A 144,179-nucleotide genomic window follows, 5' to 3' on the forward strand; every position below is an offset into this window, starting at 1 on the left:
ACTGTGTAGCTTTTGTTGACATGAAACTTTTCTGTTTTTAGCTTTGCCGTATTGAGATCTCTCTTTGTGAGAAGTGCATTGCTTCCTTCTAGTTTGTGTCTGCCTTTCAATAAAATATCCATATTGGTGCTGCCTTGACAATAAACAATGTTCATTTTAGAGTGCGTGACTGTGTTTTTCAGATTTATTTTTTCAGACATTTGTTATTTAAAGCATTTTGAAAGTATCTACATTCGAGTTGAAAGAAAGATTTGGAGTTAAAACGGTCTCACTGCAAATAGTCTCTAGAATAGAACTAATTCTGTAATCTGAATAGAGATATAACGAGATATATATATAAACTCAAGTCTGAATTTGTGTCATTAAAATTTGCTTAATATATTATTACATAAGGAAACAACCAGCTATCACACGGCACCACTTTAGTTTGCAGCTTAAAGTGCACCTCAGTTACTTTATTCTTTAACTTTTATATTATCTGTGACATAAATAACCTCTGAATTTGAGAACTCTGTTGCCATAGATTGTTATATATAAAATGTTTACATTACTAGGCGGGAGTACCAAGCAGGCAACTACCCAGAGCATCAATATAGCACAATTTCACTTCGACTGGCAGGAGCCTTACTTTTATTGAGTTAAATCGACATTCAACTAATCTTATTTTTTGCATAGAAGCCCCTCTAGGGCCCCTGAAGGGCCCCTGAAGGGCCCCAGACCTCATAGCAGGAACCAGTGCCCATGGTGCCTTCAGGATAAAGTAACCAGAAACACTTTTCAAGGGATGTGACGTCAGACAGCCGCGCCTCTCCCTAGCTTGCAAGCTGGTAAGTCTTAAATATTGCACGGGCGGAAGTTAGGTGAATTAAAAATAAAGGTAGGCTTTGGCACTCGCTGTGAAACTGTGGTGCCTCTATTGCTTAGACAAATGTAACCTAATTACGACGTTTAGAATTAATATGATGTTATATTTATGCTAAAAAAAGTACATTTGCTATTTTGTCTCGAAGTATAGAATATTCTCAGATAGGTGTTGATGCATAGAATATTAAATAATGTAGCCATTCAACAATGTGGACATTTTTTACAACACATAAAAGTCATGCAGACAGAACCATGTCGAAATGATTTCTTCATATATTATTTTGTTTGACCATTATTACTGATGCATTATTTTGTAAGTAGCATATTAACATTGCTGTAAATTTTCTACTTATACGCGTAGACAGTTTATTTGTACCAATGCATTAAGGAAGCATTTGTTTTATATGTGAAAAAAAAGAAAAGAAAAAACATTTCCCAATTAAATATAATAGAGTCGAGGTAAAACGTTTACTTGTTTACTTTTTCACCCTTTCACCTGCGTGTCTTATTTTGAAAATATTGACCGGATGCGGCGGGCCTTACCGCGGCCAACTGACGGTCGTGTCAATCAGTCAGTCGATGGTGCTGCTGCTGCTGAGCAGAAGAAAACGGACGAAAAGATTTGGAAACTGACGCCGCAAAGAGAATTAACTCTCCAATTAAACGAAACCAGGTAAGCTCGAACAAAAATGTTGAAGTTGTGACGGTTATTTTTTTTAAATAAAATGGCCGTTTTGTGACTTATTCGCCAACATTTGAGCTAACGTTAACTAACGTTAAAGTTAATACTTCCCGATGGGAGGAGGTCGGGTACTGTGGTTAAAGTTTATAATGATGTAATTTAATAAAATATGTAATAATAGGAGAACCATAGTGGCTTCATGTGTGTATTAATATACAAGATACAACTTAAACTAGCTCATACTTGACTATCTTTACCACGGTTGAAGTAAAGTAGTGCTCGTGTATTTCAGGCTATCGGAAGTCCAAAAGACTTCGCTGGTGAGTTAACCCAGCGCCGTCAGGTTGAAGTTAAACTTCACCAGCTGCCACTGAGGTGCATGTTGGGGTTAACTTGTGTGTGTTAAGTGTAACATATTGCTCGATGTGTCGTCCTGGCTGTCCACTTTGTCGCAGGGAGAGACTGGCGTTGCATTGCCCGGAGTGATAAAGGGCGGGGCGGGGTTTCGCAAGTAAAGATAACCGCTCGGTCGATGTCACATCGTCCTGCATGCTGTGCCTCCGACATTATATACATTATACATTATTGTATTATCTCCTATGGAGAGAGTGAGGCTGCTTCTTTGGCTGTGTTTTAAATTACGCAGTGCCCACTTGCTGCCAAGTTTAGTCCTGACTCCTGCACTTCAAGTTACATGTGTGTATATATACATGTACATACATATATACTACGTTTTGTCATTGGAGTCAGGGTGTCTCCAAGGTACATGTACATAAATATATATTAGGTTTTCTCATTTGGAGTTAGGGTGTCTCCAAGGTACATGTACATAAATATATATTAGGTTTTCTCATTGGAGTCAAGGTGCCTCAAAGCGACATGTACATAAATATATTGGAGTCAGGGTGTCTCCAAGGTACATGTACATATATATATATATTAGATTTTCTCATTTGGAGTCAGGGTGTCTCAAAGCTACATGTACATAAGTATATATGTCGGTGGCTGTATTGTTCTGATCATTTACAGTAAAAAAAACTTTGTCAACACGAGGTTATTAATCATTCGGAGCATGAAGCTCTCTTCCCAGCATGACAAACATCCAATGCTCATGACATTTTAATGAATCAGTGGAAGTTGTCTGTCGTTAGTCATGCAGCTGAGTGTTATATATACATGTGGTTTGTGCTTGTTGGGGCAGTAGTGTTGTCAGGGTAAAGCAGTAGTGAAAGCTTTGTGGTTCTCTTTTTGTTCTGCTCGGGGGGCATGTGAAAACTGATTGCTCTGTCACAGAACCGAGCTAAACTTAGAGCGGGTATCCCAATTTAGGCTGAAGGCTCTGTGCTCTATTTAGAGGGATCTTTATTGCCGTGTTCTACAAGAGCACATGCACACGCACAAGGCAGTAAAAAGGATATGAGCCAGTGTCTAGCGGAGTTGATTCATGTAATTAATATGAGTGAACATTAACTCCTATCAGCTAGAAACCAAGAAAGCAGAAACACAGTTGTTGTTGTTGTTTTTTACACTTAAGTTTAAATGACTGAATATGCTATCATAGCTAAAACATATTTGCAAATATTTTGATAATTTTTCAAGCAAAAATGGCAAACAATCACCGGTTCACACTCTTAAATGTGAATATTTGCTGTTTCTAAATGTGAGCCTAGTATACCAGTGTAAACTGATTATATTTTGGGAGTGGTTGTTGAACAAAACAAAATATTTGAAGACGTCACTTTGGGCTCTAGCAAATTAAACTGTGAAAATAACCACCAAGTGAATTGATAATGAAAAATAGCTGTTATTTGCAGCCCTTATTCACAAGTCTGGTCATTCTAAATACAGTAAAGCAGCTCCAGAACACTTAAAATGCAGTCAGACGTCTGGTACTTGTGATATCTGTCTATGGGAGAGATTTGCTAATGTGCACACACATACAGTATAGGAGAAAACACCATAACAGGTCACAGGGCGAGCAGATGACTTTTGTTCATGGCCCTTTCCTGAAAAGTCTGCAGCTTTAAATGCATCACATGAGACTTTGCGTGCAGGACGGGGGCTTCCACAGGAAAAAGTGCAGAATTCGGTGACGTCAGGATCTCCCCTTCCCTGTCATGTAATACTGAATTTCCCTCCATTATGTTCCTCTCTATGCTGCTGGCCTGTCCAGTGGAAAATGCTTGAAAGTGTGGAACAAACGCCATTGTTCTTCACTGACCATGGAGCAAGGTTTTGAGCAGTCGGACTGGTCGGTTATGATCGAGCTACAGCTGACCCGGTGTTGATGGACCAACGGTTTCATTGTCTGTCGGTGATCTCTGTAAAAGCTGGAGTGAGTTATCGAGAGGTTCCACATGGGAGAAGGCCGCACTCCTGTCAGATCAGCAGTGTTGTGCAGCTGTTGAGCTCACATGAAGAAGGAGGGCAGAGGTGAATGACTGACAGGGAAAGAAAATCAAGGCTGTGACCTACCATTGCCATGGAAACTTTTAACCGTCAAGCTTGTGTGTAAGTGTGCAACAAGAGGGAAAGAAGCAAAGGAATGATTGTATTTTCTTTTCTCTCGTAGCCCAGTCGGGATTTAGCAATGTCCCGCTGGGAAACTGCAATATTGAAGGGATAGAGCAGCTCAGCTGCACTCCCTGCTTGTGAGATATTGCAGTTGCTTTATGCAACAAAAGAAGGAAATGGAAACTAGCTAAAAAAAAATATCTCCCCTGCTTAGACAAGCAATTTTCATGTGATTAGGACATTGAGGCATTGGCAATGTCGAGCGCTGGAGTATGTGTTAAGCATGCTTGTTATGTAATCGCACAGTCTTCCTTCAGTCCAGGATTAGCTCTTTACTGGTGATTGTGAGTTGAGTGTTACTTCTTTCTTTCTTTTAATTTTAAGTAACGGTTGGTAAATCAGAGAACTTAAACGGGTAACATTGACTCAGCTCTGCTCAGTGAAAAAGAGTATTGGGGGATGTAAATGTGCTTCATGTGTTCAAATATAATCAAGTAAAGTATCGAGAAACTTGAATAAATAAAGTTGTTTAAAGGAGATGTTTTTACAGCAATATAAATAAATATTAGAGACGGAATTATGACGTGTTTAACTACAAATACAATAATTTATTTCTTAAATAACCACAATAGATAACAGAAACAAAGCAAACGCATAACATTAAGAATCTTTGACGGTTTACGTTGACATCCAGACGGTCCAAATTCTTTTTCGGGGGATGAAAGTATTTCAATTGACGTCATGCGTCCTCATTTAGACAACGTGGTTCTTGTTTACGTGAACGATCGTGGAGACGAGGCTGAACACGACACAGCGGCCCTCGGGATAACTCCACTCCCCGTGCACACGGTTCCCCTCTCCAGTCACTGATTAGGAGGCCGGCCAGACCGAGGCACAACCAAATGTTGAGATTGTGTGACATTATTCTGCCGATGTCCTTGCTCTATTCTGTTGATAAGAGTTTGTTCCGACGTGACGTGCCTCAATCACTGCAGTCTAAATAACACAACCTCCCACATCTTTAGGGCTAAATGTGCTAAAAAAACAAAACATAATTTGATATTAAATTTGTGTAACATGCCATTCAGGTCGGTGTCCTGGCCCTCTGATAATATCTTCCACTCAATAACCTAAACACGCACGTTTGAGCTCAGGTATATGTGTCAGTTGTGCACGCCCTCATCGCTGCTGTCTGTCGTTTCCTGCTCCTCAGCCACAGCCATGACACGGTTTCTGTGTGACATAAACACGGCGTGAATAGACGTAGTCTAGTGATAGTCTGCTGGTGGTTTGTGGGTCTATTACGCCCCACCATTTTGCATATTTGGTTGCGTCTTCTTCCTCTATCTCCAATGTTCCCTTCCTTATGGCGGTTGTGAAAGGTTGTTCGGCTTCTCATGTCAATTTCTGACAGCATAGTGCTTTTTATTATTATAAAACACACATGGTCATCTCTGGCGTTGGCCGGTCACATGCAGCTATTGCTCTTAATCGTCATTCGCAAACTAACAAACTACTGATATCATCCGTGCAAATTTGGATACACATTTGTAAAATTCATTGAATGAGTTGTGAGCCGGTTAAGGCATGGTATCTTTGAAGAATGCATTCGTTCACTTATATCTTAAGGCTATTGTTGACAACTACATTCCAGCATGCTCAGTACATTTACTTATCAGACTGTTTGATTATAAAATCACTAAACCCATAATCTAAGAACCCCTGTTCCGGCCGTGATGAAGTCATGCATTTGATAGCAAGACAGTTGTTTTATGTGCTTGTCACTTTCAATTTTAGATGACGAAAACCCAATATGTCCATCTTACAGTCTCTACAAAATGTCCTCACTCCCATGTGTTTTTTTTTTTGGGGTTGTGCATTGTAGCGCACATTGTTGGATTTTCAGTGTTCTCCTGCAGAGTGACAGATTAAGTGGACTTCAGACCTGGCCTTAGTCAACAGTACTGTTTACAGTTGTGGGTCAAGCAGCGTTCAATTGTTTAACACATTCCCCGTGCCCTACAGAGCCAAGGGCAGAGGTCTCAAACTCAATTTGGCTTGGGGCCACCACTGTTATTGTGATCTCATCAGAGGGCAATATTTCTGAAAGTTTACTTATTTATTTACTTTTACATTCATAACATATTTTCGTCATACTTAACAAAAAAAGGCAACCAACAGTTTCTATAGACTTTCGAACAAGGTCCATAACCCATCTTGGATCATCAAGTTCAGAAACATCCATTCTGCCATCTTCCATGAACTTCTGCTTTTAACTAAAAAAAGTCTCTTCAGGACATTTCCCCTGCTGAGCCAGTGCACCTCAGTGAAATAAAGTACATCAACATATGTCGACTCAACTTCTTCTAAAAAGGCCCTGAACTGGCTGTGCTGTAAACAACTGGACCTGATGTAGTTGATACGTTTCAGGACAACAGACATGACGTGTTCATATTTCAAGCATTTACTGCACAGTGCCTGTTGGTGTATAATGCAGTAATGGTGTATAATGCAGTGCAGAACAACGGCTGTCGTGAGTCCTTTCTGAAGCGGCGTGGCTCGTTTTTTTTCCTCTCGTCTCCCAGGTGCTTCTCATACGGTTCTCCGTGTTTAGTCGAGTAATGACGCTTGAGATTATATTCTTTTAAAGCGGATATTTTTTCTTTGCATATTAGGCATATTAGGTGCGTGTGAGAAAAACGCGCGGGCAGCACTAACACTAAACTTTGATGTTAAGTAGGTGGCCACAAAATATCGGCCCGCGAGTTTATGACCCATGGCCAAGGGTGTCCAGACGGTTGTTCCTGTTTGCTGTTGATTACATCAGAAATAGCTTCTGTGATGAAGGAATTCCAAGTGCGTTGTTGTCGTTTAAGATTATTTGCCTATGGAAAGTCATTTTCCTTATGTTTTAAATTGTACATTTTGCTAGTGGAGCCAGTGTATCTGTGGCTCTTTCTCAGGACAACGAAACATGGAGGTTTGTGCTCTGCGGCGTTTGACTTTATCAGACTTGTTGCCGTGTTTAGAGTAGATATTTATGGCTCGATCCAAGTGTCCCTCGTGTGTCCCTCTCTTGTGAAGAATGTGGACAGCTGGTGGGGAAATGCCAAAAGGGACAAGATGACAAGACTGGGCGGGATAGTGTGCGATTTTTCATGCTGCGTAACAGGCTCCCATGTTGTTTCATTCGTGCATTAATATTGTTATTAATGCATTGTTATTACGCTTTTGTTAGTTGAAAGAATTTAGTGAAATTGCTTAAATGTCAAGGATGTACAACAACAGTCAAGTGATGAAATGTCATGAAGTCATTAGACTACTTCGCTTTGTCAAGGCTCTCATTCATGAGGACATTTAGTCAAATTAAACTTGTGGTTTTCTCTTGAAAAAGTGACATCTCCGTGTGTGAGAGTGTGTGTGTCTGTGTGTGAGAGTGTGTGTGGCTGTTTGCCTGACCTGATTGCAAACTACAAACACAGTTAAAGGGTGGATTGTTCCCAAGCTAGCAATGACCACAATACTACCCTCTGTCCAAGTCCTGCCCTGGAGGGCACGGGCCACTGACCAATGGCCAGCGCACACACACACACACACACACACACACACACACACACACACACACACACACACACACTCTCTCTCTCTAAGCACCAGCCATCATCCTCTCGCTGTCTCGCTCAACTGAAGAAGGCCTTGTGTGTTCACACTCGGCACTAAAATGGGGGTCTGCTCCAGATTAGAAGATATGTATTGAGTAGATATTATTGATGATTGAATGGGTATCAGACCAGTCTAGAAAATAAGAAGTGATGAAGAAAGAGAGGCTTCTAAGATTGTACCACAATGATTGATTTAGTTATTTAATTCTAGATTTAAGTTTTATTATTTTGACCAAGACTTAAGCAATCGAATATTTTCATTATTGATTGCTTGTTTTTTTCTATAACAAATCAGAATATTATGAAAAATACTGACTAAGGGGACAGTCGAAAACCTTGTAACTGAGGAATATTTTGCCTTTTTTTTGTTGCAAAATGACTTCAACAAATCAGTTGATGATCAAAATAGTTTCTATTCTGAAACTATTATTTTTTGCAAAATGACGGAGCATTAGAGATGCAACCAGTGATTATTTTCATCATCAATTAATGCACTGAATCAATCATTTAGTCTGTTAATTGTGTAAAAAAATAACTGATGAGCATCACTATTGAATTCAAATGATTTTTCCCTCCTAGCAGTGGTTACGATTTTCTCAGAGGTGCAACGGAAAGCGAGCTGGAAAGTAAAATCCGATCTTGAGTGGTCACTTAAGAGGCATTATAGACGAGTTCTGATGCCGGGAATTACAATCTGAATATGGGGTCACGAGAGAGAGGAGAGGTAGAGGAGAGGAAAAAGCTCCGGGCTGATGGAGAAGGGAGGAGAGGAAGAGGACGAGAAGAGGAGATGCATAAAGAGAGCTTGTTGAGTTTGATGTGAGGAGCGACGAGGGGGAGAGGAGAGTAACAGAGGAGCGTCTGTGATGCCCTTCTGAAGGAAGCGGAAGCTCCCCACTGTGGGCTTCTTGACCGTCAGAATCACACACACACACACACACACACACACACACACACACACACACACACACACACACACACACACACACACAGTTTAGCTTAGACTCTGTGCTGCCAGCAACCACTGTGCTTCAGTTTGTCGCGTGTAGAAATGGATGAAAAACCCCACCTGCTGCTTAGATTATCAAACCAGATCACACACTTCAGTTCCCCTCCCCCGTCCATTTCCATCTGTATTCCTCCTCTTGAACTATTTCTTTTCTTGGGCACAGTATTATTCACCCTCTTATCAATGTCCGAGGAATGTTGCTGTGACTGAGCGATATCGGGTCGATGATGTCCTTCAGCCGTTTCGTAGAAGGAAGTGCATGACCGTGTTCAACAGAGTGATTAAACAAATATGTTTCCCTTTCTTCTTTGCTGTCTATATTTATTAACTCAACGGTCTCCAATATTGGCTCATTCCATGCTATATTTAACAATCTTACCAAACAATCAAATAGTACATGTTTGTATCTGATCAATTGTGTTCCCTTTAATTTACTCATGTTTGAATGGAACCAGCTAATAGTTAATATTTCTACTTGATAAATTACAAAAAAATTGAATTGTTTATCAATTATTTTCTTTTCTAGTCATGATTTGATATTAACTTTTGTATTGCTTGAATTATCTGATGTAGTATTAGGCATTTGTCACAATCTCAGAGGGTGTTTAAATCACATTAATTCCTTGACACCTTTTGTTTTTCTGTGTCTTTCCAGGCCCCATACACTGAGGGTTACTTAGGGCTGCAGTGATGTCAGGCTCCTATGACGAATCCATGATCGATGTCTCCAGTGATAGCTTCTGGGAGGTGAGACACATGGATTCCTTTCCACGACCTGCCCCTAAATCTGGGGTCAGGATTCTACCGTCGGGATTTCTTTTGATCAAAACTGCCGTGTTGAGATGACATTTATCTGATGAAACACCTTGATGATTAACTAAATTTAGGAAATGATGCCTTGAAGGAAATGTAGTGCAATCCATCGCCATAACCAACATGTTCTAGCTCTTTTTCAACCATCTTTCTGTTTTCTCTGTCTGTTGCTGGTTTTCAGGTTGGAAATTACAAACGATCGGTGAAACGGGTAGACGACGGTAATCGACTCTGTAATGATCTCATGACCTGTCTTCATGAACGTGCGCGTATTGAAAAGTCGTACGCGCAGCAGCTTAACGAATGGGGAAAGCGCTGGCGGCAACTCATAGACAAAGGTAGGAGTACAACAAACTCTTAACGTCACATTTGATCGTGTAATGCATTTTTTATTTCCAGAATCCAGTAGGAAACAATCCCAATAAGTGTGGTTTTTGCTCTCTGCGTTACAATGATATTAGGATATTAATGCATTGGGAAAACAGATGTATTTTCCCATAATTCCTGATAGCGTGACGGGTAAATATCCCTTCCCTCAGGCCCTCAGTATGGTACGTTGGAGCGGGCGTGGTCTGCTCTGTGCACGGAGGCGGAGAAGGTGAGCGAGCTCCACATGGAGGTGAAATCGGCGCTGATGGGAGAAGACTACGAGAAGCTGAAGAACTGGCAGAGAGACTCCTTCCACAAGCAGATGATCGGCGGCTACAAAGAGACCAAAGAGGCCGACGATGGCTTCCGCAAGGCTCAGAAACCCTGGGCAAAGAAACTCAAAGAGGTGTGGATCTCAAACTCAACAGGAGCTAAACTGATGATGTGTGTGTAGTATTATGGCCGCACAATTCCCATCAAATGTGTTTTAAACTATAAACAGCCAAGCAGTTACCACAAACAAGTCATTTTTCAAGTCCCTGATTACAGCCATGACTCAATTTTTCCCCTACAGTTCACATGATTACATGTTACTGACTCGCTAACTGTTGTTTCCCCTCCGTGACTACCTGCTTACTAAACCACAACAGAGCAGAAGCACAGTTGCAGCCTCTCGATATTGAACCAGAAGCTATTGGCAAACATTAGCCATTGTGTGCACACGGTGGCCGCCAGCAACTGTATCCTGTAGTTCTCTGACAGTCAGTAGAAGGGAAGGAAACACTGAAGGGACTACAGGGAGACCGTCACTGCTTGGTTCAAAATCAGGTCAATCTAAGCCTGTTTACTCGGCAGTACACGCATTCCTCTCTGTTTCTGTGCACGCGTATAAGAACGTGCACGTTCAAGTATTTGTCCGTACGAAGTTACGAAACGTTTCGTAACCTCCAGGCTCCTTGCCCCCATTTCCTGTGTGTGTGTGTGTGTGTGTGTGTGTGTGTGTGTGTGTGTGTGTGTGTGTGTGTGTGTGTGATGTCAGCAGAGGGCGGCGACATCCTGGCCTTGTCATTGAGCGGCGACAGAACAGTACAGTTTTGTAGCCCGAGTGCTTTATTGATTGACCAGGCAGACGGGGACAGAGAGCAGAGAGGAAATTGGGCTAATTAACTGAGTAGCTGACATGGGGGACCTGGTCAATAATAGACTCATGCATTCTGAACGGGACACAGTATTCGACTCATAGTCCTCGTGGGTTTTATTGGATTGACGCGCCTGCTATATCAAATTAGACCGGCTGCTCTCCTCTACTTATGACCTCATGGTTTGGTCACGTGACCGCTCTGGCCTCAGGGCACAGCCCGAGACACTCTTCAGATAAAGCCGCAATGGATGAGTTTGCGTCCATAATTCCTATCTGGTGGAGTTTAAATATAAACAAAGTGATAGATTAGATGAGTTGTTAAATGCAATACATATCAAACGTATCAGGCATCAGTGTTTCCATGTTGCCTCCCTCACATGAGTTGGCTTCTGTATATAAAATATATAAAATAAATGTGTCCTGAGCCTCAAATAACAAATACGTTTCTCTCAGTAGGATGTGAGTCGTAATGATTCCTAAAATGACGACATGACACACGTTTAGGTGTGTTCATCAACCTTATTAACAAAGAGAAAATCAAGTCTCATTTCCTGGAAGACTTCTTCAACAATGACCTTATTAAAATGTGTTATTTTTGTTGAAAATGTAATACTTTTTGACTTTTTCAACAACTTAATCCCAAAAAACAAAACAAAAATAGTTGTAACTTGTACTTAAATCCCTCATTCACACATCAAACTTCGACTTCTCTTGTCACACCTCACCGGTTAGTTTGCTCTGAGTTACCTTAAAGGGCCGGCGCTATTGCCTGTATTTTTATCTTGTCCGTTGAATCCACAGATGGAGACAATAAAGAAGTCTTACCACTCTGCCTGTAAAGAAGAGAAGCTGGCAGCCAGCAGGGAGAACAACAGCAAACTGGAGAGCAACAACAACCCTGAAGCCCAAAAGAAGCTCCAGGAAAAGGTGGAGAAGTGTCAGCAGGAGGTTCAGAAGGTAGGGCTACCTTTGGAAATAGACGAGGTTGAGTGTCAAGATTGTGTTTTTTTTGTTCTAGAACAGTTCCTAAAGGTATTGCTCAATATTCTTGCATCAAACTTTGTAGTTAGGTCTATGCTGGGCTGCTTGTAGTCGTCTGTTCAGACTGGCAGAGCTACACTCCCTTATTCCTTGTTAGCTGCAGGTTTTCTTTCCTTCAGCTGGTATTTTTCATGATGGGTCCTGTATGCTTTGGATGTTTATTTCGTAACTCGAGTAAAACCACAATCCGCTTAAAAAAAGTACAACAGCTCTGGTAGAGGTCATTTTGTATAATGTTCGAATTGCCCTCCTTCACCTCATCCCTCCCTTCCTCCCAGACTAAAGAACGCTATCAGAAATCCCTGGAAGAACTCGACAAGTTGACCCCTCAGTATATGGAGAACATGGAGCAGGTGTTTGAGCAGTGGCAGCAGTTTGAAGACAAGCGGATCTGCTTCTTCAGAGAGCTGCTGCTGGAGGTCAAACAGCACCTGGATCTCTCAACCAATCACAGGTCAGACACAGGACAGTCACACTGGTGGCTCTTCTCCAATCATTTAATGTCTGAAATGAACTCATGAACAAAGCCGTGAAAGATGCTTCTTACCTAGAAAAAAAAATCAAATATTGCCTCCATAGATTCCAGACAATCTACCAGACGCTGGAAGACACAATCTCTGCTACTGACGTAGAAGACGACTTGAAATGGTTCCGGTCCAATCAGGGCCCCGGCATGCCGATGAACTGGCCCCAGTTTGAGGTATTACAACCTTGATTTATACTAATAAAAGAGTAGAAGAAAAGAGAAGGGGCTCTCCCAGGTCCGATTATAGGACCAACCAGTACAGAGAGCAGTGGAAATTGACTAATACTGTGGTGACAATACGTCGAAGGCGGTATTGCAATAGCTTTTTACAATGTTACGCGTAGCTCGAGCCGAAGTTCATGCCCAGTGTCATTTTTGTCGTTGACGTATGCTGTTTGGCAGCAGGGGGGGGGAGTAAATCTTTTCCCAGCAGACAGAGTGGCATTGAGGAATTTGCTTTATGGCATCTTCCCAACAGGAGGGGAAATAAGAAAAAGAGGACGTGAAAGCAAAGAAAGCGCTCGCGATGCTACAATTTATAGTTCTTTTGAGAGCTATTGCAGACACGGCTGTTAACCCCACAATGCGGCGCCTTCTTTCACTTTCATCACTACCAGGCGGTTTTTCAAATCTGAGTAAAGCTTGGTTTCAGAAAGCTTTTTTGGAGAAAAGAATAAGTCTATGACATGAACACACACAACAAAAAAGGAGTGACACATAACCTGTTAGACGGCTCCAACTGGGTAGATATCCAAATATTCTGCAAGCCACTGGCTCTTTAGTTCATGTCGTTATTAAAGAAGTAATCCCTTGGGTAATTTGCGGTTGCAAGTAATTATACGTTCACAAACTTAACGTTTCTGCAGCTTGCAGCTTCTACTCCACAGCTTTATGATTCGACTGTGTTGTCCACACTGACCTTTTTCCACACCTGCTTCCCTTTCCTCATGTCTGACAGAATTTGGACCGGTCCCATCCTCGCACCTTTAAAAGAAGGTCCATTTTAGTGAGTTCTGCGTGGGAGGGCTGTTCTTCTTTTCACAACAGCCATGGGAGGGAGTTCTTTTTTCATTTTTTTTTTTTTTCCAATAACATGCTCACTCCTTACTCCTTCTATCTCTGTGTGTGCTTGAGGTGGTTGTGTTTGTATCAGGATATTAAGACACCGATGCACTTGGTATATGCAGACATGTCCGACAGCAATGTCCCCACCAAAGTATAGTCCTCCTCCTCAGTTCCCTCTACCTGAGAACAACAGGATGTTTACGTACCTTTTCCTGGGCATCATTACATCTAGAATTACTCTTTCCTCCTATTTCCACAGCACAGACTCTCTATTCTTTCTCACCTTTTGAACTCTGACCCGTCTGTGGCCCCTCCGGTCATCATTCTGTCCATGTGAACCCTGCAGTACGTCACGCGATGCCACCACGGCTCAGCCATGTCAGAGTCTCAGGGAACACGAGCCAGACAGGAAGACCTCCTGATCTTTAAAGGGTTGAGAGGCCTGATGAGTCAGAGGTGTCGGACGGGGGGACTTTGTAAATCTCAGAGGTCAAACTTGCTCCAACACAAGATTGATATCGCACAGCCATGTCGTGATTTATCCTGGGAATATAAATCAAGAACCAGTCATTTGTGGGTCAAAAATAAATCTTAATTAAATGTGATTTAAAAGCTAATTTCTTTTCTATATGTGTTGCTGTTATGGTGTTGCGCCTCTCTCCCTGGTTAGCCTCTGGTGGAGGGGAGACTCCTCGGTGCTGTGTTTCTTCCAACAGGTGATGGATTCTGTACATGGTTGTGTCTCCCGTCTTATCAGGCCTACACCGCGCAGTATAAACACTCATCGCGCATGTAGAGTTTCGCAATCCCGAGTCCGTGTCACGGCCTGTGAAACGTTGAAGTGTGTGTACAGTGCTGTGTACGTGCCTGGGACTTGATCTTCCACTTTCTTTCTCGCTGGGAAAGCATGTTTTGAACGAAACTCACCAAGTTTGGCACAGTAATACTTGACTCTAATGTGTGTGTGTGTGTGTTTGTCTATCCAGGACTGGTCCGTAGACCTGAACCGAACCCTCAGCAGACGAGAAAAGAAAAAGCCCTCGGAGGGCGTCACACTGACGGGCATCAGCCAAACTGGGTCAGACCAGCCGGTCCAGCCTGCCAAGACCAGCAGCAGGTAGATATCTGATCAGCTATTTCTGTCTCTAACAGACACACAGTAAAGGCAGCAAGAGTTCATAACACACACACTTTACTCTCTGTCTTCCTCATCCAAACTCCCCACATCAGAGATAACCCAGCGCACCACACATGGCGTTTTCCTCTCGAGGAATGCTTGTGAAATGATACACCGGGGAAGGTCCGGGAGTGACGGCTAGGTGTACAGCCGTTCCCACGGCAACAGTAAACACTTTGTCATAGTTTGTTGGGAAAGAATTCATCCCCGCAAGACTTTGAGTCGGCTGGTACATAGTTGAAAGCAAGCCAAAAAGTAATGTGGAAATAAATACACACAGAGACTTTTATGGCATTTTATATTTCTGGGAAGTTCAAAGAAGCCCCATTTGTGTTCAAGGCAAACACCTGCACTTGGATTGAGCAAGTTTGCGACAAAAGGGAACGAAAGTTTCGCTAAATAACTCATTTTCACGGGAGGAAAAGAGCATTTCACAGGCGTGTATTAGATTTGAGCAAGAAGACTTAAGAACAGGGCTCCTCTGTGAAGGTTTAGAGGCTCTCCGTGTTCGAGTGGCAGTTTTTAATGGCACGATGTAATTGTTTTTAAGACGAGATAAGATAAGAACTTAGTTGTGCCTGCGGAGAGATGTGTCTCCGGTGTTGTGGCAACAGCGCCAAGGACACAACAGTGGTTCATAGAAACGACAACAAACATGAGATGAGGTAAAAACTTCTCATGCGTCCGTCAACGCGGCGAAAAAAGCAAATACAAGTTTTACACAGATGAGCAAGTCGCTATGTGTGTGTGTGTGTGTGTGTGTGTGTGTGTGTGTGTGTGTGTGTGTGTGTGTGTGTGTGTGTGTGTGTGTGTGTGTGTGTGTGTGTGTGTGTGTGTGTGAGATCTGTTGTTCCAAATTTTAAGATGGGGTTAGTCGTGAGTTTCCTGTCTTGTGTTCAGACATCGGTAGGAAGCGGTGTGTCTGCAGAAATCCTGAGGAGTGCGTAGAGGAGTCAACAAAGGGAATGTCAAGCACGGAAAGCATTTGACCCCTTAACTTGGGACTGTTGACTGCCTCTCCCCCATCCAGCATTTACAGCACACTGTTTTCATTTACTTTCCTTCATCTTTGGGCGTGACTGGGAGGGTTTGTTTATGAACGAGGGCTGTATAGGTTGGAGCTCTGAGGGTTGAAAACAGACGTATCTGGATTGAAGGTAGTTTAAGTGTTGTTTTTTTTATATTAGCATGAGAAAGCCAGCCCTCATTTGGGTCACATATTTACCTTTTTTTTGATTGTCTGAAGCTACGGTAATAGAGCTCTTTGAATACGTTGAATCGTAGTAGTAAGGCGGGGTTTGTTTGTTGACTGAAACCATCCAAAGTTACATTGTGCCAGACTCCCAGTCGAGCGGTGTTTGGTGTAATAACTCCTGCGGCTCAGATATAGAGAGGGAGACCATGGCATGACTATGCAAACAAAGGCGTTCTCTGCTTCTCCGCTTCACACTCGAGGGCCAACTGATACCCACAGCTGTTCACGGTCCAGTAATTCAGTAAACAGGGAGTAGAAACCCTGTGTTTCCTCCGATGCAGATGGAGGGCTATTTGCAGGGTTTGTTCCTTGATGCGGAAAGTGACAATAGGAGGAAGTAAACAGCCGCCATGTGACGTCTTCAGAGAGATTTAGCGCCCACACAAACCAGAGCTGACAATTATGTGTTTGATGTTTCTTATTGATGTTTTTATAGCTTTGTGTTAATTATGACGAACATCACTTTTCAAAAAAACAATCAGTTTAGTCTAAAACACAGTTTGTACGACTTTGTTGATGTTACTCAGGTTCATTATGACATAAAAATACAATAATTACTGGGTCATCCATCTAGAAATAAAGCCACAATGCCTGGCCCCTTGGCTCCTTGGCCACTACTGTAGGACGTACACTCGTTAGCCGGGTATGCTAACATTTAAGCATGCCTACAGGCCGCGTGTTGTCACAGGTGTGTCTTCCTGTCTGTGTGTGCAATGCAACAACCGATCTCTCACTGTGTCCCATGCTGTCAGCCTGACCGTGCCCACTAACACAGCACCAGTGGGCATAAACCCTTTTGATGAAGATGAGGTGGAGGATGATGATGAGGAGGAGGAGGCGGAGGCGGCAGAGGAGGAGGAGACGGCCGCGGAGCAGCAGACCACAGTCAACCACATCAGTGTGAATAAAGAGGAGATAAAAACGTTGGTGAACAGAGGAGAAACACTCCGCCCACCCACAACCTCGCTGCCCCTTTTTTTTCTTCTTGTTTCTATCTCTGTGTCGCGGATCGCCGATCGCGCCGCGTCTCTCGCTCTCGGCGCCATTTCTTTTGTCTCGGTTACTTTGATCCCTTCTTCCTCCTCACGTCCCTCTCTCCTCCCTCAGGTGGCAGTGTGTTGTGTTGCTCTGCATGGTCGCTGGAACGCGGGCACACAAAGCCTTCGCTTCTTACAGTGCCGTCGTCATGTCTTGCCGAACATCACATAGGGCCGCATGTGATATCTTACAGTCAGATCTGAGTGTTGACACACATATTGGTCTGCAATATCAGTTTTCTCAAACAATTTACATGCTGTATAACTTCAAAAGAAGTGTACATACAAATCTATTAAGATACACATGGGAATTTTTCCATAAATCAACACACAAAAAGAACAGGTAAACCAATGTTTCAATTAAAGACATTGGTGACAGGTCTGACTGTAAATACTTTACACGTGTGGGGGGTGTTTTTATTGTTTTTTAACTTATAACTTTGCCAGAGCCGAGTTCTTTCTGGTGTTTAGGTGGCTCCCTCTGTTGGCCGTTCCGGTTAAACTCAAATCATGCATTCACAACAATGATTTGTCTTGCTTGGTCTCCTGTTGCTGTATTTGTCTGTCTGTGTGTTGTGTTGCATTGTGCAAAGCTGTTGATCTTAAAGTGACTTTTGAATCATTCGTCATGCTGCCTGAACCAAACGCTTGCTTTGTAGCATCGATGCCAAAAGACAGCATGCTTTGCACTCGTTTAGGACGGAGAGGAGGATGTTTTCCGGATGAATCTCAAAGCTGTCACTGGATTTTGAAATACACTTTTGGCTTTTTTTGTGTTTGACTTAACGTTCCCCGTTGTTGTATTTATTTTTCTCACTTTTCGAACTAATTTTGGTCGCTGCTTACGCCTGCCTGGCATGCTGGATTGTCCCGTCGCTGCGTAAAAGGCCCCGAGATGAGCGTGAAAATACATTTTTCTAAGTGTCTCTTTTGTCCGTCCGTCCAGCGCGAGCAGCATGGAGAAGACTCCGGACTGGTCGGATGAAGACACAGGTGGGAACCCCTTCTCCACCAACGGCGACGGGAATCCATTCGAAGATGAGCCGGCTTCTCCGGTCGTATCTGTGGCTGTCAAAGCCCTCTACGACTATGACGGGCAGGAGCAGGACGAGCTGACCTTCAAAGCAGGTTGGTGGTGTGAAAGACTCAAAAATTCCGAGACTACAAAAACAAATACTCATCCCTTCCTCCTCCTCCTCCCTCCAGGGGAAGAATTAACCAAAATTGGAGAAGAAGATGATCAGGGTTGGTGCAGAGGCCGACTTAAGGACGGGAAAACAGGCCTCTATCCTGCTAACTATGTGGAAGACATCCAGTAATACATGATCACAAATAAATAAATGTGAAGAAAGAAGAAAGTGGTTTGTTGCGAATCAACAGTGCGGCTGGAAGCGAGAACACTCCGCCTTATTTTAAACTCATTTTCTCCCCGTCGGTGTTGGAGGAGGACGGAGAAGAGAAGATGCCGATTTATTAAAAAAAAGGACCACTTGAGATGTTACTTGCCACAGACTGACAGTACACAACAAGTTTCCAGATGGTTCCAGGCGAAGAAGATCAGAGAAAAATTGCTGTCAGTGTAAGATACGTTATGTTACTTAGAATCCCATTTATGCTGTTACAAAAATAATAGCCTTTCAAGTATATAGTAGACAAAAATAAATGTGTGTGAATTTATATATTGTTTAAAACGAAACACTGGGATGACACTCTGACAAATCGTCTTGCGATGTTACGTGCGGCCTTAATAAGCGAGCCACTATGGATTGTTTAAGGGAGATGACCCTTTTTATAAACACAGTTATCTATTTTTAGGTTTGAACCCATTTCTACCTGCTAGAATCCAGTCCATAACTGTTAATTGTTTGATATTCCTTTGACAAAGTAGAGCCCTTGTGTTGAGATTAGTGTGACGGGTTTAACCTGGTTTTAAAATTCGTGCTTAAATTGTTCATTCCTTTTCAGGGTTCTGCATTTTCCATTCAGTTCATCAACTGTTGTGGTTATTTTATAAGGAATGATCAAATGGATTAGAGCCGTATGCTGACGTGGTCTTCATCTAGTTCACCGTGGGTTGGTTCCTCGAGTCATTGAAATTGAATGTACATTCACTGATTGTATTTTATCACTTTTGATTGTTCCGTTTTCTCAACACAGTGTCCTGAAGATCTTCACACAAAAAAACTCAGTACTTACTGTTGATTGTAATACTATATGGGTTATTTTTCATCCAACACTGAAAGTTTTTCACAAACGTTTATCACACTTGAACCTCCATGTTGTAATTCCTCTCACTTCTTGTTAAATGTCATGTTATGGGAGACATTTTTAGTTTTTTGGGGGAGAATATATTACAATTTATAGCAATAAAACCACAGCCAAATATGGCATTGCATACATGCATGTAAATAGCCTGGATGAGAAATATTAGAACAAATTAAGCATTGATATCAGATGATTTGTAGTTTGAAATTGATTGTTAATTTATGATGCCACAAGTGCTTTTGTTCTACTCTTGTTAGAATGCTGTGACGGAGTCAGTTTGTATGGTAATTGAATGTTTTATGGCAAAAATATCCCTTGAATCTGTTATTTTGATATATTTGTAAATATGACTATTTTTCCCATCACAGAGGGCCATATTCATTGAATTAATCAACACATATTTGAATAATTGTTAATTTTCCCCTTAGGATATGATATGACTGGATCTACCTGTTTTAATTACCTGAATACATATGTTTGGATTAAGTATTTTTGTAGGATTGTTTTTTTTTGCAGAGACGAACTGCAGGCTTTTCACTTGTGCAAGCTCCAAATTATTTTCCCACTTTCTCGATGAAATCATTGGAGAAATAAAGCTATTTGATGCCTTTAACTGCAGCACAAGCGGAGGATGAATATGTTCTCTATGATAATGGTGAGAAAGGAGAATTTGCCATGTTTTCAGGGCATGCTGACGTCAAAACGCAGCAGCGGTTGTACTTGCACAGTAAGGTTTGTAAATGCTGTCCCACGACATAATAAATGACTTTATTGGAAAAAATACATTTTGACTTTGTCTTGAATAGTGATATTTATTTTCTTTAACCTTCAACTTTTGGTGTTGAAATATTTACTAGATGTAAAAAAATAAAAGGTGTGTTAAGAAAGAAAAAAGTACAATTTGAATATAGTTAATTTATTACTTAACATCAGTAATCATTTTGTTTGTAGTTTCCTGTTGAAGTGAGGCAAATCTGCAGTTCAAAAAGGAAAAATAAGGAAAATGCCACCCCAACCAGCTTAAATATATACTTCATGAAATTAACTTCACCAATCATAACCACAGAATCCTATAAGTGGTGGAGGTCTGTGTAATGTTGTGCTTTAATTTCACACTTTTTGTAGTGAGTGTCTTTCAGATAAATTCACATTCCAACTTGTGAAGGGTCTTATGATTTACATGTTGGTGTCACATATTTTTGGCAATTATTAGTTAGTTACCAAAAAGAATTTTGGTGGTAAACCGTGCTTATTGCAAGAATATGGATTCCTCTAAACCACTTCTAGAGAGGAGCTATGTTATATTTTAAGCATAATAGTTGATTAGGAAAGTTAAATCAGCCTTTACCTTGAATTAAAAGCATTTCTATAGATTAAATAGACCAACAGTAATGCAATTTATATAAAAATGTATACAAACATAAAAAGTGTTTTTATTTTGTCAGTAACTGATCTAGATACGTCCTCAACCACTGAGCATACGACTGGAGCGTCAAATGTATACGTAAACTACATTACCCAGAAGCCCTTGCTACAATAACATAACCACGGGTTAATTTCATCCAATCAGGACTCGACCATGATGTTGTCCCATTGACGTGTCGTATTCAGTCTATTGAGGAAAACACGGGGCTGTTTTTCATCCCACAGTTTACCAGTCTAACTATTTCCGCAGATAGAACAATGTCAGAGCCCAGCAAGCAGGACATCGCTGCGATTTTTAAGCGACTTCGCGGGTCTCCTCCGAACAAGGTGAGAGTTTTTTTTATAACGGCGGACTCTCTATTTAACAAGGAAGTTGAGCTGAATACCTGACACGTCGCACTCTGAGAAAACGCCAAAAGCTAGCTGTAATGTGTGTCAGCTGGATTGAACAGTTAGCTGCTAGTTACGCGTCTGTTGTGTTGAATTGTGGGTCCACTTAATGACATTTAAAGGGGAATAAATCTGTGAGAAAGCGCGTGAGTTGGAACCAGATGTCACGTTAGCTAAGTAGTGGACAGCTAGCTAGCCAGCTAGCTAGGTTTTGACAGTTGAGCTGAAGCTAGCTGTGTTTAAGTCTTTCAGCCGTCCGTCCTCTTGGAAATGTGAATACCATCCATACATCCGGAATTACATCCTGGTTTGTTTGTTGGTTTAGTTTTATTTTAGAGTGAGAGTGAATTTAAATCCGCAATTCAACCCACTTCACCAACAGCTGTTTGAATCAGCAGCCATATAATTACAACATGCACTTCGGACCTTTATGGTGACAAACCACATTGCTTGCTCCCACTTTTTTTTCTATTTGTATTGATTTTGATGTGTGATCTGCAATGGAAGGGAGTTGAAACAGTCTTTGCTGTCTAATTAAAATATAAAATGTCCTGTTCATATATGTTTATATATATATTCAGATCTCCTCCTCTTCTCACTTCCTACTAGGTTTGCTTTGACTGCTCAGCTAAAAACCCCAGTTGGGCCAGCATCACCTATGGTGTGTTCCTGTGTATAGATTGCTCTGGGACACACAGGTCTCTTGGGGTGCACCTGACCTTCATCAGGTAAGTTAGGACCCATTCATTCACTGTACTTTCAGAAATAAGAAATTACACATACTAAAACAGGCAGGAAATACCAAACAGGGAGGATAGCAACACATACAGAAACCAGAAACTAAATATAATATAAATTACCATCTAGAAATAGAGATGTATTCTGTCTGTATATATAATATTGCTATTGTGGATTCTTTACGGTTTTACTGTTTATTTATATTACTTGTTTTTAATCCTGCAATTTCCCCACTGCGGGACTAATAAAAGAATACATCCTGACATTGTTGACTCTGTCACCCCCAGGACTATTTTTCTTTCTTCTTTCTTCTTACCGGTCACTCCCCTGCACACTTCATATTTAAACACTCATGTCACTTAACATATACTTTAACTTAAACACACATGTCACTTTAACATACACTTACATTAACGTTATCTGTTTGTCTGAGCACTTTATCTTATACTTCATTTAATACCCATTGCACTGTTGTTGTTGTTGATTTGTTGTTTGTCTCGTCTAACATCTCATGTCTAATGTATGCACCTTCCGCCTAAAAAAAAAAAAATCCTTGTTTTGTGTAAACATTCCTGGCAAATAAACGGATTCTGATTGTTGTGTCACACAGGTCCACTGAGCTGGATTCCAATTGGTCGTGGTTTCAGCTCAGATGTATGCAAGTGGGAGGCAACGCCAATGCGGTCAGTACCTGAAGGCAGCACATCAGCACACAACCAACAGATTCAATTGCCAGCTTTGCACGACACAAACGTTATTTAACCAAGGTCTCGTCTTTCCCGTATATTTGCAGATTTCATTCTTCAATCAACATGGATGCACAACCAGTGCTGCCAATACCAAGTACAACAGCCGGGCTGCTACCCTGTACAAAGACAAGATAAAGTCGTTAGCCACACAAGCGACCAGACGCCATGGAACGGAGGTAATGCAGACGAGTTCGTTTACTGTCTTAAAACATCCCACGCTAGCAGGTTGCAGGGAGCCAGAATGTAAACTAATTGATAAAACAAACTTCTTGTGTAGTTCCTCTTTGCTCATCACACTTTGCATATATTATACTGTATCTTTAAGTGCACATATCACCAGTCTTACTGCTCTTCTTCTGTCCAGTTGTGGCTCGACAGTCAGGCTCCTCTCTCCCCCACGACACCAGAGGACAAGCAGTTGGATTTCTTTAGTCTGCATTCACAGGTATAGAAGTGTGCTTGCCTTTTTTCAGTGTGATTTTCATCCACAAACCTGCTTTTTGAATACCCATTTAGAGTGACGGTGGATTAGTAATTGTGCCACGTGTGTTTGCTTAATGCCCAGACTCTTCCGGACAATTTGAACATGCCCAAATCAAGTCTCCGTCCCTCCACATCAGAGAAGCCTTTAACCACGCAAACGGAGGAAGACACTAACGGTATTCACAAACTGCAAACCTGCACTTGTTGTATTTATTTCCATCTTGTTTATTTGGCTCATCATATATATATATATATATATATATATATATATATATATATATATATATATATATATATATATATATATATATATATATATATATATATTAAACCTCTTCAGGTAATCTAGATGAGGGTCCCAGTGTGGATATGCTGAGTGGTTCTCCAAAAGCAAATGCAGGTTGGTTCATATTCTTCACTTTTAGGACTCCCCTATTTATTTAAAGACCTTGTTTTTTAATCTGATTTACAGCTAAACTGTAGGCGATGTAACTTTACCGTTCTTCAATCTCTCTCAGATCCCTCCTCTCTTCTGAAGAAGAAGCCGTCTGCTGCCAAGAAAACGGTGTGTACTCGTAGCATCTTTTGTCGTAAGTATGTTGGTTCACAGACTTTGCATTCTTAGCATGTTGTGTAAAATGTGTCTGCTTCTAGTTGGCCTCTAAGAAGGGCGGCATGGGCGCCCAGAAGGTTAGCAGCAAGAGCTTCTCAGAGCTGGAGAAGAAGGCTCAAGCTGCCGACAAGCTCAGAGAGAAAGGAGAGAGCCCAGGCGGTGCCAAGAACTACCAACCGGAGCAATCCAAGTGAGTTTCTGCCTTTTTTTTTTTTTTTCTTTTTTTGCTCAGTAAATTTATTTTTTGTGTTCCTGTCTTTGTTGTTGTATTCTCCGTCTGTTTTGTCATTTCTTAAACTCTCCTCCCTTCTGCCCTCTCAGCTCTTCGTCCCTGCGACTGGCCTGTCAAAATTTCGAGCAGCAGAGGAAAATAGACGATAAGAAGTTTAAGGGATTGGAGGGGAATAAGAAAGTGCAAGCCGAGAGACTGGGCATGGGTCTCGGCATGAGGAGGTACGATAAACTTCCATGTAATGTCACCTTATTTTTCTCAGATCACGGACAATAATTAACATTTGTAGTGACGTGTACTATACAGTTCTGTTCTTCTGTATTTATAGGCTGTGTCTTGTCTAGGAGTTGTTTTTTTGGGGTCTTGGAAAGTCATGGAAAAGCGTTATAATTGTCCATTAAAACGCGTCTTCTCTCTCTCTCTCTCTTAGTGGAGTGTCCCATTCTGTGACATCAGACATGCACATCATCCAGCAGGAGAGTCCAATGGGAACCAAGCCCACCAAAGGACGACGGCTCACTGAGGATGATGAGGATGAAGGGTCCTTCAGCGCTAGGTCAGATCAATATTTCTAGGGAAAAACTGCAATTACTTTTCTTGGAACAGTGTTCTGAGTAAATTCTGAATACTGCGTCTTAATATGTTCCTGGCTTACAATCTGCCTTTCCCCCAGCTGTTGATCACAACTTATTTTCATCTGACATGATTCTGACCTTCTTGTTTCTTTAGGGTCTTGTCCCGGTTTGAGGATCAAACGGAAACCGCTGATATTTTCTCCGCGAGGTGGGACGATCGAGGTGAGGAAGGAGGCTGGATGAAGGAGAGCAAGAAACCAGAGCCAGACTTCTTCTTGACCTCCACTATAACATCTCTGAACGACAGGTAGGATGTGTGCGTGTGTGTGTGTGTGTTTTAATCTAACAGTCATCCTGTCACTGGAGCAGAGTCCTCGTGATGTTTTACTACTTATTGTTGCTTGAGACAGTAAGAATTTAACATTTTCTCCCAGAATATATAGCTGCAGATGAGTGCATATTTCTATTTTAATGATTTATTTGTCATCATTGTTTGTTATCAGACCCACGGGCAGAAGAAAACCAGAAGCCGTCCCCGTTTCAGACACTGGAGAAGCTCAGAAAAAGTTTGGAGGTGACGTGAAAGCCATCTCTTCTGACATGTACTTTGGAAAACGAGATAACTTCGAGGTACAAAAAGAAAACATACACCCTACCCTTTCCATATGTTGTGTATCCTGTATAAATTGGGTTATACTGTGTGATTTATTTTTATTTGTATTGTAGATGGTCAACATAGTGTTCAATGTTTTATACAAGTACTGTAATTCTTGTTTTCAGTAGAACTATATGGACTAAACCTTAAAAAATACTCGAGGCTCTTGCCAAAATAAATGTGTGTATATTTCTTTTCTTTTAGTACGAGGCCAAAGCCCGACTGGAAAGATATTCTGGGAGTACCGCTATAAGTTCAGCTGACCTATTTGAGGATCCAAAGAAGCAAACTGGTAAGAAACTACTGCGCCATCACTGCCTTTTTTTAAAACAATTCAATATCTGACACGTAGCAATATAATTAAATGTAAGTTGAATTACCCAGAGACACTCTTGTCCTCACGCAAGAACGTTTTTGTGTCAACTTAATGGATGCCACTTTTACATAATCCCCAAATTTACCAAAGAGCAAAAACAACTGTGTCGTTAGAGCAGTGCTGTCTTTACTGTGACAGAAATAATTATACAGCGTTTGTATTTTTAGGTGAAGCCATTACGTTGTTATTTCCCTGTGGAGAGAGAGAGAGGCAGGCTGTCCGTACTAGACTCGTACGACAGAGCTGGACCAATTTTATACAAATTGGGGAACGACATAAAATCTCTTAAATCACTTGCATGTGCCACTTGGGAACAAATCTGTTCGTATGAGTCGTTCTGTCTGTCTTGACTCTCGGTTTTGGGAATGTTGTAATCAAGGCTCTCATGAGAGAAAATGTCTTACGGTTGTATTCTCGATATATTTTACACTTGCAAGCGAGAAACAATCACTTACAGTGGACTCGTATGTCGCTGCACCCGCAATGTTTACCCAGCCTGAGGTCACTGAAATGATGTCAGAGTCAATACGACAGCATGTGACAGAACCGAATAAGTAGGTTTGAATTATTCCCTCATACCATTAAATGAATGTTTATTTTTGTACTACCAGTCCCAGCTGTGGAGACATTAGCACAGCTGTCTCTTTATAAGGCATTGATAGGTCTCTGTATTTTAATAGTGCTTTTGTATGTATTTTATTCTATTTAATGTTTTGTATTATCTAGCCTGAGTCTCTTTTTGTTTTGTGCGCACAGCGGGTTCGTACCGCCTGACCAACGTGCTTCCCAGTGCTCCCGACATGTCGCAGCTCAAACTGGGAGTGCGCTCCGTCGCAGGGAAACTCTCCGTCATGGCCAGCGGCGTCGTTAACTCGATTCAGGTGGGAAAACACGGCCCTTGATTCTGGATCGTACAAAAAGTAAATAAAACATTTCTAGTAATGTATATTTTCTTTTATTCCAGGATCACTACAGCACCTGAGTCCCGGGACGCCTCCTCTTGGATTCAGCGCCCTAATAACCTCTTTAATGGAGTCAGATAAGTTTTCCAGTGAGTCGTGGTCACTCCTGCTGGGAGCTAAATAAATGCCATGGGCAAATCTGTTCTATGAAGGCATCCAAATTGACACCCTGTATACATCTATATCTAGTTTTTTATTAGATCATGTATATACATACAACAGTTGTTTGAATCAGAAGGATCAAGCACAATATTATTGCAAACGGGACATCTCTGTGTACAGTTGAGTTAGTTTGCAGTTTATTGCTTAATTTGCTTTGAGATCTTGGGGGTATAAATATTTAGAAGTATTATATGTAGCACAGGGTTTATGGTGTTTTTGAAGGATGGATTTGCGTTTTTGATTCCTTTAGTTGACCAGGTTAAAAGATAATAAAAAAAGAAATAAACAGTGGAGACAATTCAGTTTGTTTTTAATTGGTCAACATACTCTCACTCATCACAAGCACACAGTATTGTGCTTTTTATTGCACATTCCCACGGGTTTCAAAGTGTCCTTTCTGTCTCCAAAGTGCACTTATATTTGCTCTTCTACAGACGGGACCAAAACCTGATTTAGAGGCCGTGGGGGACCAGATGTATACATTTCTTTAGTCAGGCATACGATCAGTTATGGAAACTGAAATTGGCCTCATTGGCACAGAAGCTTCATTATCTGTTTGATATAAAAAAATTAAAAAAAAGGACAAGATGGCAGGAAACCTAAGCAGCTATTGAAAACTGAGTTTAAGTTAAAGGAAAAGTTTGACATTTTGGGAAATAGGCGCCTTCGCTTTCTCGCCAAGTTGAGAAGATTAATACCACTCATGTCTGCCAGTTAAATATAAGGCTGTAGCCGCTTAGCTTAGCTTAGCTTAGCATAAAGACTGGGAACAGGGGTAAAGCTAGCCTGACTCTGTCTGAAGTATGGATTAAACCAATACGATAGACCGATGCTAAGCTAACTAGTGACCTATGAACAGGTGTGGGAGTGTTATCAATCTCATCTAATTATATTCCTGAAGCAGTCTGCTTAATAGCGAAGGAATGAGCCGGCACGATGGTCCGCTGCACTACGCGTTTTATTTTTTGTCTCAATGCTGCTGCTGCTGCTGCTTGGAATCAGACACTTCAAGATGTCGTCATCGATGATGTGCTCAACGCTGTATCTTGTAATAGATTCATGACTTTTTTAAAGAGGTGCCTTTTGATGATTGTGGTTTTTAATTTGTAGATTTTTTTGTTGGTATTTGTGTTTACGCCCCCACCCTCCTTAAATTTAACGTCACACACTGAAGACTCTTAGAGGCGAGAATTTCCTGATGTGGTGGGACCTCTTTGTAGCTTTCAGGCCCAAATATGAATATAAACAATCCCTTTTTAAAGCACTCTTTTGTGTTGTTGTCGTAGCTGTAACATACTGCCACGGTTCAGGTCGTATGTAGAGCACATAGAGCTGGTAATTTGGTGTGACTTTTTGGATTTGATATTTAAAAACCGGTTAAGGGCTCTGATGTGGAATACCTACGGCTTCAGCGTGAGCCTTTAGTGTGTCGGCATTCAGGTAAAGTTGTGCCAGGATTCTTTTCTCCAGATAACCAATTGTGCAGAGTTAAGGGACTAGAGTTTATGAATCCCAGATCGGCAACTGGATGATTACATATTTGTTTACTCCATCACTATGCCTTAGTCCAAAGATCTCTGATTATCCCGCCCTCATATTGCAGTCATCTGATGACCTTCTTGCACATTATTTGTTTGAAATTGTATGTGGCAGCTTTTTTTTTTTTTTTGCTTGAATGTACTGTATTACAATTGAACCATTGCCTCTCAGTTGATGTTGCGTCCATGTTGTACTTTAATTTTTGTGTTGATCCGTTTTAATATTGTTAAATGTTACATAAAAGAATAGTAGCTTGTGTAAGTTGCATGACCCTTTGTAGTTAACACACGCTGACACATCCAGAGTGCCCTATTAAATAAAGTAATTGTTCAATACAAACTGTATAGTACCGCTACATACAATGATGTATAGGGCTTTTAATTACCATTTATAGAAAGCTACAGATAATCAAGTTTTGACATATTTTGACACTCAAAATATAAGTAAGATTTTTTTGAAACATGCCAAATAAATGGTTTGTGCCGAAGCGCTTTTACTTGGTCATTTTGTGCGTACACTTTTGTGTGGTCCTATTCTTAACCTTCAAAATAGTCAATTTACAGTGACATAAAACAAGGAATAGCAACACATTTTAGAAGCTGTATTTTTTTCCTAATAAATTACATAAGACGTCGATCAATTATCAAAATTGTCACTTATCAATTATATATCTGCTGTCTGATTAATGAATCGTTAATAGTTTCATCTTCTACTTGGAGGATGTCATCATTAATCCAGCGATGCTGGCAGTCGCCTACGTGGCTGGCTGAGGCGTTTACGGTGCTTAGTCCGCTGTCGGAACTATAAGTGTTTGAGATTATAACTCAGTTATAAACGATGAAACAAATTGCCCCCCCCAAAAAAAAAAAAATCATATTTTTGTTGAAAACCATCGGTATGCTAGAGGTAAAAGACAAAGCATCCAAACGAGCGTTACGATTGTCCGTTTTTTTGTGTTTTTTTAACTTCGCAATTCTGTTAAATCGTTGTATTTCCGACTTTAAGTGGAGGACGTGAAGGCGGCATTTTTCCAAGGCGCAGGGATAAGCAAAAGGATCGTTTTTATCGGAAACGCACGCAAAGCGCAGTCGTTAAAGACACTTTACGTCACGTCAGCGTCCCGCATTATGAACGCATCTGTGCGGGACGTGAGTTATTTTACTCTGCGACGCAACGAATAGCCGGCTGGACTTCTTCGTACCGTTTTGGGGCCCGTTGAATTCATTCAGAGTAAAAAAAAAGAAGCGTGCCAAAATGCCGACTGAGTTAAAACAGAGGAAGAAGTCCCAAAAACACAGCGAAGAAGTGGCCGAAACGTCGGCTGCAAACGTCAAAGATGAGACGCCGAAGGCCAAGAAGGACGCTGGAGAAAATAAAACGTCTTCAAGTTTGGATATTAGAAGTTTAATGTGCGCGCTGTCGCTTGTAGCATGCGCAGCTCTAAGCTGGTAAGTCATCCACAGCATTTGCATCAATATTATTAAACGTTTAGTTTGTTTCTCTCTACTAAAGTTGTTCCTCTCTGTCTTGGCTTCAGGGTGGTGCTGCAACAGAATGAGAGGTTTTCCGAAATTGATGAAAAGTACAAATCTATACACGGAAAGACTTCGAGTCTGTTCGACATGGAGGAAGAAGTGCTGAAGGTTTCTAAAAAGGTACGTTTGACTGATTGGAGCTTTATTAAAGGGCCAATTCACCCAAATTACATGCTAAATGTTGGTATTAATGTGCCCAGGTTTGGATTATTTACATTGCACAATAGATGTGAATGGAATTTAATTAGATATATAATGGCATATAGTTCGAATAAAAGAAAAGTCCCCATATAAAATGTTGACCATAGTTATTTGGGTGGTTCACAGTAATAGTGAAGCATTCTCTGGAAAGTTATTTTGGTTTTTAGACCACAAATTAATCATAGTTGTATTGGGATGGAGGCAGAAGTCTCCGACACATATTTAATAAACCTATATAATATATGATCTTATTTTGTGTTGTTTGTGTGAACGTATGCTTTACGTTTGTCCTTTGTTTTAATGTTTAGTTTTACATGTATTATTACAAATGTGATTCTGCTAGATTTTTTTTTTTACGTGGTTTAGTGAGAAGGGAAACGAGTAAATGAATGGTTCCATAGAAAAGAAGAAAAATCTCACTTTTCCTGTGAAATTCTGGTTAGTTTTACGTTCTCAGCCCATAACAAAATAAACAAATGCAGCAACTAGGGGACAAAGACCTCCACACAGTCCTGTGACGACGCGAGTCGCAAGCATCTGATTTATTATCAAAGGTCAAAGGTCAAGAGAGTTGGGAACTACTGCCTTTATTTAAAACCTTCTGCGAGCTCATTTTTGAAAATGTAAGCAGAACACATGGTCTTTGTCGCATCCCCGTCCATCTCTAGTACCCTCCTGTGCTCCTTCAACACTTTGTCTTGTATCCTTCACGCGTTATCCCACATTGTTTCCTGCTCTGTCTGTAATATGTGATGACTGAGGACCATAGAGCTCCCACAGAAACAGCCCTCCTGTTTTGTGTTGCGGCCCGCAGCTCGCCGCCTCCGAAGACGACCTCCAGGAGGCGCTCTCCACCGTCTCCCTTGCGGCACGTCTCCAGCAGGACATCGCCGCCCTCCACGCCGCCGTCACGTCCATGCAGACCGACGAGAACTCCGCCTCTCGCGACCTGCAGACGGTCAACGCCCACTTCCTGAACGTGACGGAGACGTGGCAGGGGCGCCTGTCCGCCATCGCCGCCGACCTGTCCGCCCTGAAGGCCGAGTCCCGGGACGCCCACGCCGGAGCCACGGAGCGGGTCAACGAGGCCGAGCGGAGGGGCCGCTCGCTGGCGGAGAGGCTGGTGGAGCTCGAGGACAGCACCAGGAGGAACGCCCGAGCTCTGGAGCGCACGGAGGGAGACGACACCAAGCGGTCCCAGGAACACCTGGACTGGAACACCAAGCAGATCCACAAGCTGGAGGAGCAGATCGGCGGCCTCGCCAAGAGGGAGGCGGAGCTGAGCGCCCAGCTGCGGGAGCACGTTCCCCGGGCGCAGCAGTGCGAGGAGCACCTCCCCCAGGTGGAGGAGGCGGTGCGCTCCATCCTGAGGCTGGCGGGCGATCTGAGCGGCGCGGAGAAACGCCTGGAGGAGGTGACGCTACAGGTGTTCGGGACCGAGGACAGCATGCTGAAAGCGATCAACGAAATCCTCGAGATCCGACGGGAGCTGGACACCCTGCAGGCTCAAAACAGCATCCTCAAGATGAAGAACGAGCTGTCCGTGGTGAAGGAGGCGGTCCGCGAACTCACCATGGTGCTGCGGGGAAATGCTGACGACAGCCAAAAGGACTCTGATCCTCTGGAGGACGAAGCATGGAATGAGGAGGAGGAGTGGGAAAAAGAGGAGGAGTGGGAAAAAGATGACACGGATGAGACGACTAAACTTCTCCATGATGACCTCACTGAATGATGTCATTTTTTTAATCCAATAATGAGGAGTTCTGTCTCACTATTCGCTGTAAAAGGCGATCAAAGCTCAGTATTAATGTTTAAAAAAATGTGTACCTCAGTTTAATGTCAGAAAATGGTGACCAGCATTGCATTAATGTTCCCTGATTTCCACATTAACTCTGGTATTCATGCACTGTATTGTACAATCAAAAATATTTATTTGACTGTTTGTTCAATGTGGACACATTTAAGGTTTCTTTAGTAATGTATAAAAAGAAACCAAATTATATGAAAATATGTATCTTTCCATGCAAAACTACATTAGAACTATTTGATTTGCTGTTTTCCCGTCTTATGCAGTCGTAAACTGAATAACTCTTTTTTACAAAACACGCAATTGATGTCTCACATGTTGTGAAGGAATATATCTTTTGTAGATGTGTAATACATCTTAATGTTTTTGATGACTTACTACATTTCCATCTGATTTTGCTTTCACCCCTTTGAACTTCTTCAATAAAAGCACTTTTCTTTTTTACTGAAAAGGTCGTTTTTGTATTGAATCCTTTTGTGTGCAGAGACACTCCTTTCCCTCCTGTGTTTTTCATAAATATAAATAACCTGAAACGATGTCTTGTAACGTGCGATCGCTTTGAATAACCGTCGCCTCCTGAACACAAGCTGTGTGTCCCGTTGCAGTGTGAGGGCGTGCAGCTGATGCTGCAGGGTCTCGGGGGTGAGCGCGGCGCTCTGCGGCCTCAGCTGGAGGCCGTGGAGCGGGACGTGAACCGGCTGAAGGAGTGGGCCTCCGGGCTGAGCGAGAAGCGAGCTCAGCTCCAGACCAGCCAGACCGCCCTGAGGGACGCCGTCGGACAGATCGAAGAGCGCACCTCCGCCATTGCAACAGACTTCGCCAACAAGGTGAGTCGGATTGTCCAAGTAGACGATTTTAAACATATAGATAGATAGATGGATACTTTATTCGTCCCCAAGGGGAAGTGTGTTCGTCACAGTAGCAAGCAAGGTTACATAGAACAAATATAGGAATGAGAATACTCAATGTATACAACAAATTAGCAGAGCGTATTCATTTAGGAAATTAATCAATAAAGAAAGTGCAAAAATGCAAAGTATATGCATTGTGTATGAAGTGAATATAAGTATGTACAGTGCGGGACGTGAGCTAACATTAACGTATTCAGAAATACAACAAAACAAACACACACAAAAAAAAGCTTCAAATCCTCACATTTGAGAAGCTGCAACCAGCAAATGTGTGGCACTTTTGTTTAAGCAATCACTAAAACTATTAATCAATTATAAAACATAGCTGTCCTTGCAGCTCTACAAAAAAAAGAAAAAAAAAGTGTGTTGTTACAAATACACTGAACATGAAAAGATCAGACACAATATGTATGACGAAATACAAATCTAATAAAATAAAATAGCTAATAAAGTAAATATCCTCCTTTCTGTGAAGTACATTTTTGTATTCATTATTATCCCATCTTTCTCTTATAAGACTTTAATCAGCACAAATATATTCAATTAAATCTAGAAAGATTCATTTAGCTAAAGTGAAGCCTTTATTTTCTTGTTTTAAATTCATTATTACCTAAGAGATTCCATCTTTCTAGATCTAATCAGACTTTAATCAGCACAAATATATTGAATTAAATCTAGAAAGATTCACTTATTTTTGTTGTAAACAGTAAAACAAAGATAAATATTTCCTTTCGCTATTTGCAAATGGGTGTCTGACCCTCCGTCCTTCTGTATCCGCCCCTAGGTGGCGTCAGTGAGGACCGATGTGCGCCGGATGGAAGGCCTGCGCTCCGAGCTGGAGTCTCTGCTGACTCAGGTGGCCGAGCTCGAGGACAAAACCGCTCAGGTGGAGCTCAGCATGGTCCAGCGCATCGGGGATGTGCTGACCGGCAGCATCGACCGAGTGGCCGCTCTCCGAGCCGCGAGCGAACGCAACACTCAGGCCGTCGAGCGGCTCCTCAGGCGCGTCCCTGAACTCACCGCCGCCGACGAACAGACGTCCGAGCGCCTGAGGGAGCTGGAGAGCGGCAGAGCTCGTCTGATAAGGACCGTGACCTTCGCCGGCGACCTCAAACCCAAAGTGGCCGCCATCAAGAGGGACTTTGGGGCGTTCGAGCCGCAGCTGTCCGACCTGACTCTGCGGATAGGACGACTAGCAGAGGAGCTCATGAGGAGGGAGGAGGAGGTCGCCGAGCTGAGACAGACACTGGCGAACCTCACTGCGGTGGAGGGAGATTTAAACGTGACCTCTCGACAGGTTAGTGAAATAGCTGATTTATCTGACATTGGAGAGATGCACCGGCCAACATGAGCGACGCGCTTCCAACGTCCTCGAGGTCAACGCCGCCTTCTTCTGCCGTTACATCCGGTCTGCGGTCATACTACTGTTTGAAACTGAAATAAATCTTTTTATAACACCAAACGCTGATGGTCTGGTTTCCCTAACTCATTGAGAAGTATGAATGATGAGAGTGATATGTGAGCGTGCCGATCAACTGCAATGTTGCGGGTTCGATTCCCGTCTTGGGACCTTGGCTGCATGTCACACCTCTCTCTCTCTCTCTCAATTTCTACACTGTCATCTGTCATATTAAATTGAAAATGCCACACAAAAAATAGAGAAGGTTGAACCTGAACATACCTTTCTTTGCTCGGCTGGTTTGTTTCCTTTGTTGACTTCTGTCCACCCAGATTAGAGACACCTGTTCAACATTGTACTTAATTGTTTTGTCACCTTTTTAATTGATTTTTCAGCCGCAAAATTGAGGCTGGTAATGTTTTCCCTTTGTGAACAGATTGTGTCGACGCACTATCAGCACAACCGTATTATTATTAATAATTATAACAATCATCCTTGATGAATAGTCGGCAGCCTCAAAGAAAAACTGAGGGAAATCATTCAGCTAGGCCGCAAGTTATTTATATGAGTTGACTGATGGAGCTTCAGATTAATAAGGAGAATTCCAGTTGCCTCTGACTTCAAACTCCGTTTGGGTACATTTAAAGCAGTTTTTGCTCATTGTGGATTGAATGTTGCACCTTTTTAGACAAAAGCTCCTCACCTTTACCAATGACGTGTTTCAAGACTTGAGAGTCCAGTTATTTCTTCTTCTAACTAAACTATGCAAACCTTGTAAAGAGCAGTTTCCTGCATTCCCTTGGGCGCTCTACATCCTTAAAGGAGTCCAAAATGCCTTCTGGACAATCACAGCTGCAGCCTCAGGTGTTCAACAAGGAAGCACATTTCTGCAGAACACCTGGAAGAGGGTCAAAGGTCAACCTCAAACAAGTCAAATGACATGTTGTCTTCCTGCAATTTGCAGATGAAAGAGCTCAGCGTGTGCGTTCAGTTCGTGTCTCGTCACACTTTATTGTGAACAATAAATAGAATTTTATGTGAGGTTTACTCAATAAATTCAGAATCACGCCCATCACCAAGTGTTCACTTTCCTTCCCGCCTGTACAGTCAATGTATCCCTCATGATGTCACGGTTAAGGCAGCTTAGGCGCCGAATCATCGTTTTTAACCGGTCATGTCACAGAAAGAAATAGGTTCTTCACAGCTTTAGGTCAACAAGAGTTTTTATTCTTGTAAGAAAACAAACAAAGTAGTAAAAAAGGAGTGCTCAAAAAGAGCTTATTATTGCATTTGGTTGGTTTGAAACAAAAAAAACAGCCGTGGCACAGAAAACGTAACAAAACAAAACATTAGAGGATACAAAAACAAAAGGAACTACAGTGCAGAATGAGTGTGTTTTTGAATTCACAGATCAGCAGTACAGCTCTGCCCCTCCCCCCCTTGACCTAACGCCCCACATCGGCTACTTTTCTACCTAAATGTGCAACACCGTGACATCGACCATCAAGTTTGCGGGAAATCAAACAATTCTTCATGGAAACAGGGGGAACGTGGGTAATTGACAGCCTTTGGGAATCATTATTGTCATGTTTTGGTATCCTGATGATGTCACACTGGCATCTCAAACTCCCTACTTTCCCTTCTGGCCTTTGGATAGGCCCGACAGTGTCTTGGTGGTGTCCTGCAGGGCTTTCTGAAGAGCCGCAATAGCTTGATCGTGGCCTTCTAGCTTGGCCGCCTTGTCTTCCAAACCCGCCACCATGCTTTTTAAACTCTGCAGCTGCTCCGGCTTGACGCTGCTGCTGCTGCCCTCCAGAGCAGCGAGCCTCTTCTCCAACTCCACCACCTGCTGACCCAGGCTGGAGTCCTTTGAAGACAGCTTGGTCTGGGCACTGCCCACAGCGGCCATGTTGGACTGCAGCTCCCCCAAACCGCTTTTCAGTGCCTCCATGTCCTGGTCCACGCCAGATTTGACCTCCTCCACGGCCTGCCCCTGTGCAGCTAGAGAGCTTTCGTAGGTGTCGTACTTGGCGGACAGTGACTCCACTTTGGTGACGATGTCTGACACGGACGCTGCCAGCGAATCTCCGATATCCTCCGATGTTTTAACTCTGGCCTCCAGGTCCTCCGATCTTCTCTGGACCAGAGCGGCTTCTTCTTGCGCCCGCTTCTCCACGCCACGGACGGCGTCGACGGCCTGCTCCACGCCGCTCCCCAGGGCCGCGCTGTTGTCCTTCAGAGCCTGGACGTCGGCCTCGGCTGCGGACAGCGACTGCCTCAGGTTCCCAACGGACTCCTGCACCACTGACCTCACCGATTGGACTTCCTGAGACAGCGAGGCTACTTCCTGGTTACGAGTCTGGAGCTCGGACCTCACGGTGACTATCTGCTCCCTGATGGAATCGGCCGAGGCGTCGGAAGCCTCTTTGGCCGATCTGATCTCCGCCACGGCGCCGACGATGGCCGAGAGCTCCTGTTTGATGAGCGCGGGGTCTTCCATGTCGCCCAGACGGGCCTTGAGATCGGCCAGCTGGCTCTGAGCCTCGCCCTGAGCTTCGGTGAACTCCGCCACGTTGGCCGTGATGGACTGACTCACCTCGGCCAGACGCTCCTCCACAGTCTGCTCCAGAGAAGAGAAGGCCCTCTCTCGGGCCTCCTTCACCTCGGTCATGCCCTCGGAAAGGTCCCTCAGTAGATTGTTCTGGAGCTTCTGGAGGGCCTCCTCCACCTTCCTCGTCTCCACCTCGCCCCTCTTCATCCGGCTGACCGCCGCCTCCAGCTCCACCCGCGTGATGCCCAGCGACGACTCCAGTCCATCCACAACGCTGCTCAGAGACTCCACCTGTAGGACGACATGCATTTTAACATCTGCAGGATGTGATCGAACGCATGGACACATCATCATTCACTCAACGTCAAACAGCCCAGTTTTAAGATTTGTGCATTTTTCAGATGATCCAGAGAGTTTTTTAATAGTTTATTTTTGCTTATGAAGGATAAATAGAAGTTTCTCAATCGTCTCGTTAGGACATTTTCACAGTTCTTCAAAAAAGGGCCTCAAATTTGCAATTTTAAAAACACTCAATGGCATCTCATGGTCTTCATCAGTGAATGAAGTTGTCCTATATGTAGCAGAGCTGGCTCAGTCAACTCAGACACATCCCTTTACTGATGAAGACCTTGTGATTTTGTGGAAAGCTCACTATAAATGCTAGTAAGTGGATCTGGCGTTGATATTATTTTATAAAACTACTACTAAGCTCAAGAATGAACTTCAACTGTTGTCTCACTCTTGTAATTTGACCTTAAACTTTAATTATTACACTTCCCAAACATGCTAAATAACATTAAATTCACATTTTGTTCCATATTAGGTTAGTGTCATATTTTATAGTTTAAATTAGCATGGAAGTTCATTCTTGACCTTTGGAAAAGTGTGCAAAAGTATCTCAACAAAAGATCCACTTTTTGCATTTAAAAAAAAAAAAAAAAGATGCAAGAAATAGTACACATAATTAGTTTTTTTTAAAACGTATGTGGTATTTAAACACCCTGGTAAATATTCACAATGCAATCATTGCTCCTCAGTGTCACTTTTACGAGGATACTATAGAAGTGAAGCCCCAGCCAAAGTAAACTTACACAACACACAGTCCCACCTACATTTGCATAAGAGGAGTCATCACTGCTGCAGCAGTGGAGGTACATATAGGTATTTATACATATGTGTATAAATAGTTGTATACATATGGGACTAAAACGTCTTATTGAGTACTTTATGTTCAGGAAGTGAGGAGAGCATGAATGAAACGGGGCAGGACTTCAGTTATATAAGCTGGCCAGTGAACACTGAACAGTGACATGTTTGTATTACCACTAAATAGATCAGACAACAAACAAAATAGAAAACAATAAAAGAACAAATGATTTATTTACACAGGGTCTGAAACTTTTATTTCTTTTTAACTTTTTGGACGTTTGTTGAATGAAAGGAGGTTTAAGGAGGAGGAGAAGGAGTTCACCAAAGTCATCACTGCAGTTGACCAAACCTGCCCAACCCCCCACCGGTACATCCAGTACAACAACGACATGGACAGTTATGTAACATCAAAAGCAATGGCATGCATTGCCTTCATATATATAATATGTATTATAGTCAGAGTGGTGAAAAACAACTTTGACCCCCTGCTGATGTCATTCACTCATCATATCCCTACTTCTCCCCATTGATCCCATCTTGTCCTCCTACCTGTTGAACGACGCTCTCCATTTGTCCGCTCAGCTCTGCGCTCTGCCGCGCGCTCTCCTCATGCCTGACGCTCGTCTCCCGGATTTCCTCCACAACTTGCTGTAAATAAAAAGCAGCAAACCCGGCAGCGCCTAATAACGCGATGTAAAACACCGTGGTGGCGAAGAGGCCGAGGCAGCTCCCCGAGGCTGGCCCCTGGTGCGCGGGGCCACTCACCCCGTTGCTGGCGCTCTTCGGGCTTTTCTTCTGCGCATCGTCTTGGCTGGAGGCGGCGGCGGCGGCGCTCTTCTCGCTCGAGCTGCTCTTCTGTCTGTTTTTGGCAGTCATCGTCAATGGGAGCTCGCCGCTGAGAGGAGTGTGTGTGTGTGTGTGTGAGGTGAGAGCTGCTGGTGTTTTGCAGTCGTGGATGGGGAATGTTTCCAGTACAGTCCCACTAACCGGACCAGTAGCGTATCAGTGAGCGCGTCGTGTCTTTCCACGGGGCTTTTTAGCGTTGAGGTATGCGGATGGGGGCTGTCCCATGTCAAACTTTAGGCTCTGTATGGGTCCACTGTACATACATACACCAGAACAATGAATGCACTTTAGTGATGCTTTATTTCTACACCAGAAACTACATCATTCGTATTCTTTTAAAAACAATAATTAAGTTTCTGCATGAAACATCTCTGGTGCAACAGCAGAGATATTTACTAAAATATGGTTTAAGCAACTTAAGTGAGTTTTCATAATGTTTCAGGATCAAAATGAGCAAAATTGAAGTGAGAAAAATGTCACTGAGATGATCTATTGTAGGATGAAAGATGCTCTAACTTGAGACAAAACGCTGCAGCCTCCTCACAACATTGTTGTTGTTGTCTGAAGTCTGTCATTCAATGTTAGTGACATAACAGCGTGTATTATGACTCTGTTCTGATGTGACACGCGTTCATAAATGCTGTGGTGAATCCAAAACACTGAAGACTGATGCAAACTTCCTGCAACCGGTTTAAAGTTTCTGCAGCCCGGCGCAGGGAGGGGCTGCTGCTTCCCTCCAGCTCGCTCCTCCTTTCATACGTGGCAGCTGCAGGCTGCTGTTCACTCCTTTGGTTATAGAACCAAGCACAGAAAGACTCAAGTCACAGCTTTTATTTGCCCATTGACAACATTATTAATAAATGCCAAGTCCAAGTCGTTTCACTGCATTTCAATCATTATACATGTGATGTGCTTTTTATTTGTTTTAAACGTCCATAAGATTTTATTTCTCATACAAATACCCATTTTCTCGAACGTTTATTTGAGAAACAAGTTTTTTTTGCTAGTTATGTTTATTCTTGGTTTAATGTATATAAAGCATATGAACATCCGCATTTGAACACCAGATGTCACTAAAAGAGCGTGTTATGGTGAGAGCAAACACCCTGAAGCCATGTCCACGATGGAGTATGGACACTGTATGTCACACTGTAACAATGACTAAATGTAAAACAATTATAATTCATTGACATTTAATTGTCATAGCATCTCCCTGTAAAAGATGATTACTGAGCAAACGATGTTCTTAAAAATGTATTTAATGTAATAACACAAAAGTACACAAATGCATTAGTTTGGAAAGACATTAAGACAGTGTTTTGCTTTTGTTGTATGTGTTTATACATCATTTTACTTATAAAGAAATAAGAGTAGATAAAGGTGCAGTCCCAAAATGGGTATATTATACTTCCAGCTGTGTTGTGAAAGGGAATTAACATTTATTTTATATAAAACCATAACTGAATTAATAGGATAACATCTGCAATAACTGAAACTATAACTTTCTGGGTGTTTTCCAGCATATTCATAAATACAATACATACATAAATACTCATCTTTAGGATAACGGGGTTTCCCCAGCGGACCCTGAACGCGTCATGACGCACTACCCCGCCTTGACGGCGTGACAACACACGCCGTCCGTCCGACGCGCTGTCCAGGTGTTCGCTGTATGATATTGCGGAGATCTAGATCTAGGCACCGTTTTTGGAGCTTTATCTGTGTATCCGCACGACATGGCCTAAACGTGGTATGCCCGGCTGTCACTCGGACCTCTGAAATGCTGTTTTCTTCCGCCTCCACTTCCCTCATCTCCCGGAGAGTGAAGCGGGAACACCGTTTAAAGATGAAGACCGACACGGGGAGGAGAATTTGATCCGTGTGTGTTTGTGTGTTTAAACCTCGATATAGCGGTCAGGTTAGCCAGCTAAACTCAGAAACCCGGCTCGGATAATCGGATTTGTGCGACCATGGCCGGGCTCATCAAGAAGCAGATCCTGAAGCATCTCTCCAGGTCAGTCCGGAGCTTTTAACAGACGTTTGGGGAGTTGGAGAGAGAAAAGCACGACGGCGGGGACTCGGACTGTTAGACAGACGTTAGCTAGCTAACACCCAAATGTCATTTTAACGTTTATAAAACGAGACAAACGCCAACAATGCAGTCTTTTATGAGATGTTTCCCCCCTTTTGTCTGGTTGTAAGTTAGCGCGCATCCCTGTTTGTCTGTCAGACTGTCAGCTGCGCTTCTAGTTGACGTAACTGACCCGAGACGTGGCTAGTGGCCCCAGCTAACTAGCTCACACTTTGGTTAGCTAGTAACACTGGTGGTTAACAACAATGGGGTTAGCTAACTAAGCTAGTAACACTGGGGGTTAGCTAGTGACGCTGGGGGTTAACTAGTGATACTGTTGTTAGCTAATAATACTGGGGGTTAGTAACACTGGCCTTAGCTCGTGACATTGGGGGTGAACTGGTGACACTGAGGGTTAACTGGTGACACTGAGGGTTAACTGGTGACACTGGAGGTTAGCTAGTGAGTGAAGGGCTAATCCCTCAATACTTGCTGTAGCAGGCTGAACCTAGTTTGTGGTTGAGACCGATTGGTAAACCAACAATATCAGCCAGAGTGGCCCCGAAGTGAGTGTGAGCTAATAACACACTGACTGCAACATAAACCACTCAATGATGAGAGAACTAGACCTTCATTTGACATTAATGTGTTGCCACATGGTGAAGGTGGAGCCCAGGGTTTGCACAGACTTGCTCAAGGGCAATTTTGGCATGGTTCATGTTTTTTCTTTCTTTCACAACTGTGCCTCCCTGTTGGATGTCCCATAGACCCTCAACACACAACACAAGATCATTAGAGAAGTCTTATAACTGTCAGTTTGCCACCATAATCAAACACTTTTGACAGCATGTTGTCAGCAGAGCAAAATTAGCCTGGTATTGGTTCAGGGTCTGTTTGATGGCGTTACCAAAAAAGCCCCCATTTATTTATTATTATTATTATGTTTTGCTTTTATGGGCAGCATCAGCTTGAACCGCTTTACATGCATTATTTATTTGTTTCCACTGTCCCTCAAGGGACTTTCAATGGACTACTTCCTTGTTTTGTTCTAGCGGCAGAGCTTGAAACGCAGAGCACTGTTTTCCTGCTCTGCACTAACCTGTCGCTGACCTATAACGGAGCACCTTCAAACACGGTAGTGTGTTGAATAATAATAATGAGCGTGTGTTCAACGCCAAGATGGACAGCACTCGCATGGAGTAAAAGAAATGACAGCTGTCACATGTATATTTTGCACTTCGCAGATGACAGTCTTTAAAAAAGCTTATCAGTATGCAGGAGGACCGGCTTGTGTTCATGACAAGAAAAGGCACAAAGATGGTAGTGCTTGGTGAGAAAAGTGTTTTGTGATGACTCGGTTGTGATTTAATTAAATCCTCACATGGCAATACCGTTACAGTGTTTAGGCTTTGTCTTCAAACCTTTCATATTTTGAATTTGTCTGCATTGTCTCCAACACACAGACTTTGAGTGGCATGCCCTTCATTGTCCTCGTAGCCTAAGTTGTGTATTTGTGTCTTCTTGTGTGTGTCTCTCTCTCTCTGCAATGCATAAGTGTTTCTGCACATGACTGTGCATGCCCTCAGCAGCATTAGCGTCTACATTGACAGGAAATGAATAGAAGAGTGGCGATGAAATCTTGTCTTCTCTGATCTTATTTATCCTGGCTTGATTGGCCCGGCACTGAGCGGAAGCTGACCTGCCAGCCAATCTGGCGTCGTTCCGTGGAGTGATGTCACGGCAAAAAGGGCTGGTTTCAGAAAATCCAATCACCCTATGTGCTCTACTGTATATCTGCAAATACAATAGAGCGATATGCATGCTTTGAATGATTAAGTTCGAAGATGGGTTATAGATTTTAGTCAGTTCAGTTGTTGCCTTGTCAGCACCGGCCAGGAATAGTTCTTGCACTGCTGGCTAGATTACTCGTACACACGGCTGTAGGTGTGCTTTGACAACTACAGGTCATGTTGTGGGTGTCAACATGTCCGCTCAGCCGCCACGCTTAATGTTTGCAGAGGACATACGTCTGTCCAGTACTTGTATAGACCAGGACAAGCACCTTTTTCGAGTGAGGCCATCCTTCCAGTTCATTAACTTGGTTGTCCTCTTCTGGCCAATACATGTGCGCTGAGGCATCTCTTTTTTTTTTTTTACAATGTGTACGGTTAGAAGCAGCATTTGTGTGTGGCTTTTCATGTGTGCAAGAATATTATTAATTAATATGAAGTTGGACGAGTTGTTGGCGTGCATTTGTTCTGCGTTTTCCTCATGTGAGAGTGTCGGAGTGAAGAAAGGTCGAACTCAGGTAGCCCCTGGGAGTGATTAGATGACACGGCGTGTTTGTCTGCATTACGGACGGGTTTAGATTATCGACGGGACCCTGGATCACAGCCAGACAGAGACAGATCCTGTTACACATGCAGACACACGCAAATATAGATGGATGGCGAAATGGCCAAACGCAAGTCAGACTCTTTTATTGTCTCTTCTGTGTTCCCTGCAAAAGAGAGTTTGTCTTGCTTTTGCAGGGAGCTCGATAGGCCACAAGCTCAGCTGGTAAATAATGTGATACAAGAGCTTAATTTCAGGTGTTGAATAATGAGACTCAAACTTGCTATTAATGGCTGGTCTTGTGGCAGAGATATTGTATTCCCAAAAGGGACTTGGCTTGTCTAACTTTCTTCCCTCTGACTTACTATTCCACCTCTCCGTTCTCGTTTTCCTCTTCCTGTCCTTTCCCATAGTTTGTAACCTGCTCAACATTTCTTGCAAGAGTTTATATTTGTTTTGAAGGAACCAAAAAAAGGTCACACACTGTTGCAAAATGTCTTTATGCTTAGAGATCCATACCATCTTGATGTACAGACCGCTTATTATTGTCACAAGACTGCAGCACAGCAGTCATGCAAACTGCAGACGACATACTCTACATCCTCAGTCCCAGGGGGGATGTGGAAATCCTTGAGTGGTAGACAGTGATTTGCCTGCTGCGCACAAGGCAAATCTGTTGAGAGACAAACGGACACAGAATAGGCCCCGACGAAGGAAAAGATAATTGCTAGCGTCTCATGGAAAGAGTTCATGACCTGCGAGATTGGGCTGGTATGCCGCTCTTCTTCTTTCATTACGAAAGTGTAGCATTCAGGTCCAATACTCCGTTTTCATCCATGTCGGGCTGCTTTTATCGTTTTTTGATTGATGGAACAATGATGCGTTTGGTTATTGGAAATCGTAGCTCAACTGATCCCACATGAAGTTCACCCATTACATTTTCAATCGGTAAAAAGGAGACGGGCTCATTCAGGGGGCCATTTTCAACTCTGAGTCAGCAGAGTTTGAGCACCATGGGACTGGGAGGCCAGTGTTGGGAACGTGCTTTCTATTGTGTGCAGCGCATATATATATATATATATATATATATATATATATATATATATATATATATATATATATATATATATATATATATATATATCTCTCTCTATCAGAAGTGTCCGTTCTGAAGCTTTGCAGTGTGGGAGATGAGTCCATTTCTGCTGTCGCGCTTGTCGTCATGAGCCTCTTTAGGTCCGACTCGTCCCGTCCTGCAGTAGCAGTGTGATGATGCACCACACTGATGAACTCCATTATTTCCAGTGTTATGGCTCACTGCTGGTGGGAAGGCTATTATGACATGAGTCACGACCGAGTGTCTAGCTGTGGGTGTATCATCAGTGCGTGTGTGTCTCCTTCACACCGAGTTTTGCACCGTCTCCACCAGTTCATGAATATTCCAGGCCTCAGCTGCCAATATAGACTTGCTTCACTTTGACAGGTTGTCTGCGTGTTGTTGTTGTTGAATTGTTGACGTGTGTGTAGGAGTTTGTGCACAGCTGTAGATGTGTGTGTGTGTGCCTTTGCACTTGTGCTGATATGTGGGCGAGAAAGTAATTCATATAATCCATCTTGATGATAACTTTGAGGTGACTCTGTGTTTTTAATAACTATCCTATCAGTGCTGCGTAATCTGTTTTTGTCTGTCAACACATTCGAGCAATGGACTTTTTGCCAAGAGCTTTAATATCAGAGCAGTGCTGTGCAGAATTATAAAGCAAAGAAGTTCAGATGTCATCAACATGTTTGAGTTTTTCTTTCTTGGTATGATGTTTACTCATTCCATTGCCAGCCATATATTATAATAGTTTATAAGTTGCCCTCCTGTGTTGCTGTAGGTTAAGAGGAAGACTGCTGACACTACCCAGGCATCTAGCAACCCGTGACCACTTTATTTTTTTTATAGCTATATCAATAAAACAACAACGATTTCCCAGTAAAGACAGCCGGACTTTGTTATATGCACTTTTGGAAAAAAAAAACTAAATAAGCAAGACGGTCAGATGATAACGTTGTAAAAGGCCATGTTGCCCACCCTCAATCAAACTTCAACAGAACATTTCTCAAGATGGTACTATTTAATGAATATTGGGTAAAGATGTCAGACAACAGCAACAGATGATATAAAATAAAAAGAAGGTTCATGTGCATGGGTGGTTGTTATTTTTAGACCCACACTTTTAGGCAGTCTGCCTGCAAACACTGCAGTGCTGCTGCCTCGAACAGTAATGAACAATATTTGTTTTCCCACAAGCCAATGAAAATATATTCAGAAATATAAACAATATTGGGTTTACGTTTGACGAGCTTGCTTCATATAAAACATTAGCGAGGCTTGCGTTAAAGTGAAGTCTGTCAACCACCACCGTGTTAAACAAATGAGCATGATTTTACGAACACTTTAAAGACATTCAACTTATTTTGTTGGATTGTCTGAGTGTTCCACATCTACCACAGGCATCTTTTCGGCTTTATTGGTTGTTTGTTGGTTTTGTCAACCGGTCTCCAACGAAGTCCAGTCCCTTGATACTCATCACACTCTGCTGTTGACACTGAATGAGCTAGCGAAGGATTTAGAGGCCACTTTAAATGTCACATCCTTCATTCTTGTCGTTGAGCCAAAGCCTGCTGCTTGGTCTAATGAGCACTGGCAGGCATGAATGTGGTGCGGTATCAGACCCCCGCTCCCCCCCTTTTTTTTCTTCTGGAAAAACACTCTTAAATCCCAGAGGATGTCTCTATGCCTCTATTTCTTTCCTTCTTTTTTTAAATCTCTATTTTCTGTGTGTCTCTTTCTGTCTGGTTGTCTTTGTCTCTTTGTGTTGCCGAAAGTCTTGGTTGCTAAAACAAGCCGGTTGTCCGTTTGAGTCACTCTCGCCGTCATTCCTTCTGGCTCGTCTCTGGCTGGCGCTGATGTCATCAGGCTGCGCCACGAATGCACCGTCAGGGGGCATGAAAAGGTGTCTCTGTTTTCCATTCACGGGATCCACACAGACATCAGCAGAAAAGAGGTGGCGGACTAAAAGTCTGCTCTCACAGGGACAACGTGGCAAATTCGGCCTACTGTTGCAGACGTCTTTACGTTGATTCTCACACACACTCACATTACAATGAAGACGGTACATGAGTTATGGGTTAAGACCGAGGGGAATTTGGGCTTTTTACATTTTTATTTCTTTACCATTGAGTGGTTAATTCTCCGTCGCAGCCAGTAGCTAGTCCTAATCTCTTCATGGGCCTGGATTTGGTCCGGTGAGCTCGGCCCTGCTGACTGGCATAATGACGGATGGCAAGAGAGCTGTGGATGAAAGGGGAAAAGACGACGCCGTGTGAACTTAATACCCTCTGCTTCTTGCTGTGGTTCTCAATAACAAGTCCGCCTGTGTCATTTAGCTTATTTAGCGCGAGGCGAGACAGCGCGTCAACAACACATTATTACAGCGTTGGTTTATTTAGGACTTTTAGAAGAAGGGTAGAGAGGAAACGACGGGTAGCACCAGGGGGAGACCGAGCCGATAAGGAGCCAGTGACGCTAGCTTGGCTCGCTGGTTGATACTTGATCAGCAGCGGGAATGAATATTTCACTGCTTACAAGGCAACAACACCCTTCTCAGAGACAGACTGTGGTTCTGAATGCCCATGTGAGCGCACGTCCACGTAATATTATTTGTTTTTTGTTTGCGATAGGGAGGTTTTTGTGTTTGTGTGTCTTGTTCCCCGATACCAGCGCGCTCACAAAGTCTGTTTATGTCTGCGGTTATTGCTGAATAATTTACGGGTTACACGTAGAATTGGAAAAGAATCTTAACACAGCAAAGGAGAAGGTGTTGGAGAAACTGAATCACTGTAAAACACGGGCAGCAGAATCATAAAGCGTTGCTCACGGGACAAAGTTTCTTTTCATACTCAGTCTTGCATTGTCTTGCATAAGACCGTGATAAATAAATCCTTTTGTCCACCCGAAAGTATCCAGTTACAGAGTGACGTAATCATACTTTTTAATGGTTCTCTTTTAGTTTTGTATTGATAACGATCACTATATTTTAGCAGTCATCCTGAGTTTCGGTATTCGATGTGGTATCGGGAGACAAAAGCTTGGGACGGTTGATATCTGATCAAAGTCTTGCATTAAGGAGCTGTTTTTGTTTGTTTTGTTTGTTTATTTTTGGGGCTAGGTGTTGATCCTCACCCTCTCTACTGTCCTTGTCAGACAAAGGCAAAATGTCACAAAAACATAAATGTAATAACATAAGTGTATCAAGAACAAAATCTTACATACAGTATCTAATAAGGGAGCACGAATAAGCTTTTGAATAGATGACACTCCTTCACTCCAAAAATAAGCTACGTTATCAGTGCCGGAAATCAGGTATTTCAAATGATTCCGATCCATCGCTGATTGGAGCACATTTGCACACATTCCTCGCTGCATATCTAAGTTAGTAGGGCAGTAAAATACTAAAACTTTGGTCTATTGACTCCCGGCCAAGACAAACGGGTCACTCTGTCAGTAATGTGCGTTGGCGGTGAAACTCTGAGCTTTGATCCGGCCCCATTTACAGACACAGTAAGTGTGTGTGTTTAGAGATTAGCTCCTAACAAGATTTAGCCTACTTGTACTGTATGTTTGCGTTTTTAAAAAGAGTTTTAACCCTACTAACAACCGGCAAGCGTATTTCTAGTTCCCCTCCAGTTCTTTACCTCCTGAATACAGTTATTTTCCCTGCATTGTTGCACCCCGATGGTTTCAAACGTGACGCAGACTAAAACCAGGAGGACATGGGCCTTCACACGTCAAAGGACGACGGCTGTGTGGCTCTTGACAGCTGGAGAATGTGAAATACATACTATCTGTTTCAAGAGATTCCATCAGACTGGTCTGCTGAGATTTACGGGTCAATAATCCATTCATTATCTGCTCACCGTGCTAACTTATTAACCAATAATCAGACTGCGAGCGGGGGCAGAAAACTCTTAGGTCATGGACACTGGAGTTTGTTTGTTCAAGCATATTTACTGAAGCAAAAGAGCAAATGCATAAACACACAGAATCACCGCCGCTCAGAGAGACCTTATATATAAATAAATCGCATTTCCTGTGACACTGAGATTGTAAATATGAATACAAGCTCATACCTTTTTTAATTAAAGGGGAGTATTTGCATCTGATGCCGTGTGAGGGCCGAGTACACTCTGTCCTTTCTGGGAACACACACATATTGTCCAGCATGGATCTCACAAAGGGCAATTATCCTGAGCTCTGACATATAACGGTGTCAGACTGAGGGCTTTCACCGTGCCTCCCACTGCACGATCCTGTCTTTTATATCCTCTTTATTGAAACTTAAAAAAAACTATTTTTTTGACCTTCTGTACCTTCCCCCTGTCATTGAGGAAACTATAGAAACGAAGCAAACAAATACAGCTTAAATAGAGAGAGAGGCTATTTTATAAAGGCAGGTTTGAGTGTACGCAGTATTTGTTTCCATTCTGTGTCTCATAGTTTGACTTGAACAGCAATAACCCTAAATTATAGGATTTGTTTTTTGAGTGTGTTATTAAAATGATGTGGGTTTCACTCTGGAATAAATAGCTTGCTTAAGAAAATACTGTTTATTGCGTGATATTCAAATGACAAACATGCATTTGAAAAGCAATACGTGCGCTTTGCATTGGACAGGAATCCCTCTGTTCACATCCAATACAACAACCCTAACAGCTGGGGGTTTGAACCTGTTTTTATACACATTCCCGGGCTCAACGCCACACGTCTTCTTCCTCTGTGTCCCGCAGGTTTGCGAAGAACTTGTCGCCGGACAAAATCAACCTGAGCACGCTGAAGGGGGAGGGCCAGCTGACCAACCTGGAGCTGGATGAGGAGGTTCTCCAGAGTCTGCTGGACCTGCCCACCTGGCTGGCCATCAACCGAGTGGAATGCAACAAGGCCGCCATCAGGGTGAGGGAACCCGTCATGCGTTGGCTTTGTAGCTTTTTAAAGGGATAGCTCGTCATTTTTGATCAACTACGCTTATTTGATCTCTGGCGGAGAGTTGGATGAGAAGATTGTTGCCGTTCTCATCTTTACATTAACTATGAAGCTAATGCCAGAAACCTGATAGTTTAGCTGAGCGAAGAAGACTGGAAACAACGAGCCTGGCTCTGTCCAATTAATGTGTTGTATCTCTTTTTTTCTTGGCCTGACAGTGACTGTCTTTGCTGGTTGCCTGGAAACTGCTCAGAGCCAAGAAATAGTCCGGCACGTAACCCTCTGTAAAACGACAAATTGTTGTTTTTACTCGTCAGTCCTTGTAATTAAACAAATTAGTAATGACATGTTTAGGGTTTCCCCATGTGTCCAGTCTTTATGCTAAGCTAAGCTAACTGCCTGCATGCTGTAGCCTCATATTTAACACATAAAAGTGGTATTAATATCTTCTTTAATGTTAGCTTTTAGTTTTAAATCTTTATCTCTTGAAGGTGATTGTTAAAACCAAAGTACAAAAACTTGATTTATTTACCAAATCATCTTTAAAGTAATACACAAAACTGATTGACATGATTTTATTTCAGGCCTGAATGAAAAGAAACCCAGAAAAACAACATAATTCATCCTCTGTCTGTACACAGACATGCTGACACTTGAAACGAGATAGTGTAGATATCTATTAGCACCTATTGTGTACACTTCCATTGAGTCTTTGCACCACACACACACGCTCACACACACACACACGCTCACACACACACACGCACACACACACACGCACTCTGCTGGAGCTGACTGATGCCTGAGATGTGGTCACGGTCACCATGGTCGTGGTATTAGAGCAGACTGACACACCCTGGAAACAGTGAATGGAGCCGCGTAAAATAATTCCCTTCATTCAGAGCAAGGTCCACCTTTTTCTTTTTTTCCCCTCGACCTAATTGTTTGTCTCTGTTCTTCTCTTGTTAATTTCTCAAAGCTTTTCTTTACACATCTGTCATCTCGTTGGTCACTACTCTTCCTTTATTGCCTTTTTTCTTTTAATCTGCTGCTTTGAAATATGTATTTAAACTTTATTTGTTTTGTCATAATACATACTTTACATGCATACATGAAATCGGTCTTCTGCATTTAACCCATCCTGGCTGCTGATTAGGGCCCAGGTGTTTTTTGCTGTGTTTTTGCTGTGTCACTGTCTGTTACAACCATAATACGCACATCATTTTCAGTAGGTGTGCGTGTGGAGCATCAGATTTCCCCGTGAACAGTGGAACTGGTGAATTGAAACCGGTGGTGCCGCCCAGCTCCAGCTCAAAGTGCATTGTGTTGGTAAAAAAACAAAACGAGAACAGATGTATATCTCACTTCCTCACTCGTTAGATACCCTTCTCTTCTTCATGTCTTCCTGTTACTGAGCAGCAACGCTCTCACCTCCTCATTTTAAAAGACTGACACTGACAAACTAAATGAAATAAAAGTACATCCACTGGTGTAAACTGCAGTAAATGTTTCTGCTCTGAGCTAACGCCCCCTACTGGCACCTCCTGGCATTTCCTACAACGGAGGCGAGGGGAATAAAATGTGTCTCTAATTCAATTAGAGCTGCAAATCCTTGATTCTTGATTCACGACCTCTCGGAGAACGAGCCGCTCTGCGGCATGAACGGCGAGTGAACACGAGCGTTTAATCTCTTTCGCTATATAATTTGACACAGACTTGAATCAAGAGGCGGCATGTTGAGGATTAATGAGCTCTGGAGCTGAATGGAACGAACTACCTGTCAGTCTAGGCTCATTGATTTCTCTTTCTTCCTTCATCTCTGGGCTAACTTTGACTTGATTTAAATTCTGTAGCATTTAATTTGATTTTGTACGTCCCTTTGATCGAATGGTAATTTAGCTTAACGTTTTGGGAGCACTAAAAGGCCAAATGCTCGCTGTATGGATCAGAGTACTGTGAGGCCGAAAAGCTAAGCCGCTGTTCTGTTTTCATTCGCAGATACCATGGACAAAGCTGAAGACTCACCCCATCACTTTGGTAAGTTTCGCCCACACAATCAAAAGAGCTCATTGAGAATTTCTTATTTCTTCATTTATTGTCATTTAAATCATCAAAATCCTTACAAAGAAGATTTTATTCTTAATGCGATAGCACCGATTTAACCACCCACACTCCCGCACAATTTACTTTGAGTCCAGAACATGTTAAGCGACGCGGTTCATCCCATGGTGAAGAGCAGGAAGCCGCTGAAGGTGTTGTAGTAATAGCTGTCGTCGAAGATCGCTCTGTTTGCGTAGAGCTGCACGTACACGCTGTCTCCCGCCTCCAGCTGCACCACCGCCGCGTTGGTCGCGCTGTCCTGGCTGTTTTCGCCCACGGTGCCCCACGTAGACACCATCTTCTGGCTGTTCATCATCAGGGACACCACCGAGTTGGGCTGTCCGGAGTTGTTGTTGTACATGGTGTAGCTGAAGTAGTAAATCCCCCGGGTCATGGCGGTGAAGATGCCCGTGGCGGGGTTGTAGCCACTGCCGATGTTGGAGAGGATTCTTTGATATTTAAGCGGCGTGTCTTGTCCAAACGGACCCGTCGAGGTCCCCAAAGCGGCGGAGAAAGCCATCTTGGAAACGCTCGTCGACGTGAGTTCCTTGAGCGTCTTCAGCTGCACGTCCTGAGCCAGGATTGCTTTCTGGGACTCCTGGACTTGGCTGTTGCAGAACTGCAAGGCGGCTTCGGCGGTGGCCATTTTCTGCATCATGCCGCTGAGGTTCTGCTCCAGCCTGCTTTGCGTCTGCGTCACGGCTTCCAGCTTCTCCCCCATGGCGGCCACCGCGCTGAGCAAGGCACAGGTGTCAGGTTGGCAGACTGCCATGCTGGCCCCAGTCCCCAGGTGGCTGTAATTCCCAAAGCACAGCCCGCTGGAAACCGACAACAACACAAGGAAAATGCGCTCCATTTTTCTGACTCTCGTTCTCACTGAACCTGGATGTTGTGTGTGGTCCTCAGTCGCGTGTGTGAGTGTATATATACTCCCAGCACCTGGTGTTTCGAAACCTGTTTGTCACTTATTTGATGTATTACTTCAACAAACATATCAGGGATCACAAAAACTCTCGAGACATTTTTTTATCAAACATGTATCATGATTATCAGGACCGCATAATAATAGGGCATTATAATAAAAGGGGAGCACAATAGCACTTTGTTGAATCCGGTGTGAGTCACTCTACTGTTTAACACAATGTTATCGCACCGCCAACAATGACATGGAAATATTCCACAACAGTGTGAAAAGGAAGACTGCCCGAAGGTGGTAACAACAGAGTGTCAAGAGTGTTATTAATTTGAGAGTAATTATTGGCATTTTAGGGTGACTTATCACGCTACACTACGTGTGTGTGGGTGACAAATGTATAGGCGGCCTCCACATCTCCAGTGGCAGAGGGCGAAGCGGGCAACAACAACCTGTTTTATCAATTTAACGCCAGTTCAAATCTCAATCTTTCCCACTCTAACGTTGCTTTTCGCTGACTAATGCGTGAGGTGCAGAATAGGTGACTAATATTAAAACAAAACAGGTGTAAACAGGTGGATGGAGAGCCTGACAACGGTCCTGTGAATATTGGTTTGATACCGAAAAATCAAAAGCTGAGAAAAACATTTTATGAAAACAAAGACTGGAACGAATGTCACTTTTTTTTTTTTAACATTCGGAGCTTCTATTCTTGTATTATGACGTCATCCCAAAAATAAATCCTTAAACAAAATACTCAATTTGAAGAAAGTGATTCGTTGGCTTAAATTACTTCATTTTAGATTGTATTAAATCAACTTTCTTTAATCAATATAACTTGTTAGTTCACACAAGTGTGTGCCTCTTTATGTGAGGTGAGAGCAAAATCTTCTTTTACCACATTGAAAATGCTGTTTAAAAAAAAAAAAGATTTAACAAACACACACATGGATTGAGGCAGAATATTTCATTAGATTAAAAACATGCATACAAAAAATGATAACGTCTATCTTTTTTCAATACATTTTGATTTCTGGACTTTGCAAACAATTTGACGTAGCGCTAGGATCTAATTCTACATATAGTTAAATACAAATGTCGCCTAATCTCAAGTGTGCTGGAATGAACAGAATGGCTAGAAAAAGAAGCTGCGCATCATTCGTTTATTGAATTTAAGAATTAAAACATCAACTCTATGAATGAAGCTCCGAACTAGTCGGTGCGGCCCTACTCAAGACTTTGGTTGTTGGCTGTGGAGCTGAGCCTGTGACTTGGTTGCAGACCCTGGATAAGGTGGTGATGGAGATGAGTACCTGCGATGAGCCCCGCCCACCCAATGGCCCGTCTCCCATAGCAACAGCATCAGGACAAAGGTGAGCCCTGCGGTTGTTTCTTTTGTGCTTCTTGTGACTCAGTTATTTGCATTTGGGGGAAGATCTCCTTTCCTTGCCTGGATTTAATTAATTTGCCTCACACAGATTTTTGGAGTGTTTTATTCGCACAGCAGTACATTTAGATTGCACATTTTGTCTTTTTATTATAGCAGTTTCCTTTTTATTACATATCACTACTTTCACAAGTCAAGTCAGGCGCTCAATACACTTTATGATCACATTTTATGATGGTTTTATAGTTTATAATACTTTATTCTAGTTTGCTGCTGCGTGTTGTCCATGAGTGTTTACACATACATGGAATTTTACTCCGGTTTCACGTGACTCTCATCGTATACATATTATATGCAATAAACAAGATATTTAAAAAAGTACAGTGACTAAGTTAAAAAAGATTTTAAAAAAAAGTGGATTGAGTAAGTTAGTAAGTCGAACATTTTTAGCTTTTCAGTTTCAGATTTTTCTACCATTTGGGCCGCCTGAGTGTGAGGTTTATGGCAGTTTTGTGACTCAGACATTTTTTGACTTTATAACGTCCTTTAAAGCGGGGCACAAGGGTCCTTGTAGGGTCAGTATCATATTTGAACAAGTATTTGAACTTGTAATTATGTTCAAATGATATCAGCTTTCAGGCCAGACTCATAATCATGTCTTGTATCTAAGCATTACTTATCACCTTGTTTCCCTAACTTTCTCTCCAGTGAATATGGCTTTGCTGAGAAGGTGGTCGAGGGGATGTCCCTGTCCATCAACTCCATCGTCATCCGGATCAGTGCGAAGGCCTTTAACGCCTCCTTCGAGCTCTCCCAGCTGCAGGTCTACAGCGTCAACACCAGCTGGAGCATCAGTGACCTGCGATTCACCCGCATCCAGGACCCTCAGAGGGGAGAGGTCGGTGTTTATTTGTTTTTATTTAAAAGACTTTGAGGATGTTGTGTCAAACACGCATTTTAAAACATTCTTTATGCTGCTGCCTTTCCTTTTTGGGTCAGATCCTGACGTTCAAGGAGATCAGCTGGCAGATGATCCGCATCGAGGCTGACGCCATCCAGAGCACCGAGCACGAGATGCTGAGCGCCCCCATTCGCCTCATCACCAACCAGTCCAAGATCCGAGTCACTCTCAAGAGACGGGTCAGTCACAAACACATGCACACACTTTATGAAATCTGATGGACCAGACTGCACCCCGAACAGTAATCCCTCTGTGTGGCCTCACAGGCTGCAGGGCCAACAGCAGTGATTCATCAAACGGCTAATGTGCCTTTTTAAACAAAACAACACCACTAATGTCTGTTTTGGAGATGTGGAGATTAGATACAATGCGGCATAAAGCCCTTTTGTGTGCGGTCTGTGAAAGCAATTAACCTCATTTGTTTTCCTCAGGCGATTACACAACTGCCGAATAACGCACAAGACACAAACTGGTCTCCCAAATATGCTGTCTGTGGGGTTTTAGTTCATATTGTAAAAAAAAAAAAAGTATATTCTGTTGGATGTACCTGATAAATAACATGTTAGGTGTTGGGCTGTTATAAACAAATACCTCACACAATAAGAGAATTGCCCTACAAGTGTCATGTTTCCTTTACGGGAGCTCTCAGGCTACCTCCACCTGCATAATGCATGTCTATGCCAATGCTTCTGCCTGACACAGATTAAGGACTGTAACGTGGTGGCCTCCAAGCTGATTCTGATCCTGGACGACCTGCTCTGGGTGCTGACCGACTCCCAGCTCAAAGCCATGGTGCAGTACGCCAAGTCTCTCAGCGAGGCCATGGAGAAGTCTGCACAGCAGAGGAAGAGCATGGCCACGGAAGACCAGGTGCTAATGCTCGAATGTCCTATGCCATTTCACGGTCTGATAGTTTGTCCTTGTGTCCATGTCTGCCGCTCTCTGCGTCACTTCCCTGATGCCATCTTTGTCTCAGCATGTCCTAGTTTTTGCTTCTGAAACACAAACACTCACTAAATGTACATGCATTGATCGCCCACACAAATTCACACCTATCCAGGTCGTGCACAAGACCTGCATTGGTACATTTTTATGTTTTGGTCTGATACGCCATCTACTGGGAGAATTGAGTATTGCATGATTCAGCAGTTGACTGAACTAAAAGTCTCTGTATGCCTACAATTGACATGAAAACACACTAAAAGCCTCCAAGCACCTATAACGTCCCACACTAATCCTTGTAATCTGCATTTTTCCGTGTGTCTGTGTTCACCAGGTGTCATCGGCGCCACCCACAGCCCAACAGGTGCGCACACAGCAGGCGTCCACAGCAGCCGACCAGAGTGCAACCATGGCCAATCTGTTCAGCGCCTACGACGTATGCGAGACGTCCCACCACCTCCAGATCACGCACCTCGACCTGCACATCTGCGACGACATCCAAGTCAAGGACAAAGGTAGCGTACGAACAGATCTACGTGTGGCGCACATGACATAAAAACACTGGCAGGTTCACAGCCTCCTGGCCTCAATCCCCCCTTTTCATTTTGTAAACCACAGATATTAACTCCCAAACCTTTCACTAAAAAGCTTAGACTTTACTATTTTTCTGTCTTTCCTCGGTGCAGTGAGCAATAAGAGGATAACGGGTGGAGCCATGCAGCTCTCCTTCAGCTCCATCACTCTGGACTACTACCCTTTCCACAGAGCAGGTATGAATCCTGCAACGACCCCTACACTACCTTACCGTGAAAATGACTGCAACCTATGCAATGCTTCCTATGAACTCACTGCATTTAATCTGCATGTTTTAATGCTGTTGTGTCTCATAAAGCGGTTTTACAACAGCAGACAGTTTGGCTTCTCATAACTCACCAATAGTCTTATTTTTTCCTTTGCATGCTGGTAGAATATATAATATCTGTGTCTATAAACAAGTAAATTCAAAGACGGATTTAAAACCTTAGAACCTCGGGATGCAGCTTGGTGATATTCACAACATCCCAAAGATTCCCATCAAACAAACGACAAAACGCACAACTACCTGTACTGATTTCCCTCCTCTCCGCCCTCTACAGGTGACAGTTGTGAACACTGGATGCACTACAGCGAGGCCACCAAGACCAGAGAGGGCTGGGTTCGAAATCTGCTCAACGAGTTCGACTCCAACGTGGAGATGTTGAAGAGCGCCGTTCGAGACCACCAAGGCCCGCCCCCTGCGCACAGTTCCCCACAACACAGTAAGCACGGGCGCCTCGGGGGTGCTACACTTTTTGTTGTATCGTCCTGGCACACGCACACAGCACATCATCCCTGTGGATTTTCTGTCCTCCAGTGTCCCTTAGGGACGATGTGTATTGGCCTCTAGGAAGTCAGGAGAGAGCAGGAGGAGGAGGAGGAGGAGTAGGGCTTAGGGAGGCGGAGGGAGGATTCCTAGAGTGGCGCGCAAGCACTCAGCCTCCGGCCCAGTGCTGCTGGTGCCTTGAGCCAGGTACCTCGGTGTGTGTGCGCACAGCTGGGTGCGGTGATACACACCTTTTGCACAAGGATTTCTCACTGGGCGAACTGAGTGGTTTCTCCTTGTTTGTCTCCGTCTTCTGTCATTTCATTTTTGTCCCCCCTCTTTTTCTATCCTTCAATCTCTCGTTCTCTCTCTCTCTCTCCAGGTAAGATAAACACCTCCTCCAGCGCCTCCTTCAGTCCTCCGCTCCCTCAAAGCTCCAAGACCCAGCTCATGTCCAGCTCGGTTGTTCTCAGGATCGCTGACTTCAGCATCTATCAGGTCGCTGCAGACACACTCTGGCTCATGTTTGGAATCACGGAGACTACATCCTCTTCACCGCCGACTTTTAGTTGACGGTTTCTGCGTCTTTTCGTGTGTTTTTTCAGGTGTCGACAGCGGACCAGCGGCGCTCCAGCCCCAAGACCATGATCTCCTGCAATAAGAAGTCCTTGTACCTTCCCCCAGAGATGCCGGCCATTCATGTCGAGTTCACAGAGTACTACTTCCCCGATGGAAAAGACTACCCAAGTAAGACTTAGCATCTCATTTTAGAAACATTCATCTTTTATAAGTAGGTCAGGAGCTGTTTTACAATCCTGGCCCACTGTTCCTGACTTTCTCTGTCTCCTCCTGTTTGGATCTATTCAGCCCATTTATTTAAGTCACTGACAGCCGTGTGGCACCCAGTATTCAGAGTGAAGAATTGCCCAATTAATTCACGTTATTGATTTCACACAATTTCACTGCCAACACTATTCATACATTAATCACTTTGAAGCCTTTTAATTTATTTTGGCAATAAAACGGAAATTGTTCTTTCTTGTGTTTTATCTCTTTGTGTTTTCTCTAATGTCTCATTCCTCCCTCCTCTTTGTGACTAAAGTATGTGTAACGCCATATCTCTTGCCACCTTCCCGCCCCTCTAGTCCCGTGTCCTAACCTGTACGTCCAGCTGAACGCCCTGCAGCTGGTTCTGGATCCTCGCAGCCTGGTGTGGATCAACCTGTTCGCCCTCGACCTCAGGCAGAGCCTGGAGCAGTTCATGGAGATCTACAAGCTCAGCGACTCGCAGAAGCCCGAAGAGCACGTCGACATCAAGGTGGACGGCCTCATGCTCAAGGTGAGGTGGAATGCAGAGAGACGCATGACCTTTTTTTTTTGTTCAGGTTTAAAGTCTGATACTGATTTTGTGTTTTCTCCGCTCCATTAGCTGGTGGTTCCCATCGACCGTGACGCCTCCTGTCCCGCTGATCTGCCTCGCTCCATCTCGGTGCAGACCTCCGAAATGGTGGCCACCAACACCCGGCACCCGGCTAACTGCACCCGCACCCACCTCGAGGCCCTGCTGCAGGCCTTTGAAGAGCAGCCCTTCTTCTCTACCTGCTTCTCCTCGTTCCCTCGCTCCTCCTCCTCGGTACCCCTCCTCCATCCCGTCTTCCAGCGCCACGCTCACGAACAAGACACCAAGCTCCACGACATCTACCGGGGCCTGGTGGTGCCGACGTTGGGCGTGGACGCCCTCAAGATGCCGGCCGCCGCCGACTTTTGGGCGGTGCACTTTGCCCAGTTCTGGGTGGACTACGAAGGCACCCGCGGGGGCAAAGGGCGGCCGCAGCCCTTTGTGGACTCCTTCCCTCTGACTGTGTGGGCCAGTCAGCCTGCCAAGATTGTCCAGCACCAGGAGAAGCTCAGATGTGGATCGGGTGTGTCCAGGAGCACATCTGGAGAGGGTGTCTCGCGTCTGCAGAAGAAACGGTTATTGAAAGACTATTACAGCACCGAGGCGCCCAATGCGACGCCGCCTCCCAGTAACGGACTCCATAAACCCCTCTCATTGGACAGTCTGCCCTCCTCCTCCTCCTCTTCGTTATCATCAAGTAAAGATGCAAATGTGCATGTATTGGTGCACGTGCAGAAGCATTTAAGTGCTCAGGTATGTTGTTCATCCTTTTGGCCGTCAAAACTGCACAATGTGTGGTGGGAAAGTTGCACTTGAGAATCAATGTGCAAGTCTGTCATGTGGGATGTTTTGGTGATTCCTCATCAGATTTTTTTTATTAAACATGTGGGCGTGTTGCACGCAAGAGTGCAGAGATATTGTGAAGAATGACAATTTTACTGATTCCTACAATGACAAAATGTTCGAGACTTAAATAATGTTTAAGTCATTATTCAAATCATTTGCTTGTTCCACACATATTAATCAATAGTTACAATTATGGGTATTTGCAGCAGCAGTTGCATATTCATTTGGAATATTAGTTTATCAAAAATAACTCATTGCACCTGTAATTCAGCAACATGCTTTGGTCTCTGTGTGTTTGTGCAGGTGAGCCACCGGCAGTATGTGTTTCTGATGCAGCTCCAACGCAGCATCAAAGCCCTGCAGCAGACGCTACAGCAGGATCTGGAGAAGATGGGCTCCAAGAAAGACCGCAAGGACCCCTCTCAGCGTCCGGCGGACCACCAGCCCTTCACCGTCTGCCTGGGCCTCCTGCTGAAAAGCGCTGAGGTGTCCCTGCTTTTGAAACCCGTCCCCCGCTCCGAGGGTTCAGGATCTCCTCTGGGGTCTGAGCTGTCCCCCTCAGAGAGCCGAGGAACTCTGGACGCAGGCGAGGTAGCGGAGAAGGGGAGTGACGGCGCCGGGTCTGGGGCGTGCACTGTGGACCAGCTGCTCTGCGGCGAGGGTTCAGAGGGTCCTGCTCCTCTCGTCCCCAACTACACTCCACGTCCTGACTCCAATCACAAAGCGACGGTGGATGAGAGGACTTTCGCTAAGAACTCTGGGAGGCGGAGTTCAGAGGAAGTGGGCGAGATGGGAGTGGATGGAGGTGAAGATGCGGGAGCCGGACTCGACTCTAAAACCGAGACGAGTGACCCGCTGTCCGACGGGAGCGACAAAGACAAGTCTGCAGCCGGCAAGATGCCGCAGTCAATATCCAGGTATTCAGTTTATCACACAAAACGGTTGTTCATTTATATCACAGGGTCACGATCACTGAGAAACAATAAATGAGATGGTGAGTAAAGGCAGTGCTGTACCGAAGGAAACAGATTTAGGCGTTGAAGTTGTTAGAATTTGCATATTTAACACATTACCAAAATAGTTTTATTTATCCTCCCATAACTTTGGTTTTGCTTTCACAACCTTTTTTTTTGACTCATTGATTTATTATTTAAAGTAAAAAATAAATAAGTCACCTCATCTTCACTGACAATGATTTGTTTTCAAATGATTATCAATTGAATGTATTTGAAATTTAGTTTGTCTGACAAAACAAAACATGCAACTCCATTATTTATTATATATATATATATATATATATATACTATCAATAATATATGTATTTTTCAATTAATTGTTTCGGGTTGTATTGTTTAAAAGTTCTAAGAGCTCAAAGGGACGTCATTAAAAATATATATTCACTCTATAGTGATTTAAAAACAGATAAAAGCATCAAATCCTCTTATTTAGGAGGCTGAAAAAAAAAAATATTTAGTGTTTTGGCTTAATTAACTGAATGAAACTATTACAAATGGTTGCTGTTTAATTTGATATTGATTGACATTTTCTAAACTAAACAAATAGTCATAGTATTCAATCAGCAGATGGATCGGTAAGTTGCAGCCCTTAAAAAATCACACGGCCTCCAAGTAATCATTCGCTACAGTTTATAGATTTCATAACTGAATCCAAATATTCCAATCTGTTCTTTCCTGTGGATGAGTGTAAGGAATGAAGTGTCTCTCTCTCTAACTGAATCTCTCTCCTGAACACAAGAGCTGTGTGTGTGTGTGTGTGTGTGTGTTCGTCAGTATTACTGACTCCACACTTATGAATGTTGACTGGCTTCAAGCGGCCGTGTATTCCCGTGTGTAATTTCTCATTTACTGTCTTCATATCCACCACTTCATATTCTTGTCCTCCCTTACCTCTTTCACGTCCTTTTCTGCCTCTTGACCTTTGCTTTGACCTTTGCAAGGTGTGTGTGTGTGTGTGTGTGTTTTCTCTCTACCAAGGAAAGGAAGTTTGTCTGTGGTTTCTGATCGCCTCAGCTCCTCAAACTCCAGCAGATCCACCTCCCTTTATTCCATGTCCAACATGTAAGGCACTGGATCTGTGACTAGCCGTGTTGATGTGTGTGTGTGTGTGTGTGTGTGTGTGTGTGTGTGTGTGTGTGTGTGTGTGTGTGTGTGTGTGTGTGTGTGTGTGTGTGTGTGTGTGTGTGTGTGTGTGTGTGTGTGTGTGTGTGTGTGTGTGTGTGTCTGCGAGTGCGTAATTGTGATCCCTGGATGATAACAAATCAGTGCAAACGTGCGTGACGTGAATCCTCGGTGGGCATGCATGTTTGCATGCGTGCATGAAACCCCGGTCCCCGTGTGTGTCGTGTCAGTTTGTGTTTAAATGAGTGTTGCGTTCGCTGTCTACCTGTTCACCACCTGTGACGGTACAGATGAAAAACAAAGCTCCTTCTTTCTTTTTCCCAGCCTTGTGTTCTCAGTCTTTTGGGAGCCACTTTGATTTGAACCGTTGAGTTTTCTGTGGATCGCTTCTTGCGCTTGGAGGGATAGCACACTCGGTTCTTCTAACAAGACCTTAAACAACACCACACGAAGGACTGCAGCCGTATTTAATTCATGAACTGTCGAGTAAGCTGCGTCGGCAGCCTCTGCTCGGTGTCAAATCCCTGCCAGATATGACGAAATAAAAGCACCGGTCCGCTTTCCTGGCCTCTAACTATTAATGTCACCGTCGATCATAAATCGGTGGCATGCATTGACTGTTGCTCAAGCAGATTTCAAACTCTACAGATATGATTCACCATCACCATGTCTTGTGTGTGTTGTAGTGGTCGTTTGATGCGGGACCGCTCCCAGTCCAGTTTCTCGGTGTCCTATAAGAACATGAAGAAGAGCCCGTCCCTGCAGTCGCTGGACAACATCTCAATAGACAGCTACCTGATGGAGGACGGAGACACGTACAGTCTGCTGGAGAGAGGTGGAGCGAACATTAAAGCATTCTGTACACAGCAGATATACACACATCCTTCTTTGGATACATAGAGGGCTATTTGCTGTATGTTGGTTATGTTATTTATTGAGTCATGCACATATGGATATATGTATATAAGTATAAGGACTATTTGGACACTAAGAAATACAGATTTTAATGTTGGAAAGTTTGTCAGAAATAGTGTTTTTACATATAACAAGACATTGCAAATACAGAATCTCCCCCAATCAAATGTCAGGAAACTATTAATTCTGTTTGTTTCAATCGCAAATGTTAATTTGTCAGCTCCAGCATCACTGTTCTGTAGCGTATAATGACCTCTGACCTCCTTGTATCGGGATTGGTATGCAATAATATTTTTAAAATATGATTACTGCACATTTACTGCTAAGCAACCATGTTGACCACAAGGTGGCAGCATTGTGCTGATATGTCAGTAATGCAGTAGTGTTACAGGTCATAAAAAAGATAACCTTTCTTTTTACACTTGAAATGGTGACGGCGCTTACAAATGACACGAAAGTCGTACGAAATGTAAACCATGCTTTGGTGTTTCGTCTCATGATGCGTAGTAATATGTGTTTATTTTGACGCGCGGCACAGACGACGTCTCCATCTCCGGATTCAAGGATGCCGTCAGCGAACAGAGCGCCACCGAGAGCGCCACCGAGGCCGTGATTGGTCAGGAGCAGGAGGGGGGCGTGTCCCCCGACACCGTCAGCGCTACCTCCCAGAGCATCGACGATCTCGCCAAAGATACAGTAAGCGACCCAAACTTTCAGACGTCTAGAAAATAAGTTTGGAAACAACAAAAACAAATATATTCATAGTTCAACGTTGATATTGATTTTGTGGATCCATATCCCATCTTGTATAATGTTCTGCTTCTCACTGTGAAGATGAATAATTACTGTAACTGTGTTCATAATCTAATAAATAAGTCTGGCCTGAAAGTACTCTTTGTGCAATACTAGTCAGAAATACAGTAAGAACATGTGTGCGGTACAAAGTGTAGAAACCAAAGCAAAGTCTCGGGTTGTGCTCACAGAACCTGCCGGTGCTTCTTTGTCCCCGCCTCCAGGTGTCGGTGCTGGTGTTGAAGGTGCAGTCGGTGTGTGTGGCCATGGAGGCGTTTGGCGAGAGCACGGTCGTGGCGCTGGAGGTGGGCCGGGTCACGCCCAGCCAGCTGGGCAACGTCAGCCTGAGGCAGTACCTCAGCACCCGCAGCCTGGGTAAGGAGGAGGATCCCCGCACACGAGCACCTCTTCGCGAATCTGCACAAACGGTCTCGGTTATTAGTCGGCATGTAAGGAGTCTAGCGAGTGAGGACGGGTTGTAGAGGTTAGCACGCTGTACATTACATGGCTGCATGCGTTTGCTCTGATAAAACACACTGCTGCAAACGTGTGTTATTGTTCTCCGCAACTGAGCATGAAATATGGTGCTTTTTATTTGATGCTTTACAGTTATTACAGGCATTCTGTTTGGTATGATTTCCAGTTTGGACTCACATTTCAAGGAGTATTAACATCATAGATGTCATGTGTAGTATATGACATCGCCACACTAATAAAAAAAACAGTACTACTGCAATAACAGAACAAACAAGACCGACTGGCCGGTTAAAAACAGGAACCTTTTTCTTTGCAAATAGACCTGAAGAGTTTTTTTTTTTTAACAGGATGACGAAAGCTAAAGAAAAGGCCAACAAGTTCATCTTCAGAATAAGTCAGGTAGTAACATCTGCCATGCAGCAGGAAGCAAAGCAGTTTATGCAAAAGAACCATCAATAATACAACAAGCTCTGTGATGGGAGTGACAAATGTTGTCATTTGTTTGCAGATTTAAACCTCAAGGTAGATTTGATTGTAATGCTGTATGAACGTGCAACACAGTACTTGATAAAAGTCATAATCAAAACTGCCGTAAGAAATTATCAAGGATCATTTTGCCAACCGAAATTGTCAAAATGGTGTGTGTGTGTGTGTGTGTGTGTGTGTGTGTGTGTGTGTGTGTGTGTGTGTGTGTGTGTGTGTGTGTGTGTGTGTGTGTGTGTGTGTGAGTGAGTGAAAGCCGGTCACATAAACAACATTTAGTTATTTTTAGATTATCTTTTTAGAGGCTTTTGTTGCTTTACTTGACAGTAAAGAGTGAGAGGATGAAGAGGGGGATTACATGTGATGAAGGTCCAGACTTTAAGCGGTTCTGTCGGGTTTAGGGTCCAGGATGCTCCACAGCTGACCCCTCCGGGATCAGATTGTGACACCAGACAGACGGGGAGACCAGCAGCAACATTACGATGTTCCTGTTTCACCCACAGTTACCAACTAGTTTGACCATCGATTGATTTTCGTCCGTTTTCATGCAAAAAATGAAAAACTCTTGATGATGGCAAAATGTCAAATGTGGGATTTAACTGCTTTTTTTGGTCTTGCATGATAGTAAATGTAATATTTTGGAGTTGTGGCCTGTTTGCTTGTACAAAGCAAGACATTTAGTGACGTCACTCGGCTAGATCGACACATTTTACTGTTTTCTGATCAGACGATTATCAGATTAATTGAAAAAAATAGTAATCTGATTAATCTATAATGCAAATAATCACCCTAGTCTGAATCCCTTAATGTCATTTCAAGTGCACACACACACACACACACACACACACACACACTTACACACAAACACAGGCATCCCCCTCCTTTTGATTTACCTTGCCGTAACTCCCCACAGGTATGGTGTGTTCAGTACCAATACCTGCTCAGAGCAGCCAAGGTAACTGCTGTGTGTTCATTCACCGTCTGTAACTTAACATGCATGCTTGCCTCCGCGTGTCTGTTTCCACCCGTGTGTGTGCGTGCGTGTGTGTGTGTGTGTGTGCGCGTTTTTACTGTCAGATCTCATTTCGAGACTCAGGACTTTTGCTCGACGGCATGCACTGCAGAGGCACATTGTGTGTTCGCATGTGTGTGTTTGACTGCTCGTTCTTCAGAAGCAGCAGGTCTTTATGCAACATTGAGATCTCTTTCCTCCACTGTGTGTGTGTGTGTGTGTGTGAGGGGGGGTACTAAAGAGAGGTTAAATTTGTGAGTAATCGAGTGAGTGGAACCCATTATTTGCCACATTAGGCCTTAAATGTGTGTGTGTGTGTGTGTGTGTGTGTGTGTGTGTGTGTGTGTGTGTGTGTCAGCCACATTCAAATGAACTGCAACCGTTTGTGCAGACTGGCGTTAACCCCTGATCTTCCCATTCACTGCTCTGTCTAATTCCTCTCTCCTTCCTCCTGCTCCCTCCTCCCTCCTTCCTCATCTCTCCACTGCAGCAGACTTTGCAGTTTCAGTCCAGTGATTCAGGCAATGAGAGAAACGCTGGCTTTCCTCCCTCGCTACCTCTCCTCCTCCTATCTTTACAAGAGCAATCCCTCCTCCTCTCCCTCTTTTTCTTTCTCTTTTCCTCCACCTTTCCTCCTCACTCTTCCCTTCAGCTCCTACTCCATCTTCCTACTAATCCTCTGTCATTTAACCACCCTCCCTCCTCCCTCTTCACCTTTTCTTCCCTTCATCTCCCTCCCTCTTTAGGCCATCTTTTCTCTTCCTCCTGTCTTATCACAGTCACTCAGTCCTTGCTGCTGGCTCCCTCCCTCCATGTCTCTCTCCTCACTCCGTCCATTTGCCTCGACCCTATAGCCGCACAGGATTGAGAGAAAATATGTCATTTTATCTGAGAAAAGCTGACAGCATTGTGTGTGTGTGTGTGTGTGTGTGTGTGTGTGTGTGTGTGTGTGTGTGTGTGTGTGTGTGTGTGGTCGTGAAATTGCTCTATGGCATTAATCCTCTCCTGGCTTTCCTTCAGAGTGCATATTAAAGGGATGTGACGCACTTCTCGCAGTCATAATGAGAAAATGTCTCTCTTTAAGTGGCCATTTTCATGCCTTGCTGAGTGTTTCGCTTGTTTACAAAAACCTGTGCCTGTAATTGTGTGCTTGCCGGCTCAATTTGTGTGTAGAGTTTGTGTGTCAGGAGGGTTTTAATTACCCTCCCCCCTCGGGTTTAACGCCTCTAAACCTCGACTTTTATCAATTTGTGTGTCTCTTCTTTCTCTCTGTCTTCACTTTTTCGCCTCTTTTCTTTTTTCTCTCCATTAGGCAGGAGTTGTTTCATCACATTTTGTGTTGTCGAGTCCTTCTTGATATAGTAACACACCATCGAGCTTTCAGCTTCTTCCGAGTTTAGGTTTGTCGAGTGTCTCTTTCATGAAAAGGCAGAAAACTATTCTTCTCTTTGAATCCGCAATACTTCGGTGGGAGTTTCCACCCAATCCTCTAATCCCTTGTCCTCGGAAATAATTAAACATCACTGCAGCGAGGAGCCCGTGGGATTGAACACATTCCCGACTCTCTTTCAGCCCACCTTTTCCTTAAGTCCTTTCTGTGTCTCCTTTCAGCTCACTTTGCTTTTTCTCTCCCACTCCTCTTCCTGATATTCTGCTTCCTTCACCTTTGTTTAAACCTGACCTTAACATGCACCCTTTTTAAATGTAGCTCGCTAAACTACACAAGAATGATTATTAAATTATATAAAATCAAACTGTAAATGCCTATGTGTGTGTCCTGATGATGACTTATGACGAACATCAGTGGTTTTGTTCCTACACGGTTAAATAAAAATTTTAAATGTACGGGTTTGCAAATTGCTCCAACTCAAATTTGATGAGATGCATACATTTGCACACCTTTAGGTGCAGATGAGTCATTTAAAAAAAAAAAATAATAATAATAAAAAAAACTATATATATATTTCAATGTTGAGGAAAGAGAATTAAAAAGTGATTTTGATGCAAAAATATAGACAGACGATGCTTCTAAATTGTCACAAACCCAATTTGGAATTTCTGTACTGCAATTTAACACACAGACACAGGATTAGAATCTGGAATTTTTATTTTTTTATTTCACTGTATTAATAATGTATATAAAGGTGATAGCGGTATCGGGTGTATTTTAATGTCAGGTTTTCGCTGAAACATCAGAATCCCGACGCTAACGCTAACCGCGGCCTTCGTCTCTCCCCTCTCAGGCGGCGCCGAGGTCGGCTCTGGGTCCGCCGGCGGCCTCCCCACTCCGGAGGTGCGCGCTCGCCTGGAGAGCGGGCCGTGCGCCGCCGCTCACTCCCCGCTGGCCGAGCGCAACGGCTTCCTGCAGCTGCGTCTCCACGGCTACCGGGCGAGCTTCCTGATGTCAACGCTGCGAAACCTGGCTCACTTCCTGGAGGACGACTCGGCGCCGCAGGTGCTGCCCATGGAGATCAGCGTCAGGGACACGCACGTCAACCTCAAGGTGAGGAGCCAGGAAGCTTTGTCCCGTGGTGTCCTTATGAGGTTGTTGTTGCAGAACTGCTGTACACCTGCATGGTTTCAGCCGGACATTTGTCCCGTTTGTTTGTTTGTTTTCTCCCGGCCGCGTTGCCGTAATGGAGCACATAACTCACTGCCACACAGTGCAGCCGCGTCTATAACCAAGTTAAATATTTTGAACCGGGGCCTAATTGGAATTTGGATTCGAACTGAATGTTTAATGACATGGAAAGGCCTTTTTGCCGTCTCTCTCGGGTTCCTTCACGGGTGAGTAGACGTGCTGTGGAACTGATGTGGAAACTTGGATGTGGATCATTTCTCTCCCCCTCCCATACACACACACACACACACACACACATGCTCACACACATCCAAACTTCTGCCAGCGCACTAAACGTGTGCCGTCTCTGCTGCAGGACGACGGCCCCCGCGACAATCCCTCCGACTCCGAGCCCTCGCCCATCACGCTGCACGTGGACAGCCTCGTCATCCACAGGACGGACGACGGCTCCTTCTCCATAGGAGGTGAGGGAAAAATACATTTTTCATCTGCCAGATGGTTCCACCTCCACTTCGGTTGCTGATTCACTGCCGTTGCATAACTCGTCCTATTAAAGTCCACGCTCTGAACATCCGCACCTCCAAATTCCCCTCTGTTGTCCCTCCTCTTCCTCCTCCTCCTCCTCCTCCTCCTCACAGTGGACTCCTCAGCCGAGACCAAGCCCAGGGAAGAGGGTGCGTCGACAGATGACGCTCTGACTCCGGTCCCTGAGGTTACGGGCGCCGTCTGCGGCATACAAAAGGCCACACAGACCCAAGCCCCGCCCGCACAGGCTCCGCCCACACATGTCCAAGCCCCGCCCACCAGCCCTCCTCCATCCACCAGAGAAAAGGTGAGGCACGCTGATATGAGAGTAGAAGTATTCACAAAATGAATACTGTGATTCGCATTTAGCCGCACACAAAATGTTTCTCTTACAAATAAAAGAAAATGCTTAACAAGAAACTGATTGTTCTGGAAGCCGATATAAAGATAAAGATGCCAAATGTTGCCGTTGCCAAGCTATTCCAGTTCAATGCTTGGCTTGCTTTTTGTTGAAAGTGGGAGTGCTATTTATTAATTTATGCAGGATACGAGTATTATATTTTCAAACGGAATAATTAAAGTGATCGGATACACAAAGCGCATCTGATCCAAACCACAAAACGGTTTGTTTTTTGGGGTGATTTGCTTCAACTGTGGGTGGAGTTTGCCATGACAGTCGACATCCGATGACGAAGGCTTCAAGAAGAGGCTGAAAGCTCTTTGAAATATCCAGAACGTCAACATTATGTGAAAAGATTTTCATCAAACATGATTTTATTGTTTTATTCTAGGTTGCTTTTTTTGTGGCAAACACTCACTAACGCCTCCCTGTTTGTTTACAGATGCTGGTGGAGGAAAACGAATGTTTAAAAGTGGAGCTGTCCCGGACCAAGATGGCGCTGGCCGAGGCTCAGATGGAGAAGGACTCGCTGCTGCACCGCATGAAGACGCTCAAAGTCACCAGCTAGTCCTTCAGCCGTGAAGTCTGACACGGCTGGGCAGCAAAAATAAGTTTAACACTCAAAGAAAAAGGTTAAAAAGGCTCCTTTTACACGCTTATTGGGCGAGTGAGCCGCCGCGTGACTTCAGACTTCAAGATAATTCCCCCATAAAGCAATGCAGAGTCCGAGTTCAGACTGAAAAATACTTGTTTTTACATGCTTGTCGTCGGTTTTATGTTCCCCACTTTGGACTGTGGAGTTGAAAAGGGACATTTAACGGGACTAGATGTGTGCGCGTGTGTGTGTGTGTGTGAGAAAAAGAGGATGAGGATCTATATCCATGGCCGTGCCGACAGAAAACCCTTCCCACACTATCCCTGTTGTGCAAGTTCAAACAGAAAAGAATCGCAGCTAACCTTCGATGAGCTTCATTCACACCTGTACGTATGAAGGAAAACTGAATGTCGTGACTTCAGAGGAATGTCAAAAGAAAATACAAAAAAGACTTATTTTGCACCGCACAGGAATGGAACTTGTAATTTAGTGCTTTCATATTCAGAGGGGACGAGAAAAATCATTCTCTCACTCGTCCTCAGAGTGTGTACAGTGTATATTGTATAAGAATGTCAACACATGACTATTTTCTTCAGAACTATGAACAGTTATGCAGTGTTTCAGTTGAGTGTGTGTGTGTGTGTGTCAGCCAGAACAAGCATTTCATTACCTGTAGAGGATACATTTATATCTGTCAGTTCAACAGCTTTGTCAGCTAAACGCCCCACAATAATGTCTGTACCCAACACGCCCCACAACACACCCCCTCTTATTTTTCTATGTGTAAATAGCTACTCAACATGTGCAGCACTTTTAAAAACTGAGGCACTGTAAATACAACAACCACAACTGTGAGAGAACAGCAGTTGAGCTGAAGAGTGGAGAGAGAAATGTAGAACTTGTGTGCTCTCTTAAAAAAAAAAAAAGAGGAGGAGAATAATGCACATTGAAGCTGCCTGGCTATACATAAAATCCACTCTAATGACGACACATGCAAAAGACTACGACGGGACTTCCTCTCCAAACGTAACGATTAGCAGTAGATTCAGTACAGCCTCAATATGCAACCGTCGAAACTTGTACTTTAGCTCGGCCCAGTTCATTTATTTTTTTCTTGAAAAATGTTCTTATGTTTCCCGTAAAAGACGTGAAACGCGACTAGTTCTTTGCACAAATGTGGTTTCAAGACTTGAAATGTCAGAAGGGGGATTTTAACACGATTGTATGCGAAGAGTTTTGTTTTGGTGGAGAGGGGAAATGTTCGGTTTCATCTCGTGTTTCTCCTTCATCGCAGCCCTCCTCTTCCTCCCCCTTTCTGACAGACTCCTCCCCCTCAAAACCCTGTAGAGGAGAGGAAAAAAATAAACAATAATAATTAATGAGTTGTATTTTGTCTGTTAAAGCTGCTGAAATATTGATGAAAATAAAATGGTATCAAATTCAAGATGTTCTTATCGTTGTTAGTTTTTATTTGTTTATTTATCTGAATTATATCAATATTTTTTTGTTGACATCATCTGCAAAAATTGCGGCAACAAATAATCTATTTTGATAATTTTTTCAAATGAAAACTTCATCTGACACTGACTCAAATGACATCACTTGAGGCAATTTAATTAGCTTGAATGCATCCATGGGGCATGGCATAATTAGAGGATGAAGAAAAATGTAATAAAAATGTCAAGAATGCATTCAAACTGTAATTTTGACACAATAGAGAAAAGGTCAAGGGAAAAAAAGTTTCACTTTTGAGAATTAATCAAACTACTAGCTCCTAGCCCAAATAATTAAATGTTGGTGTTATTCTCGACATTTGTACTTAATTTCCAAAATGCATAATAAAAAATAGGGAATCTGCCCCCTCTATATTCTCCCTTCATGCCACGGCCCGAAAACTCTTCAGCATCGAGATCCGTAGACAGACTTTGAAGTGTAAAATCAGGAGAATGTCCCTTCAATACCACTTCAAGGTCACAGAGTACACATGACCACAAAACATAATCAATACATAAGAAGACCGTGTAAACAATAAACGCACATGACCAGACTTTGAGTTATCACATTTCTCTTCAGCATCACATCTGCAGAAGCAGAAAGTAGTTCTGTCAACGTCTCCCCACAAAGGCTTCACGTGCGCGAGCTCCGAGTCTTGTTTAAGGCTTTTATTCGGCATTCTGAATAAATTGAAACCAGTTCTGCAGTGTGTTCTGTGATGAGCGGAGAAGCAGAACTCTTTAAATGTAAGTGCAAGTCTCTCAGAGCTCAAATGAGCCGCAGTGAACCGCTGAAGGAGAGTGTTTGGACTTTGTGCACATAAATGGTCATGACATTTTACGGCTGGAGTAGTGCAGTGAGTCATAGAAGGGCTTTAAGTGTGTGTGTGTGTGTGTGTGTGTGTGTGTGTGTGTGTGTGTGTGTGTGAGGGAAAAGTTCTGCTCTGCTGCTATTTACATAAACACAGTTTACATACTGTAGCTTAATGTTTCTGTGATGATGGCGATGTCACAGACCGTTTATTTAAGCAACGCATACACCTTCATTTATATACTGTATATACATGTATATATACACATATATAGGTGTGTGTGTGTGTCAGCACTAGGTTGTGCGTTGGCTCACGGTTTTATTCTCTGCTTTATTTCTGTGCCAGAGCCTCGCTGCATCTGCAGTCATCCTGAGCTCCAACATGTTGGAGTAAAAAATAATGATGGCTGAATTCCATTTAGCTGCTTCAGTTTCAGTCACAAGAAAAAGGTCCAGTCAGGCGCAGAGGCCTTGAACCTTCAAGTCACAGCTTCTGATGGGAGGAGTTTCTGCTCCACTCTGGAGTTTTGGACCGTTTGTGTCAACATTTATATCTTAAAATAAATAATAAATGTGTTTTCAAGCAAAAAAGAATCAACATATGAATTGATATTTATAAAATAATCCTGATTTGCAGCAGTATATTAAATAAATGCCACTTAACTCTAAGCTGTTTGATTTCCTCAATGTAACAGCCTTCATCAATCATCATCTAAAATCCTCTTGTCAAAAATGATTTCCTCTGAAACAATACGTTGATTAATGTTAAATGATCCGCAGAAAATGAATCGGTAACAATTTTGAAAATCGATCAATTGTTTAATTTATTCTCAAGCACATGTCACCAGATTCTCTGGTTTTCTCTGTTTTACAATAAACTAAAAACAGCTGTTTTCTGCTGTGCAACGTCAGTAACAACTCGTCTCTACAAGCTCAGACGTGGGACATGTCAGCTCGAGGTGGAGCACTTGAAGGCAGCACGTCTCTTTGAAATCCAATTAAGCAGCGGAGGCCATCAGGCGTGTCCCAGCATGCACCGGGGGCCGAGTGGAGAGGAGGGGTGTGTGTCTGTTTCACAGGCTGTCAGTGGACAGTCGAAAACATCCATATTCTGACTTTATTCTCCATTCATGCAACAGCAGGCTATTTTAGGATTCTCACCTGTCTCCAAATCCTGCAGCAGTTGAACACACCTCCAGTGTAGAGGGCAGCTGCGCATGCGCGTGTGCGTGGTAGAATAAACTGAAGGCCTGAGAACAATAAACACAGCTGGGGGATTTGAGTGTGACTTTTTTTTATGAAGAGATTAACAAAGGCATTGCCTCCTGTTGGTGTTGTGGCATCACCATCATCCACGCCCAGACTGTACACTGTGCGTGTAAATCAGCGGAAGACGGCGGCTTGGCTTTTCAAAATAAAAGTTTAGATTTGCACAGAGACCACCCAGGACCAGGGATGATGAATGTTCCACAATCTATATATATAATTATATATATATATATACATATATATATATATATATATATAAGTTGTTCTTGTGTCAAATTATAGATTTTGTGAGTACATATTTGTGATTACAATTAGTCTGTTATTATTAAAATCAACACACAGTCAATCTGGGACCATGATTATAATTGTCGCACCAGATAGAGAGGGTAACTGGGCTTTAGCAGGCTTTTTTTCCCACTGACATTGTAATTAGGTTTTTGAATATTAGTTTGTTGGATTTGCTGGTTTACCTGTGTTACCTGACTTGAGATAGCTAGCTGTATATTACAAAGGCTAAGCTGGAAATTGCAAACAGAATCCAGAAATATGAGCACATCTGTTTGTCAAACAATTTTGGATGTCACATTTCCTTTTACCTTTCAAACCAGGAGGAAAATAGAAGTTTTAACGTTAAGATTCAAGATATTTTTATTGTCATATGCACAGATAACAGACAGTTACTCTGTACAATGAAAAGCTTATTTTGCTGGGTCCTCCTTACACACATAAGTATATGTGTGAAGCCAAGGCCATTTATTTAAATGGGAAACAAGATAACAATGAAATTATAAAAAGACAAAAAGACAAAATATAAAAGAAACAAGAAGGCAATGCAAAAAGAGAAACGTTACAAAGGAGACGTTACATGTTTGTTCAGCCTTTTACATTTACACATCAACATTAAGGATTCAAGATGGGTCATAATAAAACACATGAAGTCAGAAGAATGCAAGCACAGATCATACTACACAGATGTATTCAGTAAACATTTAGTTTTGACAAAAACAAGTAGATGTAAAATGACCTCACATCTTGTGACAGTCAAACAGGGAGTAAAAAGTAAGAAAAAGAATACCCAAAATTGACATTGTCATAGTGATGTTATATGTTGCAGCAAAGTGCTGTCGCATTCATATTTACACCATTTTAAGGGATGTTTTATTTTGAAAGCGAAGAACCGGATGTGTACAGTTGCAACGCGGCTAACTTGACACCTGTGTCTCACGCGATCCAATCCAGAGAGGCACCGGGGCCAGTGCGGTGGGTTTCGGGGTAGAGAGCAGGAGAGCACCGCGGGACTGAAGAGCTTCTTGCGCGGGCGTGCAGGGTCCCACCTCCCGCTGCGTCGTCAGCTGGAAGCCGCGCGCCGGGACAGGAGGAGGAGTTTCCTACTCTTTCACTTCACTCTCCGGGCTGTCCACGCTTGTGTGGCTTATTTTTGCACTGAGGTTACACCGGGGGGGGGAGTCGTGGTGCACGTCGGCGGACCCACACAAGAAGGAGGAGATCACGGAGCTGAGGTGAGGAGGCACCGGGAGCGGAGCAGCGCGCGTCTGCGGCACCAACAGCACCTATTTCAGCATGCAGCGAGAGGAATCCTTCCAGATGCTTTCCCACCGGAGGCAGTGAAGGAACAGGGGATCTGAAGGGGAGGAATATATGGGAGATCTGTTGGATTTTCACCACCCCGTCGTTGTAAACTTGTGTCCGGGATGGGGAAGGAACAGGAGCTGCTGGAAGGCGCCCGGACCGGGAACGTCGCCCTGGTGGAGAAATTGCTCAGTGGGAAGAAGGGGATACTGGGGTCCGGCTCCGGCTCCATCCCTCTGCCCAACCTCCTGAGGTAAGACGCCGCTCTCATCTCCTCCTCGTGATCGCTAAAGTGTGCAGGGAGCCCCCCGGGAGGGTGAGAGGGGGGGGGGGGGATTCCTGGGGAGGGTTCCCAAATCCTGCAAAAAAAATGTGACATAATTTAGCATCATCATAGGTCAATGCACTACTGGCACCACTCCTCACAGCTGTGTACAATGTATTCAGTAGTATATCAGTAGCATCCCTCCTCCACACCCCCTAATTGGTGTGCCATAAAGTGCACATAGAATTGCTGCAGGCCAAAAACACACAAGGCACATCACTGTACCCCTCCTCCTCCCCTCTGGGTGCTGGTATTGGTTGGTCTCGGGGAGCCACTGCTGGCTGAGCACAGAAAGAACAGACAGTACCTTCAGCTCCTCGACTCTTGACAGCTGTCAAAATGTTGATTTCTTGCCCGAAAGTCTTTCTGCTTCCTTTTGTGTGCAAAAGGCTTCTTCACACACACAGAAAACGCCACACCTTCCTGTCTTTGGGTCCTTCTGTAGTCACCGTGCAGACGTTCACCGTGTTCCTGTCAGTAGCATCGGTAACGTGATGGGTGTTCACTTCACATGATGCTGAGGAGGCTCGTCCAAGCTTCATGCATTCATGTGTCTGTCTGTCTGTGTGCCGTGAAGACAAGCGATAAACAAACAGGGATTTCCTTAAAAGGAACGACGTGGTCTTGGCTCAAATTGGCTGCTTTTAGGTTATTAAAAAAGAAAAGAAATCACTTGCATCATTGCCTCCAGGAGCAGGATGTGAGAGAATGTTGTGGCCAAATGTTTGCTTGCTTTCAGATATCACCTTGAACCCCTGACTCCTGAGTCCGGGTTCCTATGATGATAATAACAAGGTAATAGTCCCGTTATTTTGTCCATATCCAGTGATGTGACTGCACTGTTCTGTTCACAACATCAGAAACCTTCCCAGGAATTTGCCTGCTTCCTTTTTTCTTTCCAAACTCAAACCACAAAGGCTTCAATTTGGCCCCGAGAACAACTGCTGAGGTTATTATCGTCCCCTGCTCCCCTCTGAGGCTGAGCCTGAGCCAGGTGATTATGAGATCAAACGCGGGGTCGTCCGGGAGGAGTACCGCCTCGGGGGGGGGGGGACACTAAGCCAATGGTTCATGCACTAGGGGTCTGGGGGACTTGTGGGACCTTTAACCCGTTAAAAACTGTGGAGCCAATATGGGGTCTATGTCAGATAAAAACTGTATAATTCACGTCTTCATTCACTCATAACCAGTAACATATAGACTGATATTTACACATCCCCCCCCCCCCCCTTCCAACAGAGGGAGTGACAGTGTTATAAACAGTTCTGCAAACCTGCAGCAGCTCAGAGGCCCAGAAGAAAAAGTACTGCAGCCTTTGTTGTCCAAGCGGTCAAGTTCGTGGGTTTATAGCGTCTGTGGGTCGCCGCCGCTCACGGCCGCTGCAGTTCACGCTGTGTTCGATGTCTCTTAGTTATGTGTCCGTGTGTTTCTGTTCTCCTTTTTCCTGCACAGTTTCCTCTCTTTGATATTAAATTGTTGAGGTGAGAAGGGGTCATTGATGCCACTTCCACACTGTTGGTTCCCCACGTAATCTTTCATAGAAACAGAGGAAGTAGGCATGTGAAGGCTGCACGCCGAGGCACTGAAGTAAGACAGTGTGCATGGTACCCGTTAAACATGGTGCCAGCTGAACATGGTACCCGTTAAACATGGTGCCAGTTAAACATGGTACCAGTTAAACATGCTACCAGCTAAACATGGTACCAGTTAAACTTGCTACTAGCTAAAAATAATACCAGTTAAACATGGTACCAGCTGAACATAGTACCAGTTAAACATGCTACCAGTTAAACTTGCTACCAGCTAAAAATAATACCAGCTGAACATGGTACCAGTTAAACATGGTACCAGCTGAACATGGTACCAGTTAAACATGGTACCAGCTAAACATGGTACCAGCTGAACATGGTACCAGTTAAACATGGTACCAATTGAACATGGTACCAGTTGAACATGGTACCAGTTAAACATGGTACCAGCTGAACATGCTACCAGTTAAACATAGTACCAGTTAAACATGGTACCAATTGAACATGGTACCAGCTGAACATGCTACCAGTTAAACAAGGTACCAGTTGAACATGGTACCAGTTAAACATGGTACCAGTTGAACATGGTACCAGCTGAACATGCTACCAGTTAAACATGGTACCAGTTGAACATGGTACCAGTTAAACATAATACCAGCTGAACATGCTACCAGTTAAACAAGGTACCAGTTGAACATGGTACCAGTTAAACATGGTACCAGTTGAACATGGTACCGGCTGAACATGCTACCAGTTAAACATAGTACCAGTTAAACGTGGTGCCAGCTAAACATGCTACCAGTTAAACATGGTGCCAGCTAAACATGCTACCAGTTAAACATGGTACCAGCTAAACATGCTACCAGCTAAACATGGTACCAGTTAAACATGGTACCAGTTGAACATGGTACCGGCTGAACATGCTACCAGTTAAACATAGTACCAGTTAAACGTGGTGCCAGCTAAACATGCTACCAGTTAAACATGGTGCCAGCTAAACATGCTACCAGCTAAACATGGTACCAGTTAAACATGCTACCAGCTAAACATGCTACCAGCTGAACATGAGCGTGTTGGCCTTTGTAAGGTGCATCTGTAACCTTTTAGAGACCGCAGTCGCACTCAAGGTCCACTTACTGGGAATGGTTGCTTTCAGCCACGCCTCATGGCCTTTTATCAGTGGATGGAGTTTGCTCAGTAGTCATGGTGACGGCTCAGCTGTTACCACACGACCTACATCCAGAGCAAAGTCAAAAACCCAGGTGTTTTTAGTGTGTTTTCAGCACTTTATTTTGCCATGTGAGTCTGTTTGTTTGAATCTGTGTTGACTAAAGGGATTTAACTGAAAATATACACCCTCGTTTTTTCGGTTACTGTATCTCGTCTCCCGCGTCCCGAAGCTGTAAACACCGCCGCGTACTGTGTTTGCTTTGCAAATTAGGATTTAATGGAATTTATCGAAGGACGGCGATTAGGGAACGCTGAATTAATTTGAAGCTCATGGCGGAGATTAAAGAGGGACGGCAGCGAGGGGACACGTTGGAGAGAAGCGACGCTTTTCAGATCAATACGCCGCCGCTGTCCAAAAACAGAACTCTAAAAAGCAGACTAACATGGAGGGTGAGGTCGAGGTCAGAGCGATGCACTGTGGACGGATCTGTTAGCTTTTGGCTTTTGTGTGTATTGTCAGTGAGTCCACACACTTGTACGTCTGTTTGTGTGAGTCCATGTGTGTCTGAGAGGTCACGGCGGAGGACTGTGTGCGCCGGCTCACTTTATGGCAACGAACTCCGGGAATCGATGCACAGTTTCCCATCTGAAGGCCTCCGGAGCCATTCGTAGCATTCCTAAGTCATGAGGGCCGTCTTTTTCGCTGAAAGAATCGCAGTAAACCACCAAGTGGGACATGAACATGCATGCACACACACACACACACACACGCACACATATCGTACACACACACACACACAGGATGGAGAGAAGACGATCCCCCGGCTGCAGTGTTGCGGTGCAGTGTGCAGCAGAAAATCAATACTGGCTGATCTCAGAGCTGTTAAATGGGTCATATTCTCCTGTAGATGACCTGTGCTGTACATGGGGACTGTGTGTTTGAAGGAAAACGGGAAAGACACAAACGCTTCCCTGAAATGCGTTCGGGAAAATGTAGACGACACGCTGAGATGTAGCCAGTAAATTGTGCTTCAAAGAAGGAGAAGACTTCTTCGGAGAGCGATGAGCATCGCCTAAGAAGAGCAAGAGGTACTATAGTTCATTCACACACGGTCGCATTAATAGACCAGAAGGCACGGCTGTTTTTGGAGACTTAATTAAATTACAGATTATTAGCCTTGCTGTGGCTGAATGAATGAAACTGACGGCACAAAATGTTGAGTTTTGTAAATGAGGAAGAAAGTGTGTTTGAAATGGAGCGGTCACATCTGGCCGATACCTGATGCCTGCTGCTTTATGTTCACCATCCATCTTTTTTAATTTTTTTATATTATCATTTCATTTCGTAAGGCTTTCCATAATCAAAGGAATTCTTAGTTGACTAACGCTGTAAAAGTTCTCCACGAATGCACCACTTAAAATCGTGTGTTTTTTCTCAGAAAGAAGTCCTTTGAGTGTGAAAAGGCCTCAAAAAAAGACCTCGACTGGAGAGCTCTTCAGTCGAGGTCTTTTTTTGAAGGCAGCCCTATAATTAAGAAACGTCTCGCAACAAATCTGAGCAAGTTCCCTCAAGTTCACCACCGCCTGCGACGAGTGGTCAAGAGCGAGTGGTTTGTTGTTTCTGTGGCTCCCCGCCGCTCACGCGGTGGTTTACTCTGTGTTTAGTTTACCGTCGCTGAGTGACGCCTGTACGCTGCTGTTCTTCTTTTCCTGAGCCGAATTTCCTCTCCGAGATAAAACGTCGTTCAGAGTTCTTTGAAGCAACCAGTGTGCCGATGTTTGTTTTTTGTTGTTGGTTCCCTTAAAGTCTCCTATTTAAAAAAAAAAAAGAGAAGCAGGCTCACCGTATTGTCAAATGTTTGCGTGCCAATACTGACGGTGAAAATGGATTTATCATGATAGTGTGTGTGTGTGTGTGTCGTCTCATGGAGGAAATAAGGTCAGGTGGATGTGCTGTGAGTGACGGGGTGATTGAAAGCTAAAGAGAATGACTCATGATACAGCAGATGGCGGCTGATCCCTCGCTCAATAATGTGCAGGGGAGAGCCTGACGTGTGTGTGTGTGTGTGGGGGTCTAGGTGTGTGTGTGTGTGTGTGTTTTTCTCCATCCTTTGCTGCAAACAAACAACCTTTAAGTGGAGTGAAGGGACTCCCAGAGGAGACGCACACTCAGACACACACTTTTTCTTTTTAATTGGCATCCTCACAGGCGGTCTCCCTGACGTTTATTTCCTGATGTCCTCCCCTGCTGTGTGTGTGTGTGTGTGTGTGTGTGTAGTGGAGCGACTGGTTTCGGTGTCGTCCAACAAAGGATGAACAGTGAAGATGAAACCAGCAACACACGTTTTTCATTTCTCAAAGTCGTTTTCACGGCCGCAACACTTGAGCGCCCGGAAATCAGACGACCAAAACCGAGTCTGGCAGGCCGCGTCTTTGTGTGTGTTTTTAAAGTGAGTCCAACTGTGTGACATAACCACTGTCCTTGTATAACCACGGTTGTGTGTGTGTGTGTGTGTGTGTATGTGTGTGTGTGTGTGTGTGTTTGGGGAACAGTTAGGGTGAGAGCTACATGTGGTGCAGGACACCTCAGCGGGGTCAAAGGTTAACTGTGGAGAATGCAAGTCATGGTAAGGTTTGTATTAGGACAATCTAAGAGCGCCTGTGTGTCACATATTGTTATGCATATGGGATTAACTGTTCCGGTTATTTGTGCAACTAATATTAAAGGAACAATGTGCATATCTGCAGGCCAGATAAAAAAATATTTGAGAGTCGTCGCCTCCTTTTTGTCTGACATTTTCTGAACTAAATTATGAATCGGCTGAGGAGTTGTTTTTCAGTTGCAGCTCTGTTCCGATGGACCGCAATACATTCACAAGTGTCTCGATTTCACAACCTTGGACTGGGCGGAAGAAATGTAAGAGAAAAAGTGGTTTAGAGAAGGTTTTACTTCCACAGGCATTCAGAGGTTTGCATGTTTTCTTCTGCAAAAACCAACAAGTCAAGTCAGAGTAATTTACAGGTGAAGAGAAAATGTGGATGTTCTACCCTCTGATTTTGCCCCCCAAAAACTCCCAACGGTATATCTAAAAACATCCAAATTGTGTAATGTTTTAAAAAAAAAAGTTGATTTCTAAAGCCTGAAGAAAAAGCCGTTCTTTGTCCAGATGCACCGCATTGTGCAGCCGCAGCCTTTCAGTCAATCTCTTTCTTCTTTACTTTGGGTTCAGTGGCGTCAGTGCATCGAGTTTGTCTGGAGCCACGGTGATCGAAAGGGGAGGAAGGTGTGAATGTGTGTGTGTGTGTGTGGGTGTGTGTGTGTGTGTGTGTGATCAAATTCAGAGGCTTCTTACATCTCCATTAGGGTCCGGGCCAAACTCTGCTGCAGAATCCTGCCAAGAGGCTCAGACCTTCATACTCGCCAAGAGAGACACACACACACACACACACACACACACACACACACACACACACACACTGTCTCTCGCTCTCTTTTGCACGTAAAGCCTCTGTCTCTTTGTTCCTTCCTCAATCTATTTTTTTTGTCTGAGTCTCAAATCTCTTTCTCTCTTTCTCTCCATCTGGTGCCCTGGATTCTCTTTTCAGTGTCTCTCTCTCTCTCTCTCTCTCTCTCTCCATCACTCACTCCACTTCACAATCCCTCTCCTCCCTCTCCTTCTCCTCTCCAGAGACCGATGATCCAGCCTCCCTATCCGCTCTTTATCGTTTTCTCCTCTCCCTCTGCTCCCCACCTTCCTCTACCTTATCAAAAAGCTGCTCTCTCTCTCCCTCTCTCTCTCTCTCTCTCTCTCTCTCACTCACTCACATCTCACGCCGCACTACATCTCGTATCACCATGTGGGAGCATCTTTTTACCCATCATGCCTCTCGCCGTGTGTTGGTAGACGCTGACAAATGGGGAATTCGGGGAATCCACAGCTCCTGAGAGCCGCTTCCCCCGACAACCACAACCTGCAATTTATTCGTGTTAGTCAGGTGACCTCCTCCGCCAGAAGAGTAATATAACACCGGTGACGTCCCAGGAAAGGGAGCGATGTAGCGGGGAGTTAAAATGTGACTAAGCTACCGCCTCCAGGGGGAGCGGATCATCGAAATGTAAACAAGCACAAACATGGAAAATGAAAAGCCTTTAAAATATTGTATTTTTCAGGCAATTTCTCACTTTCTGTGCAATTTGTAGTGTGCAGAATATTGAATACATATTGCATTAGCGTAGCTTAGCATCACTAGTTTAAGGTAGCGACTCACTCCTTAGCTTACTGTGTTCACAGGTTTTCTTTACAAATGTTCCAAATGTGCATATTTTGTTGTTGTAGGCAATTATTACCATCTCAGTCTAATAATATTACAGTTGTCAACTTTATAAAAAAGTTAATTACCTGCAGTTTAGTTTGACCAGCAAGTCAATACAAAGACGCAAGTTCTTAAAATTAGCCCCAAAATTATGAGCGTGTGGAAACTTGAGAAAAAAACACAGAATCTCTCACACACGCAAATAGACACGCGATAACTAGCGAGCTGTAGTTTTCTAATGTTGTGCAGACGGTAGATCAGTGGCTAAGATAAGATGGAGCATTTTTGGCTGCCTGGGTAACTTATTCTGCTTTTTTTCCCCCCATAGAAGACGTTATTTAACCTATAAAAACGTAATGTGCGATTTAAAATGTGGACAAAGCTGATTTCTGTAAATTTTATTGTTTAGTTGTTGTTTTTTATCACTCAACTATACTCATGGTCTATTTTCCTATTTGTAATCATAAAGGACACAACATACTTCACTTCAGCTGAAAAACAGTGGACTTCATAATCAGTTCATCTCAGTATGCTTGATGTATAATATCAGGAAATAAACTGCAATAAAGACACTTACATGACAATTAGAAAGCACTCCGTTTTGTTCCAGATGTCTAATTACAGTTTATTAAAAAATAAAAAATCTTGAACATTTGAATTCTTTTCCAGTTTTTTTTTATTTTTTTTTTTTTTTTACTAATGAGACATTTTAAATACTTTGGTTTTAGACAATGTGTAACGAAACACGGCGTTCATGCTGGTAATTTGCTAAATCCATTACCAGGAGAGCGTTGCTGGGAACTTCTTGTTGTTCTCACGACTTTGTTATATCCAACATGAGTAGACGTCGCACACTTCCTGTTCGGGTCCTGAAGAGGCAAACATGTTGATGCTGAGTGGAGGAGACGCGGAGGCAACATGCGGCCGGAGAGGAGGTGTGACGTCCAGTCTGTCACACTAATCTACAAGTCTGTGACCCCGCATAGCACTGTGAGTGTTGTGGAGACTTACACACACTCACACACACACACACGCAGCTAGACACACACATTCCTGCCGGCTCCCTGCTCTCTGATAGATGGCTGTAGTTAATGAAGCGCTGCTTTTGAAGTAGATAAGATGTGGAGAGACGAGGGCTAGAAATGCTAATGCCATTATGTGCTGAGGGTTCGGGCTACGCTGGAAGGCATCGGAGGGAAGTTATGCATGTAAGTGTGAGTGTATGTCTGTGTGTGTGTCTGTCTGTGTGTGTGTGTGGACTCGTATGAGTTTCTGAGGTTTCATGGACACAACTGTGTTTTGGGCCCATATTCAGTATCTTTGTTTCATGCCAAAAAATGCCACTTGCTTTTTTGCCAAATTCTTATTCCTGTCGTTTACAGGCCATAATACTCACAGGTTAGAGGCTATACTACTACTACTACTACTACTACTACTACTACTACTACTACTACTACTACTACTACAACCATCCCTTCAACTAATAATAAGGATATTGATAATACACACACAGACAGTCTTGTTCTATCTAAATATCACAGCTGTTTTTATTGTTCAAACTAGGCTCTTTTTTGTAGCTTTGGCCCTTTTTCCTTTTTATTGGTTATGGTTACAGTTTGAATCATTTGCCTTAATGGATTTACACAGATCTTGGTGCAAAACGGTAAAAATTGTAAGAGAAATTATAAGACAAAATCAAGTGGTGAGTCAAGAAACAAATAAAATAGAAATAATGACAATACAAATGTCTCTTATCTGACTTTGTTTAAACATCAAGAACAAGTAGGTTCCATCCCCAACTCCTAATATTAAAACGAGTGAAAAACAGTGGTTGTTTACAGTTTTAATGAATGCACGACATGTTGCTTCACTCTGAAGGCTCACGTCTGACCGGTTGGTGACATTTAGAAATCTCCAGATAGCTTTTGGTCGACCTAAAAAGTCATCGAGAGCAGGGAACCTGTGAACCCGTGAACCCAAAACTACACCCAGGCTCCTGGAAAGGTCATGGGGGCACCTTCATGTGACACAAACACACGTTTGTGTACTTCTGTCCTGGGGCTGTTTTTCATGGTTTGGGCTCAGCTCCTTAGTTCCAGTTGAGGGACTGAAGCTCCTGTGGCTGCTTGGGGAGCACATCCCTGCAGCCAGGCTTCAGCAGCAGATTCACGCCCATAGTTTTGAAATGACATTTTCATTGTCCACATACTTTAGTCCTCAGTTCCTCAGCGTTCTCTGCCGTGTCTCCTCTGAACCCGGCAGTGCCGTGACGAATGTGCACAGAAACATGAAAAGAGACATGATTGTGCATCACGAACACACATGAGCAGCATGCGCAGACCCACACCGGGACACACACATCAAATATGCATGTGAAAAGACGTGCAGGAGGAGAGGCGGACACTGTAAACAGGGAGCGACTTTTCAACCCTATCGCTCCGCAGTTTAAAACATTCAGTGATGAAAAAGCTGCAGAAACGCTTTCATCTTTAGTCCGTGCAAATATGGAGTTTTCACAATTATGCAGCACTCCCTCGGTCTCTTTGTCTCACACACACACACACACACCTACACACACCGATCACACACAGGTAATCATCTCAGATTAGTGTGTGACTGAACACCTCCCCATTCTGTCTCAAAGAGTCTTCTTTTGAATATTAAACACAAACTGTGTGTGTGCGCCTATAGGTGTCTTGTGTAATTTTGTCACCAGGTGTGTGGATAGCAATGTCCATTATCTGTGTGTGTGTGTGTATGTGTGTGTGTGTGTGCGAGATCCCTAGCCAGGCTGCGATGGTGTCTTTAATTTCCCTCTGTGATTGATTCCCTCTCCTCAGCACGGACACAGAGGGAGCGCGTGCAGAGCAACCAGGAAGTGAATTACCTCCGGCTGACAGCCTCTTACGGGATACACATTTCCCAGCAGGCTTTGTTTGATGCCAATAGATTGCCCCTCATTGGCATTTTCTCTCACGCACGCACACTGAAACAATGCCTCCCGGTCTGTGATAATAAAAACCTGTGCTGCATGAGAATGTATAGAATGTATAGATGTGCATATATATATATATATATATATATATATATATATATATATATATATATATATATATATATATATATATATATATACACGTATGATTTAGTGAACCAGCTAATGCTTACTTCAGAATGCTAACTTCAGTATGCTAACTTCAGTATGCTAATTTCAGAATGCTTACTTCAGAATGCTAACTTCAGTATGCTAACTTCAGAATGCTTACTTCAGTATGCTAACTTCACTATGCTAACTTCAGAATGCTTACTTCAGAATGCTAACTTCAGTATGCTAACTTCAGTATGCTAACTTCAGAATGCTTACTTCAGTATGCTAACTTCAGTATGCTAACTTCAGAATGCTTACTTCAGTATGCTAACTTCAGAATGCTTACTTCAGAATGCTTACTTCAGAATGCTAACTTCAGAATGCTAACTTCAGTATGCTAACTTCAGTATGCTTACTTCAGAATGCTTACTTCAGAATGCTAACTTCAGAATGCTTACTTCAGAATGCATACTTCAGAATGCTTACTTCAGAATGCTTACTTCAGAATGCTTACTTCAGAACGCTAACTTCAGTATGCATACTTCAGAATGCTTACTTCAGAATGCTTACTTCAGAACGCTAACTTCAGTATGCATACTTCAGAATGCTTACTTCAGAATGCTAACTTCAGTATGCATACTTCAGAATGCTAACTTCAGTATGCATACTTCAGAATGCTTACTTCAGAACGCTAACTTCAGAACGCTAACTTCAGAATGCTAACTTCAGAATGCTAACATGCGGCTGTTGAGCAGGTATGATGTTCACTATGTGCACGTCTTAATTCAGGGGGTCAATGCCAACGTTCTGCAACTGGCACAAAAAACTGCTGCTTTTTTAGTTCTACATTTTCAACAAGTTAAACCAAATACAGTCGGTGAACAGTTCCGTTTTAATTAGCTGAAGTTTTGTGCATTACTGTTATTAATTGATTTCATTTTGACAGTGGAGTTTTATCAGCCACTGTCACACTTGTCTTATGACAGATATCCACTGTAGGTCAAAGCAAGTGGGAGAAGACGTGTTTTAACTTCATTAAGTAGTAAGAAAGGTGGACATTCTCAAACATTCATGTCGGCTGTTAGAGTCTCGGGTCCAAGCCGGAGTCTAGATCAAAACGTATTCCTATAACACGGCTTCATCCGTTACAGGTGAGTGCAGCGGGTGAAGTTTCTTGAAGAGGCTGAACCTGCAAATGCAAAAAGTTATATTAGTTTCTGGACGGGGGGTCAAAAAAACTTTAAAGCTCAATATCTCTGACTTAAACTCCGAGTGCAGATGGAGCCTCTCCTCCAGGACGCTTCTAACTCCATCACCAGTGCACTCCATCTTCTTGATAATGAGCCTCAATAACTGGACGCTTTCCATAACTCGGTCTCGCCATAACCTCCTCCCTTCGTTTTTTTTCTTCTTCTCTGGCCAACGCGCACGACTTGATGAATGAGTCTTTTGAAAAAAAGAGAAAGATATCAAATATTCATCTGCCCCCAAACTCCTGAATGAAAAATTGAGAATATATCATTTGCCGAGCGCTCGTTTTACTTTCCCCCTACTCCCAAATTCAGAATTCATTTATCCCCGACGAGGAGCGAGGCCATATGAATTATCCTGCAGATTGTTTTTGGGATGACGCTCAAGTGTGAGATTCTCTTGACTGATGGAAGGCAAATCAGTATCCAAAAAAAGCTTTCGCAGTCATGATTAGACTTGGCTGCGGTTTATTATTTTGGACTTTTACTATGACTGGAGAGATGGAAACAGGGGGAGGGGGAAATAGCTTAAGGTGTACTCTTTATTTTTCTCTTGTTTTCCACCCTTTGGACTCTTTGTTCCAACTATAATTGAAATACAGTGTTTTTCTCCCCCCCAAAAAAGACGAGGCAGGAAGCTTGTTTGGAGAAATACTTTTTAGGGGAATAAAGAGTGTGTTTGTAGGAGTGATAGAGGTCTGAAGGCGGGTGTGAAGGCTGTGTATGATGCACGTTTACACAAACCTGGCAACCCCAGAGGGACAGATCTGAAAATTAGAAATATAACCTCCGCACAAGCTTTCCGCTCACCCTTAAAAAGGTTTTATTTCCCCCTGTCTACTACATACTGTATATTTATATCAAAATGAATGGAGCATTTGAAGAATCAGAACTGTTGTTAGTTTTTTGTGTTGTTAACAATAGTGATGTCACCTAGATTTTTGTATTTGATGTTAAAACCATCCATCTTTGCTCCCTCCATCTAAACCTTTCTTAACTTCAGGTGTGCATACAATAGCAATGAGAGGTTATCAGTTTCGGCCATGAGAAGCAGGTCATTATCGGTGCCAGGCTGAAAAGAACTCATGAGGTGTATCCCAACTCTCAGCAGATATTCGTCTCTTTTATCGACTCTTAGCACGTAAAATAAACATTAATCCCTCATAAGGACTTCCTCTCCCCTCCTTCTGACTCACTCTGACTATAACAGGGAGACACTGGAGCTCTGCTGAGTAAGCACTCCTGAATCCTGAACCAGTGAATGCAGCAGATGCCCCCATGCAGACTTCAACCTACGCACGAACCCTGTGTGTGTGTGTGTGTGTGTGTGTGTGTGTGTGTGTGTGTGTGTGTGTGTGTGTGTGTGTCTCTTTTCCGTCTCTTCTTCTTGCCTTCTTTCTGCTGGTGTCTCTTACTTCATTGCTCCATGCATTCCTCTGCCTCGCCTCTTTGTCTGTATCTGGCAGCATTTCTTTTGTGTCTGCCTGCTCCCTGTCTGTCTGTCTGTCTGTCTGTCTGTCTGGCATCGCCACACAGCCATACAATATTTTGTATAGCTCTTCCCATGTGTCTGTCACCCCCACAACCCCCTCTGTATTCTGTCTTCTTTCTTTTTCCTTTTTTTTTTAAGCGGATGAGTAAATTAATCTCTTTGTCTTCCGCTGTAGTGTAACCCGCTAATCAGGCCATTCACTGATTACAGGCTTCACGCTAATCACGAATATGTGCGTGTGTCTGACTGTGTGCGCGTGCAACGTGCCTTTGTGATGGCGCACGTGCTTGTGTGTCTGGTATAACAGCGAGGGGGCATTTGTTGACACTGAGCCTGCAGTCGGCTCATTGTTCCGTGAGATGGGCAAAAAAAAATGAAAAATGCGACACAACGAATCTGGAAAATGATGTATTTACTGCGAGAACCAGCTTTGCTTTGTGTCACCTGTGTCTGGGAATGTGTGTATTAGTGTGTGTGTGTGTGTGTGTGCTGGGAGAAAGAGAGGTAGAGGAGAGAGATATGAGGGATGAGGAGGAGGAAGGATGCGAGAGGGGTGGAGGGGCGTAGAGGGGAAAACCAATTATCGTCCTGATAACAGGCAGGCTATGGATTTTTTTTTTTTACCAGGCCTCTTCTGCAGCTCTTACATTCTGCTTCTGTCTATTTCTGTCTCTCCTTCATTTAGATCCCAATTCAGAGCTTTATTGATATGATAGAAAGTCCCAGAAACAGCATACATATGTCAGACATTAACATATTGTGTTGTTTTTGGCTCTGTGTGTGTGTGTGTGTGTGTGTGTGTGTGTGTGTGTGTGTGTGTGGTCTGACTACAGAGGATAGCCTGTTGAAACGTGTCAGACAACAGAGACTGACATTTTGTCAATATGCCCCGTGTGTGTGTGTGTGTGTGTGCGCGCGTGTGTGTGTGTGTGTGTGTGTGTGTGTGTGTGTGTGTGTGTGTGTGTGTGTGTGTGTGTGTGTGTGTGCGTGTTAGTCACTGTGACTCGCAGGCAGTCACATTATCCAATCTGCATTACCCTTCTGCATTAAGGTTTTTGTGTGTCTGTTCGTGTGTGTGTGTGTGTGTTCGTGTGTGTGTGTCCTTGACAGTTGTACCACAGTTCACAGCCTCTTCATGAGGTTTTGAATTTTACCTTTTAGAAAAAAGGAGGAGATATTTCTCTTTTTATGTGTTAAACATCAAATCGGAAGTGTTCTGCCGGTTATTAACTATTGATTAACTGTCACAACATTAGCTAAACATTAGTAGCCACTGGTGTTTACGTCATTTACAGCCGTGTTTATTCATCTTTGAACACAAATCAAAAGGTCAGGCCTTCAGTGTCATCTTTCCCTCCATGATATCAATACTGGTAATAAATGTGGATATTCTTTCAAAGAATTACTTCAAAGTTGGGCATTCCAGCGCGCTGCACAGCACCATTACAGGGCGGCCCTTTGAGAACTAGCTAACGGATAACACTCCGTTAGCTAGTCACTGTCCCTTCTCCGCTTGTCCCCATGCAGGGCCGATTGCTCTCAGACATTCATGAACTCTTTTTTTCAAAAGGCTCCGTCTCAAACACACTTGACCTCGCGGCTCTCCGCCTGTCGCTGCTCTGGCCACACGTCTATCTCGACGCACTCTGCGGCGTTCACACACTTGACTTGAGGCAGCCATTAAGGCGCCCGCATCGGTGCAGACGTCTCGGGCTGAACGTCGGCCATATTTCAGTCTGTTGAACAATAAAGAACCCGAGAGACGGAGAGGAAGATCCGTCTGCCGCTTTTATCCGTTTGAAAACGTTATCTCATACCGCTCTTCATCGAGCCGTCTGTCTGTCAACCCCCAAAAAAGATATATATGATGTTGCAGTTGAATCAAAAAATGAGTATTTTACGGTGCAGATATGTGTCAACAGTACGGAGGAATATTCGGGCTGCAGGCATCAGGGAAACTAAGTAAGAGGAAGATTTGTTTCTTAAGATTGTATTTCAAGAATAAAGTCGAAATGTCGAGACTGAAGTTGTTGTTGAATGTCGATGAAAAGGTTGAGCTTTCAGAATAAGTGCCAGGCATGAGAAAGAAATAAATCACAGGAGGATGCTCTTTTTTGTCTTCTTTTAGTGTTTTTTTGTTTATATTTTTAGAATAAAGTGACAAAATGTTGAGAATAAACTTTATTCTGAGAAAACATCAAATTACTAGCGTGAGTAGCATCAACTAAAACTTTGACTTTATTCTCGAAATGCAAAGTTAAAATAAAAACTTTCTCCTCAGTTTTTTTCCTCATGCCTTACTCGTGCTGTTGCATATAACAAAAAGGAAGAGATACAAATAATTATGTGATGGAAAGTCGATATTACGAGATGGAAAGTATTTTTCTTCCTGTTAACTGGTGAAAAAATAAATAAAAGCCACCGACACTGAAGGGCTCATAATTTCGACTTTCTATCTCATAAATTCGACTTTTTATCTCATAATGGCGGAAATGGGCTTCCATACAAACAGACATGAAATACACATTGTTCTTGTGTTTGCATGCAGAATAATGACACATTTTAAAGCCTTCATACTGTCATTCGCCATGACTTGCAGCCTCGGTGCTTCCTGGTATCGATTGATTGCATACGTTTCTGTACTGGATGGATGAGCACCACTCTCACTATTTATAGGCCCTTATCTGGGGTTTGATCATTGTTTCGTACTCTGGTCTGGTGAGGCCAGATTGAGCCGCCATGACAGCTGCATGCAATGAGTCACCGCCGGCCGGCAGGTCTCTGGCAAGCCGGGTGTTCTCCACATAACGAACTTACACATAACAACGTCCGATTCTTATTCGATTATTCGTTTGATTACGATGCAAGAAATTGGATTAACCCAAACGTCCCTCCTTCGACTGTCACTGTGACCTCATTACACTCACTCACCGTCATTTCTTCCTTTTGACTCGTCACCAGTCTGCTTGTGTATTTCTGATTCATCAGAGTGATCCCAAACCTCACTGTCACTTTAACTCGACGTTAAAATAAACATGAAGGCAGATGACAATCTGCTTGTGTGTCGATTGGATTAGAAATGAGTTATCTGCAGGATATGGTAACGTTGAATATGAAGGAATGCACCGTGTGGACGGTGCACTGTTGCATGCCTGCGCAGGAAACAGGAAATGACAGCAGCTGCTGACAGATGCCAATCAAACTGCCGCTTTGGAGCACAAGCGTCAGCTTCAAACATCACGAATAGTGAACATTTATTTTTGCCATGAATACATTACTTTATGTCTTGCTTGTGGAGATGCTGCTACATTTACATTATAAAACAAAACCCACACTCAAAATGGAGCTTTAAAAAAAAAAAGAAGCTGTATTTGTTTGACACCCAGTTAGAATGTCATATTAAAATGCAATTGGGACGACACAGTTTTTTTTGTGTGCAGATGTACCTGAAACCTGAGTACCTAAACTGCCAATTAAAGCAGCTTTCAAGAGAATCACTATAACGCGGTTGAGTAGAATTATTTGCTTGAATGGCTTTGACTGCATTTCTTAGCTCCTGTTGGTACACGAGTGTGTTCTAGAGAGAGAGAGGGTCTTTTTTTTATGTGAATGAGACCGTGTGTGTGTTTGTCTTTGTTTGGACGCCTGAAGAGGAGATGTTTCTGAGAGTGTTTGTCCCTTACGGTTATGTTTGTGTGTTTTATTTGGTCTCCAGCTCTGTGTGTGTGTGTGTGTGTGAACTCCAGACAGTCCCCAGTGTCTGACTGGGCTGTAAATAGCCATGGGAAAGCCAGAGAGAGAACACACACACACACACACACACACACACACACACACACACACACACACACACACACTCATTTTAGACGTTTTCTTTTCAGCATCCAGAGATTTGGCTTCAGAGTAAAGCTCTCTTTTTTCCCAGCATCCTTTTCTTCTTGAGTCTCTTCTCACAGTTACATGATTTCTTATGAGGTGCTTTTCGAGTGTGTGTGTGTGTGTGTGTGTGTGTGGATCACCGGGCTGCTCTCTTTGTGTGTTTTCCAGAATTGCTTTCCTTGTCTCATGTGTGTGTTTGTCTTGACTTTAGGTACCGATAATTTAATTAGTGGGAAATGTTTTCATTTATTATGAGATTACGTGTGCGTGTGTGTGTGTGTGTGTGTGTGTGTGTGTGTGTGTGTGTGTGTTTGTGCGTGTGTGTGTGTGTTGTTGGGTTTCCTTATAACAAGCAGCTAAGGGATCAACAATATTAGTTAATTGACATTTTAATTCACTTGTTTACATTTTTAAATATATCAGGATGGAAACAAATAGCGATTAACATTTAAATCCCTATAATAAACACCTTAAAGGTTGTTATGATAAGTCAGGCTGTGTAAGACAGCCATTAGTAATACATCTCCCCTGGTTGAAATAAGCGTCTTGTGTTTAGAGACACAAAATGGCTCACTGTCACCGACATGGAAGGATGTGCTGGTGCTGAGGAGAATGAAACGCTCACTTATGTATCAATAGTATTTCAACGTTTCCTCCCGTTGGAAAACTAATCTCTCGTTTGGATTCAAACGGCTCGTCTCGTTTATCTCTAAACGCCTTTCCTTCATAAACTGCATCGCTTTCGGGATTAGACGAGAGGAAGTGGGAGATGAGGGGAATCAATTGCAAAAACAAAAACTTCCATTTTAAAGAAATAGTCCTTCTGGAAGATGCATGCATTTGCTTTCTTGGGCCAGAATTAAATGAGAATACTGATGCTGTTGATACAATCTGTCCATTAAATCACAGCTTGTCCAAAGCTAAGAGGTATTTTTCCAAAATGTCAAACTAATCTGGTGTTATCAGTCGTCTCGTACTCTTTCTCTTTCTTTCTTCTTTATCAAAACAAACCCACACCAGTGTGCATGTTGAGCCTGACCCGCTTGTTTCCAATTTAGCTCGACTTGTTCTTGAAATGTTGGAGAAACGCAGTCGGCGGCACGGCGAGCTCCCCGCGTATCACGAAATAACAACTCCTACAGGCACATTCTGGAAAGAAGTCAAAATGAAATGGAAAACAGTTGAACTTATCTCAGCCCCACTGGGATTAACACTCAGCGTGAGATGAATTGACTTGTTGGGGGCGGGGACTACTGTTGCTCTGCGAAAACAGCTGATATTCATAGATAGGGAACGTATGGAGAGAGAGAGAGAGAGAGAGATGTGGCTGATGGAGGGATGACAGAATCATTACGGCGATGCATCCTCAGTCTCTCTCTCTCTGCGGTGTCTCAGGCCGCCTCACACACACTGATGGTGACGGGCATCGGGGCCATTTTCACAAATGAATGGAGCTTTCACAAATGATCTGTCACTGCTTCTCTCTATCTCATCTCTCTCTTCTCTGTAGAAGATGGGCTCGGACACACACACACACACACACACACACACACACACACACACACACACATTTAGAAACACACGACCCGCAACTACGCACGTCCCAACTGTCATCTGCCACCTCGCCCCAGCGGGAGCAGTCGGCCTAGATCTCCATGCTCCGCTTCCTGAGGTGCGTTCCCCGTCTGACCATCTGTTACTGTCATGGAGGACGCTGACGGGGGGGCGACCCGGGCACCCGCGGGTGTCACCTGAACAGGGACTCATGTGTCACAGACAGGTTTGGGTCTCTATGTCCCTTAACATACTGTACACTGATGAGACGATGCAACCTGGGCCTCAGTGACATGATGGATTCACACTAGACACCACTAGTTAGGTTTTTTTTTTTTTTACGGAGGCTTCGAACACAACATTAACTCCTAATAATGATCTAAACCACTAATAAAGACCCCATGAAATTGCACTTGTGCTTTGAGACCAGCAGCATAGGGCAGACTTTAAATGATGCCTTTGATATTTATTATCTCGATTGTTTATATAGGAAATCTACACTTCTGGAAAAAACTTTCGCCGCATTATTTTGCCGAAAATATGAACTAAAACTCTCAAACTCTCTCTAAAACGTTACAGCTGGTATTCAAGTCTCTGATCCCTTTATAGTTGATTTCTACATAAAGAATGATCTCTCCAATATTTAACGCATCAGCTCTTCGTCAAGAATACAAGAGCGGCAGACGGGCCTTAAAAAGCCACTATCAGTCGACCTCTTATTGAAATGAACACATTATTCATCCATTCAACTCAACTATATAAATCATCTGAGAAGACCTCTTGCGTTATTATTATTACTTAAGAGGTACTTATTCGCATCAGCTCAATGTAAAGTTGTGTCACTAAAGCTAAAGTGTCCCAAAAGTTTTACTTTACCCAAAGACGACTAAGAGAATTAGTAATTCCTCCACGAGTCGTTCTTTTCTGATTAAAGCTGCCGACTGCTGTGTGGTCTGGTTACATAATTCCCTTCTTTTAATTGGAAAGCTACTCATGATTCTGTATGCGGCCGCAGTTGTGAGCCTAACTCTCTTTGAAAGGTGTCTGATAATGAGTTATATCCGTTATGTTTTATGGGCGTTTGGGGAAGAGACATATGGGGCTATATATCCTGTGAGGCGATATGAATGTTACCCATATTTCTCACTCCACTGAGTGCTGATAAACTGCTTCAGTTTTTCTCATATATTTTGAATTTAGTTTTCAATGCGTTATACCCGCTCTATGATCTCAGAATGCACCGGAGTCTAGCTGTGATATTATTGAAACATATTACCAAAACTTTAAATGAACTTTGCCGCACACGAGCCGTAGAAAAAAAACAAAAAAAAGAGAGAATGTCCTCTAAAAAACTTTCTGAGGACACTTTAAGAGCTAATTTGGCATTATTAATCATGTTTATAGACTTTGGAAGAGATCACGTCCCCTGTAATGCAAGATTTTAAAAGTCTTCCCACAGTTTGGTTCTAATGACTCTTATGTAACGAGCTGCAAACATTGGCGTTGACCTCCCTGGTTTGGGGTTGAGCTTCACCGTGTTGCTTTCTGTTATAACTAATAAATGATGACGTCTCTCGTCGGCAGAATTCAACAAACAAGTCTTTCTGGCACGCAGGCTGTTTGTGCGTCTGTGTATTTTGGAGACCTTTGACCCGCCCTGATCGATGCACTTAAATGCTCCACCTCCAGCCCGGCGTAATGGCTGCTCGGGGGTCGCGACCTCTCTAATGAGCAGCTAATGCGTTGATGCTGTTACGCTGACTGCGACGCCACGACCGCAGTTGTTTGGCTCGGCTCTGCTCTCCCGCCCCGAGGCTACGAGTTAGCATCTTTTAGTGTGTGTGTGTGTGTGTGTGTGTCCCAGGAGGTGTTTCTGTCAGCAGTATGGTGTTAGCGTGGAAGCTTAAGACATGAAGTGTGCTAGTCAGCACTGATCCTCCGATAAAGACTTGAGTGAATATGTAATATGTGCATGAATATTGTGTCATTCTCTTTCTTTGCAACGTCTTCCAGCCTGCAGCTTTTTGTTCTTGCATCAGATTCTAAACTATTTTAAATCAGCACTCTCAGCTGATTGAGTGTTCATATACTATAGTTGTTTTGTCTGTAACATGTGACATATTAAAGCAGTATTCTCAGCTCTATGTAGTAAAAGTACACTAGTATTCTCAGCTCTATGTAGTAAAAGTACAGCAGTATTCTCAGCTCTATATAAAAGTACAGTAGTATTCTCGGCTCTATGTAGTAAAAGTACAGTAGTATTCTCAGCTCTATGTAGTAAAAGTACAGTATTCTCAGATGTAGTAAAAGTACAGTAGTATTCTCAGCTCTATGTAGTAAAAGTACAGTAGTATTCTCAGCTCTATGTAGTAAAAGTACAGTAGTATTCTCAGATCGATGTAGTAAAAGTACAGTAGTATTCTCAGATGTAGTAAAAGTACAGTAGTATTCTCAGCTCTATGTAAAAGTACAGTAGTATTCTCAGCTCTATGTAGTAAAAGTACAGTAGTATTCTCAGCTCTATGTAAAAGTACAGTAGTATTCTCAGATCGATGTAGTAAAAGTACAGTAGTATTCTCAGATGTAGTAAAAGTACAGCAGTATTATATTTTACTACATCCTCAGTTGCTTCTTATTCCACAGAAAAATCTGTAAAACCAAAAATAAGCAGAACATTCTCACAGTTGGAATCATCATGTTTAGCATTTTGATGATTAACAAAAATAGTTGCTGATTGATTATCTGTCGATGGTTTGAACCAGTGGTTCCCAAGCTGGGGGTCGGGACCCAGCAAAGGGTCCCAATATACAACGGAGGGGTCGTGAGATGATGGAAAGGATAAGAGAGAAAAACATGTATTTCTCTTAGAATGTTTTGTGTGAACAAAAAGTTTGCTTCAGTAATCATTCAAAGAGAGTCTGATAGTCTCGTTGTCCTCAGTAAGGCCCAACCTTTAAATGTAAGTTAGACTTTGCTTCATCTGGGTCTCACAAACCCAACAAGTTAGGAACCACTGGACATTATTATTAGCTCTCTCATGTCTAAACTCTTGAATATAGAGCTACAACGTAGGAGCAACTCGGTGCACGACTCGTAGTCCTCAAAGCACATGCATTACATTACTCCGACCTTTCTCGTGTGTTTGTTTTAGCACTCTGGCTGAGGCTTTCGTCGGCTTTAAATTAAGCTTGAGCACAAACTCCACAGCGTCTGTATCTGAACCTCCAGTCATAGTTCAGGTTTTGAACAAACAGCCGGTAATTGACTTGGGACACACAGGGTGACATTTGAGGTCAAAATTGAAGGATGAAGGAAGGATTTGCAATAAAAACAAGTCTATTTATACTCAAACCTGGTTGTTCTCCTTGAAGCCAACATGCAGGTTTTACCGAACTAAAACGCCGCGATGCAGCAAAACCAAAATGCCTGCAATCCTTCAGAGTTTACCCACAATCCAAAGGGGCTCTCCTCCTCCCCGTGGCGATGGCCATGTGGGAGTCAAGTCGCTGCTCCGCCCCGGCTTTTATTGATCGGCTACGGAGGAGTCTTCCTCTGCCTATGAATCACCGGGATAACTGTGTGGAGCTTCGGCCTGCTGGCGCTGTCGTGCATAAAAATAAATAAAAAAAGGATGAACAGGAAGGTGTGTTCCTTCACATAACCTCCCAAGCTCTCCTTTTTTTTTCTTCTAGCTATTACTGTAGTGCTGAGCATGAATAATCACTCTGCTGGTAGCAACTCAACGCGCTCATTAATTTCAGTGGCAAAAGAATTGATCGCAGCTGTAATTTCACTATTCACACCAGCAATATTTTACTTTGCGTGGGGGGGGGGACTTGAACGGGCAATTTTTTAGGCGCTGGAGATAAAACGAATAAGGGCCCCTGGAGTGATTTTGTATTTGACTAAATGGCCCAAAATGAGCCGGCTGCGTGATAGAGAGATTTTCTTTAAAGGCAACGTGACGGATTGTTTTTCACGTCGGAAGCAGAGCACACCTCCTGCGTTCTCCTCCTCTCTGCTGCGAGCAGATATTCACTCCCGACGTGAGATCATCGGCAGCAGAGCTCATCAAAGTCCAATTTTACGCTGCGAGGCAGAACATGTGAACCGCTGGTGTCATCTGGAAACCAGCGTGCAGCTCGGTGTGTTGCATGCTGTCCACTAATGGAAAATAAAGTTTGAGTAACCTTTGGGACCAAGAATAGATCAGCTTTAGAAAGGATCTAAAGCAGAAGAAGATATGTTACTGTTAAAATTAATATAATATCAAAATACATTTGAAATATGACTGTTTATTGGTGCATTTCTACTTAGATAGATGCACCTCTTTGCCTTTATTTCAGTGATTCCCAAGACAGATCTCAGGAATTATGAGTCATTAAGAAGTTAAGAATAGTATATCTATAAATATTTCTTGCTATAAACTGCATAGTTGGTCAATGAAGCTTTTTCAAAACCCCAATCTGAGCCAACAAGGTTGTGAACGACTGCTCGCACCTTTGAAGTACAGAGGCCATTCAGAGTGCTTTACAGAGGCAAACATCACACAATGAGGAGGACAATAAAATCAATTAAGAGTCAATAGGATTAAAAGAACATCAATAGACGTGAAACAATGGACACGTCGGTTGTGCAGTTGCAGATATAGATGCATATAATTAGGGTGTTGGTTTAATGTGTTCAGCTCCACCATGTTATTGAGTAATTGTGATCCTCGCTGACGGTGTGTGTTGCAGAGATCTCGAGCAACACACACCGTCTCCGTGCTGCAGTGCGCCCCGTCGCTCCTCCTCCTCGCTGTCACTTTGTCATCCGCGGCCCTCACACACCTGCCTGGTGGCGATAATGGCTACCCCTGTCAACAAGGCGCAGGGGAGGGCAGCAGAACGCCGAGGGGCCTCACCAGCAAACACACACACACACACCAGCAAACACACACACCAGCAAACACACACACGCAGAAGCACAAGCTCACACACAACACAAGCACAAGCTCACGCACACACACACAAGCACACGTACATACACACACATACACAAGCTCACGCACACGCACAAGCACACGCACACGCACACGCACAAGCTCACGCACAAGCACACACACACACAAGCTCACACACACACAAGCACACAAGCTCACGCACACACACACAAGCTCACGCACACACACACACACAAGCACACAAGCTCGCACACGCACACACACACAAGCACAAGCTCATGCACACACACACACACATAAGCACACGCACACACACAAGCTCACGTACATACACACACACACACACACAAGCTCACGCACACGCACAAGCTCACGTACATACACACACACACACACACACACACAAGCTCACGTACATACACACACACACACACACACAAGCTCACGCACACGTACAAGCACAAGCTCACGCACACACACAAGCTCACGCACACGTACAAGCACAAGCTCACGCACACACACAAGCTCACGCACACGTACAAGCACAAGCTCACGCACACACACAAGCTCACGCACACACACAAGCTCACGCACACGTACAAGCACAAGCTCACGCACACACACAAGCACACGCACAAGCACACACACACACAAGCACACGCACACACAAGCTCACGCACACACACAACCTCACGCACACACACAAGCTCACGCACACACACACACAAGCACACGCACACACACACACAAGCTCACGCACACACACAAGCACAAGCGCACGCACACACACAAGCTCATGCACACACACACACACAAGCACAAGTTTACACACACAAGCTCACGTACACACACACACAAGCACACGCGCACAACCTCGCTTCAATCACACAACGTGTCCCCGCCTGATGGGAGTCGGTGAATGTCGTCCCTCTCAATGAAATAAGAGAGAGAGGAAGAGAAAGAAAGAAAGGAAGAGAGGAGGAATGAAAGAAGAGAGAGAGGAAGAGAAAGAAAGAAAGAAAGAGAGGATGAACGAAGGAAGAGAGAGAGAGGAAGAGAGGAAGAACAAAAGAAGAGAGAGAAAGAGAGGGAGAGAAAGGAAGAGAGGAGGAACGAAGGAAGAGAGAGAGAGAAAGGAAGAGAAGATGAATGAAGGAAGAGAGGAAGATAGAGAGAGAAATGAAGAGAGGAGGAATGAAAGAAGAGGGAGAGAGAGAGGAAGAGAGAGAAATGAAGAGAGGAGGAATGAAGGAAGAGAAAAGAGAGAGAGAAAGTGCAGCATGAGCTCCCCATCAGAATGTGTTATCACAACACAACCCAGCAAAGTCTTTTACGTTCTTTCTTCTTTTAGACTAAACTAATCACCGTCATTATTCAGAGAAGACTGTCCACTTAAAGAAATCACTTAACTTTCCATGTCGCACCACAATAAAGTCACCATTGGTTCATAACCAAATACACAAAACTAATGGCATGTCTATCAGCCACAGATGCAATCTGTGTTTGGCGCTGAATAGCAAATATTGTGAACATTGTATTGAAATAGACTTGGGAAAGAAAAACAACAACGTTGTGTTGCATTGAACACTGAAAACCGAAAACAGACATTTTTTGCAGTGTGTGAAACCTGTAAGTGACACCATCCATCTTCGCTGCTTAGCGTCCCTGTGGGTCTGCTGAGTCACAGATTCCAGGTCATCTGAGTGTTTGAGAGAGAGCGCCTGTGAATGAGCATGCATTAATACCTCTGTGTGTGTGTGTGTGTCGTTTCCTGTGTGTGTGTGTTCTCATTCTTTTCTACTGAAAGGTCTCTGGCGTCAGCTGCGATCTCCTGGCCCGATCCAGACCGGGCGAACTAGACAGGCTGCTCTGTCTGCTCTGTGTCTCCCAGACAACCGCTGGCTTGAAACTGAGGGGTCAGCGGGATAGGGCGACACAGGGAGGGGTGTGTGTGTGTGTGTGTGTGCTGTCCTGAGGATGTTTTGCTGCTGATTCAGAGGCCCAATATAGAACAGAACACACGTGTTTTTAGGGGATGGGAGTGCCGGTCCAGTTGGTGGAATACTTTGAGTCCATTGTTGAGAACTGTTTCTTGCAATTTTTCCGCTAAATCTGGTGAAAAACATTCATGGTCTCCAGAGAATGAACCCTAATGACTTTGGTGATCCCCTGAGTTTGTTATCTAGTCCTTCAGCTCATCACAGGACGCCGCTGTGAATGATGGCTAACAGGTAAACTGTAAGATTCAAGCACTGTGTTTTTTATCAAACGTTACTGAGTAACAAGTGCATTTGCTGGGGACTATTTTCTGCTGCGTAATAACACATATTTGGTGCTTTATTAGCATTTACAGCAGCAGGATGGTGTTTGTGGGATCAACTACCGGGGCCTAGTTCATGATAATGAATGATGTCATCCAGTGTAAGAGTGTGGCTCATTGGTGGGTTTTTGGGACAAAAATATAGACATACAAAATATATATTAGGCTATATGTGGCTACATAGACAAAGTAGGATCACTTCATCAGAATCAGCTTCATTGGCCATGTGTGTTTACACATACCGTAAAAGTCGGGTTACAAGCTGCTCCTACCTCCGGTCAGTGTCCCGCTGTAGCAAGCTAGCAGCATCGCTAGCTAGCGCTGCTGCTAGCTCCCCGCTGCTGCTGCTACTGCCCGCGTCCCCTCTGCCCAAGTCGGGTGTCAAGCCGGTCCCGCTACCTTCGGTGGTTGTTGGGGAGCTAGCGGAAGTTAGCAGACATTAGCGGGGAATTAGCATGAGCGCCAGCTGGCTACAGCGGGGAGCAAAAGGGGACACTGACCGAAGGTAGTAGCGGCGTGTACCCCGACTTTTACGGTACATGTAATTTGACTCCGGTTTCATGTAGCTCTTTGTGCTTATATACATACACAATATACAATAAACAAGATAAATATTAAAAAAAAGACATTGAAGACAACAGTAGTCAGTCATTGTTGATTTGTTAACAATAAGATGCTCACATAGTAGTTTGACGCTAACACTTATTTGACGGTAACAGACCTATATTGGGACTGTAAACAACAACATGGCTTCTTATCAACAGCAAAGTTGTGTCTCCATTTTTCACCCGGCAAACAGTTAAGTGTCCTGCTGTGTATTAAATATGTGTGATCATTTATCACGGGCATTTCTAATGTCTGTAGACAAAGTTGAAGCAACCAATACACGCAACTGAAAACGTTTTAAAGAGAAATTTCAGGTGAAAATAATGAAACCACGTAAACCTAGTTTGAGAGAATAACAGCAGAAAGTAAAATGAGGTCAATATAACTTAAGATATCTCCTGTGAGAGTTCATGGATGCACAATCCTTTCCTTTACTGCACCCAGTTGTTGAATTACATAAGCCGTGATGGTGACGCAGCGGTTTCCTGTCCGTGTGCCTTTTTATGTACAGTAAGTGTGTCCACCGGTCACATCGTGGAGCGCAAACCTTTTCTCTTAGACCTTTCCTCAGACATGCATCTCTGCACCCACTCACATTCTCTCCATGCAGCACATTCCACGCGTCCATCCCATCTCGGGTCAAGAGGAATCCAGAGCAGAGCCATTTGCAGCAGGTGTAAGTGTATTATATGATATCGAGAACGCTCTCAGCGCCGCTGATGTCTGCTCGTCTCTGTCGGGGCTAAATTGCACCGAGCCGCCGCTCGGGTCGGAGCTGCTTGCGCAGTGTCGACAGGTTCTGACTCGGCGTGTGTCTCGGATCCCAACGCGGCCGTGCGCGTGTCATCAAAACTGAAAGTGCTGTAATAGTCTCGCCGGTTCTCAAAAAGGATTACGCGCTGACTCAACGCTTGATCTAGTGGCCCGCCATGTGTAAAATGCTTCAAAGTTGTTGGCTCACCGTTTGCTGTAATTGAGATTTAAGAGGCCGTTGAGTTAGATTATGAGAGGCGCAGTCTCTCAAACGCACACTGGCCGTTAGAAATTAGACGAGAAAATCAATAATGCAAAAAAAATGTGACTGTGAAAATTGCATTTGCTGCAGTCTTTTGATACACTTGATTAAACCAGCTAATGTGTTGCATAATCATCTTCGTTCGTCACTATTCCTGAGCTTCACACTCCTACTTTCCACCCGGATCCATAAGGGACGGACTCTTATCTCCACAGGCAATTGTAAGGAGTTGTCTGATGGCCTTAGTTCCTTAAATACTGGGGAATCAATTGAAATGGTTAAAAAGTAAAGCAGCATGTTGCCGGTTCAAGTCCTGATGAGTTAGCTTGTCTTCACCCTTCCAGAAACTGTGTTAGAAGCCCTTCAACACGCCGCATTATCTAATTTACTATGACCTGACAGTGACCTGAGTCCCTGAACCGAGACGCTCAACCCCGATTGGCCACTTTTCCGGCTCGGCAGAACCTATAATATTACGCATCTCAGTGTTTTGGGTGAGAAGGGGAGAGTTTGTTGTATGGATCCTTGGAAAGAAACCACACACACTATTATCTCAGCCAGGAGTGAGTGAGTGCACATATGTGTCTGTCCACTGCTAATTTTGTGCTAGTCATATCACAGCTGAGTGAATCTCCACTACCTTCAGTGGTCACAGTGTGTTTGGCTAACTTCTCAAAGCTAACGCAACTACCAGTACACACACAGAATCACTGTTACTGTTTTGGACAATATGCTGCTGCTTGGTTTTGACTTTTGCTTCAATGTGTTTTACGACGCATTAGAGCCCGTTAGTATCTGTACGGGATGTTTTTGCCAATTGTGGGTTGTGTTCATTCAGTCACACAATACAGCAGCGGTCTGTGAGCAGGACTTTCCACTTCCTTGTTGGTCTGTGGGGCTGCATAGGAAGTAGGTCACACTGTACGTGCTCCCTTAAAGTACAGTACAGTGCTATCCATGTGTCCATGCATTTTTTATGAGCCTCGCCGTGTGTGTGAGACAGGTTTGTGTGTGTGTGTGTGTATTGCCTCAGCCTGTGAGCTAAGCAGGGACCTCTTCCCGGGGAAATCTCCCTCTGTGTTTCCGCTCCTCTGTCATTAATTAGAAAAGGCAGTGAAGAAGAAGAAGAAGAAGAAGAGGAGGAAGAGTGAATGGAGGAGCGTCTGAGAGAGCCTACAGGGTGGTATAGAAAACCCAGAGAGAGGATGATGGTGGGAGTTAAAGTGATGAGCTGGAGGTAGAGACAGAGGAAGGATCATAGAGAAAGATGGAGGGAAATCCCCACACCAAGAGGATACACACAGACACACAGCTGCAGTTACCGCCTGACGAGGAGAATAGCAATGAGTAACCACAGACAAACTGTGTGCTTTGAATCTTTAATATACTGTTTGTGCATTTTAATCCACAGCTCGGCTCGCACTGCGGCGGCGGCTGCTGCTGACAAGCTTATCCTCACGGCAGGAACGTTGAAAGAAATCCAAACTTTGACCAATTTGGGACACAGTTGTTATGTACAAAGCATTTTTAATAAAGGTAATGAGTCCTGTGGGGGACATTGTGGCGTTGCGGGATGTGAGTGAAATTCACTTTGTAGGATAAACGCTGTTAAGATTATGATTATTATTATTATGGTAATAAAAGCCCTTGTTGAGAGTACTGCTACAGTAGAACACTTCATCATAGACGAGATAAAGATTAGAAAAATGCATTAAATGTTACAAAAGACATCGACAAAACCGTCTCACAAGGTCTTTTAGTTCTGCAGCTTCCAGTCTTTCTTATGCACTGAACTTATTATTTTAGGAAACTCTATAGTTTACTAGTTTGAACTTAACAGACAGCGCTGCAGGTGTCCTCATAGAATACCTAATAGAGGAATATTAACACTTCTGTGACATTTCCTCCATCTGCGATTATGAAGTTAACTAGTTTCCAAGCTCAGTATTTTCACAAAAAGTAGTCCTTGCACTTTTGGGGAGACTCAGTGTGGATATCCCATAAACGTTAAGTGCTGGAGGAGAGTGTGTTGTAATGCAGGGGGGCGTGGTTAGCGCTGACTCAAATGGACCTTTGTCTGTCGGCATTTTCCGGCTAAAATTAGCCTGTTTATGTGATTTGCAGCATTCCTACAGGCGTAAACAAGCGCGTGACAAGACGGAGGGTCTCAGCGGGGCGAGGCGAAATTAATCAAAGCCGACCGCAAACAACTTCTGCAGACTGATGATTTGTTGTGGTTCATTCACTACCACGCTTTCTAAAGAGCCTTGCCTATAAAAAAAAATACTATAATGATAAAGATATTCCTGTGTGATTCACAACATGTCTGCTATTTGGCAGGACATTTACATCAACCTCTCCAAATGAGGCCTTCATGTCGGTCTCCTACGCTTCTGCATCTAGTCGTTTGATTTATTACAGATCTGTAGATGTGCTTTGAGTCTGAAGAGCACAGTAGTATTCATATTTAATGATAGTGAATATTAAATATTAGAAGTTAGAAAATGGTGAAACTTTTTTCCCCTGCTTTCTTATATACATATATCATGTGACTTATATGTCATTATGGATGCAAGGTACACAAAACAACGTCACCATCTTCTTTTAAAAATACCTTTTTTACAAATTAAAATATAAATTACTTGTTTGTGTGTTTTATTCAGTCAATCATTACAATACAATACAATACTCTATATAATATACAAAAAAGAAAGACTGAAAAGGTATAGGTAGAAGCAAAAATGCTTATATATTCCTATCCTAAATTATTATTATCAATTAAATCAGATAATTCATTCGAAATAAAGAATACATCAAATGAAATGAATATATATATATATATATACATATATACATATATATATATATATATATATATATATATATATATATATATATATATATATATATACACGTCTTCCATATACAACCGGTGCAATATAAATTACATTTTAAATACATATTTAAATACATGTTTTGTATTGTCTTTATATGTAATACTGCTACTGTAGATTCTTGACTGTTTTTACTGTTTATTTATAATACTTTTACTGTTTATTTATAATAATATTTCCCCCACTGCGGGACTAATAAAGGATTATCTTTTCTTATCTTAAATGCTCGTGTTTTCACATATAAATGACCATCAATATAAAACATAAATTACTCCAACCAACTTTTCCAACATGGCCGAACTGTCTGTCACACTGAGATCAATCATCATCTTGGTGTCATACTTCATCAGGATTGTGAGCTGCAATTTGCAACACGAGATCACTGCTTCTTGCTCATTTGGACCCTTCACACACTTCACACACTTCACACACTTCACACACTTCACACACTCCCTTGTGATCACTGCAGGAGTCCTGCACGATTCACAAATGTATCTGCAAGTTGTAAGCGGCAGTTATTCATGAGACGTGTCTCGCTGATTCCATTTCATTCTGGTAAAAATCCTCAACATCCTTTTTGGAAAGGGAACTATTTTCCAACCTGGATCCTATTTTCCCACGCCGTTGCGTATAAGTGACTAATAGGGACAACTATTCTTGGAATTGGTCCAGTATTGAGGGAGAGCGCTGCAGACATCAGTCGCTTTAAAGTGCTGTAATGTAATAAAAATGTTTCTCTTCACGTTGAGCTTGATCCAGTCCGTCTGTTCCATCAGAGAAGTCTCGTTCGGAAATCTCGCGTCGCATCCGCATCGTCGAACACGGCTGAGTTCTTGACACAAAGACACACACAACTACATAGGACCGTGATATAGGGTCAGTGTTGGGGTAGTTACTCAGAAAAAGTAACTAGTTACATGTTACTAGTTACTTCTGAAAATTGTAGCTAGATTACTTTACTAGTTACTGCATTTGAAAAGTAACTTTACTACTAGTTACTTTACTTTCCATTTTTTTAAGCAAATGTCCAAATTAACTGCAAAGATACATGGACAAACATCATGGCCCTTTCATCACTTTATTTTCAATTTTCAATAATAATTTATTATTATTAATTAATATAATTTCCAATAATAATAATCGCACGAGTCACACGACACTTCCTGCATGAACAATCTACCGTAAACGTCGGGTTACGAGCCGCTACTACCTTCGGTCAGAGTCCCCGTTAGCTCCCCGCTGTAGCCGGCTGGGGCTCCCGCTAGCGCTCCGTCACTTCCCCGCTAACTTCCGCTAGCTCTCCGCTAACTTCCGCTAGCTCTCCGTTAACTTCCGCTAGCTCCCCGAAAACCACCGAAGATAGCGGGACCAGGCTCGACACCCGACTTGGGCAGAGGGGTCACGGGCAGTAGTAGCAGCAGCAGCGCTAGCTAGCAGCTTGTTGCTGCTGTTCATGCAGGAAGTGTCGTGTGACTCGCGCGCCACTAAAAGTGAACTTTTCAGACTGGTAAAAATGTCTTGAGTAACGTAGGAACGCGCGTTACTGAGGTCTAGTAAAGTAGTGTCGTTACCAATATTTTGAGTGTAATGCGTTACTTTACTTCGTTACCTATAATAGTATTATCGTTGCTGTAATTACTTTGTAACTCGTTACCCCCAACACTGTATAGGGTCCATGTCCACAAATACAGAAGTTACTTAAAGTAAATGTTAACGTTTCCATTCAAAACCGGCAAGTTTCACAATGAGAAACAAATGAGCTATCAGGAAGCGTCAGTCTGAACGAGTCCAATAAGAGGAAGTGACATCCGGACCAGGTGGAGGCTGCAGCCAATTCACTTCCTGTTTGCTGGGAATAATTCACTTCAGAAACCAGTGCCGTGCAGCTCATTATCGAGCCATTTCAGTGACTTTTGAAAGCGCATCATCAGTGTGGGAGTTTCCCACGCTGCCCTCCTTTTTTGTGGGCATTTCCCACGATGTGTTTCTGTGTGTGAGACGGAAAGAAGCGGCGTTAGAGATGCAAATAGGTCCGAATTTGCCTTGAATTCCTGAAACCGAGTCAGCGGTTTGCTCTGGGTTTTGCCTACACATCATGGCTTATTTCGCAGTGTTTGTGGGTGCTTTGCCATCTCCTTGAGAGTGTTTAAACCTCAAACCACTTACATCTTAACCACGAGAGCACATTAAACACAGCGATGGCCATTTCTCTTTGATTCGGAGTGCTTCATAAATACCTTTTAGGCCTCGTACACCTCTCCTCTTACAAAGAGTTACTGAAGCTTGGGGACTGATAATGGGCTGATTCATGGGTAACATGACCCTCCTTGCCTCCCCTCTTTGTCTCCACTCCTTTCTTACATGATTGTCTGCTGCCTGTAGACACACACAGTCTCAATGCATAATGTGTGTGTTACCACCGGCTTTAAGTCTATTTTGTCATGTCCATCGCTGTAAGTCTTGTTCCGGTGAAATGACCCATTTAGAATCCGTAGTTTTTTTACGATGGGTGTTTTACAGGGCCACAGCGGCCTTTATGGTCTTGCCATGCCATGTATTTATAGTATGTGTAAAAACTGCTCTGCTGTTTGCATATATAATCACACAGCGTCCGAACACTGTGTGTGTGTGTGTGTGTGTGTGTGTGTGTGTGTGTGTGTGTGTGTGTGTGCGCTCTGCATGGCTGCCTCGATGTGGCCGGCCATAGATGTATGTGTTGGTCTGTAATTGGCTGTTGTTTGTCTGCACCTTTCCTCAGAGGCGTCTTCCTCCCTGCAACTGAGGGGACTCATAATGACGGAGAAAGAAGAGTGTGTGTGTGTGTGTGTGTGTGTGTGTGTGTGTGTGTGTGTGTGTGTGTGTGTGTGTGTGTGGTGCGAGATAGAGTGATCATTATGACTGGACTGTGTCCTTGATGGTTGTTGTTGTTGTGTTTTTTTTACTTTAAACGACCCTGCACACAGAGAGAGAGCGAGAGACCCTCAGCACACCTGTGGCTCCTGGTTCAGTGAAGCTCACCTGGTTTGGTGCTGAAAAGTCTCCTAATGATAATAGTAGTAATAATATGTTACTTATATAAATGCAGATCATAGTAACGGAATTAATAAAGGACAGAATTAAGTCAATTCAATGCAGGGCATGAGATAAAAGTGTTGCATCCTGATATAGAGATGGAGTCCCGCCCCTTCCAGTGGATCACCACAGGATCTTATTTTTTTGAAAAAATAATGGCTGTAGTCAATAGCAAGATCCATTTGTTTTTGGATCCCATGTGAATTATGCCGTTAATTACACCTATGATGTTTGTCAATTTAAAAGATCATTTTGCCACATCAAGAGAGTCTAAGTTTGTCCCAACACTGCTAAAGTATAAAGTGAAAATGCTTAATTAGAAACACGCCCAAAACACCATTATGACGTGCTCACATTGCTCTGGTGGACCGCATCCTGTTGGCCTTGTGTTGCTGATTAAAGAGGAAAAAAAGCCCAAATGTAATCTGAATAAAAGTTATTAAGGCTGGTGTGACAGCTGTGTGGACGAAACAACCGGACCGACACATAAACAATATAATGTGATTTTAGCATTAATTCAGTTGCGCCAGTTAATCTATAATAAAAAGTAATTATTCAAGTAATTTAATCATGAATGCGGGTTCTTCAGAAGAGTTTCCAAAACGATTTAAAAGAAGGCAATGTTTTCTCCAGGTAGGAAACAGCTTGCGAGGCTTCGTCCTGGGAGGCTGATGGCAGTTTAAATATTGTATGATGCCAGACACACAGCTCTGTACCTGCCCAGAAACGAATCAATACAATCTTAAAATCTGTCCTCAAGGTCGCAGGTAGCCAGCGGATGGAGGAAAAGCATCGGTGTGACGAACTGTCTGGTTTTTGGCGTCCGTTAATGAAATGTCGACTGTTCCAAGAATACGAAGACTTGGCCGTGATGAATGCACGGACAACTGCTCCAAGGTTACAAACGCTTAGAAACGTTTTGACCCCAGCCTGAACAGAAACACAACATCATTCTCTTCTTTTTTAACAAGCTTGTGTGTGTGTGTGTGAGGACTATTTGTCCTCCGCTCATCACCTGAGAGTCAAAGACGTATCTTCTTTTATTCGCGTGTTTTCAAGGACGGGGTGCAGCGCTTTTGTTCAAGTGGGAGAAAGAAAAACACACAACACACACTATCGCTTCCATCATGTAGGTCAGATGACTTGCTGTTTGGGTAACGGCGCTACAAACGTTAAAGCTGAAGTCTTAAAAAGGATCTGGATGTGTATTCACTGCAGGTGTAATTTCATCTCCTTCCAGATTGAATGAGCTTCTCACTTTCCAATTCTCATTTTATGGACTCTGGATTGCACCTGAACAAATAACCACTATGTTCAACGGTGCCTTTTGCGTTTTTTATAACTCGCTAATGATAACTTGTGTGCCTCAAGTGTGTGTGTGCAACTGTTTGGGAATAATACGATTGCATGAGTGCATTTACACATCTGCAGTGTCAGGTGTGACAAGGATGTCAAAATCGTAGAAATCCGGGACAGAAGTGAGGAGAGATTGATGTAGACGAGAGAAGAAACATGTCTTTTTGTTCCTCTTTTTTTTCATGCTAAACTGACAGCTTTCCACCCATTGGTGCATCTTGAGCGGGATGCACACACACACACACACACACACACTTGGCAGGTTTGTAGACATTCACGGCGGAGTTATTTTGATAGATCTGATAAATAGCACGGACCAGAGAGTCTCATGTTTTAAATACCTTCTTGTGGCGGGTAATTGCATGCAGCTGTGTGTGAACACAAGTTGGCAGTGCATATTTGTGTGTGTCTGTGTGTGTGTGTGTGTGTTCTTTTTGGGTGTCTGTGATTGGCAAGTAGGAGAGTAATGGCAACTAAGATGGAAACCCCAAAAAAAAACTTGTGAAAGGGAATGTATAATTTGGTGCGTTCAGGAGCCGCGGGACATAGCGGTACTTACATGGAAATAGGGTTCAAGTAATGGGCTGATGTCGTTATCAGTGAAGTGACAACGCGGACAGAAAATGTGCGTTGCCTTCGTTTCAACTGCAACAACTACGTGCCTCCTCTGGTAGACTTCACCAGAAGCGATGACTCATCGTTTTCGCAGACACAGAATATGAATCCCTGTCATTGTGTCGAAAGACAAACACAAAACGGAGCTGTTTTGTGTTTGAGGGATTTGCTGCGGTCGGTCAAAGCATTGCTTCAGCGTTAGACACTTCTTCTTTTTCTTCAAAGCTCCCAAAAGCATGTTAAAGAAATAGTTTGATACTTTAGGGGGAAAGAAACGGGAAACGTGGGCTAAACCATCTCCTGCTTCATCGAGTCAATCTTCTCATCTAACTCTAAACAATAAAAGTATAAATAAGCGTTATATGTCACATCCCTTAAATGTCGATCCCTTTAAAGGGAACATGCTCTGCTTTTAAACTGACATTTAGCCCTGAGTTCACACACCATGTCACGTCCTACTGACCTATAGATTAAGCCATGCGCTGACACTTCTATCTGTTATTGATCCTCTGATATGCCTTCAGGGACTTTCCTGCTTTCATTTCACCCCATTATTGGGTACCAGAGGCAGAGAATAATGTATATTACTTGAATCCAATAGCTTTGTTTGTGTGCTCTTTCACATTGAGAAAGAAACACCACACCAAAACACACTGGGCTGTTTCTTGTTAAGTTGTTTTTTAGTCTCCCATTGCACAAAGAAAACATACAACCCCAAGTATTTAAAGGCACAGTTCAGCTCTGGCCAAGAGTTAGATGTGAAGATGGATACCACGCTCATATCTGTGCATTACATATGAATACATGTTGCTCTATTTCTTTAAAGATACACAATGAAGTCGCTGAAAGTGTAAAAATATAACTTTAAAGATGTTTTTGGTCCATTAAAAGATGTTGTAAGCTGTGATAAAAACTCTATTTTGCATTGTTGTTGCAATGTCTCTTTGCCTGCCCGTGTGATGGCCCTTCAAAGCTCTTTGCAATTCCAACAGAAAACAGATTATTTCTCATGTTTCTTGGCAGGAAAGTCAAAAAAAAAAAAGAACCATCTTGGCAAATGGGCCCAACAGTTTCTTCTTCTTCCCTAAACTCGCATCACAACAGTGGGATCCGTGCCCGGTGATCATGAGCAGCTGCCCAGCGACTGTACCGCAGACTTGCACTATTAAAAGTAGTCGTGCATATGTTCACAACAACAACAACAACAACAACAACAACAACAACAACAACAACTACAACTACAGCAACATGGCGGCTGGGTAATAATTTGACAATAATTTTTCAAATGAGTTGTAAGACAAGAAGTTCCAGTTTATTTACATAATGACCACATAATTTTATTTAAAAAATATATATATATATTTCTTTAAATATATATTTTAATGTGTGTGTATATATCTAAATATATATATATATATTTATATATATATATATATATATATATATATATATATATATATATATCTAAATATATATATATATATATATATTTTTTTTTTTCATAAAAAGTTATTAAAAACTACTTTGTGTCCTGAAATTACAGCATGATATATTTGTTTGTATCAATAATATTCATTAGGAGTACATTTATTTCCGACACCAATAATGTTTTACCAAACAAATATTTTACATGTATATATCTGAGAATCTGCTAATTTAAATACCTGTACACATTATCCTAAGTTTGCCTTCAATGTATATTTTTGTATTATATTGTTTGTTGTCAGTAGCTTTTCATTAGCAAAGACCCAACAGCTTAGCTCAGTTATGTGCTGTATGTATTTCAGAAAGTCCAAATAGGCTTTTAACATTAAAATAAGATGCATGAGATATTTCTGTTTAATTCTGCAGTTTATCTGAATAATTTAAAATCCCCACATTCGGAGCATGCTTTTCAAAACACACAGAAATCAAGAATATGAGCACAGAATTACCTAAAAATCTTCCTGCAATAATGATCTGCTTGCACTCTGGTGCTCTGAACAAACACCCAGAATATTTTGACCTTCTGCACAGTCGCTGTGTGTTTCAGTGTGTCAGAGTTGTGTTTACCTGCAGCAGCAGATGTGTGATGCTGCGGTCTGAGCAGTTTAAATGTCCTGCTGCACCTCAGAGGAGGAAAGACCCGCTAAGCGTGAGGAGGCAGCTGTTCGCTACACGAGCTTCCGTTCTTTATCGTAAAGATCCAACCAACAAGCGTTTACGAAGACATAAAACAAGACACAGCGGTCAGTAATAAACATGATTAGCTCACAGTAGCGTGTGCTCTAAACTCATCCCTGGACAGCTGCATGGCAGGTCGGTTACATCTGATGTGCAGATGTGCTCGTTTCCTCTGAATATTATAGTTTTTTTTGTCTTTAGCTTATATCTTTTTTTCCGCCATAATTTTCCCAAAGTGTTTTGTTTAAATACGAGGCTAGTCTTTTTTCCTCCCAGTTTTATACTTTATTTTTTGATCTTTTTGGTCCCCACAACAATTGTCAAACCATTTTCTCATACAAGGTCTGGACAGATACTGATGAGATGTAAGATAAGGCACATGCATAATAATATGAAAAGTAGAAAATATTGAACATTTTAAGAGAGGGAAAAGCTTGTTTGAAAGATTTTATTAAAATAAAGGGGACAAAGTGTTATTATACCCATTTTTCTACTTCCTCAATTGTAATTTTCCAGCAATTTAAATCTCTGGGTTTTCTATTCTGTCCATCTTTTTTATAATTTGCGGCGCGGTTCTAAAGATTAGAAATAAACAGTTTTATTTGGTTTGATGTGGAGCTCACAGGGCGGTCGCTCAGCCCTTAGACATTCTGAGAAACAGAGAGAGAGAGATGGAAGAAGTGTGGAGAGGTCTTTCTGTCAGACCATATATAGCCATGGATCCCTGCTACTGCCCTGATGCTGCACACACACACACACACACACACACCATCACACAGGATAGATGCTTCGTCCCACAGCAGACTTTTAATCATCACAGACACAGTTTGAAAATGTTTGCAAGTTTGACGCGGACGCTGAGCAGCGACGTAAATGTTTATAGTTTGCAGCCGAGCCGTTGCTTTGTTTCCTCAGCGCTGAATTAAACACGTCCCCTCCCCCGCCTCCCCACTGATATCGTTTTATCATGACTTCCACTGCGGCTGCATGGCTAATTTCCTCGTGGCAGAGCGGATAATGAAGATGGACTCGGCTCGGCTGTAACTAACCCGATGAGTTGCCAGATGATTTATTTATTTTCTTGCACTCCATGTTCTGTACTTTTGAAGAAAATACGCGTGGCGTGAAAACAAAAAAATGCATTTGCCAAGTTTTAGTCGACCTGGAGATGAATTCTCAGTGACGGAGCAAACGCTTTGGATGCGGCTTGAAGATGCGGGCGTCTGGCCTCGCGGCGCTTCACGGGGGAAATCTGTAGCTTTTGGCAGACCGTGCGAGTCTGAAAGAGCTGGCTCGATCTGAGGGTCGGCGGTTCAAATCCCTCAGACTACCCAGGGAAATGTGAAACAGTTCAGGTCGCGACGCACTCGGATGTCACGGAAGTCAAAACTGGGGGTCAGAACACTGGAGTTTTCCTCCTCATTATACAGTAGTGTGTGTGTGTGTGTGTGTGTGTGTGTGTGTTTCCGTCCACTCTCTGGATTAGTTATGCCATTTAGATAAAGATGGGCTTAATCAATGCTCGGCCAGATGGATTTGTGGCTGGCTGTTGTTAAGTGGAGGTCTAAGGCTTTCTGTCACTTACTTACCGGGAGGAGAATTGCCTTAGGAACACACACACACACACACACACACGGTTCATACACACACTTCCAGATTGTTTGTAGCTCCCCAGATTGTGACTGATTGGAAAGGCCGCAGTGTAAATCAATGGCGGCAGCGGCGAGGCCGTTTCTTCTCTGGGTTTGATTAAGGAGAGCGGAGGAAAGGTTGCCTTCCTCCATCGCCGTCTCTCCGCCTCTCTGCCTCACCGGCTCGCCTCCCTTTGATCTTTTGAAGAGGAGAAGTTACCACCGCAGCTCACGCGTAGAAATATGTAACAATGGTGGAATTAAATATGTCAAATTGTAGTATAAAAGAGTTATAACCTGAACAGTGTTGGCTTTTTGAGGACGACACCCATGTATTGTTTGAGATTTAAAGAAAATCAAATAAAGAGCCGATCCATTTCTCTATAAATGAACTCCTCAATACTCCATGGTTCTCACGAGACATCGGCCTCATTGTTTCTAAACCACCGTAAACACAGCTCGAGTATTTCTGTGCTGCAATTGTTAGTTTCACGTGCTGATAAATATCAATAAGCTAATATCGGACACTTTCTCTGTCTTATTGCACCAGAGAAATGCTTTTCATTGCAATGTTCTTGTGTGTCATTGGAGATGCATCACATTCAGCATTAAAGGGAACAAACAAACTAATAACTAACTAATAAAGAAGGAAGTTCCCATGCATTTCATCTGTGGAAACCTTTGCGCTGCCTCTGAGAAGAAGCTGTCAGTTTGATGTGTATTCTGTGTTCAGAGGAGCTGAGGAGGGTTTCCATCTCTATTTAAGGAGGTGGGCTGAGAGACAAACCGCCAGATTGTTTAGGACTTGGAAAAAGACCGCCTGCTCTGATGAAGCTGTTTAAGTGTATTCAGCTGTCTTCAGATGGTGCTTTCATCTGGCCGTCTCTTCCTCCAGCTGTCTCCCTTTTTTTATTTTGGGTTTCTTCTATTCTTTGACACAAATTTTGTCGCATTAGATTTATTTTCTCTCCCGTCCTTCCTTTGCTTCCTCTCCTCTCATCTCTCTTCCTTCCTTCTAAACGACCCCTCGCCCTTACATCCTGATCAAGTGGCTTGTCGGCTTACGACAGAGGTCAAAGGTCAGGGTCTCCATGAGCAGAGCGAGTGGATCTTGTCATCGCATTAATATGGTTCAGTTTTCTCAAAGTGAGAGATAAAAGATGAAATGTATTCAATGGAAAGCACATATTATCACATTGTATTTTATTGTCTCACCGTACGCGTTTTGTATTAAAGCGTGTAGTGAGCAAGTAAACGCCTCAGCAAAGTGTGTGTGAGTGTGTGTGTGTGTGCGATGTTGCCCAGCGTGAGGCAGTGCAGTAATTAATTAGTCTCAGACAAATGCAGGCATTAGTCTGCAGTGAGTAGAGATGGAGAATCAGCCCATTTACTCCTGCAGATACTCTGGTCTGATGTCACTGATTTGGGACACAGGCCCCAAAATGTCCACAATACCACACTTTTTTCAAAATTTTAAATTTTTTTTGTTGCATTTTTAACACAATTGAACAATCCTTGACATTTAAATACACATAATAAAATAAAATAAATAGTAAATAACCAAAACAGTAATATTAGCATCTTATTTTAGCTTATATCGAGTATAAAGCGCTAACCTTTACATACATGCACATCTACACCGACACACACATATGCATCGACACATACACAACCATCTACATCCACATACATAGCATATATACCTATACCATGTATGTACTTTTACACATGCCTATCCCGGCATTTTAAACTGAAAATGTCCGAATAGCAGGATAACACACATGACATAAACAACGTACATGGGATTAAAACAAGTAAAATAAAAAAATGATTCCAGTGACCTCGCGTGTCTCCCTCGGGAAAACCACATGATCAATGTCCAAACTTCATCAATAGACTGCGGGTGGAGAGTTGTGCAGCGATCGATTACTCGTGTCTTGTTTTATTTATTGACGAGTGGGATTAAAAGGGTGGGGTTAGTCACTGTGTGTGTGTGTGTGTGTGTGTGACCCACTGCCCCGACATCAACCCTCCGTGTTCAGCTGTGCACCGGAGGTCAGTTTGACCCCGAGATAAATGACTTCCTGTGATGAGACGGGCGGTCTCTTGACCCGTCCTGCGTGTCAGTGGATGTTCCTCTAAAGGGAATCCGTCACTGACCGACTGGCCTCGCTGCATATTCATTCATAAACACTCTGCGTTATTTGTCTGCCCCGGTCCTCTCACATTACTGAGAGTTGTACAGTTTATTCGATTAATATCTGTTTACGTGTTTCTGGAAGCTTAAAAAAAAAAAATCCTGATTTGCAATTTGCATGGAGTCCCATGCTGGGAGGAAACCACAGCGTCTTCAAATGAACTAAATTGCTAACAAGGAGGTTTGTTGAGGAGAGCTGTTATTTTTGCTAAATATGCAAAAGAAGAAGAAAAAAAACATACGAGCCAATTTTACAAGAATGAGTTCAGCAAATTAGGGATTTGCCAGAAGCTGAGGAGGAGGGCGAGATCTCAGACAGCAAAGCTGCACAGGAAGCCTCTTATTCAAATGTTTTGTGCGGCAAAATTGAAAAAAGAATTTTGATTATTGATATATTCAAATATGCACGTCCTCTGTAAATATTCAGACGTAGTAAAAACAGCTGTTTAATGTTCACTAACTCAAGAGACTTGGTATCCGTACCCCTTTTCCTCTGCATACGCCACACTGCACTGTTGATTTACTCAGCAGTGTAATTGCTGGAGAGCAGCAGCAGCAGCAGAGAGTGACACATCTGTGGAGTGAGAGGAGTGAGCTGGAGAGAGAGAGAGCGGGAAACACCTCTCTCCGTAAAAGCAGCGCAGGATTGCCCGTGGTGGAGTTTGTGCAGGTGCGAATGGGATTTCTCTTTCACGGTGTCGCAGGAAATGTGAAGCGAAAATGAGATTTCCGTCGTGCTGGCGGTCACACTGTAACCCGTGAAAATCCTCAGGCTGCATAATGTGTCTGTGTAGAGAGAGAGAGAGAGAGAGAGAGAAAGAGGGAGAGAGTTACATTCTCTCTGCAAAAATGTAATTGGCCTTTTGAGAGTTTACACACACACCTTGCACTATAATTGTCCCTCTGTGGTTGAGAGGATGTCACCTATGACACAGTCACAAAACACACCATTACATGAACCTCCTCCACACCTGCTCACCTGCGCACCTGCTCAAGACAGTGGGGTGTAAAGCAGAATATTCACGCCCTAAAGCATCATGGGGGATGGGCTGTCTCTTGGTTTGAACTTAAAGGGCCGGCTCTAAGACAAGACGTGTGGGTCCTGCAGGTCACATGGGTTGGTTCGCTCGCTCTTTATCGGCAGGTATCTCTTCCGCTTGTTGCTCAAAACAGGATATGAAGCGAGTCCACTTCCTGTCTGGCGTTATCCGCTCTGATGGCGAACACACCTCCTCGTCACATTGGTTCCCTTTTTGATTTCCTGTGAAGTTTTTGGTGTTGCTCAGCCGCCCGTTTACAGCCTTTTTTAATTCTCATTTCATGCGGTGACGTTAATATCAACAGGCTGTTGTTGGAGTCAGTCGACTTTAACTTCCCCTCGCTGTAAAATAAAAAAATGAAAAAAGGTTCCAGGACTACAAAGATTTCCCCAATTCCTGCGCTCCTTTTCCTTTGAAGACAACGCTTTGCTTTGATGTAGCGTGAACTTTGCTGCTACGTGACTCCGGCTTTAATATCCACGGTGAGAACCGGATCTCGTTCTGAAACGCCCGAATGAGACGTTTGCATTCAAAATGGGAAAAATCTTTTTACCGCTCGAAATACATTACAGCTCCTCACGTAATAGATGACATTTCCAAAGGGTTTGTTAGTCATTGCAACATTTTTACATCGCTTGAGGTCATGTTTTTTTGTGCAAATGGGATGCATAGAACTTTAGTATAATACAACTTTTTGTGGAGCATGAATCAGCTTCCTGTTTGTGTTTGAGCAGTGTTCAGAAATGACGAATAACCTTTTGTATAAACACAAAGTCATTAATTCAAGTTTAAAATAAGCTAATACTCCTTAATGCGCTTCTTTATTACCTCATAAAGACTTTCTTTTTTGCTTTTTTGCTTTTCCAATATGATGTTATGTGTGCTGTGCCGTGGTAAAGTGATGGAAAAGGCCCCCATGCTGTAACCGAAGAAGGGTTCAAACAGAGGCCAGTGCCGCTCGGCATGCTGGGAGGCCCTTTTCACGACATTTGACCCTTTAACCTTTTCAGTGCTTTAATTAATAAGAGTCTGCAGCGAAGGAGAGGAAGACTCAGAGGACGGAGGAGGAGAGCAACTAGCACGATAACACTCGATCACCATGACACTGGGATGTAAATGGATGCATGGCAGCAGCAGCTCTGGAGGTTAATTGGGTGGGACGTCGTCTACATATAATCCATTAAGAGTCTGCATTCTTGCAGCAGCACCTCCACCTCCATTATCTAATCGCAACTCGCCCTCTAATTCTATTTGAACTCCGCTGGATGCTTTTACACTGAGACTGAAAGTGCAGGAAACAATGGAGGAGCGAGGCGGCACCGAACCGAGTTTGGGAATCTGGAGGTGGAGCCTGGCAGAGCAGAAATGAATCAGTGCGATAAGAAAGCGGGTCTTGCTAGGCGATCCACATTTATCAAGGCGCTTGTTATCCAATGTGCGATATTTGTTTTTCTAAATGGCACAGTCTCTGTGTTTCTTTTGTTATTAATGTTTTACCTTCTGGCAGTTTTAAGCTGCTGTGGACTCAATAAATGTACTTGTTGTCATAGACTGTTTGTGCAGCGGTGAAGAATGCAAATGCATATTAAGCACAACAAAGCAGTGTTAGCCAACCAGAATCAGTAAGGCTCCATATTTTGTGACACATAGGATCCGAGTTGCTAAAACTTAAACATATTTTTGGATGGATGTCTGTGTTGGGGGATGTTTCGCTGATGCTTTTGTTGGAGAAGAAATAGAAAGATATCTTGTGAATCCGTAGGTTGTGGGCGTGACGGAGAGCTAACGTGTTCGCCTGTAGCATATAGCTAACGAGCACAAGAGCTACAAATGTGGTAAATGTTCGATATTTATGAGAGATATTGATATTTAGTAATGTTGGGCTTTGGAGTTTGACGCATGTACAAATGACATACATCTTATTGTAGCCTGTGCTCTGCTGTTTAATCTGGTACGTCACATCCTTATGTTCACTTAGAATGCAATATTGGATTACCCATCCCCCGAATTGGGGGGCATTCGGGCTCGATCTCAATTGCTTAAACTATTGGTGTTTTGTAAAGATTTGGTTTATTTGAAAGATTTTAACGATAAAATAATGCCATTGTATAATGTTTTTATTAACTATCATTAAAATGTTGCTAGTTTTCTTAGTTGCTCAGACAGCGGGCGGTACGAGCCGTGAGTGGTGATATTAGCGTGTTGCCATTTCAATTTTCTAATGTAACACACTATTTATTTCACTTTTATATCACTAATGGTGTTCGATACATCCGAATACAGCAGTAACATACGCTAAATGAACCAAAATAATGCTCTGTGCCCTCAAATCATCATGCAATATTTGCGCATTATTTTATTGTATTTTTCCATAATTTGGTCATTACCTCGGCCGTCCCAAGGCTGATTTGAGTAATCAAATCTATAGTAAAGTCTATAGTGTCCATATATGTCTACAGTAATATCAAAGAACTGTTGTGGGAATATCAAATAGAAGAGTAGAACAGTAGAAAAGAAAAATACCAAGCATAACACCTATAAACTCACCACTTCATACGCCTGTGTGTCTACCGAAAGTCCAGTATTCACTCTTTTTCTCAGTTTTGGTCTTAATAATAATAATAATAATTGTAATAATACATTTATGCGTTTTATACGTTTATATTGTACTAAGTAATTTAAGTGCTCAAAGATGCAAACACATTTAAATGAGGGCAAAAAGAATACAATTAGACAATAAAAAGATAGTAGATGTGATAATATATCATTTAAATTTTTTTTAAAGATCAGAGCCCGTTAAGAATAATTAAAATGAGGGAAATAATAAGAATAAATAGTCGGCTGTCGTTTGAAAATGATATGAGCCATAAAATCAAAACGTGAGCTCCAAGAAGCAAACAATCAGTGCAATGATGCCGAGTTTGGTTCTTTATTTATACATTTATTTGAGTCAGTGTTCATGTTTTTATTATTAATTAAGCGTTTCTATCTGTTGTAAAAATCTTTCTTTGGTTGTTATTTGACTCCAGAAAGTGTTTGGACACAGTGAAAGCAAAACACAACACCTTGTTCAGCTCACAACGAGACACACACACACACACACACGGAAAAAGGTTTACACATTCCCTCACAAGGTGTCCACATATATTTGTTTGTGCAGGTCTCGGGTATGACTGCTCTGTTTGTGCATTAATGCGGTGCATTTGTGTGTGTGTGGGTGTGTGGGAGCGTCGAGCGCTGTTCACATGAAAGACTCATTGTGCAGCAAGTTTGTTTTAATGAAGCGCTAAAAAACAGCACAGGCACGTTTGTGTGTGTGTGTGTGTGTGTGTGTGTTTGTGTGTGTGTTCAAGGTCGGGTTTGTTCGGTGAACAGCTATCGGATATAGAAACAGCTCACGGGGAGTTCAGGAAACATTAGCTGTGTTTTCATCTCAGTAGTTTGATGTGATTAATGAGGTATTGAGGTAAAACACACAGTGGGAATGGAACATTTTGATAAAACTGACATTGCAATAGCAGGTTAGTGCTTGTTTTTAAGGTAGAAATATATGTTGGTGTTTGAAATGACTGAACCTGCAACTTCTTTGAACACCACACCTGTAGTATAGTGTTCCATTCTTCTGTTGTTGTTGTTGTTGCTGTTAGCGTTAGCGTTAGCTAATGACTGTCAGTGTGACATGCTAGAACAACAGTTATTTGACCACAGTTAAGGACATATATTTAGAAAAAGAATCCATAAAAGAATAGATTTTTATACCTTTTTTTTCTCCTAGATTAGATGCATTTTAAGCATCTTTGAATTGGTTGGTGTTTGTTGTTTTATTTGAGTTAAAACCTCTCTGCTGTCCGTCTTCCTTCATTTCTCTGTAGCAGCGCGCGTGAAGTTATGTGGCAGTAAAAGACAACAGAGATGTATTGATTTTCATGCTGGATGTTTGTGGATCTGGGGAAATAAAATCCATCCAAATATGCTTTGACAGTTGAGTTAAAACAAACATTCATTTGACTCGCATCACATTCCCTCAGTCAGTTTGCTCTTTTTAACAAGCCGTCCTTCGGGCTCTCCTCTAGGTCAGCGCTGAGAGGGGTCTGCAGAGCAGCGTGATCGATATGAGCACATCACACACACACACACACACACACACACACACACACACACACACACACACACATGCACGCACGCACACACACTCCCAGAGTGTAGAAATCAGCTGACCCATTGTAGAAACAAGCTTGTGGTCTCTAGCTGCGGCCTCCTGACCTCTGACCTCTGTGTATGTTACATGTTGTGTGTGTGTGTGTGTGTGTGTTTGTGTGTGTGTTTCAATGCACTTTTTTCTGTTTTGTTTCTTTTGTGACGTTGGTGTTAAAGAGTTCATCTGTGCACCATTGTTCTGGTTGCTTTTGGTTCTACAACACTTTTTTTGGGTGTAAAAAAGCAGCATTTTGTATTTAAGAGCACCTAGTTTGGGTTATTTTTTACTGCCATGATTTGTTTAAGCATTGCATGCAGCAAATTCAAAATGTTTTCACATCCTCAGCTACCAAATGCTCTATTGATCGATGTGCACTGTGCGCTCCATGCCCTTAATACCACTTCTAATTCTCATCTAGTTGCATGTGCGTGTGCACGAGCTCACTGTGTAACACCACAGACCTCCAAAAAGGAACACACAGTAAAAATAAGTCCTAATTTCCCGGGATACCTTTTCTCCAAAACTATTAAAAGGGGTCAAGATTTCAAGGTTGTGACTGGATTCACAGTTTTAGTGATTAATGACATGAGAACAGTGCAGTTTAGAGACTAAATCGCCTTAAACTGGAAACCGTAATGAACCTATTTGAACAAATCTGCAAAACATAAATCAATATTCCCCAGTCCTACTTAATGTGCTTTTAGAAATAGATACTGGGAGACTCTGCTCTCGGTGTCAGAAGCAGCTTTAAATAAAAGGTGCAGTCGCTTGATTCTGCTTTCCAGCCCAGAGCTGGACTGGAATCCAACTAATTAGCACTTCTCTCTGACGCGCTCAGAGGAGTTCATGTGAAAAAGAGAGGTCATATAATTATAGCCCTGGGAAAACCCGGTTCTCTATTTGTGTGTGAGTGTGTGTCTGTGTGTATTATGTGTGTATATGTGCGTATAGCTGGCTATTATTATGAGATTCTGTGTGTCTTGGTTTTATTTGCATGCCTTTTTGCACTTACTTTCTTTAAATGCCAATATGATGAAATGGGACTTGGACTCTTCTAACTCCAAACCCACATTATAAATTATACTTCTCGCCTCGGGGGACCAAAATAAAACTCTTTTGTGTGAAGAAACAACTGAAGAAACAAAACCCAGTACTTTAGACAATAAACTCTAAAAGCCCTCTTTGAGAGAGCGTTCCTGACCTCCTTAATCTTGTTGAAAGTGCTCAAAACCTTGTTATGTGTGTGTGTGTGTGTGTGTGTGTGTGTGTGTGTGTGTGTGTGTGTCCATTTGAGGAGTAATTCTGATGTGTCGTTGTTTTCTCTCCAGCATGTGGAAGGGCCTGAATGTCAACTGCACAGACAGCACAGGATACACACCTTTACACCATGCTTCACTTAACGGACACAGGTAAGGCTGTCTTTGTGTCTTTCATGAGTATTTAAACAATATATAAGTGTATATGAATGTGTATTATATATGTGCAAGTGTCTTGTGTATCTTTAGACTTGAACCATCAAGTTATTGGTATGTTTGTTTGATAAATTAGAAACAATCAGTCATGGAAATGAGTGTTGATTAATTGCCTGTTGAATCATGTTGTATATTGGATTGCTGAAATGCCCAAAATGTACAATAAACAGTGCAGTCAGGGGGAAAGTCAGAATCTTTCTGATTCTTCCTTTGAGACCTGTTAGCAGTTACACTGTTAAAAAATGATATAAACACTTGTTTTTTCCCCAATAAGTTAGCCAAACTAGATAACCGCTATGAGTCTTGTCTGACTGTGGAGTTGTCAGATGGGCTGAGCCCCGCTAACCTGCAACAAATATTGGATGCATGAGTGAAACTCCAGTCTCCTGTAGAGCGTTTTCAGAAGACTTCATTGGATGAAGCGTCAATGTAATCTTTGGTACATTAATGGCGCTTAAACGCTTTCACGTTATCGCCTTAAAGCAGTCAGACGCACCTGTGCAATCAATAGTCCAAAACACTGCATTTTAGACCCAATACTTCTGCTTCAGTTTAACTGTGTGTGTCTGCAGTGCAGCTTCCCTTTCTTCACCTGGGCCCGCTGAGATGAATCCGTTACACGGTGTGTGGATTAGCTGCAAGCCGGACCGCTATCCCAGCTCGCCGCAACTGAAGGATTAGTGCTGTGTTTTGGGGGCAATTATGTGGATTTTCCTCATTCAGATCAATCGGAGAGGAGAGGAGGGATGGAGGGGAAAACTGCAGCCTCAGAGTGAAAATTGGGGCGCCCCAAAAAAAAAGCTTCAGAGGAATGATTTAACGTTTAGGTGGGAAAGCAGAACGAGAACTGGCAATTAAGATAAAGACAGAGGAAACCTGCCAACAGGCTGTGCTGTATTCAGAGATTCAATAGTTTTTTTTGGATCATTTTAATAGCAGTTTTTTTTTTTTTAACCACATGAAAAGGCCCAATCGACGCAGTGAAACACTGAATATTCTCATATTTGACCTAGAGATCCTCCCGGTAGGATTCTGCTGTACTACTGCCACTTACACCGTGAGTGATATATAAATATGATAAAATATTAATTAAAAAAGCAGTTTATTAGCCGTCTGTGCGCTGCCCTTCTCGCTCCTCTGTTTCTTCCCCGCTGACATTTTGAATGCAAATGAAGCACTTCACCTTTTCCTCCTCAGAGGGCGGCGACAGCTTCAGCTGAAGACTTCTTATGAAACAGTATTGCTGACATTAAAACCTGAGCAGCAGCTAAGTGGACTTCCAGCACAAACAAACCCAAAGCACTATGACTTGTGTGATGGAGATCACGTCGTTAGAGGGAAACGGCGTTTCTCTTTTCTAAGTTGTTGCTCATTTCCAGTTGGATCAGCGCGTCCCGTACTGGGCCGTACGCTGATCATCCGTAACGCTGCAAATCCCCCCGTGACCTCGGCCCGCTTGAGTCCAGGCGCTTCAAGTGGGAGCCAACTTGTTGCTGACCACGTCACATGACCGCATGCGGATCAGATCAGGCCAGCCAGAGAAGCAGGAAACACCAGCGTGTTTTTTTTTAGCTGTGAGGTGCAGAATTATTGCAGTTTATTCAGTCTTACTCAGTTTGTGTTTCATATATCTCTTTTCCTCTTGAATGTCTTCAAGTTCAAATAGACTGTAAGGGGTTTTATTGAAATAAGAAATGGTTGAAGTTTGTGTAAAGTATGTAAAACTTCATCCCCAAAAGTCTTAGTTTGAATGCAGAGCCTAGAGGTGATAACTTAAATAACACGCGGTACAGAAACATATCCTGTGTTTTCAGATGATTTTTGCACGATGTGATTTTAAAGATAAAGAGTTATGAGATGCAAGAACCACTGTCACGCCTGCAGCACAGGGAGCAATGTTAACTGTTTGTTGCTGAAAAAAAAGAAGATAATTCTGTAGAAAATAGCATCAACCGATTTATTCAACCTGTGAACATGGATGCAGAATATTAGCGCAGGGCTCAAAACCATTTTCATCAAGTATTACTTGGATGTTTGTAATATTGTATGCGGAAAGGTTGCATTGTACTTTATGTACTGTAAGATAATAGTATATGTGTATATGTGGGGTAACGTTATAATATGTTTGATTTGGTGTCATGTGACACTTTCATGATTCAGATTCCAGGTTCTACCTCCCAGCTCTGCTTCTGCCTCCTCTCTCTCCATCCCTCCATCTTTTGATCTGTTGATATATTGACCCGTCTCTCTCTCTCTCTCTCTCTCTCTCTCTCTCTCTCTCTCTCTCTTTCTCTCTCTCTCCCTCCCAGGCAAGTGGTGCTAAAGCTGCTCCAGTTCGAGGCGTCCACCAACGTGGCCGACAGCAAGGGTTGCTTCCCGCTGCACCTGGCCGCCTGGCGGGGCGACGTCGACATCGTCCGCATCCTCATCCACCACCGACCCTCGCACGGCCGGGTCAACCAACAGGTAGCTGCCGCACTCCCACCATCATCATCCTCTTAAAAGCCTTCGTCTTCAGCGCCAGGAACCTTTTTATAGAACTGCATGAAGTCTTCCGTCAGTCCAACATGAAGCCATAATCCCACAATTACTATTGAATTTGAGCCTTTATATGTGTGTTGATAAATGACTCTTTGAAGCGTATAAACACATTAGTTATACGGCTTTATGTGTTAACAATATATGAAGCTAGATTGCAGCTGCTTGTTAATTGACAGTTGCTGTTATCCCTTCATTATGGTCTGTATCTGCTCTAAATGTCTCGGCCCTGGCCTTTGACTTTTCTCTGGGAACAGAGACTTACAAGACTCATAAGAGAGATTAAAACTTCATGTCTGGATTTAATGATGGAAAAATATCCATAAATCTGACCGGTCTCCATGTTGTATCCGCTTAACACTTCCGCGTTAAATGGTCAATTGTGGCTGAAAAAAACAACCTTTTCCCAGTGTGCTGAAATCACTCCAGAACAAGAATGGTCCTATCAGCCAAATTAAAGCCGAGTTCTCGCGTTGCATTTCTCGAGGCTTTCCGGTCGTCTCCTCTTGGCTCCGGTCCAAGAGAGCCGGTTCTTTACGGATCCCAGGGATCTCTCTCCGACAGCCGGGTGAGCCTCTCAGCTCAGGGAGCGTTGAACCTGCCACGGCTGTCATTCCTCATCAGCAGAAATGACCTCTTTCTCCTTCCTCCCTTCCTCGCTCTTTAATTTTTTTCTTCTTTTCTGTCCATCTCTGCTTGCAGCATGTTGATGATGTCACGGATCACGGATGCACTCTCATTTTAAGATGAGCACAAGGCACACGGGACGTGTTGATGGCTCTGATTGTCCTTTTAAATATTCCTACTCCTGATGGCGGTGCAGTAACGGACCCCCAGGTTATTGGAGCGTTATTTACTCTGCATAATAAGCACATTTTCCTCTGTCACCATTAGCCAAATCGTTTCCCTCCGAGAGTTGTTAGAGCCTAATTGTTTGCTGTGATAGATGGGTCCCTTGCCCCTGAAATAAAGAGAGTTGTCAGCAAGTGAACACGGGTAATTTTCTCTTTTTTTCTTTACCCCGTCAATAATTTGTAGAGCTGACACACAAGATGCTGACTGAGAGGATAGACGCTGACTTCAGTGCACAGTCTACATGACGACTTACTGACAAGACTACTGTTGTGTCTCGACTATTCGGTGTATGTGCTCATAAAAACTCGGCAAAGAGGATGTGTGCAGGACGCAGAGATGCAAGCTGTGACTGCAAAGCATCACAGTTTTGAGTTTATTGAGTACCAACAGATCGATGAACATCTCGTTCCATTGGGACAAAACCCAAGAATGGGTGCATTGATTTCAGATGTGTGTAATTAACAGACAAGACGAAGTATTTGGGCGTCAGGATTTACATCCAGTTGACATTTTGGTAGGAATGCAGATGTGCCGAGTGAGAAAAGGCCAGCAGCGTCTGAGAAAGCTCGCCACGTCGCAGGTTGACGGATCCCCGATGACGTTGTTCTATAAATGTTTTCATTGAGTCGGTCTACACTTTTTCATGTATTTGCTGGAATGCAACAGTCAACCTCAAATCAGAAAAAAAAAGTCATCAACAAGGTTGACGGAAGTCGGAAGCGGTATTGTCGGCTCCCGGCAGAAAAGAATCAGTCGTCAAAGAAGGTGCAATCCATCATATTTGACCCTTTGCACTTAGGATTTACACTCCTGCCCTCTGGTTCCCGCTTCAGACAAAAACTAGTAAAAGTAGAGCTTGAATTACATATAGGTGTCCATGCCTATTCACGTAATTATTGTAAAACCACTGCATTCGTTAATCAAGCTTGTCCTGGTCGTAAATACAGAGTGAAAGAGATAATAATAATAATGGCGCTTGGATATTCAGATCTGACAGAATCCCACTGGTTCGGCTGGAAGTTGGAAAGGAAGCTTTATTCTCATGTGACACCACTATTTAAGTCATCTAATTACACTGATCAGCTTTCCTTGTCTCTCTCTCTCTCTGTATCATACATCTCATTTTGCGCCTTGTTTATCACCGAGCTGGAAACGGCTGGTTTAATCTCCCCTGTTATCATCTCTCCCTCTTTATCATAAAACGCCGGTGGAAACACTCAGCTGCAGAGCTCCCATACGAAGGCCTCTGCCGCCTTTCACACTGTTGCACACAAAGACTACCAGCGTGCGGCGCTTTCGCATTCTTAAAGGCGCAGCGTTTATTTTTTTTGCCATATACGAGCGCCAACTTTTGCAGTTTAGCGGCAATTTTTAAAACGAAGCCACCTGTGTATTTCGCGATGCTGTGCGATGCGTATTTGTACGGTCGTCTTGCAGTTATGCGTCGTCGGTGCGATACAGTGCTTCTCGGCTTGCAGGCATACATCTGAAGGGAAGATTTATGTGGCGTGAGTGTGTTTACGATGCCCGAGCTCCATATTTCCCCGCTGTCTGTCTCGCCTGCTGTAGAAAGCAAGGCCTGCATACATTAGTCGGGTTGATATACGCTCACACCCGTCACCGAGACTCACAGCAAGCCGACGGCTGCACGCCACGATATCACTCTGCCCACGCACCGCAATGCTCGTGTCAGAGGTCGAGTGCATGTCCGTCTCTCTCCGGAGAGGCACACTGTTATGAGTCTTAATAATGGGGCTTTTTCTTACACGGCTGAGATAAACACCGCATTCTCCGCTCACCTTTTTGTACGCCGGGTGACAAATAGTGACGCGAGACTGTGGAAAACGGCGCAGGACGGAGCTGTAATGAGTCTGAAAGGTCTTGAGAAGGGAAAGGAAAAAAAAACAGGCGGAAATTGATGGAAAGAGAAGAAGGTGGAGTGTGGAGGTGGGCCAGTTGAACGCTGCAGCCAATAGCAGATTAATGGAGGCTAGTGGATATTATTAGTCGGCGGTAAACCAGTTCCAGCTCACTGTTTACTGCCTAATTGGTCCCAGTAGTTCCTATTGTTTAGTGTGTGCGTGTGTGTGTGTGTGTGTGTGTGTGTGTGTGTGGTCACAGTTATTGTCAATGATTTGACAGTAGAATATGATGACACATCAAAAGCACATTATACATTATATCACAGATCGCATTCAGGATCAGACCTCATTACACATACTACTGAAGTACCTGTCGTATACGAGATGGAAAAAGTACCTGTTGTATACAAGATGGAAGAAGTACCTATCGTATAAGAGATGGAAGAAGTACTTAAGGTGGAAGAAGTACCTATCGTATACCAGATGGAAGAAGTACCTGTCGTATACCAGATGGAAGATGTATCTGTCGTATAAGAGATGGAAGAAGTACTTAAGGTGGAAGAAGTACCTGTCGTATAAGAGATGGAAGAAGTACCTGTCGTATACCAGATGGAAGATGTACTTATCGCATACCAGATGGAAGAAGTACTTAAGATGGAAGAAGTTCCTATCGTATACCAGATGGAAGATGTATCTGTCGTATAAGAGATGGAAGAAGTACTTAAGATGGAAGAAGTACCTATCGTATAAGAGATGGAAAAAGTACTTAAGATGGAAGAAGTACCTAACGTATAAGAGATGGAAGAAGTACTTATCGTATACCAGATGGAAGATGTATCTGTCGTATAAGAGATGGAAGAAGTACTTAAGATGGAAGAAGTACTTATCGTATACCAGATGGAAGAAGTACCTGTCGCATACCAGATGGAAGAAGTACTTAAGGTGGAAAAAGTACCTATCGTATAACAGACGGAAGAAGTACCGATCATATACGAGATGGAAGAAGTACTTAAGATGGAAGAAGTATTTATCGTATACCAGACGGAAGAAGTACCTGTCGCATACCAGATGGAAGAAGTACTTAAGGTGGAAAAAGTACCTATCGTATAACAGACGGAAGAAGTACCGATCATATACGAGATGGAAGAAGTACTTAAGATGGAAGAAGTACCGATCGTATACGAGATGGAAGAAGTACTTAAGATGGAAGAAGTACCGATCATATACGAGATGGAAGAAGTACTTAAGATGGAAGAAGTACCGATCGTATACGAGATGGAAGAAGTACTTAAGATGGAAGAAGTACCTATCGTATACCAGATGGAAGAAGTACCTGTCGTATACCAGATGGAAGATGTATCTGTCGTATAAGAGATGGAAGAAGTACTTAAGGTGGAAGAAGTACCTGTCGTATAAGAGATGGAAGAAGTACCTGTCGTATACCAGATGGAAGATGTACTTATCGCATACCAGATGGAAGAAGTACTTAAGATGGAAGAAGTTCCTATCGTATACCAGATGGAAGATGTATCTGTCGTATAAGAGATGGAAGAAGTACTTAAGATGGAAGAAGTACCTATCGTATAAGAGATGGAAAAAGTACTTAAGATGGAAGAAGTACCTAACGTATAAGAGATGGAAGAAGTACTTATCGTATACCAGATGGAAGATGTATCTGTCGTATAAGAGATGGAAGAAGTACTTAAGATGGAAGAAGTACTTATCGTATACCAGATGGAAGAAGTACCTGTCGCATACCAGATGGAAGAAGTACTTAAGGTGGAAAAAGTACCTATCGTATAACAGACGGAAGAAGTACCGATCATATACGAGATGGAAGAAGTACTTAAGATGGAAGAAGTATTTATCGTATACCAGACGGAAGAAGTACCTGTCGCATACCAGATGGAAGAAGTACTTAAGGTGGAAAAAGTACCTATCGTATAACAGACGGAAGAAGTACCGATCATATACGAGATGGAAGAAGTACTTAAGATGGAAGAAGTACCGATCGTATACGAGATGGAAGAAGTACTTAAGATGGAAGAAGTACCGATCATATACGAGATGGAAGAAGTACTTAAGATGGAAGAAGTACCGATCGTATACGAGATGGAAGAAGTACTTAAGATGGAAGAAGTATTTATCGTATACAAGATGGAAGAAAAACAACTGTGCGGTCAGCAGGACTGAAGAACTGTAGACGGTTGAAGTGTAACACACTGTGTGTGTTTGTGTGTGAGAGCGACAGCGATAGATGGTGAGAGATTGCTTGTTTACTTGAGGTTTGCTCTCCGGGCCAAACGCATGTTTAGAAGACGGAGGCGTTGTTTGTTGTGCTCTCTCGGATTGACTCATGAACTGATGCCTCACTTAGATAATGGGTAGAAATAATACCGGATTTGACTTTGAAGCGTCACCTTTTGAAGCTGCTGGTCCTAAATCACAACATCCCTTTCAAGGATCCTGGAGTCCCACAGCGTCTGTTTCCTGTATTGATCTGAAAATGATGACAGAGATGTGACGGAGCGTGTTTTTACTCATCCTAAAAAAAAGTAAGCTAAGGGTCTGTCTGGAGAAGTAAAAGGAGTGAGTAAGCTGCTCGGGGGCAGCAGGGCGGACCTTGAAAAAAAGCATTATGAGTACCTCGGGTCAAGTCAAGAGGTGTGTACTAAAGAGAGCGATGACATTTCAATTATCTTTTGTGCTCTCAGATTTCACAATTCTTCCCTTTTGGCCTTCATGAATCACATTTTGAGAAATGGCGACGAAGCCACAGAGCGGCACGGCATCCTGTGGAGTGCTGGTCAACAGTTCCACCTGCGACATCTGACAAAAGTGCCCTTTTCACGCCACCTGGTCACATCTTTACCTGAACCATTTTGAAGAAAATTCATGGTGCGTTCAAGGAGGCTCCGAAAAAAGCAGCGAAAGCTCTGCTGCGGCACGGATTAAATCTCAATGACAGCTAATAAGCAGAATGTGGCTGTCTCCTCTTTAAATAACCTTCCTGTTTGACAACTTTATGTCTCATTTTTCTGCAGCTACATAATTCATAACTCGACAGCAAAATAAAGAAGACCTCGAGCATGTTTTCAATTTAATTTGCGTGTAAGACGCAGCCGGCTGTGCCCCTTGCTCCGAGGCTCTCTGGCTCCGGGATTTGAAACCAGCAGCACTTAAAATAAAAACACGTATGCTGGCCGACTAATGAAGACACATTTTACCCCGAGGCGATTGCCCACAGCACAGCAGGACTATCACAATTATTGTGTGTGTGTGTGTGTGTGTGTGTGTGTGTGTGTGTGTGTGTGTGTGTGTGTGTGTGTGTGTGAGAACCAGCAGAACAACATCTGGGCTTCCTCTGTATGGGGCCTCTGGACTCGTCAATCTAAGGGTTATTCTGTGTGTGTGTGTGTGTGTGTGGGTGACGGACGAGGTCAAGTATGTCCCTCTGTGCTGCAGATAGACCCCAGGAATGTTTTCTTTCCCATAAACAGAAGTACAAGTCCTTTCTCTCCCCTTCTTGTCCTCCTCTGTTTCCCAACGCCTCCCCTTCTGTTCTCCCAAAGGAGGAGGAAGGAGGCCAGCAGCACACAATCAAGGCAGATAATAAGAGAGATTAAAAGGGAGCGTTGCATGTTGGGACATCTGTGTCCACGAATGCGTGAAATACTGCAGGCTTTTCTCCAGGTGCAGCAAGGCCTTCTGGGAGTCCAGAGGCTGTGGGAACTAAGACAAAGGTAAAAGGTCATGAGGTGGCTCGCCTGCTGTGTGTTTCCACCAATGTCTTTCTGTGTGTGTGTATGTGTGTGTGTGTGTGTGTTACACTTGCGGTAATTTCATGCCCCATCATGCACACATGTTGCTACCACACGTGAAAATGAAACCATGTGCTTCCTAGCTGAGAACACATGGCACTACGAGAAACCGCCCTGGGAAAGTTCTTGTTCAAACATCGCCAACCAGCATGCCCGCCGCTTGCCAAAACACACACACACACACACACACACACACACACACACACACACACTCATAGGCACACGAGGCCAACGGATGTTTTCTTATGAGCAATCGGGTTTTACAAAAGTGTTGTTGTCATATGTTTGCCACAGCCTGGCGCTCCGTCGGCAGCGGGCTCCCTCATTAAAGTTTAGTAAAAATAAATCTCGCCCTTATTCAAAACAAACTACAGCCCCGAGTGCTTCTTGCGAGCCGAGAGCAGATTGTGCGTGAGCGTGTTAATCGAGGTGTTATATACGAAGACGATTTCCCCTTTGGTATTTTAACGGAAAATGCAAATATGGTTCCCCTTCAAGTCGCTAACCCGACCGGGAGATCAAACAATTAAACAATTTCAACGACAGAGCAGAAACCTTGAAGCTGTGAGGGAACAGAATGAATCTCTTTAACCATCGGGTCGAATCCCACTGCTCCTCTGAACACCTCCTCATCTTTTGTCGGACTAAAAGCAATCCAATTGAATTTCCTTGATTGAATTCCTTGCATCTTTTCATCCATATATGATTTCTCATATTCAGATTGTATGAGTTGGTCTTCACTAGTCAAAGATGATAACATTCTAAATGAATTTAATAAGTGAATACATTTTTGAGTTATGCATAGACATGTAGATCCAGTAATATGTAATTGTAACAGTGCCTGAAGGTTGTCAATTTATTGTTAAATTGTAATCAGTGAAACATAAAATATGAACAAATAGCCCTATAAGCAGCAGTCACCAGTTTTAAAGTCAATACTTTCCATGGAAAATGGTCAAAAGCATCTTTATTCGTGGAGAGGGAATTTAATCAATTATTTTGCCACTATTTTGATTAAATGTTGATGTCATTTATCATGCAAGTGCTTTTTCTTTTCTTTTTTTCTTTCTTCTATTTTTTTTTACGTCTTTGTTCACTGAATATTTTTGGCGTTGTTTGGGTTCTTTCTCACCTTGGCCTCGAGGAAACATGCGATGGCCGTTTTTCACTGTTTTCCGACATTTTGTAGACTAAAGAATTTAATCATTTTTGAATCAATGGAAATAGTTAGCGGAAGTGCTGTGTACTAATTCCCATCGGTAACTTGTGCGTTCTTCTTCCTCTTTCCACCTCTCAGTCTGTACATATTCCTGTCTCATGTACTGAAAGATTCCTATTCGTTCATCTTTTTATTTGGACAACATATTTGTTCCAAGCCTTTAAGGCTGAAACAAAGGATGGCCATTTTAATTATACATTTCAAATTTACGAGGAGGAAAACTACAAGCTCAAGTATACAGTAATGTATACTGTCATTAAAAACAGATATTTTGTTAGCCCCTAAGCTAGGCTAGCTAGCATCTACTAAGAAGGGGGAAGCCTAGCTTGCTAACGTTAGCTTACGAGGAGGAAATATACAAGCTCAAGTATACAGTAATGTATACTGTCATTAAAAACAGATATTTTGTTAGCCCCTAAGCTAGGCTAGCTAGCATCCACTAAGAAGCGGGAAGCCTAGCTTGCTAACGTTAGCTTTGATTCCCGCTAGATGATAATTGGCACTGCCACAAAAAACAAAAAAAAAGAATGCACCTCACATTTCTTCAAAATGTCTTTTGCTGATTACAATTTTGACCAAATAAGAAGAAACGCTTCTTCACATTCAACAGACTGCTGAATAAAAGCAACAGCAGATGTAAAACGTACACATGGACACGGAGGAATGGCTCCGTATAATAAGAGGAATAAGAGAGTTTCACCTTGTGCGTCTGGTGTCTCTCCGCCTCTATTTGTTTACCCAGCTGTCCGCGGGCAGCGCTGAGCTGCTGGGATTATGAGACGCTGTAAAGCAGCCGAAGCTCATCCTGCATATCAGTCCATCAGCATTAACACGGTGTGTGTGTGTGTGTGTGTGTTCAAACAAATACCTCTGCGCTCCGTTCGCTCTGGTTTCATTTCAGCCCCGGCCCGTCAGATAAGCGCAGCTTATTTGCATGGACGCTTGTTCGGTCCCACGTGGACGAACTCAGCCGCCGCCGATCGTGTTTACGAGTGCTCGAGTGCATTGTGTGTGTGTGTGTGTGTGTGTGTGTGCTCGAGTACATTGTGTGTGTGCGCCCTTCAGGAGAATGCAGGTGCTATGCTACATGGGGAGTAAAGATTTATCACCTTCCTTAAACGCGAATAAAACCCACGCAGATACTTTTCATGACGTACATTTTTACATTTATGACCATTAGCTGTGAATCAGCGTCATATATGTATATGCGCTGACATCCATTTGCACGGGCATGCCAATAATGTGCTGCCATGCCATGCTGATGGGTCATTAGTAGATGGCTGTTGCTCAGGGCTCAATCAGCAACAATACACAGAGTGCGAGATGATATCGGAAAGCTGTCAGAGCGAGCGTAATGGAAATATATAGCTGGCTCTGAGAACACGGAGGGATTCTCTCTCTCCTATTTTTCTCCATCTCCTTCTTCCTGTCGCTCTGTTCATCTATTTGTCCTCCTTTCTGTCTGGGCTGTTTCAGGCTGCAGAACGGGTGATCGGCAGCACCAACAATGTCTCCAATCTACGTCCCAGTGGTTTCATGTCCGTGTTGAGCATTTGTGTGTGTGTGTGTGTGTGTGTGTGTGTGTGTGATAGAGAAATAGCTTGTTTAGCTTTGTATGTGTGTGTGTGTGTTAAATCAGAAAATGTAGTCCCTATCATCCCGTTGGAGGCCTGATCCGCGATCCAAATGTAAATAACCAGATGTTGAGGAAACAATCTCACCATTCTTTCATTGGCTGTTCTGGAGCTTTTGATTGGATCACATGACTTTCATCAGCAGATGGGAGGGAGTTGCTCGGCTGTCAAGGAAATGTCAATTGTCAAGGGTTCAAACAGTAGTTGATGAAACAATCTTTCCAAAAGCTCAATGCTGTAGATTTCATTGATGCCCACAATTATCTTCATGATGAACAACCCACATTAAACCACCAGAATAAAAACTGCTAATCCTCCTAAAATCCTTTTTAATACATTAGTTCCCAACACAACCTGATCTCAATGTTTTCTGCCCGATTAACAGAACAGAAAAAGACCTTTTCTGTAATCTTTGCATTTTTACGTAAGTATAGAAAAGTACCTCCTCACACCATTCATTATTTAAACACATCAATCTCCCTGGTTTCACTCCGAACACGCAGGAGCTCATGGTTAGAGAGGTATAATGTTTAGAATGAAGAGCCTTCTTAATTCTATGAAGCAGCACAGTAAGATACCAGGAATCAGAATATAAACAATAAGAATACACATATTCTATCTTGGTTTGGTATCCACGTCCTCTGATACTTTCTGCCATGTGCCAACGAACTTTTCTTTCATTCTCGAGAGTAAAATGATACCCTCATAACTTCCGTCTCCTGTCAGTGCCAGAAACCCACATTGCGTACGATGTTGAGGACGGCATGTCGGGGTCAAAGTTCAGGTTGGTTAAGCTTTTGGCTGAGAGCCCACTTTCCACCAGCGCTGGCCCCTTGAAGTCGATTAGTCAGCGTTCGGTCCTTTTGACCCGAGTTTTTTTTTTGCATGCTGAATGTTTTATTTTGAAGAAACTTATAAGCACATCTCTGGTAAAACCCAAGATTTAAAGTGGTGCATTTGAAACTCACTGTTACTGAGTGTGAAAGCCCAGAGAGGCAAGAAATATTCAACCAGTGAGACAATGTTTAAAAATAGATTTTTGCTTTATTTTAAGGAGCCACAAGCCCCCAAAAAAGAAGGTTTTGAGACTTCAACTAGATCCAAGTTGTTATTTTCCTTGATAACTACACTTGATAACCACTGCCCTAAATCATTGTTTTTAACTTTTAATAGATTAATTATATTCTCCACTGCATTGCTATTCTAAATACTGGCTGTAATGATCCCTGTTACCCCACAAGTATCGGGCAGCACAAAGAGGGCAACACACCGTAGTTTGCAGGTCCGTAACAAGCTTTATTTTTGACAGGTATAGTGCAGGTATGCCTGGGTTGTCGTTTCCTCGACTGTCAGCCGTTCCACCGTCTCTGCTACCTCTGTCCCCACTCCTCCTCAACCACTGCTTATATGGGAGACACAGCCCCATACACACAAACAATTGCACCCAGCTAAGGCTGATCACGCCTCATCCCGGCACCTGTTCCCTGAGTCGCTTCTCCCCTCCCCCTCTGCAGCTGAGCTAACCACGCCCCTGCCACCACACTAGCAAATAAAGACTGATTGTGCTGCATGTGTGGTGGTTTGGGACTTTGGGATCACATTGATAAAGACAGTGTATATATACTACAGATTAGATAAGATGACACTTAAATGATCCCTTGGTGAAGATCAGTCACTCCAGTTGAAAATAGTAATATCGAATATCCACACAGGAACGGAGCAAATGGAGTTTATTAAACATCGTGCAACCAACAATTACACCAGCAAACTGTGAAGAATGTGAATTACAGTGTGCACGAGTGTGTGATTATTGTGCTTTCAGTACGGTGGACCTGCAATCAGACCCGCTCTGGAAGCTTCCACTGCCATCACTGGAGAGGGGTGTGTGATCCGGGAGGGGGGGATAGATGCATCTGATTGGCTGAGGAGGAGGGAACGCTCCGAAGCCCATTTGTTGGTGTTTTCTGCAGCTAGTGTGTGTGTGTGTGTGTGTGTGTGTGTGTGTCTTCATACAGGGGGCTCTTTCCCTCCGTATTCACACGGACAGTATCTCTTCATCTCTCTCCCTCGCTGCTCAGAGGGGTGCATGGAAGCAGGGAGAGCTGGGAGATGGAAGGGGGCGAGGCTCCGGGGAGAAGGAGCGCAAGGAAAAAGGCGTGAGATGAGATCTGAGATCTGAGTGTGTTCATGCTGATTCATCATGGAAGCTTGAGAGGGGTTTTATTTTTACAAATGTGGCATGTCTGTGTTTTGAAGCATGAAACAGAATATTATCATCTGTCAATCACATGAAAAGGTGAGCTCGTCTTCAAAGAGCAACTCAATAATCACCTGTATTCCTATATTTCATGTCACACAGTCGGCCCGACATTGTGTTCATGTTCAATTTTTCACTCTCTTGTTGGGAGCAACCTTATTATGTTCTGTAGCGAATTATATAGACTTTTTTTTCAGTTTTACTTTCATGAAGATTGAAGAAATACGTCGACTAGCTTTGTGTTATTTCACAAGTTGTCTCAGGGAAGATGACGTTACTATTCACTACGGTGCAAACTATACTTTGATTGGTTGATTGACTCTCCAAGTGGTGGAAATAGCTGTACAAAGGTTCTGTTAATAGGGTGACTATTTCCTGCCAGCCTTTATTTTGTAAGTGCCTTTGTATGTTTCGGGTCCTCTTATTTTGAAGGCCTCCTGGCGAGACCGGAAGTAGATGCTAATCTCATAACTTGACTTCTTATTAAAAGTACGTTAATTGATGGGTGTGTACTGAAGGAAAAGGTGTTCATAAAGTAGAGTCACTTTATGAACGGGAACAAGGTACGTTGACTATATGTTTAGTGACTTTCTATCTTAATGAACCCATAAAAGTGTGGTTAAATGTATTGTAATAAGATGCTAATGCTAGCTGGAATGGGAACGGCTAAACTGCCGCGCGGTAAGGTTATGCTAATGCTAGATTTCAGCCTTCATATGGGCCTTTTAGGAAAGAGAAAATGTTGTAATAATGTCCACATGTATAGCTAAAAGTCATCTAATTAATGTTTACACTCGTCATGTATGTTTTATTTGTTCCATAGCTCTTCTGGAGATTGATTGTGAAGGAGAAAATTATATATTTGTCAAAATAAGGCTGATGGTTGAACATGAATAAAGGCCTCTGGAAACATCAGTAGAGCTAGTAGAGCTTGATGTCTTTGTTTGTTGACATCAGATCTTGTGGGACGATTCCTACTTTCTCTCTCTTTCTAAATAATTCCTTCAGTTGCTCGACCTCTTTCCTGCCTCCTCTCCTCTTGTCTCCTCTTGCTTTTGTCCTCCCCCCTCCTTCCTTTTTCCACTCTAGTGTTCAATTCCAGCAGCTTACTTAAAATGTAGGTTTTGCTCTTGGACAAACACCGGCAACAACACAGCTACACACACACACACACACACACACACACACACACACACACACACACACACACACATTCCCTGTTGTTACTTTGCTTTATCCCCTTTGATAATATGCTCAGAAGCCTAAATGCAGACAGCATGTGCTTCCATCACGTGTATATATTAATATACGGGTGCCAGATTATCTTTTTTTAACTATATACTGTAGGAACATACACATATTGCTCTCTTTATCTTCATCTCTTTCTTCTCCCCTGAAATGGTGATCCATCTCGTCTCTCCCTCCTTTCTCGGTGTCCCTGTGCTCGTTTTTTTTCCAGTCAACACTGGGCTGTTTCCACCCAGCGCTGCAGGACCCCGGGGACCACCAACAATGTTCTCGTCCCGACAGGACCCCAAAACAGCCAAACATCCTCTAAACACAGAGGGCTTTCCAGGTTCAAAATAAAATTAAAGCGACATTTTGGACCAAAGTGGCTGCATCGCACTCCAGAAGTCTGACTTTGATAAATGTGTTAGAGTTTGGCTGAATCGCAGCTCTGTTTTCTATCACATGAATTTACAGTCTGGCTTTTGGTTCCACGATTTAGCATTTATAAGCAGTGTTTAAAGATGGGATGAAATGTATTAGTTTGCAAATATAAGTATCATGTATATTTGCATACTAATGACAAAATAGTAACAAATAAAAGTTTTTTATATGCTATCCTTACGTCTGCGTACATGAGGTTTAAACTGAATTTAAACAAATGAACGGTAACTTGTGAGAAATGAATTTAAAGGAGTCATGTAACAACGCGCATCATGTAGCCTTTTGGAATGAGAATTGATGCTTTTTAATAAGGCTCTTAGTCCATATTCAGTTCCTTCTGAATATGTTGAATGGAGGCCGACGGGCTCAGCTGTCGGGACCAAAAAGGCCCAGAGGGTTTGAGAAAAACACTTTGTTCTGGACCATCTCTCTTCTGTTTCGCGGACAGGAAGCTGTAGATTTCCCCCGACGGCGCTCACAAACCTGACACGCTTCTGGAATTTGTGCATGCAGAATGATATACTGACCGAGACGTGCGCTTCCTACCAGTAGCGTAAATGTACGTCTTGAATTTCAGTGTCAGTGATCCGATTGATGAATAAAAACGATTTTTCTTCTTCCTTCCTCTATCTCCATCCTCATTTTCCCGACTTCTAACTCACCACCTTCTTATTTTCCATGCTATTAATCACCTTATCTTTCACCTCCCTTTCTTCTTGACCTTTGACCTTCCCTCCATCCTTCTTCTGTTATGTTTTCCACTCTCTTACTCTCTGCCCACTCTCCATCATTCCCATATTTCCTGCATCCACTCCCACCCCCCTTCTCTCTCCTCCACCTTTCCCCTCCGTCGATCCTTCTTTCCTTTCATTCTCCCGCAGAACCATGAGAGGGAAACGGCGCTTCACTGTGCGGCCCAGTACGGACACTCGGAGGTGGTGTCAGTGCTGCTGCAGGAGCTGACCGACCCCACCATGAGGAACAGCCAACAGGAGACCCCTCTGGACCTGGCAGCGCTGTATGGACGGCTGCAGGTCAGTGAGAATGCATGAAGAAATATACATATATATATATTGTGCTGCAAAGGCCAGAAGATGAGTGCTGTTTTGAGTTGGAATTTCTCATCTTGTTAAATGTTCCTGTATTACTTTTAATAGTGTAGATATTGCGGAAATATAAAGGACCTAGTCTATAAACTAGACATGTACCGGAATGTTTTGAGTAGTTTCTAAAAGATAACAGTGCACATTTGTTCCTATTCAACATGAATTTCAAGTAAAGAATCATTTATTCAGCATGCATTATAGGCAACTCATTACTGTCGAAGACTTTGCACCGTCACATATTTTGAACTTTAGATAAACTCAATACAACTTACATAAGGTGGAGTACATCCAGTCACTGTTTACGTTTTCCCTTCATTTGTTACCTGGAAGGCTCAGCCGGCACATGAGGATCCTGTTGACTTTTTGCTGTGTCCAGAAGGGGAGAAGCTCAAATCCCAATATACTAACTAGAGGGTGGAGATCCAGAAGGATACGAGGGTGCAACTTACCCCGAATAACATTTAATTTGCACTAAACGATGAAGTGCAACTCCAGCTAAATTCATATTAAAGGTTCAACTCTGTTAAGGTAGATTTACGTCACCAGGCTCCATCCAAGCAAACCGGTAGTGTTAACGGGGTGGGAAGCTGGTGAGGGATCATATCTCTCGGAGGCATATACGAACCTCTGCGTGCGTTACGGATCCGCTTTGGCACGGGAACGGGAGCAGCTGGTGACTCGATCTGGGCCTCCTCCAGGACAACAGCAGCGACGAGGACCGCGCTGCATGAGAATGAGCGGCTCAAAATATAAACGCCCTCAAATACGACAGGTGGACATTTTTTCTAGAACTGCCACTTTACTCTTTTAGGAATGTGAGAAAACGTACACACATCACAGGGGGGGCAGCTTCACGGTGAGGACTCGTGTGCCACAAGTGCCTGCTGATGCTCAAATGCAATCACACCTCCTCTCTGTAAGGTAGTGAGTAATTGCAGTCAAGCCACACAGGTTTGTCTTGAGTGCGAATGAATAATTTATAAGGGCAGCGGCGTTTTCTCTCTCGCTCTCTCCTTCTCTGCATCTGTAATGAAGGGAAATCCCTGTGGTGGAAGCTGCTGCTGCTGCTGCTGCTGCTGCTGCATGGAGATGTAACTCACACAGGGCAAAAGTTTAGTGCACACACACACACACACACACATTCAGACACACACGTTAAAGGAGGACGCTTTCGAGAAAACTGCGCGATGGCCGTCCACGATCAAACAAACGCGCTCCACTTCCTCTACTCACGGCCTCCTGCTCCGCTCAGGATGATTGACAGGTCCTTTTTAATTCAAGGATTTACATAAAACTGACCTACTGTATATTTATATTCAAAGTAGGTTGGAAACAACACTGAATGATAATTTGCCATCCTCATCTGACTGTCGAGCTGTCGGGACGCATCACCTTTTAAAGTGATTAATGGATGCAAATAAACTAAATTCATTTTTTAGAGACTTCACACAGAAGTAAGGATCACAGGACAATAACTGCCACTTTTGGAAGTGACAACTGGAGTTAGCAGATTTTATCTGTTGGTTTATCAAAGCTAACTCTGACTTTAATGTTGGTTTTGTGACACTGGTTTATTGGGTAAATTAGCCGCACATGCTGTGATTTGCGGTTCATGTTCGAGCAGACAAACACACTTTGTAAATCTTCACGTGGCCTTTTCATCTTGTATTTTTGGTTTTGCAAAAGCTAAAAATCAGCATAATTGGCTGGGGAAGAAGCTTCTGTCACGGTGACTGCTGCAGTGTTTCTGTGTTATAATTCAACATTAATCCTCTTTGATTCTGAGGGGCAACAAATTATTTACAGTATTTTCCTTTAGTAGAAAAAAAACACTTTTTGCTGTGCTTTCTCTTTTTAAAAACAGTTACAAAAAGGTGACTCATGGCCCAGTTTCTCTCAAACTTCCGCTGCCTTGCCGCTGACGTGCGGCTCTGCTTTTTCCACACAGGTGGTGCGCATGCTGGTGAGCGCTCACCCCAACCTCATGGCCAGCCACACTCGCCGCCACACTCCGCTCCACCTGGCTGCACGCAACGGACACCACAGCACCGTGCAGACGCTGCTGGAGGCCGGCATGGACGTCAACTCTGTGGTGAGGAAGCATGAATGGCTTTTAGCGGTTCGTGGCCTAAATCGGCATCCAAGCATTAAACGGATTTCTGGCAGAGATTATAGTGGCCCTTTGGACAAAAATGAGAAATAACAGAAGAAAAAAAATAGCTTTTTCATTGTCTGTTCTTTGCTCAAGGCAAACCTGGTTCATTTTGACAAAATTGGATTTGAAAACCTGTTTGCAATAGTTGTTTACATTGTTACCGAAGCCGATACACCGAGCCTGTTGTTGGTTCTTTCTTTTTACATTTCTTTCATTTGAACTTTTTAAAGATGTCTTAATCAGGTCAGTAGCTCACATTAAGATTTGTGGAGACTTTTAATCATTTTGAGACACTTTGCATGTGGAAATTCACGTCGCATCAAATTTCCAGGAATCATTTTTTGGTCTGTATTCATAAATTCTTAAACCGAATCAAGTGTGAAGTGAGTAAAAGTTCAGAAACCTCCCTTCTCTCATCTCTGCTGTGAAGTGAATATTTTAGAAGCTGCTGTCTTGTGTTTTTAATGAAAGACAGCACGGCTTCGGTTTCTGTGTATATAATCCACCACGGGCATAAATGCTTGGCAGATTCTTCTTTTTGAAAGTGTGTGTGTGTGTGTGTGTGTGTGGGTGTGGGTGTGTGTGTGTGTGTGTGAGTGTCTCAGAGAGCATGTATATGCGGTGCAAGCCTCCCATGGTGTGGCGGTGGAGAGGGATGAATAATTGATTGGGAGAAAAGATTGAGAGAGGAGGAGGAGGAGGAGGAGGAGGAGGAGGAGGAGGAGGACGGGCTGTTCCTGAGAGGTCCTCTTTACAAACACTACATCTAAAGTCGCTTGCGGTCGCCGGTGCTTCATTACTGCTCTCTTTCTGCCGGCTGCTCTTCTGCTCGTTCATTTACATTTTGGTCTTCCTCTTCTGTCCCGACCCGTTCTGGGCCATTTGGTTTCGTGAGGCCTTGTCAAAAGACAGCTTCCTCCCAACACTGTTTTCCTTCCCTTGAGACGATTTCCTCTGGCAAACTAAACTATTTGACTTTGCTCGCTTCTCTTAACTGTTAAGTGGAGGAAAAGCAGCCCCATGCTGTATTGAATGGTCTCTTAAGACTATTTTAATTGAGTCCTTTCTGATTATTCTCATTGCAAGACGTTTATTTTCCCTATCGCGTCTTTGAGGCGCTCCATCTGCAAGTGCATCGTTGTTTTTTGGTTACAATAAAAAAAGCATCTGCAACAGATCATTGTGGGGTCCAGAAGTGTCTCTTCCTGTGCCGACTCAAGGTCTCAGAACATAACACAAAGGTTGTGTAGTCTGAAGAAGTCTTTTCACTTAAACCTCAGTCTTCAGAGTCACGTGCAGTAACCAACACAAACGCCACTTCATCTGCATTATACACATAAGTTACCTGTGAATGTCTGCTTCTGCAAAACCAGCTTCAAATGTTTTTGCCGCTCCGCCAGACTCAAAGACTCTGAATCGAGAAACAAGACAGTTCAGATGCCGAGGAGCCGCAGCAGCAGGGAGCAATCAATACCAATATGAAAATGAACAAAGAGCTCTCCCTTTCCCCGGCTGTGTGAGAGCTCATGTCCAGTATTCCAGCATGTTTTTGAGACGGCGGGAAAATAAATCTGCTTGGGAGGAGACTTTGTCACATTGAGCCTCTGCCCTTCAGGCTTTAGTGGATATTGTGGCGCTCGTGTCTGTTTTACCTCCAGAGAGACAGGAACAACTTGACCTGTTGGGTATGGGAGTCATTCTAATGCTCCCACAGCGAGGAGACGCATGAGTCAGCGGCATTCTGCCCGTCTTCCTTGCCTTCTGTCCTCGTGTGTGTGTGTGTGTGTGTGTGTGTGTGAGAGATCTGAAGAGGAGGGCTGTGTTTCTCTGCAGGGATTTGGCCTCTGGCTCCTTGCTAGTGAAGACGAACACTCGGCGTCTTTGATTGGCCTTCGTCCTCTGCACGCCGTCTCCGTCTCTCTTGTTGTGTCTCTCGTGATGAGGAGCATTCAACTCTTCCTCTGCAAGCTACCGAGCTGGTTCTTGTTCTACTACGTCTCTTTTGGGCTGAGAATATAGTGCAGAAAACAGCTAATTTTCCCGGCATCTCTTTTAAGAGAAACATTGCTGCCCTGCAGGTGTTACGCTCGCCAATTTGAGCGAGATGACTTGTCATCAGAGCAAGCTTAAGGAACCCGACGATGGGAAGTTTTAATGCACACTGGTAGCGAGGCTATGATCAAATCGTGCAGTGCTTATTAGCAGATTTTATACGAGGGGGAAAAGAAGACAAAAATGTGAAAACTGTAACATTCATTCTCTGCAGTGTGTTCAGATTCAGCGATGTCGCAGTTACTCAGTAAAACAAGGAAAAACAATCACAATGAGCCGGTTTATGATGGTTTACATGCCCAGATGAAAGTCTGACACTTGTAACGCGGAAACAAAACGTCTTCTTGCATTGGTCTTCCATCGCTGATGCAAATATGGGAATATATGGGAATATGCTCTCTGTCATATTGTGTGCAAGGCCGCGGTGTTGGAGCTTCACTGATGACAGCACAGACTGGACACTGTGGGCTACTCACAGATGGCCACCTTGGACGTTGTCACGAGTGGAAATCACTGTGTGTGAGAGATGGAGAGAGAGAGAGAAAGAGAGATGGAGAGAGAGAGAGAATGATCATGCAGGTCAGTAATTGGAGTCAAGCCATATAGGTCTGACTGAGTGTGAATGAATAATTCATGAAAGCATCTCCATCACTCTGTTTTCACGCTGTCTCTTTCTCTGAGAGTTTCCATAATAATGAGGGGAAATCCCTCTGGAGGAACTGGCAGGTAGCCAACAACACGGGACAAAAGTTTAGTGGAAAC

At 43.1% G+C, this 144,179-nt stretch overlaps 6 protein-coding genes across 8 annotated transcripts in view; 5 read left to right on the forward strand and 1 right to left on the reverse strand.

The window, feature by feature from the left end:
• Window positions 1–9,409: 9,409 nt before the first annotated feature.
• pacsin2 (protein kinase C and casein kinase substrate in neurons 2) lies at window positions 9,410–19,907 on the forward strand. Its single transcript, XM_079236408.1, has 10 exons — window positions 9,410–9,478; window positions 9,726–9,882; window positions 10,084–10,319; window positions 11,856–12,011; window positions 12,374–12,549; window positions 12,675–12,795; window positions 13,580–13,627; window positions 14,673–14,803; window positions 16,871–17,041; window positions 18,102–19,907. Exons 1-10 carry the CDS (start codon window positions 9,422–9,424, stop codon window positions 18,472–18,474), a joined length of 1,626 nt encoding a protein of 541 aa, XP_079092534.1. The 5' UTR covers window positions 9,410–9,421; the 3' UTR covers window positions 18,475–19,907.
• Window positions 19,908–21,071: 1,164 nt separating this feature from the next.
• Window positions 21,072–28,801, forward strand: arfgap3 (ADP-ribosylation factor GTPase activating protein 3). The gene is made up of 16 exons (XM_079236177.1): window positions 21,072–21,172; window positions 21,845–21,963; window positions 22,584–22,656; window positions 22,767–22,898; window positions 23,087–23,167; window positions 23,288–23,381; window positions 23,546–23,605; window positions 23,724–23,770; window positions 23,860–24,008; window positions 24,140–24,271; window positions 24,481–24,606; window positions 24,780–24,932; window positions 25,129–25,255; window positions 25,485–25,572; window positions 26,413–26,537; window positions 26,621–28,801. The coding sequence occupies exons 1-16, from the start codon at window positions 21,104–21,106 to the stop codon at window positions 26,636–26,638; spliced, it is 1,593 nt and encodes a 530-aa protein (XP_079092303.1). The 5' UTR covers window positions 21,072–21,103; the 3' UTR covers window positions 26,639–28,801.
• Window positions 28,802–29,573: 772 nt separating this feature from the next.
• Window positions 29,574–34,225, forward strand: ikbip (IKBKB interacting protein; the record flags this gene model as incomplete). The annotated part of the gene is made up of 5 exons (XM_079236125.1): window positions 29,574–29,767; window positions 29,857–29,974; window positions 30,870–31,757; window positions 32,468–32,689; window positions 33,558–34,225. The coding sequence occupies 5 exons, from the start codon at window positions 29,574–29,576 to the stop codon at window positions 34,122–34,124; spliced, it is 1,989 nt and encodes a 662-aa protein (XP_079092251.1). The 3' UTR covers window positions 34,125–34,225.
• A 1,152-nt stretch (window positions 34,226–35,377) lies between these two features.
• ckap4 (cytoskeleton associated protein 4) lies at window positions 35,378–38,748 on the reverse strand (the record flags this gene model as incomplete). Its single annotated transcript, XM_079236151.1, has 2 exons — window positions 35,378–37,014; window positions 38,422–38,748. 2 exons carry the CDS (start codon window positions 38,746–38,748, stop codon window positions 35,803–35,805), a joined length of 1,539 nt encoding a protein of 512 aa, XP_079092277.1. The 3' UTR covers window positions 35,378–35,802.
• A 1,940-nt stretch (window positions 38,749–40,688) lies between these two features.
• Window positions 40,689–70,392, forward strand: bltp3b (bridge-like lipid transfer protein family member 3B; the record flags this gene model as incomplete). The annotated part of the gene is made up of 25 exons (XM_079236229.1): window positions 40,689–40,732; window positions 48,959–49,121; window positions 51,150–51,188; window positions 53,446–53,537; window positions 54,260–54,449; window positions 54,551–54,691; window positions 55,215–55,382; window positions 55,789–55,969; window positions 56,141–56,224; window positions 56,591–56,752; window positions 56,848–57,003; window positions 57,179–57,294; window positions 57,402–57,543; window positions 57,942–58,135; window positions 58,226–58,948; window positions 59,345–59,958; window positions 61,036–61,119; window positions 61,866–62,014; window positions 62,633–62,790; window positions 63,111–63,261; window positions 64,760–64,801; window positions 67,102–67,361; window positions 67,795–67,903; window positions 68,078–68,271; window positions 68,807–70,392. 25 exons carry the CDS (start codon window positions 40,689–40,691, stop codon window positions 68,930–68,932), a joined length of 4,482 nt encoding a protein of 1,493 aa, XP_079092355.1. The 3' UTR covers window positions 68,933–70,392.
• A 3,852-nt stretch (window positions 70,393–74,244) lies between these two features.
• The window catches only part of anks1b (ankyrin repeat and sterile alpha motif domain containing 1B), a gene marked incomplete at its 5' end in the record, with an annotated part of 183,893 nt that continues 113,958 nt past the window's right edge, over window positions 74,245–144,179 (forward strand). For all 3 annotated transcript variants that reach the window (XM_079236213.1, XM_079236212.1, XM_079236214.1), the window contains 5 exons: window positions 74,245–74,375; window positions 122,104–122,184; window positions 124,557–124,713; window positions 138,986–139,138; window positions 141,159–141,302. In XM_079236213.1, coding sequence (XP_079092339.1) covers window positions 74,245–74,375; window positions 122,104–122,184; window positions 124,557–124,713; window positions 138,986–139,138; window positions 141,159–141,302 — 666 coding nt within the window. The remainder of the gene's footprint in view (window positions 74,376–122,103; window positions 122,185–124,556; window positions 124,714–138,985; window positions 139,139–141,158; window positions 141,303–144,179) is intronic.

This window comes from Taurulus bubalis, assembly GCF_910589615.1.
Source record: "Taurulus bubalis genome assembly, chromosome: 20".
In the NCBI taxonomy this organism is placed as follows: domain Eukaryota; kingdom Metazoa; phylum Chordata; class Actinopteri; order Perciformes; family Cottidae; genus Taurulus; species Taurulus bubalis.

Coding starts and splice junctions, on each gene's coding strand:
- pacsin2 (XM_079236408.1), top strand. CDS start 9,422: ATGTCAGGCTCCTATGACGAATCCATGATCGATGTCTCCAGTGATAGC. Junction 14,804..16,870: donor CCTGCCAAGACCAGCAGCAG/GTAGATATCTGA, acceptor CCATGCTGTCAG/CCTGACCGTGCCCACTAACA. Junction 17,042..18,101: donor AATAAAGAGGAGATAAAAAC/GTTGGTGAACAG, acceptor CCGTCCGTCCAG/CGCGAGCAGCATGGAGAAGA.
- arfgap3 (XM_079236177.1), top strand. CDS start 21,104: ATGTCAGAGCCCAGCAAGCAGGACATCGCTGCGATTTTTAAGCGACTT. Junction 23,606..23,723: donor TTCTCCAAAAGCAAATGCAG/GTTGGTTCATAT, acceptor AATCTCTCTCAG/ATCCCTCCTCTCTTCTGAAG. Junction 23,771..23,859: donor CGTCTGCTGCCAAGAAAACG/GTGTGTACTCGT, acceptor GTCTGCTTCTAG/TTGGCCTCTAAGAAGGGCGG.